The sequence below is a fragment of the Silene latifolia genome, chromosome 10 (assembly GCF_048544455.1).
Source record: "Silene latifolia isolate original U9 population chromosome 10, ASM4854445v1, whole genome shotgun sequence".
Taxonomy (NCBI): domain Eukaryota; kingdom Viridiplantae; phylum Streptophyta; class Magnoliopsida; order Caryophyllales; family Caryophyllaceae; genus Silene; species Silene latifolia.
Window position 1 is genome coordinate 152,212,437 of NC_133535.1, and position 130,517 is coordinate 152,342,953.

Consider the following 130,517-nt stretch of genomic DNA (forward strand, 5'->3'; position numbering starts at 1 on the left):
GTCTTCCAGCAAGATGATGAGGAGACCGAGAGAGAGACTCTAGAGGATTTGTTTGCGGGGATGCGTCCTTACTATGCAGACGTGTATGATGACTAGTTTCTTTTCATTTTCTTATGTTTTTCTATTTCGTTGGATTATGTATGTTTGGATGATGTTTGTATGGTTTTTTTAGTATCTTTGTATGGATAATTTTTATGTTTTATTTTTATTATTGTTTGGAGACGGTATTTAAGTAAATGCAACGATATTTAATTAAATGACTTTAAACATAATTTAATTAAAACATTCATTAATTGAAATACAAGGACATTACATAAAGCACTTAAAATATGATTAAAACATAAACCACTTAAAACATAAATTCAAAACTAACAACAACATACCCTAAACCCTAAACCCTAAACCCCATACCCTAAACCCTAAACCCTAAACCCCAAACCATAAACCCTAAACCCCAAACCATAAACGATTATTACTTAAAACATAACATAATTAAATAACTATCGAACTTAATTATCTTCCGATGATGAAGACGACGATTCCTTATCTTCTTCATGGTCATGAACCCCAATTTCTTCAGGTTGGGTAGACATATATTCAGTCAACAAATCATTCAAGTAGAGATATAGAATTCCTTGGCCGGACTCTACCAAAGACATAAGTCTGATAGTCTTGGGTAATCGATCACGGTGAGAATGCGCTCAAAATATGTTAAGATGTCACTTTTTAACCTACGAAAGTCCCACATCTTCTCGTTTAATGCTTCATCAGAGACAACCTCATCTGTAATTGCTGGAGTTAGCACATCTTCTCGGTTTCCTTGTAAAATTATACAAAGGCTACCAATTGGAGGCTCTTCAAGCATGTGCCTTAACTTTAAGAATCAACGTTGCAATCTTTGCCGCAAAAACGCTATCATCATGATTTCCGGGTCAATAAGTAATCCAATGAAAGCGTACTTTAAGTGTTTAGTTTGCAATAATTTTGTGTCGTGGTTGACTGAAGATCATTTGACAATAACAAAAAGGTTGGAGATAGCTTGTGAAGATGAAGGTGATGACGCATCAAGTGGAAAAGCCATGAAAGAGCAAGTGATATGTTTGAAAGAGGAAATTTCGAGTTTGTCAAAGATGATGAAGTTTTATTTCAAGTGTATCTTGTATTTGTTTGTGTTTCTTATGTTAGCCATTGTTATGAAGTAGTGAGTATTTGCAAAAATTTCCAAATTTGTATTAGTTGTCATGAATTCCAAAATTTGAAATTAGTAATTGTTATGATTTTCATTAATATATTACATTACACAAGTGAACTTAATAGTTTTTTCAATGCGAACAACTACTAACTGAGATAACTGTCGCACTATCAGAGACCTGACTTCTACGACGTCTTTTCGGAGTTTCTAACATGAACGCTTGCCAAATCTCAATGTTATGTTGGTACAAAGTCTCTAGGTGAACGACACTAGGATCTCGGAAGGTCAACCAAGCGGGATCAAGTGGCGGCATAGGGAGACTCTCAAGGGGGCTGCTAGAATGCAACCGCATCCAATGGCTATGATGTAGGACAAACCACAAAATACCACACGGTAGTCGGCCTTCAACTCGGGTCTTCAATGGCATGATAGTTTTGCAACTTCCTTCCCAAACTTTCTTCCCGTCTCGCAGTGTATGACCAATCACACATATCGTCCAGTTGAACATCGTTGCAAAAACTAGCAAATCGTCGCTACACATCCAATGGTCCTGCCCACAACTAATCTGCTGAAAAAACTCAACTCGTCGAAGTGCTAAATCTAACCCTGACATACCGCTGAGTGGTGATAGAAAACCTCCATATAACTCTGCGTAGATAGAGTCGGTCCTCATCTCCCTCGAACACCATTCCCGCATAACTATATAATCTGTCTCTCGGCCTCATTTGGCGTGTGATATTACCCGGAATCCACAATGACCGTCATCTCCAACATCCACCCAACCATCGAAGTGGCCCCACAAAACCTCAGGTATACCCCACCGTTTGACCCATGTTGATATAAAGCCAATGGTAAAGTTCATTCCCAAAGGAGCACCGGAGTTCCCGATTCAAATCACCATTTCTTTGTTGAACCTCTGCATTTGTTGAACAGTGAGTACTTGGTGTCCCGAACTTCCTTTCTGCGTGCTCAAAACCCGACTTGTTTCTAGTGGTTGAACCTCTTGGACGACCTTTCGGGTGCTCATTAATAGGGGGTGGCAAAATCTCTTGGTCCTCCGGTCTTTGGAAATCACGCAACAAGTCTATGGCCGCCCTTAGTTTAACCGGGTCACTGTGCCTCATATCATTCGCTAATTCATCCCATAAATCACCGTCATTTTTCGGCATTTGTTGAGGAATATCATACACCAATGTCTTCCAAAAGACATGAATATCCTCGAGATGGACCCTCCTACCTTTTCCGTGCAAAGATACCAAATTGCATGCACAAGGTAATCCATGAGTTGTTCGCATCACGTGTCGGCATCGATCATTCAATCCGATACCCAAACCAACGCCTCTAGTAAGTTCTTTCTCCATTAACTCTATGGCCTTAGTAGACACGTTTCCTTGCAATAAGGAGAAAGTACGAGATGTTCTCCTAGGTTTACTCATTTCATCTTCGAGTTCTTTCTTAATCTTCGAGTGTTGACTTTCAAGCATGCCGTGGATACGGGACCACATGGAGTCAAGTGTGAGATGCTTTGACTTTAACCAAGCCTTCAATAGAGAATGTGTTGACTCAACACGGGAAGTTGCCGTGTTACCAAAATGTAAGACCTCGTTTGTATAGCATAAAACGAACTTCCCTGCGTGTGGACCCCAAGTTGTCCGTACATAATCCACCATTTTTGGCCACTTACGTTGGAAACACTGCCACGCACGCTGAAACGATTCCTCGGTAACTGAATTGATCACCTTAAACCAACCATCTTCATCATTTGAGATGACAAATTTCCTCATACTTTCAGTTTGGTATGTTGTCAAGGCTTTTGCATTGACGGCTTTGTTCACATGCCATCTACACAACAAATGCTCAGCCCGGGGAAATACTTGCTCAAGAGCGCTGATCAAACCCAATTCCCGGTCGGTGACAAATACAGCAGGGGACGCAACTCCGGTGGCATCTAAAATCGCAGCTAACTTTCTCAACAGCCACTGGTAATTCACGTCAGACTCGGTAGGAATCATCGCACATGCAATTAAGAAGGACGATCCCGTGGGTGTCACACCAACCATCTCAATGAGTGGATTCTGGTAAATGTTGGTTTTATAAGTCGAATCCGTGAGGACCACATAAGGATAAGCCCGGAACAACTTAATCGCTTCAGGAAGAGCCATGAAAATGTGAGTCAACTCTTTTGACTCCTCGGAAGAAATCTCGTAGAAGTGGACGTATTTCGCTGCCACCGCTAGAGCCAACATTTGCTGAGCGGTGTTTCTTTCATCCATTTCTTCTTTCTTAATTTTCCTTGTTTCATTATACAGTTGGGTGCTTGACGGTTGAGGTTTATCGGGGGATCTCAAATGAAGACCATTTTTAATATCCCTCGGTTGAACCCCGGCCAATGTTTGTTGCCTAACATATGCCTTCTCTTCCGCGTCCAATCCCGCAAAGTGCCGATCCCCATCCTTATAAACGGCTACGTTGTGGTTGTGTAGTCCACCACCCTCGGAGGTTACAATGTTCCACACCACCGTCTCTTTATCATTTTTAGACACGAAATTTTGAACGGCACGAATATGAAACTTGCATGAACACTTCTGCGACCTCCTTGGCTTTTCAAGATCGTCCGTTTCTTTTGGTTTACCATGTCTTTTACATCGAAAATAACTTGCCAACAACCCGTTCTTTTTCCTATTTTTAGCTCCATTATTAGCTTTAACCAAAGCAAACCTATTCTCAATGCGATTTTCTGAGCCCAATTGAAAGCTTCGTCACGCGTTTCGAAATCTATAGTAGTCTCGAACAACGGGTTGTAATCAATTGGATTATCGCCAAAATCCTCCCACGATTCCTGTTACAAGCAATAACGACTATAGTAAGACAATAAAAAGGAATCATATACTACATAAATTGCGTAAAACGAAAGAAAAACATGTAAAAACGACTTATTCATGCCTAAAACACGAGACCCAACAAACGACCGCGGCCAAACATTACTTTCCATCGATCAACCGCGGACGAACAACGAAAACCAACTTCAATCCACGGCCAAACAATGAAAATCAACATTTGACCACGGCCAAACAACGAAATCCAACGTTTGACCACGGCTGAACATTGAATTCCAACATTTGACCACGGCCAAACATCGAAATCCTACGTTTGACCATGGCCAAACGTTGAAATCAAACGTTGGACCATGGCCAAACGTTGGAAATCAATGTTTGGTCCGTGGCAAACGTTGGTTTCCAACGTTTGGACCGTGGTCTGAACGTTGGTTTCCAACTTTGGCCATGGTTCATCTTTCGGGGGACATTTTTCAGTTTACGCAACAAATTCAAACATTCGCTACTACTAAGTTAATACGTCAATTAATTCAACTATCGAATAGAATGAACGATGCGCAAAAAATAAATTAAGCAAATGATTAAGTTGTTTACATACCGTTGAATCGAGGTCCGACATATTGTTAATTGTTGTTGTTGTTGTTTGTTTTGAATTTAGTTGAGTTTGAGAGAATTTTTTTAGAGAGATAAAGTCATAATGGCAGTCATCGTCTTTTTTATGAAAAACGTCGTCGATATTTACTAAAACGTCGTCGATATAAATCAGCCCCCTTTAATTATGGCATGACACAATAGAGCACGATGCTAATTTGGTCGTTTTATAACTCTGAAATCTGCAGCAAAATAATAGGAGCACGGGTATACTCTTTGTCAAATTCAAGCTTTGATGGCAAACATGATATGAAAACCCCAAGAGATTTTAAAGGCCATGGCACTCACGTTGCTTCCATAGCTGCAGGCGTGCCAACCAAACATACGACAAGCTTCTACGGTCTGGCTAAGGGTACAGCCCGTGGTGCGGTCCCTAGGGCTCGCTTAGCCATTTACAAAATCTGTTCGATCTATGGGTGCGATAGCATTGACATGCTTGCAGCATTTGATGATGCTGTGGCTGATGGTGTGGATATAATATCCGTGTCCCTTGGCACGACCGACTCTATGTTGGACTACACAGATGATGCTATTGCAATCGGGTCATTCCATGCTATGCAACATGGCGTCTTGACCGTTGCTGCTGTTGGCAACTCTGGCCCATATGCTGGTGGAGCGACTAATGTCGCGCCTTGGATTTTGTCTGTTGCTGCAAGTACCATCGATCGCAAGTTTACAACCAAAGTTAAGTTGGGAGATGGACTGTAATACCCCGTATTTTATATAAGCAATTAAACGGATATTATTATATATTAGTTATTGTACATTTTATATTACTAATTAAGTCGGGTAATTTGTTGAGTCGATAATTTCGTTAAGTTATTTTACTTAACCCGCGTTGTATCGATATAAGTTAATTGTGCCGGGTTTATAAGAATTCGAATTATGAGCTAACCCATCTGAGTTGGCCCATTAACTGTTCAGCCCATTTAACCCTAAGCCCAACTGAACCCTAACCCTAACCCTAATCATACCCTAACCAACTCGCCTCCCTCATTCCTCACTCCCTCAACCCGCCTCCTTTCTTCACCAACACCAAACACCAGCTTTCACGCAAAACGAGAGAGAGAGAGAGAGGGAGCTTGGGGTGTTGGCGGCGCAGCAAGGAAGAGCTAGGGGCATTTGTCGACAACCGTGGATGGCCATGGTGGCTGTGTGGTGGCGGAAAAGGGTAAGAGTTCAACCCCTCCTCTGTTTTTCGCTTTGATGTCGGGTTGTTGGGGGTTGTTTCGTGTCTTATAGAGGTAAGGCTGGTAGTTGTTGACGGGGTAAGGGAAATGGGTGATAAGTGACGAGTGTAGGGGTGGTGGTTAGGGTGGTCGTAGGTGGGGATAGTGGTTGTGAAAGGCGGCTTTGACAGGGGGTAGCAAACGGGTTTAAGCAGGGGATTTTCAGACGGGTTTAGATGGGTATGTTTGGGGTGGCGCCACCGTGGACTTGGGGGAGGTCGAAACGGTGGTGCCACTGTGTCTGGGTGCGTGGTTTGGCGGCGGGCATGACGGTGGTGGTTTGGCAGGGGTTAGGGAATGGTTGCGGTGGTTGTAGGTCGAGTGTTAGAGGTGTTTGGTGAGGCATGGTGGTGAACCAGGCCAGATGGCGGCGCTGGTTTGACTCGCCGGCGGGAGTCGACCCCAGTGGGGGTGGTTGTTGGTGGCTGGGTCAGTGTGGGGGACTGGGCTGGTGGCTGACACGGCCTCGTGGTGGCGCGTGGGTGCGTGTGAGCGCGTGGGAAGGGGGTGATGTTGATGACGGGTTGCTTTAGTGTTGAAACGGGTTTTTGTCATTGTTTAATCATTAGAATTCGTTAAGTTATCATATTCTTAATTAATTAATTAATTCCCGAGTCTTCTAAATAATTTATTTAATTTAATTCCCGAGTTATTTAAATAATTAAAGACGGGTTTTGAGTCGGGTTTGTTTAAATGAAACAGCTACTATATCGGGAAAGTTTCCATTTTAAGAAATTCTATTTTTAGTAACCTTCTATTTTGGGAAGTTGGGTCAAATACTAATCGGGTATTTTAGTTATCAGTTGGGCATAAGTTGGTGTCGGGATTGTATTTCGGGAAAGCTTCTATTTTGGGAGATTTCTATATTTAGTAGTTAGTAATTATAAATATTATAATTGTTTTAGGTGACGGATTCGTGAAGGATCGATAATCAGATTTGTTGCTTTATTTTCTGGACTGCTTGAACTACTTAATTGGAATTGCTGGCACCTTGAGGTAGGGAAATACACTTGACCTATTATCGTTGTTGTTGAATTGTGTTGACTTGATTCGTAGATTGTTGATTTACATTATGATTCACATACGGGAAGGTGATTGACTGAATTGATCGTGTTGAGTATGTTATCACAACATTCGGTAGCTGGCATGATTTCATTCATTAATATACATATTATGTTGCATTATTACTGTTGAGCATTTCATATGCATTGGAGTTGGAGGTTGGTGTAGGAGTGACGATGTTGAGATACGATGTGAGTTGTGATAAGGCCCAGGCGGGTTCTGCAGGACTTGCCCTGGTGTCCTCAGTGCAAGAGTTGCGGATCGGCTACGGTCGATATATATAGTCTACCGGGGATCGGTATGGCTGGGTTGTCCGGGGTATGAGATATGAGATATGAGTTGAGATGGAGATGGAGGTGACGGAGGAGCATGCATATCATATTTTATTGTTGCATTGTTTTCCCTACTCGAAAACTTCGGTGACCACTGTGTATTCGTGTATGCGCTGTGATGATCCAATTATTGGGAGCGATTGACGGGTATTTCAGAGACTGATGGGAGCTGGCCGGGAAGAGAGAGCTTGGATGACTGACTTAGTGCCTAGCCCACCTTAGTCTTATTAGGAGTTTTATCAGACTTTATCTTTTGGTCATGTTTTGGAAGCTTTGTTTTAATTTCAGTTGTAATCTCACTATAAACATTTTAATCAAGTACTGTGTTTCTTTCCTTTGTTATCTACTGCCTCGGGTTTCCGAGATGGTAACACCGTCATTTATCTGAGGAGTCCTAGTTCAGGCCCTTAAATAAATGGGGGTGTTACAAAGTGGTATCGTCAGCGAACGATCCTCAAGCCTAAACCAATGAACCCAATGAACATAGGAAGAGTCTAAATAAAATGAACCCCGGGATAGAACTGTTAGGAGCACACTAAGGTAAGGTATGAGTTAGGGGCCCCCTCACACCGAACCAGCGGCCCTCTCAGTTTGACCCGGAAACCCTGAGTGTATATGAGGGAAAGGGTAGAAAGGTTGCTTGAGGTTGAACATGAAATTCAAATATCGTTGCCTAAGTATTAACTGATTGATACATTGATTATTGCATAATCGAGTTGATGTCCTTATATCAATGAAGTGTTGTGCTAGTCGTGGGCATGAAAATAATTGCGAGTCGATGATAGTTACCTAGGTGGATGTTGAATGATGTGCTGATAGTACTATTATGTCTAGTAATATGCGGTTATGTGATCCCAAAGCCATGCTAGTATAGTCTTGTGATAGTAATTAGAAACACTGTTGAATTGCATGTTTATAGTCATAGCAATCGTGAATTAGATGTACGGAGTAGATCGAGATGCGAAGGGCATCCTATGGGATAGATGCTTACGTAAGTACAGTGTGAGATTTAAGTTAGGATGAGTTAGTATCGATAGTATGGTTGTGAGAGTTTGGGACATAGAAAATGAACGACTTAGTGCTGAAACTCGTTTTGTTTGACTTTACTCTTTAATTGACCTTACTGCCATTTCTTTTCTGTTTATTGCCTATGGATGAAAATTTTATGAGAGATAGTCTTGGGAGTTAGTGTTCGTTTGGCATTGGTTTCATGCTTATAGTATATACAGACTAGGAGTAATAAATATTTTAGTGAGCTGTGGTTAGGAAGTTCCTGTGCAGTAATGTTCGACCAACGATTTTGTGAAAATCCTCATTTAAATTGTATTAATAATTTTTACATAATTCCAACTCCATCGACCAAAAGAGTCACATATGTTTTCAAATTAATAAGCCATGAAAATTCTTGATGTCTCTATATTAAACGGTAAATTTTGCAAACTGACCCAAGTTTTGGACCAATTGCTGTCACATGTTTGTTTGGACCAACTGAGTTGTAAAATCCTTAAAGAATGGAATTCTTGTACTTTGGACCTAATTCTTTTTCCCCTGTGTTTTTAACTCTCCGTATTTTATAAAAGTAATATGAATCGAGTTTTAATCGAACGGTTATTTATTCGTGATTTTTGGAAGTTACAACGTGAATCAAAACATTTAAAATGTGCGTTCTATGTTGAATTTTCATACGATTGTTTGGTTAATTCCTGAGCTTTAGTAATGTGAATTTATAATGTCCTTATATGATGATAGTAGCACGCATGTTCGGTAGTTGTGTATCTTAACAGGTGATAAAATTTAAGTCTAATTGATAACGTTGTTGGCATGATAGTATGAGTGAAATTGAATAGCTTAAATTGATTCTCAATCAAGGGTGAAATATTTTATACGAGTCCAGTTGTTTGCATACTTTATATACATTTGGCATGTTGTAATGTCTCTGGGTGTGCATCATATTTGCATAGTGGTCGGATATATATATAAATATAAAACTATATCGTCATATCTTGGTAGGTTGATGGCGTTAAAAGTTAATTGATTGTTCTAATATACACGCATGAATAATTATAATAATTATGTCTAAATGTTTACACATGGATGGTAGTAATGAGTATGTCTAAATGTTCACACATGTAGGATGCATCTGAGTTCTAATGTCTTTCATATGAGTTGTGTGCCCATCGTTATATTCATTACCGTCATCGCATTAAGTTATTTCAGTTGGACCTACACCTATAACATAATAATAAACGGTGTTGTTATTCCTTTTTTTCACATTTTTAATCTAACCAACCAATCCAACATGTCCTGTTTTCGTTTTTACGGGGTATATTTCTAATTTCTACCAGTTGGGCACTTTCTCAATGAGTTACACTCACCCAATTTACAGGGTTTGTTTTTACATATGGACTGTAGGTCCGTAGTGAGGTGATTTTACAGAAAAAAAACCGAGCATGTATTGTGCTTTTCTCACCCGCCCCCTTGCTGTAAGTTACAAGCCAATACGCCCAATTCCAGAGGATAATTGTGTAATCTATGAAGGTAGCGGTTTGAATAGACATGTCAAACACGTTAATCGGTGGGGTATGAGTCGGATCGAGCCAATTTATATTTGCAAGAATTCGTGTTGAGTTAGGTCATTTGAGTTGGGCGGTTTTCGGTCCTCGATTTGGGTATGAATTGGGATAGATTGGGTTATTCATTTTAATACACTTAGTTTTTTCATGTCTTTTACAAATTGGATATAAATCGAATCATTTGATTCGGATCAACTTTATTATATCTATTTCCAAGCTTATATTAGTTATGTTTTACCAGATTGGTAATTACTGACGGTATGGTTATATGTAAGGTAGTAAATGAGCAGAGCCCACTCGACAAGCCCTCGTAATTGGCTCGGTCAAAGTTCGGCTCGAGATCGATCAAACTACTGCAAACCACGCATGCAAGAAAAGCTATCAAAAGTGACAGACCCAAAATCTAAAAGGCATAACATCAACCGAAAAACACTCCACAAGATTGCTCTTTGAAAGGCTTGAACCCAAGTCCCTTGAAAATTTCACCGAAGTTACGTTTGTTATAAATATACTCTGTATTTGTTAAGAGCGACACTGGAAAGTAATTATATATCCTTGTATAATTTATTACAAACTCTTACTAAACAATCACATCATTAAAATAGGTCGATAAACTAAACACACATAATAATCTATTCATGCATAAGCCGAGTGAGGATTTGCAATTAGAAGGGTTTAAAAACTTCAGTAAATGCAAACTAGTAATCCCATAAGATAAATTTGGAAAATTTTCAAAAATTTTAACTAAAAACTTATACTATTTTTTTTTATTTTTCAGGGATAAACACCCCTGCTACCTCCCTTGCTCCAATCAACCACTGATATCCATGTGAAATCAAACAATTTACGAAGCTACGTATCAATCCTATGAATATAACACAAAACATGCTCCATATAATAAGCCATCACAAGTAAACATTTACAATAATGTACGTGATAATTATTGAGATCCGATCGATCAATGAAACACCAATCGAATACATAATTTATTCAGTAGGTTTTATGAGAGACCGTTTTCCACTAATTTAGTGGGAGACATAATAGGGGAAACAAATATTCAGTGGGTCCTTCACTCCATTATGTGAGAGCTCTCTCAATAACGTTATTAAGAGACCGTTTCTCCGAAATTTTTGTGTAATTTATATTGCGGTGGAGTCTATTGTGTGGACCAAATATGCATGACAAATTTGTTGGGACTAGAGGTCAATTAAAAATCCCCAAGCCTAATCCAATGCATCATATATTTTGGCTTTATCCTTCATGCCTACCTTTTTTAAATGATTATGTTAGCCGTTTATGTTATACCATCATTATCTCAAATGCTTCTTATTATTTAATTTGATGGCGATTGGTGAAGTAATATGAGTATAAAATATAATCACTAATAATTTCTTTATTGAAATATATGTAAGAAACGTTGTATAATTGGATATGTTTGATCAACTAATAAAACCATTGTTTCATAATATAATTCGTCAAAATCAAATTGAATGTATATAGTTAAAAAAAATATTAATTTAAAGTCCATAATCTTTTTACAAAAAGAATCTACGAGGATAGTACATATGAGTTATAATAAATATTTTTACTCGTATATATTATAGTTTATTATTACGGATTTAATAGTCTGATTAAGTGGTTTAAATAAAATATTTTTTATGACGAGTGAACTCGCAACCATTATTTTTGGTGCGTACTAGGTAAACCCTCGAGTATACCTGAAAGCCGCCTGCAAATTATGTATTTCAAGTCAACTAACAAACTTAAAATTTAGAAGACATATCCTTAAACTATAAATATAAATAATCTCTGGAAGATTAATCTTAAGAAGTAAAGTTAATTAATACTTAAATTTCAAGAAAATTTTAACCACAAAACAAGATTTTGTTTCAACGTATTCGATGATGATTGATGAATCTTAAGAGAAAGGGGTCAAAATGTTAACCATTGTCTATGTTTGACTCAAGAGATAACATATCTATACTTATCTTACGTGGATCTAGTATGTGGAAGCTCGGGTTTACTTTAGCTTTTTATAGCATGGGCCACATTATGGTATGTTTTTTAGGTCAAAAGAGAGCAACACAACGACTTTTCTTTTCTTTTCTTTTCTTTTCCTTGTAGATTGCATTTGTAGCACAACTAGGTTAATGGACCATTCAACCATATCGCGTATATGAAATTATGAATCATTCAACAATTTGTCATACATTTATAGCTTTATCAAATTTGGACAACTTGAATTTGCATGGTTGAATCTTCAAGTGGTTGTGCACTTGACACAAAATAGGGACTCAACAAATATAAATCTTTGTAAATGTCAGTGAAGTAAAGTTACGAGAGGTCGTGCTCAATGCTCATAATCATATTGTTAGCAATCTAGCATAGCTTGTAGTATCACTATTATATCTTGTGATCATATTGTTAGCGAAGCTTCAAATATCAGCATTATATTTTATGTTCATATAATGAGAAATAAATCAATTGTACGAGACTCATACACAGAGGCGAGGCCAAAATTTTAATTTTGGTGTAGCAAAACATATATTCAAGGTAAAGTGTATTGATAATTAGTGTGAAAGCAGTAAATATTGGTGTAGCAAATCATGAGATTCTAACCGAATTTTTCGTTTTCGGTGTAGCGGCTGCTACACCAAAGGCTTTGTTGGCCTCGCCCCTGCTCATACATAAAATAAAAATACTATGCGAAAATATTTTATAGCTTCGCTGCTCCATTTTTTCACTAATATACGTAATAGCAATTCAAAAGCAGTTTGGTTAGAATCCAAATGATACCTCGCGATACTTTGTAGTCTTATAAGAAAATGGACTAAATCGATATCTAGAAAAAGTATCTAACCATGACATATTTATTATAGATGGCTTAAAAAGAAAGTGAAAAGCATCAATAGTATATATCGATTGAGGAACTTTAAAATTTAAATATAAAATTCACAGAAATTTTTTGCTTACATCTTAGAAATGACAGTGTCTACATATACAAGAAATAAGTCAAATTTTCTTACCTTATCAAAGAAAATAAATTGAAAATGATTGTATACCAAGTTACCAACCAACATAATTAATACATTTAATGCTTATTCATCATTTAGTAATAGGTTATATCATCAATGATTGAAGAATGCATTCATACACCATAAATTCATATTGATACATAAATGCTTCACACATTTACAACATGGTAATTTCCACCATCATTATAATCTGTAAATACTATCAATAAATAAAGGGAAATGATAAAATACAACCCGATGGGTTGTATTTAAGCATTTAATATCCTTCCAAATTTGGTGTTAATTTAGAAATTAGGGAATAAATTACACATAAATCAATGCAGTTAATGCTTGTATTAAGTATTTATTTCATTTTTTTAGTTGCTTAAATACAACCCATTGTGTTGTATTTATCATTTTCCATAAATAACCGACCTTAGAGCAATAGCAATAGTTTTTCTTATTCTCGAGGTTGTCAATAAGAACCCAAAATAAAAAGTTTATCTATTGCAAGTTTGCAACTACAAGTTAGTTCTTAATTTTAAGAATTAAGTTCTAAAATAAGAACATGGTTGTTCATACATGAGAATTTGGTGACCAATAAACATGACTTTGTAAATTATGATTACCAATTACATATTTACTATTTTCCATTTATGAAAATGTCATATATTGTGGATAAAAATTCTTAAACATTGGAATTAATGAAATGTGACATAATAAAAGAAAAAATTTATATAAAGTTCTTCCATTGATATTGCTCTTAAGGCGGTATATATCACTTTCTTGAATTACTACTTTTTTTTCCTTTTTAATTTTTTTTGTCAAAGAAATAATAATAGTAATAATAGGAAATTATAGAAAAAACGAGTTAAATCTAAAACCAATTATTTTGCTTACATTATACTCCTAATTCAGAAGAATTATGACATTTCTACTTTTGACATATTTTTAAAATTGATCTATTAAATATCATGTTCTGTTGGACTTAATTCCCGTTCTTAGTTCAGTTCAGTTCAGTTCAAAACATCCTTTTTTTTTTTGAAGGGAAACATGGGTACTTATATTAAATCAATTTCCGCAAGTGCGAGAACACTTTGCGGAAAATCCGTTACATAGACGGTGGCATCCCCAACTTGCTCACAAATTCGAGCAACACTATGAGCCACAGTATTTCCCCCGCGCTTTACATGAGAGCACTTACTCGATTCAAAACATCCTGCTTACACCTTATTTACATTTCTTAATATCTACTCCCTTCCATCCAAATCAAAGGTTACATTTGACTTTTTGGCACTATTCATAATTGTAGAGAATCTTTGGTATTATTAGTAATGTATAAGAGAAAACATAGTCATGCGAGATCTTGTTTGATTCATCGTCATGAATGGTATAAGAATATCGTGTTTTTATAATTTTTAATAATGTGTAACTAAAAATATTTACCTTACAAAATACGTCCCAACAAGCGTAATAAAATCAAATACTCCCTCCAATTTCATTTATTGTTCCCCTTTCTTTTTTGCATAAGAAATAAGGGAATCAATTTGGACCGCACAATACACATGACCCCACATCAAATTGATTTTGGACCATACAAAGTTGTTCAAAAAAGGAAAGAGGGAACAATAAGGAAAATGGATAGAAAGAGAAAGAGGAACAATAAATGAAATTGGAGGGAGATAACCTTTAGTTTAGATGGAAAGACTACTATGTAAATCTAACAATTTCAAAGAATCGGATTAAATTGATACCAAAGAGACCATACCAAGTCAATAGTGATCGCTTCACTCCCACTTTCCTTCCACCCCACTCACTCACTCCCCTTCCCTCTTCTTCCTCCTTCCTCTCTCTAAAAAATCCCCAATTCAATTCCCACAAACTAACTCTATCAATACATCAATCAATATAAAAACCCTAATTTCCCTTCAAAAAATAATCAATTATTTCGATTGATTTTCTCGCTTTCCTCCATGTTGAACACAGTATCGTTATCAACCATTTTCCGACAAATCGGCGGCGGACAACACGGTGGAGGTGTCGCCGTCGCCGTCACTGCCGTTGCCGACATCTCTTTTATCGCCGCCAATGTTTACACCTCTAGGTAACTACCAAACACACAAAGCAACACCATGAACGAAAGCTTTTAATTAGGGTTTTGAAATTATTGTGTTCAATTTGGGGATTTATTTTAGTTGAATTAGGGTTTGATCTATTAAAGTTTAATTTAAATGAAAGCTTTAAGAAGAAATCACACTACTTCGTCGACATCCTCGTCGTCGAAATCATTATCATCTTCACCATTATTATCGTCACCATCGTCATCATCTTCGTCTTCGCCATTTAGTCGAAAACATAGTAGGAAAAAGAAACATTCTTCTTCGTCACCGTTGTCATCGACGTCGTCTTGGGTTCATTTGAGATCGGTTCTGTTTGTTGTTGCTTCTTCTTCCTCACCTTCGGCTTCATCAACTTCCTATCCTTCTGATCGGTGAGTTTTCTCTCTTTTGATTTTGAAATCTCCATTATTTCAGCTCAAATTTGATATCCTGTGATCATTCTTTAGTGTGTCTGTAAATTTAGTCGAAACCGGGTTGTTTTTGTTGCTGAATCTGATGAATTGATGATTAGTTGGTGGAGGGGCGGAACCAGAAATTGAAGTGAGGGAAGGGTAAAGATAGATCGGAAATTTCAGGGGTGAGTTGGTAATTTCAGTAAAATGAAAAAAAATCGAAAATTTTAACTAAGGGTGTGTTTGGATAGGAGGATTTGGAGGGAAAGGGAGGGGAGGGAAAGGGAGGGGAGGGAAAGGGAGGGATGATAAATCCTTTGTTTGGTTAGCAAAAGGGAGGTGAAGGGATTTTGAGGGGAGGGAAAATGGATCCCTCCATTTCCCTCTTCTAAGCCAAATTATTTCCTCTCCAACAAAGGCAAGATTTGGAGGGAAAATGATCTCCTCCATTCCCCCTCCCCTTCTCTTCCATCCTTTTCTCTTCCCTCCTTCTCCCTCCCCTTCCTTTCCCTCCGCTTTTGCTATTCAAACACACCCTAAAAGTATGAATTTCTGCCCACCTCGAGCTGCTAGTGAGTTGGTGCTGAAAGCCTCAAAAGCTTCGGATCACTCATTCTTCGGTTCTTCGTGGCATTTTTACTTTAAATATGTATTGCTTACCTTAGTCAATTTATTGGTTTGTGGTGCGGAGCTCAAAGTTTGCTTCTTTTGCTTGATAGGAACAATTTTCAGATTAAGTTTTGTGAAGCTCGTGCCTCGTAGATTGTTTCTTTTATGAAAAGTCTGGTCGTATTTGTCTCTATAGATATAGTCGTATTTGTCTCTAGATATTTCCCCATTTCCAACTGTTCTTTAATGATTAGAGAGCTGTGTTAGTGGAAATGATGAGATTGTGCATATGTTAGATTAGCAATGAGAGAGCTGGCCCTGTATTGTACGAGTGCGCTGAATAGAGGCTCGTCATAGATTTCTTATGACACGTATCTAAGTGTCTTCTACGCATCAGCTTTGTCATCCTATCTTTGTCGTCTAGGTCATAAGTGATGGCGCTGTGGGTTGCCTTCCTTGAGGTTATTTCGAGTATTGGAACTTTAGAATGAGAGAAATGTTTAATATTGGAGAGATATGAGGTGCCTTGAAGCATTGGGTAGATAATGAAACGGAGTACAGATGTGAACGATATGTATTCCTATACCCCTATTCACACCTTCTTCATTTAGTTAGTGTGTCGAATTTATGTTCTAATTTCTCACTGGGCAAATTGGTGATATCTTCTTGAGAATCATGTTTTCGAGTGCCGTTTTCTGGGTTTGAGTGGTGCTTATTTTATTTGAATTGTCATCTGCAATTCTCTGCATATAAGGCTTAGATATAAAACGCGTCTTGATTAAGACATTGAGTAGTAGTCTTTGCACTAAAACGTATGGTGTTTCTCCTGCTTAGAGTTTGGAAAACCATGTATTTCTCAAAGTTCTAGTATCCTGGACTGTGTTATGTTCTTGTCCTTATAGCCGTAGGTAACGATTGCTTTAAGAATATTTTCTCAGCTTTGGAGGCATACTTTCTGCTTTGAATTTATGCATTTGATTTGAAAGACATTATAGTGGACACCATTGTATGTATAGCATTGTGCTGGTTTCTAATTTTTTATCCTTTTCTTTTTTTTTTTAACTTCAGCAGTCACCTTAAATCTCCATGGTCTCGGAGGAGAAGGAAGCACATACTCACATCACAGCTATGGAGAAGTGCATTTACAGAAGAAGGAAAACTCCGTGATAGTGGAATCAAGCTTTTGAAAAAAATTAGAAGTGGGGTGAGATACCATTCTTGCATTTGAAATGAGTTCCTTGTCCAAGTTGTCTTCATTAATCTATCAGAGCTCTTAATTTGAACTCAGATCCTGTTCTTAATCTATATGGGTATAATTACTGAAAGAAGTTTGTGGAGTTTTTGCGATATTTAATAGAAATACTATCTGCATTAAAACAAGTAAAATAGAAGGCATAAAATTCTCATTTGAACTTCTCTCCTTGGGTCTTAATTTGCCAAAGTTTTTCTCCTGTTCAGTATTGGGTAACAATTGGTTTGTATATTTTTTTTTTCTCTTTTTTTTAGCTCCCCTCTTCCAAGTTCGGATGTATGTAGCCTTACCCTTGTGCTAGCAGCACAAATAGGCGGTTTCCAAATGACCCCAGTAGAAAATTGTGTGAAAAATATGCAATTAAAAATAAATCAATTGAAGGCACCATCACTCCTTCAAACTTGTATATTCTGTGATACATTGATATTCACAAAGTCAGATTTTCTGATGCAGGGTGTTGATCCCGGAATCCGAGCTGAGGTTTGGCCTTTTCTCCTTGGTGTGTAAGTACCAAAAACTCTTCTGATTTTTCCAATAGTGACTATTGTTTACTATCAATGTTAATGCAACAGTAATCAAAGTTTCAGAAACTTTGACAGTTCCTTCAATAGTTTCATTGCTTAGCAACATCGAAATTTTGATGTTATGTGCCTTTAAGGTTTTTTACTCTATCCTCAGTTTATCTAATGCGAATCGCGATGAGAACTCTCTCAAGTCTCACCTCTTGCGTACTGATGTATTTGATACGTAAGGACAACCATTTTGTATAGTACCCTTATGTAATTATACATTCTGGTGAACCAATTTTTCGTTATGGTTTATACACCTTTCTAGAACTGCAGTTCCACTTTATATTTCTGTGCCTCCCCAAGTATGTGAGCTTCGAGGGTGTGAATTTACTGCTTGTTGAATAGTTGCCTCAAGTGTACTCTATACTGGTTATTAAACGTCTTTTCTAGGCAAATTTATTGAAGCACATCAGTCCATCATGAAGACATTTTCAATAAAAAAGTTCCATCTTCAGTGAAATTTAGTAGTTGGTGGCTCATATTTTTTATGTTGATCTTTTTTTTTTTTTTTTGTTCAACAGCTATGATTTGAATAGTTCAAAAGAAGCAAGAGATGCCATCAAGAATAAGAATAGGTACTGTGAAGCTGCGGAAGGATCATTTCTTTATGATTAAAATGACATAACAAGAAGTCTATTGTTAAATCATTCTCCTGTTTACGTACTAATTCGTGTTTGCCTTTTTAGAGAGGAGTATGAGAAACTCAGAAGACAGTGCCGGCGACTACGGAAACAAACCCACGAGAATGGAGGACCCGAGGAAACAGGAAAAAGCTGTAGCAATGGGGATTGTGAGAGCTCTAGTCCAGAACCCGGTTCACCTACTTCTGAAGACGCGGTTAGTGCACGAGAGTCCCTTTCCAGTGAGAAAGAGTTCTCAGAGAACAACTCAAGTACAGTTTTGGACAGGACTAGTACCTGTAGACTAAGCACTAGTTCGAGTCCTTCTATTATAGACACCGATTCATCTGATTCTGGGTCCTCTAATGATGACCAAGCGAATGATGTTGATCCACCCTTCGTAGAGTGTCCTTCCCCTACTAAGTCACCTTTAGAGTCGAATGTCTGCCGGACTGAAGACTTTACCAGCTGGCAACGTATCATTCGTCTCGATGCCTTGAGGGCAAATGAAGAGTGGATAGCTTATTCTCCTTCTCAGGCTGATATACCTGAAGACCGAGCACACCGTTCTGCTGAGGCTGTTGGGTTGAAAGATTATGACCATCTTGACCCTTACAGAATTTATCATGCGGCTCGACTAGTGGCGATTCTCGAAGCCTATGCTATTTATGACTCAGAAATTGGTTATTGTCAAGGAATGAGCGATCTTCTTTCGCCAATTATTTCAGTAATAAAGGACGACTATATGGCATTTTGGTGTTTTGTGGGTTTCATGAAGAAGGCTCGACATAACTTCAGGCTCGATGAGATTGGAATCCGAAGACAACTTACAACAGTTGGAAAGATAATAAAATACAAGGACTCGCACCTTTACAAGCACTTGGTGAAGCTCCAGGCCGAGGATTGTTTCTTTGTGTATAGGATGGTGGTTGTGATGTTTAGGAGGGAGCTGAGTTTCGAGCAGACATTGTGCCTTTGGGAGGTGATGTGGACGGATCAGGCTGCAATTAGAGCCGGGTTAGGGAAATCGGCTTGGAGTAGGATAAGACAGCGTGCTCCTCCAACAGAAGATCTATTGCTATATGCCATTGCTGCTTCTGTGTTACAAAGAAGAAAACAGATTATTGAGAAGTATAGTAGCATGGATGAAATCCTGCGAGAGTGCAACAACATGGCTGGCCAACTCGATGTTTGGAAACTATTAGACGATGCTCATGATTTGGTGATAATGCTTCATGACAAGGTCGATGGCTGCTTGTGATGGCCAGCAATATGGTCTTATATGTGAGATCACCGAAAATCCTCATCTACTCCTCCCTTGCATATAGAATTAATGCGCTGATAATCTCACTCGTAAGACCATCTTCTCAATGTCTGGAAACATAATACTCGGTAAAGGTCTGTGGCCCCTTCCTGCAGACCAGTGAGACGGTCTCATAAGTGAGATCGACTCAAATCTTTATGCATTCTCATTTAAATATAGAGTAATAGTTGGTCTCACCTATAAGACCATCTCATAAGATTGTGTTCTCCCTGAGCTGTTGGAGCTCAGTTACGCAGAAGAGGATTAATCTTCTTATGCAACAACCCGTGCTGAAGAGGGGCTCATTCAGCAGGGTATAGGTGTCTGACATTTTTAATTCCTGTAGATTCCATTGATTTGTCACAAACAATGTAACACTATTTAACGCTTCAGACACACCGAGGAACATTTTGCTACTACGTCGTGTGGACCGTGAAACCATTTGGCTGAAGATGCAACGATTCTCGCTTTATGGTCAAATTGGTCATCTTGTATCTGTATAATTGTTGTACGAATATTGTTCCAATTGTTCCAAGATTTATGTAAGTGTATTTAGGCTTAAAACTAACACAAATTCTCATTGAAGACTGACACTATCAGTCACAAGCTGAAGACGAATAGTCTCTCTCTCACAATATGCAAGTGGCACTATTCATGGGGTGCTCCATTTCCCCCCACTTGCCCTCCCACTTGCCTTACTGTAAGCAATTGGTCTCCCTTGTGACGGGTTACCATTTGTGGCGGATATTTTGTGAGATAAAATGGTAACAAAATGGGTTAGTGGAGAAAGGGGACCACATGAATAGTGTTGCAGAGAGAGAAAAAGTGGGTACATTGTGAGGTAAAATGGTATCCGTCACAAGCTTGTGACGGATATGTCATGTCTTCAATGAGAATTTGTGTACTGCAAGAGGGGCACTATCCGTCTTCAGCTTGTGACGGATAGTGCCCGTCACAAGCAAGTGAAGTACGGAGTATATCCATTTTACATGATCCAATGTTTGTTGGTGATTATTGCGCGGAACGTTCTCACAACAAATGATCCCTTGTAAATAACCTGGTAAATGAGTCAAATTGGGATAAAGCTTATCCTCCAAGGCTCCAACGCCTGATTCAGGATCCCGAGGAATCTGCCAACGTCCTCATTTATTTAAGCGTGTATCTTGTCAGGATTAAAATCTGTCGATCCTGATGAATTCACTCTCTTATTACAACTTGAAATATCTATTCAGATACCCGATTGAAGATTAAAATAACAGAATCCGAGTCCGAAAGAGGTGACTTGGGAAACGGGTCAACTTGGTTGGGTGCGGATCCAATCAATTTGGGTGGAGTCTTTTCACGTTTTTATGAATTCGTGTGTCGGATCATTTCGGATTAGGGTCATTTTCAGATTTGTTATTTATCAAGTTCGAAGTCATTTATCAATTACTAGACATTACCACCGGTTCTAGTACAACCAGTGATGTTGAATCTGAGCTTTATTATAAAGTTTTCGAGTTTTGTTTTAGAGAATCCGAGCTATATCATAAAGTTTCTGCACCCACTAAAAAAAAAAATTCGATTAGATGCAGGTTGGTTGTACGATGTTATTGTACCACTAGAACTATAATGTTATTTGTGGTAATTAGAAATAGTAGTCACTAGTCAATGTAAAATGATAAAAATTTAGGTCTAGTAACATGTGATTGGATCAATTCGGATCACATGTCAACCTCGAGTCCTTAGCTCATGTGAGATCGGATACATGTCAGGTTATTTCAAGTCAGGTTAGTTTGCCAAATCTATGAACTAACTTGAACAAGAATGAAATTAAAATTAAGGTTAACTTGAATAACAACCATCCAATCAACATGCATAACAAATTAACAACAAAATCAAAACTAAGGTTAACTTTAATAACCTGATACGAATCTGAACAGAATGTGACCCATTTTAATTCCATGCAATAACAGAAAAATTCGTGTGTTCTCCGGGAGAACGATACTCCTTACACTCAAGCTATTAAAATATTTTATTTTGTGAATTGCTTTTGAGTGTAAGGAGTACCGTCCTCCGAAGGACACAAATATTTTTTTTTTAAAAAACACACATTCTCTTGCTATAAAAATGACACGTATGGCCTAGATTCCATATCCCCCAGGCCCCCAACTTCACATCGTACCGCCCACTATACTAGTCTTCTCACCTCACAATCTTTCCTAAACAGATTCCCTAAATCTCACCAAAAAAAGACCCTTCCTTCGTCACTACTAACTAACTCAACACAAAAAATCCGATTAAATTCCGATTATCCAAACCGATCCGATATTCCCCTCTCTTCATATTTGATAAGCATGGTAAGAAACAATAAGCAGAGAAACACACCTAATTTCCTCACCACTCCACCTCCCTCTTTCCTTCACCCGCAACACAACAACGAAGATTTCGACGAATGCGACGTCGTTTGGTCCGACAACACTAACGACATCGTTTCACCCACTACTACTTCAATCACCGCCTCGCCACGTAAATATACCGCCGGAATTTCCGCCGCAATTCTTGGAGGCGACCAGCCGGGTAGTCCGACCTCTGTTCAACGTAAAACGGCGTCGTCTCCTGTAGCGATGATTTCCTCATCGTATTTATTGGGCCGAAACGGTAGTGGCGGTGGTGGCGGGTTTCATATGTCGGCGCCGGTGAATGTGCCAATTTGGCCCAATAGTAGGCCCAAGTATGGGGGTTGGGGCGAGGAGGAGGGGGTAGACTCGGTGGAGGATGACGAGGAGATGGTGCCGCCACATGAGATTGTAGCGCGGTCGAGGAAATCGACTGCGTTTTCGGTTATTGAAGGTGCCGGGAGGACGCTTAAAGGTCGGGATATGACTCGGGTTAGGAATGCGGTTTTTCAAAAGACGGGTTTTATCGATTAAGTTAGGGCCCTTAGGGATAGCCGGATAGGGGTCGTTTGGTTCAACATTGGTTTGGAGTTGGGAGCGGTTTTTGTTTCGGTTAATGTCAAAATGTCGAATTGTATCATATGAATACATTGAAGAATAAAAGAATGAAAACGTAAACAATTCAATGAACTGTTTTAGTTTAATACTTACAATTTAGAGTACATTTTAATTTTAATTTTAATTTTAATTCCAGAATACGCAAATGTTAACTAGTTAGAGATATCACTTGTGAAATTCCGCAAAGGCAAATGGTTGTAATTTCATACCACAATTTTTCCCGCGGTTATCAACACGGTTACTGTACATTAGCGCGCATGAAACTTTTTATTTTCTCACCGTTGATAGGAATTGGAAATCCTCAATTAGCTCCTAAATCTACCTGTTAATATAAAGAAAATACGGAGTACAAACTTGTAATTCTAATTAAACGTAAAACAATGTTATACAAGTATAAGTCGCATATAAGCAACGGTTGTGCCTATGATTGCCTGATCGGCTTACATAAGCATCAGATATGATGCATAAACAAAGGATACACGGTAATTACAGTAATTACACATACCAAAAATTCGACAACAATTACAAGGTGACTACTGCCGTAGGCAAGAATTCACTCTTACAAGACATTCTTTGGTATAAATGTATAATTGCGCGATACTTTTTTCTCCGAGTATATAGCGCTACTGACTAAGAAATGGTGAGATCGACGACACCAAATTGCTACTACGGTAAAAGAGCTAGTGTCAAAACTGAATTTGCTTACCGTCATACTTCCGTATATATTAACAGACTCGCATCAATACATCGTCAACACACTTTACCTAGATTTGAAGGCCATACATATAGGAGGCTTGAGTTTAGCCAATGCAAGTATAGACGAGGGTAGAATCCACAACCCGTCTCCACATATCAATCCCGATGCAACTGCTGGAATCATAAAGCTTGCTTCTGCACTATTGAACCTATGCCATAAGAAGACGACCAAGCTTCCTACACACATGTCGATGGCAAAGTACGCTCCTACGAGAAAAGGTACCGCCATTGCCATTGGGAGCGGGATCCATTGACCTATCTTTTTTGGAGAAAGATCTCTCACTAAGTTGGCTAGGATGGCGAACCCAAAAAAGGCGTAACATAACTGCAAGCAATGCTGAGGTAGAGCCGAGAAGCCTTCTACCCCGAGGATGGCCATGTTTCGGTATATGAGAGCATAGGGAGCCTTGTACTCTCCATCGGGATTTCCGATGTCAAAGGCCTTGTAGAAAAGGAAGAATGTAAGTGGTGCAACCACGCAACCTATGGCGGTCCCAATTGCTTGGCTAAGAAGCATTGATCGGGGTGACGTGAGGGTGAGGTGGCTAGTTTTAAAATCGTGCATTAGATCAGAAGAGATGGAAACTATTGACTTGATAAGACCGCACCCTACAAGCCCGGCCACCACACCTGAATCTTTCCCGGCCAGAGCCGAGAGCACAAACAGTGCTACTTTTCCATAGTTGTAAGCCATGTTCATGTCAGTTAGACCAGCACCGTAAGCGTTGCAGAAACTAAGAGAAGGCGCTAAGATATAAGCAACGACGACATAGTACCATTTTAACTCTGGAAACATCATGGGAACTATTATGATGGAAACCACCGCAAATAATGAGTAGCCGAGAAGTGCAATCCAAATGGGAATTCTTTCTCTCATAAATAATTCATTTCTCTGAAGTTCATCAATTGACCGATTTTGGGTCTCTGGATCTGGTATATAACAAAATAAGTTATAGCACTAGTAGGGCAGGGCACAGGTCCAAAACCGGACCGGACCGGACCAGAACCGGAACCAGAATCGACAAAAAAACATGGACCGGGACCGACCGGATTATAAAAATTCAGGTCCGGTCCAAGACCGGAATTTGTCATTACATGCCCACTTTTTCAAATTCACGTCCATTGGACCGGATTAAAAAAATAAGTTTAAGAAAAAAATGCAAATAACAATAATTTCGGGCATTCCGGTCCAAACCAGTCCCAGTCCGAACCGGAATGTTAGAAAATGGTGGACCGGAGACCAGACCGGAATTTTTAATACCGGTTCCGGTCCACTAACTTCCGGTCCGTACCACTAGATTCCAGACCGGATTATGCCCACCCCTAGTTGTAGGTCCTGAATTCTAAAGTATAAGAGAACTGTTAAATTGTGTGTGTTTGATTGGGAGGTTTAGATATCGAACTTACATGTGTCACGGCCTTTGTCCTTCAATCGATTGATCATGCTTTTAGCAGTAAAGAGGAGTATCTTGACAAAATTGTAGAGCCCGTCGCCTAGAAGAAGTGCAATGGAAATGAAAACCTGCAATAATTCATAAGATCAGAGCACAGGTCGAAATTTCATCAACTACCAACTATATGTTACTGTGACCGTCATTAAACCGTCCTTGTGTCTTTCTTTTTAACAAAAAAAAGGTACTCATTTAGGAAGAAAGAAGTGCTAACTCAGCAACACACCTTGTAACCATTCAGGCTCTTCATACTGCTTTCAGGTAACGATGAAGGGAACCATTTTCCTTTTAGATCCCCGATTAGTGGCCACATCACCCCCCAAGAAAGAACAGCACCAAGAAGCAACGACAAATTAACTATGTGAGAACATATCATTCCTGCTCCCACATAAGTCATGCTGAAATCAAAGTAAAACCTGCAAAATTCAGTACACCAGAGTGCCCAATTACGATAAATAGATAGATAGATTACTGAGTTTCAAACCACGTGAAAACTTTAAAATTGAAATAGGCACTTACGAGTTTTGCCATGCTTTCAAGCCGAATGTCGGAAACTGAGAAAAGCCACATTGGGTTCCACCAGTATAGAACCACTGGAAGAAACCCCAGAGGAAACTGATGGAGAAGTATTTCATAAAGCCATGAACTTGCTTCCTGTATGATCAACAGGCAATTTTATTATCTGGTGACATGCAGCTTTCTTTCGACTATCAGATTAAAGCAGAGAGTTATCGAAAAGAATATTTCATACTTGGCCATCTTGTCTGATTTAGGAGTATGGAAACCATTGATAAGTACAGCTGTTGCAGTTCCACTTGGATAACTTAGCTTGTAGTCTATTATCATGATCTGCAGAACAATTTTACGAGGAATTTAAAGTGTTAATAAGTTATCACAATTCACGATATATTGTATTACAGGTAAGTTATCTGTGAAACTACATAAAAAAATTCAGATGATATAAAAACTGTTTTGACTGCAAAAAGATGTGAACTTTTTATCCCAACTATAACAAACTCAGATCTCTCATAAGATTGAAGTTACAAGCTGGTTCGGGATGAAAATATTACCGAGTATGAGATATTAATCGACCAAATTCAGGAAGGGCACTCCTATTCCCATAAACACTCTCCAAGGACAGAATTAAGAGAAGGAACTTAATTCCTCGCAAAAGAATAATAGTGTCTAAAATAAAAATGTATCTGATCGACTATCCCATAAGGACGTGTTTTCATGCCATACATGTATCAGTATCAACTAGTTCCAAAGATTGAGTTATTTGCAATCTACTTAAGTATTTTACGGTCCAAAATATTTAATAAATCTGCAGAGGTTTCAATAATTGATATTTAAATGAATAGCCATCCATTTAGAATATTACAGGAAGCTAATTATAAAAAAGATCTACAATAGATGCCACATCGCTGACACACATTTTGCTCAAACTTTGCTCACGCCCCTATAAGTTGAGTCGTGGAGACGTGGATTTCTAAGAATCACATATTCTTTATAAAAGTTCTGATGAGACTGAAAGGTAGAGTGAAAATTATGAATGAGCTGAATATGAGTAATTATCAAGTACATAAAAAGAAAAGTAATACATGCTGATGCTTAGACACAAGAAACAACAACAACAACATCAGAGCCTTAATCCCAAAATGATATGGGGTCGGCTCACATGAATCATCCTTTAGAACCGTCCATGGGTGAGCGCACACCTCAAAATGCGAAAAGAATAGAAAAGGGAAAAATGAAAAACAAACGAGAGAGCGAAACATAATACAAAGTCAAGGTAAACTTATAGGTTTTAAAATCGAAGTCCGGATTTCTTTTATAAAAACTTAAAATAGTTCAAGTCCTCCCGAACATACATATCATTTTTTGACGAAATTAGTTTTCAGAAGTGGACATGTAAGGAAGAATGTGACGATACAAAAAATTATTCTCTCTCACGTATGGACAGAGCATATTAGTCATTGACCGTCGTTCTCTATCACCATACCTGACTCCTTTCCATGATTCCATCTCTAAGGTTTATGCAAACACAACTCAACTACAGGTTTGCTAGTAAAGCCAAAACAACATGATCAACTGAAGTTCCGTGATGCATAATTGCAAATAGAGAACACCAAACTCCTTTTTTATCACAGGCTGTAGATACTGACATTATATTCTTCAACTCCCTTTCAATATGGATAAAGGGTCAAGAAAGACAAAAGGCACAAAGTAACCAAAACCCAAATGGAAACTAAACCCCACCGATGACATATCATTATAGTGCGTCAATTCCCTTTCTTTGCGTAAACACAACCACAGGTTTGCAAGCACGGGCGCAATTGCAAAAGGATATCTGATTAAACTTAAGATACGTAAGGTTCATAGTGAATCCGAGTATCCGAGTCCGACTCCTTTCATCATATGCTTTAGATACCGATATTTATATTCTTCAACAGTTAAAGCTCCCTATTAAAGTGCACTTAAGGGCTAAGAAAGACTAATCGGTTCAAATTAACCCAAAAGTCAATGCAAAACAGAACCCTACAATACATCATTAAGTGCTAAAGTAGAAACAGAATATAAGGTAAAGAAAGAACGCTAGATCAGGAACGTTCTAAAGTGACGATACTGTTAACCACATAACATTAGCTCAGCAAAGAATGTTCTAAGCTAAAACACTTGAATAGTATATTCTTCTAAGGATTTATTCTTAATGTAAAGTTCTTATCATGATAAAATAATTGACATTTAACTATTCTCCTCTTATTTCCATGAAAACGGGCCACGAATTTAAAGTACCTTTCTAAGAGGAACCAGAGCCAGCAACCCAACAAAACTGCTAACAAAAAGAAAACCAGTCATCCAACCGATGCCGGGTTCTTTGTAGCTTCCAGAAACATTCCCTTCTGTATCAACCCCTGCCTGCTCATATGTCCTCTTGTTCAAACCCAATAGATATGAACCAAACCCACCTAATTAATCATGACTCGACATTATTACATGGCGAAATCATATCACATCATAGCAAATTAACAAATCTGAATAAACAAGTAGCTTAACAAGCCAGATTAAGATACACATAAATAATAGAGGCGGACCCACCTAGTAGCAAGGAGTGGCGTCCGCTACCCCAAACAAAAAAAAATGGTTTTGAAGACGGATTTTTGCTACCCCAATTATTGCTGAATAGTAAATAAGTAAATATTAATCCATTAAATGTGTAATAAACATCTTGTCGTTCAATGGTAAAGGCTTTGGTTTTACACTAATTGCCCCGGGTTCGAATCCCTCTACATGCATATATAGACTAATTTTTTTTGCTACTCCATACATTAAATCCTAGGTCCGCCCCAGCACATAATGACATAATTATAGCCAAGCAAGATTTTGAGACTATAGTTTCACTAAATTCATACCAAATGCATTCACCAAAAATTCATTAATCACCTAACATCGAAATTTGAAAATTAAATGGCTTTAAACAGCAGTAGAGATGATGGTTGCTCATTTTGATGGCTCTGCAAATGGTTTTAGCAAGGAATTAGCCAAGTTTTATCTTTTTGAGCTAAGGTAAGCAGTGACGGATCCAGAATTTTTCACGAATAAAGGTTTCGAATAAAAAATCACATAACTAAGACACAATTGAAAAAGAGACTTTTACTGTTTTACAATCAGTATTACTATTACTGCTAAAAGAGAATTTGTGTAAGGTCAATATTTTAAAGAAAAAATATCTAATTTTAGTGCCACCACTATCTACACCAACAATGCCAGGCCTCAAAATGATTTGGGATCGATTAACATGAACAGTAAATATAAGAATTTAAAAAAATGATAGGAATCATACAAAAGGTCAATATTTTAAAGTAACAGTACCAAATTTTATTGTAATCACTGTGTACACCTACAATGCTAGGCCTCAAAAATGATTTGGGGTCGATTAACATAAAAACCGTAACCTAAGAAACCAATAACATGACAGAAATCAGAAAAGAACATGTCTTCACATAAAAATGGCACAACTAAACTCAAAGAGTAGCTCACTATTCTGTACATTTGATTAAAATACTCGTAGACAAATGAATAAAAACGTAAAGAATTAGTTGAGACGGAAAAAGGAAGTACCTCCAACAGCAATGCTATAACAAGCAACAGCACAAGTTTGAACAACAGTATTCTCTTGTCTAGTAAAAGGAGTAGCAATAAACCCAGCTTTATGAACTAATTCAGTCCAACCTTTAAGTAAAACAAATGCAAGAAGTGCTGCAGAAACATTCAGATTTGGAACTAAACCAGTTGTTAGATTAAGTTTCATTACAATTACACTATATATTATTCCTATTATTATACTTGCAATTATTCCTCTTATTGTTATTTGTTGTGTCCATGGTGGGACCCTCTTTACATTTTCTTCAACATTTTTGCTCATTTCTTCATGATCATGTGTTTCTATCTCCATCATTCCTCTTTCATTACTCATTTTGGAAGAAAGTTTCAATCTTTGGCAGTAAATTTGACTTTATTGATGAAATTAGAGGGATAAATTGGAATTTTTTGACAAAGATTTGACTTTTTTAATCAAAATTTACAATAAAAATTGAAATTATCTCAAATGGGTAAGTCTATTTTTAATCAAAATTTATAAGAAAATATACAAAATCATTAAAAGGGTTAGTTTTTAACAATTATTTGGCAAACCCCATATAATTATTTGGAAAATAAAAAATACCCAGAAATTAAAAAAATGGGTTTTGAGAAGAATCAAAGCGAATGAGAAAATGTAATTAATGTGAAGGAAAATGATTGTGGAAGAGTTGGGTTGGTTGTTTATATGGTGGGGGGTAAATTAGTAGTACAATTGTACTACTCCATAAAACAACTTTTGAGTACATGATAAAGATGGATATAGAGAATCCAAAAGTGAAGTTAAAATGTGGGAGGTGTGATTAGATTTGATTACGAATGTGTGTGTTTTTGTGTGTTTACTACTGTTTAGGCTTCTCGTTGACTCAAGATTCTCTCCTACTTGCCACTCAATGTGGGTAGGGGAGAAAAATTGGTAGCGATTTAACTGAGTTCAACTAGAGAAGGCAATAGGCCGTGCGATGTCGGCTCGGGTTCTAGCCTCTTGTGCCTAGCCACAATTTTGGCCCAGCCTAGGTACGGCCAGTTGTGGTTTTGGGTTGTGTCGTACCGGTCCGCTTTTCCCACCTCCACCGCGGCCCGCCCCTTGGCTAGGCAAAGTCGTGTCGGACTCGCACCGCCCGTCGTGCTTGGGGTATTTTTAATGGTTTTTTAATTAGAGTAAATTATCAATTACACCCACGTCAAATGCACTTTTTTACATTTACTCCCACGTCAAATTTTTTTAATAAATTACACCCAAGTTAATAACTCAGTTTATAAATTGCATCCAATATCGGATTCCGACCACATTTCCGTCAAATTTCAAATTTTTTGAGTTAAAACATATTTTTTAGGACGATTTTGCCCTTATGCCTTTCTTTATTAACCTTGTGTTTGTTTGATGTTTAACATCTCATTCATTCCCTTCCCTTCTTCATCCTTCTCTCATATTTTCCCTAATTTGATTTCCTCCATTGTTTTCCTCATCCTCAAGGTAATTCATTCCCCATTGTTTTGTTTTCGTTCAATGTGTTCAGTTTTATTAATTTGTATTCAATTAATTTCGTTTCCGTTTAATCTTGTCATGGTTCTTGATAATTATGTTGTCTTTTGAATATTAGGGTTAGAAATTCAATCAAAATGTCAATTGAAAGTAGCTATGAAAGCACTCATCATAGTGGCATTGATGAGCAACCCAGGAAATGTCTTTGTGGTGTACCAGTTGCCATTTTGACGTTTTCGACTCAAGACAATCCAAGAAGACGATTTGAGAAGTGCAAGTTCTCTAACCCAACAGCTGGTATGGTTGGTTGTCGTTGGTTTCGTTGGCATGATCGTGTTCAAACAGAGTGGCAGAAAGACTTAATCAACAAGTTGAAGATGAAGAAGAGGCTTGGTGATTATGAAGTTGGTTGTCTGAGTCGTGAAATCCAGTGGTTGAAGGAGGATAGGAAGAAGCTGCAATTTGAGATTGAAAACTTGAAGAACAAAGCCTTCATGTCAAAGTATGAGGGGGCAGTTATTGCAAAGGGTTACCTATGGTAGTGTTTGCATTTATCATCATCAGTTTCATAGTTGTTCGTTGTATGTAATTATAATTATCTATGTTTAATGTAATGGCAATGACAATGTGGCTTTTAAATGCTTAATGATAATGTCAGACCTTATGTTTCTTAATTGTTTCTTCATTACACACTGCAATTTTTGGCATTGCATTTGGTTAGCAGACTAAAATGAAACGAATACTGCACTTGGCATACTAAACTGATGAATTGGACAAAGATGGGTGAAAGAAATTTGTTGAATTACAACATATTGTTCAACAGTACAACTGTTAATTGTTGAAAAACAACATGACATCAAGTTCAAAAGAAAAGGTTCACAAGTAATTGTTCAAAAATAACATTACAAGTACTAATTGTTCATAAATAACAAAAGCTAGTTGAAACTAATCAATAATTATGCTCAAGACTGCTGCCATGATTGATTTCCATGAATACTAGAAGCTTGGGATAACAGCTCTGTGAATGATAAAGAAGTAGTTGGTGCAGTGTTTGTTGATGGCATAGCAGTAGAGGTGCTTGTTGAAGCTCCATTCAGATGTGCTAATTTCCATGCCTCCTTTTGAGCTGCCCTTGTCATTGCTTTCTCTCTGATGTTCTTTGCCCATTCACTTCTTTTTTGTGGTCTGCCACCAGGTGCCCTCACAGCAGTCTTTGGAGGTGCAGGTGGATTTTTGCAATTTCTTTTATAGTGCCCTGAGCCTCCACAGTTGCTGCAAGTTTTAGGCCTTTTTCCCCTTCTGAGTTGCTGGTCTTCTTTCTCTCCAGCTTCTTTTCTTCTCTTCTTACCCTTAGGTCTCCCTGACATGGTCCTTAAAGCTGGTGACAGTGGCTCTGGCATACCAGCAGGTTTCCAATGTCTTGCCCCAGGCATAGGGGAAACTCTGTTGGCATAGGTAAGCATATATTTCTCTTTTGAATATGATGCATCCACATAGTCTTTTGGGTCCATTCTCTTTTCTAAGAGACATGCCATTGCATGTGGGCAAGGCAAACCAGTTAAGTTCCAATGGTTGCACCCACAAGACCTATCTTTCAAGTTTACTACAACTTGTTCCCCTCTGAGTTCGACCTCAAATTCATGTTCATCAGATTGCATAAAGTGAGCAAATCTAGACTCATCCTTTGCCCGCTCTAAGTATTTTTCCACATAGGGCATCACTCTCCCTTCATATGATTTAGCACCCTCTCTCTTTTGACATATTCTTTGCATAACATACTTTCTCATCCATTCTAATTGTGTGAGTATTGGTTTATCTCTAGCATCTTTCAACACAACATTAAATACTTCACAAACATTGTTTAGGAGAAGGTTTGACTTACAACTATAATCAAATGCATGTCTAGACCAATGCCTTGGGGGAATGTCATTCAAAAAGAACCATGCATCCCTTGATAAAAATTTCATGCCCTCCATTTCTTTTGAGAAGTCAGCTTACACAGTTAAGAGTAAACATAAAACACTCTAAGAGTAAACATAAAACAGTTAAGAGTAAACATAAAAAGGAAAATTTGAAACATGTAAAAGAAATTTATACCCTTGTCAAAGCTCTGGCTGCTGCCCAAAATGTGTCTTTGTATAATTGACCACTAAATCTCAACTTCATATTGGCCCAAATGTGTCTACCACAGAATCTGATATTGGCTTTTGGCACCACAGTAGATAGAGCATCAATCAGACCCTTTTGTCTATCAGACATCACTGTAAGCCCTTCCTCCTCCACTTTGCCTATGTCATTAGCTAGAAGCTCCAAAAACCATGTCCAACTATCTCTATTCTCCATCTCAACTACAGCCCATGCCACTGGAAATATGTTATTGTTTCCATCAATCCCAACTGCCACCAGACACATGCCAGGATATACACCTTTCAAATGGCACCGATCCAATCCTAGTATAGGCCTACATCCTGTTATGAACCCTTCTTTACATGCTTTGAGTCAGATGTAAAATCTCTTGAATATAGGTGGACGACTGGACGCCTCTCAATATTGTCACACACAACAAATGCTGAACTACCAGGATTGTACTTCAACAGTGCTAATGCATACTCCCATATCTTAACATATTGATCTTTGCCATTACCATGAATCATCAGCTTTGCCCTAGATCTTGCCAACCAACATCTCATGTAGGTCACATGAACTCCTAACTCTTGTAGTACATGTTTCTGGAAATTTTGTAACTTCCAATCAGTATTGTTTCTCCAGAACTCAATGTACTTCTGAGCTAGGTACTCAGAACCCACTTTTCTATTGTAAGTGGACATTACACAGTTATGCTTCAAGTGTAACCCAGTGATTTCAAATATTTCTTCTGTCAGATTCCTAGCATGCACTCTATACTTACATGGATTCTTAATCCCACAAACACACTTTCCCAACTTTGACCTCTTTTTGTTCCACTCACACTTGCACCTATTGTAACAATGGGCTGTTACTCTGTCCCTTCCATTGTGTGAGTAGTAGAAGTCATAGCCATTTTCTACACTATGTTGCACTAGAGCTTTCCTAAAAACCTCAACACTTGGGAAGGTTAACCCTAACCTCAACTTTATAGGTTTGCTAAAGTCATGGTCAGGGTTAAATGCAGGGTTAAAACAGCCCTCATCATCATCAGATCCATGTATACTTCTCAACTCATATGAGTCATAGTCCACATTTGCCTCCACATTCACATACAAGTCATCAACCCCATATAAAACCTTCTCTTTTGCTTTTGAAGGTTCAACTTCAGCTTTGTGTTTTCCCTTTGACTCTTCAATGCCTAAACCAACTTCTATTCCCTTTACAGATAACCCAATGTCTTCCTTTAGAAATAAATCATCGGTCTTATTTAAACCAATCTCAAACTCATCCAGACCAAAATCATCACTGCCTTTCTCACTAACCTCAGAATCAGTAAACTCAGCTTCTTCTACTATTTTTTCAGGTACTTTCTTCCTCCCCTTTCTCAGATCTACTTTCTTTCCTTTCTTTTTCAGATCTGCACTCTTCCCCTTTCCAATATCTACATCTACTTCTTTCTTCTGCCCCTTTCTCACAACTAACTTCTTCTCTACCTTTCTCCCAGTTGTTTTCTTCTTGCCTTTAGCAGCCTTTCTCAAATGACCAAACTCAGGTACATCATTGACCTTAGCTTTACCTTTTATGTCAGCTTTTTTATGTACCCCAAGCTCAATAAACCCTGAAACTACACCACTCACACCACCAATCTCCTGCTCACAATCTCCATTTATTTCCCTAATCACAATCCCAGGTTGAACATCATAGGTTAAGTTCATTTTCAAGGGTAACTTCTCCCTACCAGTGATCACATTTACATTAAAAAGGTCAGCTTTTGTGATCTGTTTTGGTGAAATTTGTGTGGTATTTTTGTGTTCTCTAGGGCTTCTTCTTAAAGGTGAGAGAGGTAAGTGAGGTGCATTAGTTGGGGTAGATATTTGTTGTGTGGGTGCTTTGAATTGGATAGGACAAACACTGGAACTTTGGGGCTCTATACTTTGTTCTTTACCACATAAAGAACTATTTCCCACCACAAAGATCTTTTTCAAAGGGCCCACATTGACACTTTTGTCCTTTTGTAAAACAGTAGAAGCAAAAGATTTTGTTGTTAATGGTTGAGTAATCCACACAGTTAGTGTCTTGGTATTCTTACACAAAGTCTTTAATAAATTGACTAAATCAAAGCAAGAAACCAATAACCCCTTTCCATTAGCATCACGAATACTCCTCATTGGTCTTCTATACCAAATTTCTGAGTCATCTCTCCTAGTTAATCTACGAGCCAATTTCTTATACATGTCTACAGTCACATCATCAAGCAGAACACCACATTGAAGATGTACAGCACCACCCACATAATCAAACTTCCCTTCGTTACACTTAAATTCACCACCATAATAGACACGCAAAGTTACCCTTGTATGAGTAGTTTTTGAAGCCATTTCCTACAATATATCCACAACAATAAAGAAATTCAAAGATGGGAAAACCTAAACTAAGCCACAGAAATGCAAAACCCCTAAACCCTATAAACCCAGAAATTTCAAACTCAAACCTAGAAATACAAACCAAGAAATACAAACCCAGAAATGCATAACTATACAATTAAAACCCAAAAATGCATAACTTAATTTAATGGCAACTTATTTTAAACACAGAAATTGAAAACCTAGAAATTAGGATGAGCGAAATTAACCTAACTAATTCAATGGGTAGCAATTATAAAGTCGTAAATTAGGATAAACAACATTGAATAATTTCATAGCAATAATTGACAATGAATTTAACGACATTATCAAAGCAACAGAAATCAAAAATTAACCAACAAACAAATTTCAAAGAAGAGATAAAAGGGCAACTTACAGATGATTAGTAAAGTGATTGATGGTGACAGATGATCAATATATCAATAATTAAGATTTAATTGGGAATTATGCGAAAATTTGGGGGAATTTGAAAGGGAAAGATTTTGGGGAAATATTGGGATGAAATTAGGGTAAAAAGTGAAAGGGGGGGAAGTAAAATGAAGAGTCACAGGTTGATTCAGAGTTAGAAACACGCGGGGGCAATTTTGTCATTTAACATAGTTTTTCACCTGAAAATGGGTTGGGGTGCAATTTCTAACCTGAGCTATTAACTTGGGTGTAAATTAAAAAAAAAAAAAAAAATTGACGTGGGAGTAAATGTAAAAAAGTGCATTTGACGTGGGTGTAATTGATAATTTACTCTTTTAATTATTTACCTCTAAAACCGTCGTACCTGCCCTATCGTGCCTCGTGCCAGGCCATGCATAGGCACGGTTTTTTGGAATTTTAGCATCGCGGCCCGCCTTTTACCCGGTCGTGCCTGACCCAGGCCACCTCGTTTTCTTCATCGTACCGTGTTGTGCCCGTGCCGGATTCGTGCCGCCGGCCTTGGCCCAGCCCGAAATGCCTACTCTAAGTTAAACTTCATCCTTTCCTTGAAAGTTGAAAGTATTTTATACCAAGTCCGTTTGATCTCGTTTTCTAAGATTTGCTATTCCCTAGCTTTTATCTATTCCATTATTAAGTGTCTCACTCATTTATTTTAGAAATGATTTTTATGCGTTATTTGTCATTCACAATTCCAGATCATCTAGATCGCATGTCAGACTTGGCAAACGGGTTGATCGGCTTGTGTTTGGAGCGGGTCAGTTCGAATTTGCAAGATTTTGAAACGGGCCATTTTCAGGTGTGTTATTACCGTGTTATTTAGGGATAACACCAGTTTTGAACGATAAACTTCCCGATCGAGTCATTTTGTCAGGTCAAGATCAGGTTCTTAGTTCGGGTGTCGAGTCAAATACGAGTTGGGTTATTTGGTTCAGGTCAATTTTGCAAAGTCTACTAGTGATTCAACAACTTACATTTACAAAAGGACATTTATCTTTCCTTATTTTTTTGTGTCAAAAATAAAGGTGAATAAAATTACACATGTTATACCTCTTCTTGAACAAAAACAGCCTTGATCGATTTTAGCTCGTTGTGGCTACATTTGAAAAAGCGGTTTCCTAACTGCGAATCTTGTAAAACGGTCAATTTTAAAAAATAATCGCTACTTTAGAAAATAGGGGTATAGTTAATCAAAGTTTTTTATTCAATCAAAAATTCTAGTAGACAAAAGCTACTTTATAGTCACGAGTTTAGAATACGATAATTTTTTTCCCGAATTGTAATTCCGATAGATTTGATAAGAAAAAGCGGATGATAAACATCACAAATTCTTGTTTAAGGCTATGTTCTTTTCGACTTAATTTTACCTCTCATTTAGCTCAGCTTACCTCACTTCAGTTCAGGTCAACAACTCAACTTATTTCAACTCTATTTATCACAATAAGCTTCAATTCGGTTCAGGGATAGCTCAATTCGGTTCAGTTAAGCTTCATTCAATTCCAGTTCAATTCAACCCCATTCAGCAGGGCCTAAGACGGCAATATATTTTACTTGATCAAATATGAGAGATAAACAAAAGGAGAATGTACCTAACAAACACAAAATTTATCCCGTATATAAACAAGTGTAATATATTTTAACCTATTTTCATCTTAAAACGGTACTATCGTTCTAAAAGAGATCGTAGTGGATATAAACAAATACTCTAAATTGGTACGAATACTACTACGTATAGCATACGCAGACCGTAATCTTCAATGTATTGAAATGATAATGATAATGATCCATCTGTCAACAAAAGTCAATGATCATGATAAAAGGATAGAAGTACACAAGAAATTAAGAATGGAAGCATATTTTGTTACGTAAATTATTCCACACGCGTTCCGTCTGTGACATCTGCCAACTTACTCCACGGTTTGATGTGTTTGATTAATAAATAAATACTCCCTTTATGTCGGTCATCTTTATCCATTTGCGTAAAATTCTTCTCATATTATTTGAACCGATATATAGAAATGACTAAAAAAAAGGAAATATTAGCGACATGATAGATCGATTAAGATCACGCTTTGTGTCAAGAGATGGTTAAGATTTTAGAATTGAGACGGCAATAACGATCACATTATAAAACCGTCAAATCTTGCAAATTAACTTTGGAAAATATTGTTGTATGGGAAAAACTTATAAGACGACTCGTTTCATTCATTTTGTTTATGCATTGTGAATTGAGATTGTTCCCGAACAATCGAAACAAAAAATATTTCATACTTAAAACACTAAGCTTATTATTACGAGTTCTACTATTTATTCACGGGTTTAAATGTCTTTTTTTCTCGAGTTTTCTGCTCATGCATGTATCAATCACGCATTTGTATTTTTGGACGTGAATTTTTAGAAGTTTTAGACATTTGGATTAATTTGAGAGATTTAAGTTCGGTGATGTTTGGTCCTTATTAGGAAAATACGTGCCGTAAGATCATAATTAAACAATACGTGCCACCATTGTCCTTAAACAATACGTCAATTACTAATATAAATTCACATTATTATACACATTACAATAGTCAATAAATCTTGTATACTTTTTCATCAAAATACAAAATACAAAATAAAATAATATGGCTTCTGATTCAGAAGATTTAGTAACACATAATGGAGGTTGTCATTGTGAAAGAGTAAGATGGAAAATCGAAGCTCCGAAATCCGTAACCGCATGGAAATGCAATTGTTCAATGTGTTCGAAACGAGGGAACGTCTCGTTTAGTGTCCCGTCTCACCGGTTTACGTTGTTGAGTGGTGAGTCGAACATAACTACTTATACGTTCGGGACACATACCGCTAAGCATAAGTTTTGTAACGTGTGTGGTATCACGTCGTTTAATGTGTCGAGGACTAATCCTGACGCTGTGTCGGTTAATGTGGCTTGTGTCGATCCAGGGACGCTTGGTCGTGTTGAGGTGCGTATGTTTGATGGAGTGAATTGGGAGGACTCTTATCGGAAACATCACAAAGGTGTTAAATCTTAAGTACTTATTTACAAAATGTTAATAATTGTTAGTAGACGGTCTTATGTAAGAGTTTGTAATCAATCGATCACAAATACTCGTATGTTATTCATCCCTTGCTTGTTAAATAATTGTTTTAATGATAAATTTAAATATTTGTCAGTTAAGTTGATTGTCTTTTGGATTATTAATTTGTATTTTGTGCGATTATAATGCCGGATAATTAACATTATGGGGAAACATGCATGTATGTCCTGGAAATACTTTAAAGATGAGCAATAATGCTCAAAACATTAAGCAAAAGATCACTGCTCCCGCAAACACAAATACTATCCTAAAACCAGTTGTATAGTAGCATTGTATAACCGCCTCAAAGTTGTTGAGCTCTTACACAAAGTTGTTGAGCTATTTTACATGTTATTGAGCTATTTTACGAAGTTATTGAGCTTAATAATTATTTTGTTAAGCTCAATAACTTTGTATCATAACTCGATAATTTTGTTAGTAGAGCTCGATAACTTTATAACAAAGCTCAACTACATTGAATAAGTTGTATACAACCAGTTGTATAATACATTTTTCCGAATCGACGATTTTCATGGTTAGGGTCTTAGGGTGTGTTTGGATTGAGGGATTTGGAGGGAAAAGAAAGGGAGGGAGAGTAGCGGATTTAAAATCCTTTGTTTGGATAGCAAATGAGGGTGGAGGGAAATGGAGGGGAAGATATTTGGAAGGATCCAATTTCCCTCCTCCAAGCCTAATCAAAATCTCTCCACAATAGGCAAGATTTGGAGGGAAATTATATCCAAACATCCACACGACATTCCCCCTCCCCTTCCCTTCTTTCCCTTTCCCTTCCCTCATTCCCCCTCCCCTCCCTTTCCCTCTGCTTTTGCTATCCAAACACACCCGTGACGCTTTTAGTCCTAGAGTCCTTAGTACCAATATGTTTCGAGTTCAGTCGACAATAGTCGTCTTTGTGATATAGAGAAAAATAAACTCCAATGCAACTATATGTTAGAATTTGAGAGAAATGCATCATCAGCACCAGAATTTTGGTCTGGTTACAGAAAACTTCTAAAAGTTAAAACGGTCTTACATGTGAGATCAATCAGTTAACCATAAACTCAAATGAGGAGTAGACAAGTATCCGAGTTGCCGGGTTTGATGGGAATTATTCCCTCAGTGATGCTAAATCACCAAAGATGAATACAATTCAGATAAAATTGATAGTCTCGGTGTCACGATGAGACACGTGACAAATGACAAATCCGGCACTGGGAAAGTAGACTAATGGTGTTTGTCAACCAGAACACCTACTACGTACTACTACTCCGTCTGAAATAAGAATTTGTGATACAATGTACGTCACTGGGAAAGTAATTAGTTTATGAATTGCGGTATGCAGTCGTCCCTACTTCTCCTATACAAAGTACGTTTTTTTTTTTTTTTCAGATCTATACAAAGTACGTTAAATGACCATAGGAACATCATACCATGCATCTGATATATCTAAATTTAAGAAAATTTCAGAACAATCGTCCTGAGAACCATTGTCCTGAGTAAGGTTGATGCAGATATTGGGGATATGTTGAATTTTAGGCCAGTCTTCACCAGTTGGCTCGCTGCATTTCTCAGCAAGTTTAAAGGAGCATTTATCAAGGAATAAGGACTTCAAATTGAGGAGGTTACTGATCGAATGGGGCAACGATGTCAACTTGGGGCATCTGCTTATGGAAAGGGCTTCAAGGAAAATGAGGTTGCCAATCCACTCAGGTACAACCTCCAAATTTGTACATTTTTCGACATTCAGGTATTTTAAAGATGTCATATCTCGAAAATTCTCAGGAAGACCTTTGATGTGATATTCACGGAAAAACATGAGATTAGTAAGATTAGGAAGGAAGCTGTTGAGGAAGACTAGAGGTGGCCGCTGTGTAGTAGACAGAGTTGAAGGTACTGTAGTTGTTTCTTCTGTACGTTTTCCTAGAATAGTAAGCGTCACTAAAGAAGCAATGCCGGGTAAAAACACGCTCGCCATTATACGCAGCACTGCCATGTCCGTCTTTAGCTCTTGCAATCTTGGAAATGCAGCAGGTATGCAATTGAGTTGATGATGCTGAACATCATTCTGGGCAGGTTGTCTTGTGTCTTGAATACTAAACCACCCTTTCAATTTTGGCATGTCTAATAGGATGAGCATTTCAAGGGACGGGAATAAGGGAGTCGAAGAACGCTCATTCACAGGGGCCACAGTATTATCACTACCACCGTTGTTCTCTATGTACTCCACATCCTCTATGCCCACCAACTCTAGAAGGCGAAGATGAGAGAGCCTCCCAAAAGAGCAAAGATGTTTGCTGCCTTTACAATTATATATGTGAATCTCAACCAGATTAGGGAGCCACCAATGGAGCTGCTCCCTCATCCAACTTGGCAACCTCTCCCCCACATAATTCATTATACCTAAGCTTCTCAAATTGGCATTTGGTTGGAGATTATCAAGCATCAACTCATCTTGCTTTGTGCTCTCTCTGAATTTTATATAGAAATTTGTGATGTTCTCTTTATTCTCCATCTTTGCTGCCTTCGCTTCCTGCACTATGTCCTTCGATTGACTGATAACAAACAGTATTAACAAGCCCTTCAGATTATCCAGCTGATTTAGGTATGCTAAGCCACAAACAAAATCAGCCTTGGTTCCACTGCGAGAATTGTTCACCACAAAACGGTCCAGTGTTTCGAGTTCTGTCAAATTTCCAAGCCCCTTAGGCATATGACTTAAATTATCACAAGCGTGTAGGCTAAGGTGTCTCAACATCACTAGCTTACTTATATCCTTAGGCAGCTCTTCCAGACTCTTGCAGTAAGAAAGATTAAGTAAGTAAAGATTCACAAGTTGTGTGATTGTGGTGGGGAGTTTACGAATTGGATTATTTGACAGGTCTAGATACCTTAATTGGATCAGATCACCTAGAGATCTTGGCAATTTTTTTATCCCAACCCCATGTATTCGCAGGGACCTCAGAGACTGAAAACTGGATAGAAATACATCATGTTTGAAAATTCCCAAATGATCAAAGAAACGAAAACCTGGGCACGGAAGAGGTAGAATGAATGACTGCAATTGCTTGATTTTGAATAGTGAAGATGGGATTTTCCAAGGTTCCTCGATTATGTTTGCAAATGGCCGGTATGAGACATGACAAACTCTTTCATCAAATTTATCAGTAGATGAATCTGCAAGTTTATACTTAAACCCAGCTATTGAGAGCACTAGCTCATGCATCAAGTTGTGCATACAAAGATAGTTCGACATATTGTTCTTGAAAAATCCCCGTTTTTTCAAGCACGACACATACCCTTCTGCCACGTCCTCTGGGCTTTGATTTGCATACTCTGGCTTAACATATCCCATGGCAATCCAAAGACGAATAATAAAACTTTTTTCATATTGGAGTCTCTTTGGGAACAAAGAGTAGAATGCAACACATAATTTTAGCTCTCTACCCAATTCATCGTAGCTGAGTTTGAGTGTGCCCATGACATCACGGCCATAAGAGGCAAAGTTTCTGAGCTGGTCATTCCTAAAAGCTTCCCATTCTTGGACTGTAAGTTTCCCTGCTAACAGGCTTCCAATCACCCTTATGACTAGGGGAAGTTTGGGACGCATTTCTGCAATCTCCTTCCCAATTGCCCCCACTCCAGGCTCGTGCCATTGTGTATAAGCAATGTGCTGAAAAAGAAGCCAACATTCCTCTTCATGTAAATCACAAAGCATGTATGGGTCTTGGCTGCTTATCTTTCTAGCTACTGTATCATTACGTGTTGTAAGTAGAACTTTACTCCCCTGTGCCCCGATCCCAAGCAATGATCTCAACTCCAGCCATTTTGTCCTCAAGCTATCGTGATCCCATATACCATCTAAAACAAGTAGAAATTTCTTTCCTGCAATCGCTCCAAATAAACGATGCTGTAGCTGATCCATCTCGCAATCTAGACGTTTTTCATCAGTGGCAGATGCTAGTATCTTCTGTAACACATCCTTGACATTAAAATCCTGGGTTGTGGAAACCCAAAGTCGCACATCAAAACAACTCTAGACCCTTACATCACTGCACACGTATTGAGCGAGTGTAGTCTTCCCTATTCCACCCATCCCAACAATAGAAGTAACAGGGAGCATTTGGGAACTGGTGGGGGGTTCTAAAAGCAAGCGTACTATGTTATCCCGGTCTCCATCTCTTCCAATGACCAAGTCAGTACACGTGTGAGACCCATATTCAACGGCCAACATCTGCATTTGGCTTGCAGACGATGAGCCAATTATGGTTCCAAACTGCGAATAGTTTCTCGCAGCCAGACTTAGTTCCCCTGTAATAGCCTTAATCTCCCTAGCTTCTCTATAGGGGGTGATAAGTTGGTTTGAAGAAGAAAAGAAAGTACGGACTTTTTTAGTGAACTTACTTCCATTCAAGAGTTCTTGCTGCTTTGCTTTTGCGGCTTTTGCATCTTGGAAGTGAATGATTTTGGCCAGTCCATTTTCAAGCTTCTCGAGCACATCTCGTTGTGAATGGCTGAACGCCTTCACTGAATCTGCGTCAAGGAGTGTAGCTTCAAGCGTATTTTTCATATCCTGAAGCTCTTTTATTTGGCTGTCAATATCATTTGCAGACATTATTTTGTTGTAGGCATGGGAACCTAGTTTCTCTGCAATAGTTTTTAATAACTCGACCAGAATTGTTTCAGCCATTTTGCTCTCCTACTCTTTTCCTTCTTTCTGAAGTTGTATTGTGTATTGTGTTCTGTGTAGTTGTGGATGTCAAGAGAGCCAAAGGTTACAGTCTTATAGAAATGTAATTGTGCTAAAAGAAAGGCATGGAAACTGAGAGGTAAGTTTCCAAAAAAATAAAAATAATAATGCAATGCTTACTCATTCTTTGAAATTTTTGTGAGAGGAGCATTAAAGAAACGGAGCAAAGCTACTAGGAAATTTCCACTATGTGCTCTACTTGTTTGTTAAGTCTTTAATTAATATAAAAGAGGAAGATCATATAACCACTCAAGAGATGCTTGTTCACTAAATCCTTCAAAGATAATGCTTAATAATTGTCATTAGACAATCTTATCCTATACCCACTTTGGATCTTAGCTCAAGACTTAATTGGATTGTAGCAAAGTCTTGGGATAAAGTACTTTGATTATAGCAAAGTCTAAGTTGGGTTTTGGAAATCGAAAACTCAACTTGAGACCCATGAATAGTGAAATATAAGTGAAAAATTGGGTTTTACATATAATAGTTCTTAAGGGATAAAGTGGAAAAATATGAGTGACCAAAACTAAGTCTTATAAATAAAGTATCATATCTTGGGACTCATTTTGAATCTAGAGATAAACATAGTCTTATGTGTTTGTAATCAGTCAATCACAACTACTCGGATGTTCATCCCTAATAAGATAATTATTCTAATGATAAATTAAAATATTCATCAGATAAAATAAGTGGTTGTATTCGCGTTCGTCCTTCGGATTGTTAATTTCCAATTTCGGGCTTGCTTGGAATCCATGGATTAATTCGGGGGTAAATTTTAATTAGAAGATAATTACTAGATAAGTTAATTGCTAGGGTAATGGGTTGATGATAGATTTGGCATTTAAGGGAGTAATGATAGTTGAGGCGATCTTTTACCCCATTAATCATTACCTAAGGAGGGTAGGTGGGTAATGTATTTCCCTTCTATATACTCCCTCTTATCTACGGATTATTCATTTTTTCGCCCATATTTCCTTTTCTGGAAGATTTGTATGGTCCAAATTCATTTGCATGTGGGGTATTGTATTTTGTGTGATCCAAATTCATTACCTTATTTCTTGTGTAAAAAGGAAAGGGGAAGAAAATAGTGGATATGAGGGAGTATATAATCCCTCTTATTCTTCTTTTTCTTCCCCTTTGGTTTGAGGGGAGGAATTAAGAAAACCAAAAAATTACCTAACTACCCCAATATAATCCCACCCCCATTTTTGACTATGAGAAAAAACTCACCCCCACTTCTACCACCACCTTCCCCGCTACCACCACCTCCACCACGACACCCCTACCTCACGACACTCACAACCACACCCAACAACTGCGGTAGAGGAAGGCGGCAGATAGAGGGAGAGGGAGGCGGCAGAGGAAGGAAATAGGGGCGGCGTATTTGAAGGGAAAAAAAGAAAAGAAAGGAGGATGAACGTGTAGAGAATATAATCTTAATGAGCAAAAATTATAGTTAGTATAATATCTCTTGTGTATATTCTAGAATTATCTTTTAGTTATTTTGTATATCAAAAGTATATATTCAAAATTTTATCTTTCCCATTATCCTAGGCTAGTTATACGGCTATGTAGAAGTATTAGGTTAGTTTGTCAATCTTTGTACACTACTATATATATATATATCCTTTCTCATTAATGAAATTATGCAATTCTTAACCTTTCATAAATCTATCAGAACGGTGGTGAGTGAGGGCGGTTGAGGTTCTGGCGGTCGTGGCAGAGGAGAGGAGGGAGGCGGCAGTGCAGATCTAAAGAAAAACAAAATAAAAAGAAAGAAAGGAGGACGGCAGAGGAGAAGAGGGCGGTGGTGTAGTGGTCGGGTGGTGGAGAGGAAGAAGGTGGTAGGCGTTGGTTGGCGTTGGTGGTGGGTAGGCGGTGATGGCAGTGGTGTTGGTGGTAGGCGGTGGTGGTCGTTGTTGTGGTGGGTAGGCGGTGGTGTTTTGGTGGTGAAGCGCAAGGCCGCAAGCATTGGTGGCGGTGTGGTCGTCGTGGCGACATGAGGGTTGGTTGGCGTTAGTGATGGGTAGGCGGTGGTATTGGTATTGTTGTGGCGGTGGTGGGTGGTGAGGAAGAGTTGAAAAGTTTTTTTTTTCTTTTGGGAGTGTAAGTGAGGGGTAGTTATGTCAATTTATGAACATTATATGTCCAAATAAGGAAATAGGGAAGAAAACCTAAATAATCCATTTAAGGAAATAGGGAAGAAAATGGTGAATAGGAGGGAGTAATAGATCTCAAGGGTAAATAGTCACTCTCATGCCAAAAGTAGAAAAAAAGTAACATATACTCCCCAATTCAACTCCACTTTTACCCTCAATTCAATCATATTGCTGGATAACCAGCATCATTAAAGAGAAACGCATAAAGTCCTGTTGAAGTTAATAGATGAGCATGATGAGAATAGGAAAACAGATATGCTCACGGAAATTAGTAACATCAGTATCAGTATTCGTTATTAGACTCGAAACATTAGGCAAAATATCATTGCTTTATAAGTAAACAAAACCATTTCAAAAGGCTCTTAACAGACGATTAGATAGACTCCCACGAATCAATGATTTTCATGGTTAAGGATGCTATATTGCTATCTAAGTCTTAGTTCTAAAATGTTCCAGAGTTCAGTTGACATGAGTCGTCGTTTTGACGTGGAGAAAACCAAACTTGAGTGCAACTAAATGCTAGAATTTGAGAGAGATGCATATTTTCCCAGGCTATTGGCACCCGGCTGAAGAAAACATATATAAGACACGGTTTTACATGTAAGACCAACCCATTAACCATAAACTCAAATGAGGCATACACAAGTCTCATATAAGTCTATGGTAGTGCGCACACAAACACAGAAGACGTTATAGATGAATGGATGAAAAAAATACACGCTTTTATTCTAAATTACACAAGTGAAATGTTTTTAGAGTTTTTACCACTTTTGACGGAATTATTCACTCAGAGTACAGATGTTCACGAACTTCTGGACCGCGTTATGATACTGAATCCCCTGAAAAGAATACAAGTTAGAAGTCAATAACAAAGTGCCCAAATCCAGAAATCTAAAATAATAGCGTCTCAGGCTCTCAGCGTCCCCATGAAACTTGTGACAACTCGTGATAAAACTATCTTGTATTCTTACGGTTATTTCTAGAGAACGCATCTACAATGGCATGTATAATCACAGTTTTCTCAAGAGTCAGCAGTAAATTTTGTACTTTATACAACACAATGCTACTTTAAATTTAAGCCGAGTATAACTCCACAGGTGATATATACTCGGCCACCGCGAGATTTATGGCACACAACCTACATAGGAGAGAGATAAACGCTCATAAATGCCGTGGAGTCGTGGACTAGGACATTCACCCAGCGGGAATGTGACTTACCTAAATTTACACCCTGCCGCCTCATTCTTAAGTTAAAATCTCATTTATAGTTTATTACTAGTGTCATTTTATTTTATTTTTCAAATAAAGGGGTATCTTTATATATCTGCCTATTTGGGTGAAAACGTAACAAGTGACTAGGTAAAAAAAAGTGAGGCCTGACCAGAGGTATAGGCCAGACCTTCATATACTGGTCAAGGGATCATATGCAGCGATATCATACCTCCCAGTACAACCGATTGCAGTCCATGTACTTCCAGAACTCTAGATTCTTATTGCATAACAATTAGGGATCTTTTGAAATGCTTCGGCAGCTTCAATAGCCTCTTCGATTGTCAAGGGTTTTTGAATAAATTTACCATTGCATTTTGTGCACCTTGACATGAGTCGATCCTCCAAAATGTTTAGTGGAAAAGTTTGAATGACCTACAACGAGCATGGTGATCTCAGAGTGTTTCCATAATAACAGCAAGCCAACAACATCATGCAGCTAAGAGTCTAAGACGCTCTATATCTATAACAACTTTTAGTAGTGTTGTCAGTACATATTAACATCGTTAACCAAATTGAATTTGTATAAGAATGTGCTTCAAGTACAATTAGGCCTTGTTTGGATAGAAAAAAAGGAGGGAAAAGAAGGGGAGGGAGGAGGAGGGAAGAGAAAGGAAGGGAAGGGGAGGGGAGGGAGAATGGAGGAGATGATTTTCCCTCCAAATCTTGCCTATGTTGGTGGGGAAATAATTTGCCTTGTAGGAGGGAAATGGAGGGATCCATTTTCCCTCCCCTCCAAATCCCTCTACCTTTATTTTGCTAACCAAACAATGGATTTCCCATCCTTCCAATTCTCTCCCCTCACTTTCCCTCCAAATCTCTCAATCCAAACGCACCCTTAATGAATTTAGTTAATAAGATTTGAGAATCACAAAATCGACCACACTGTGTCAATGGTAAAATTAGAGACAACAGCTAAGATAAGAGTCAATGTAAGTTATGTAACACGAAAAGTAACAGAATTAGAGAGAGTGTGTTAGAACTTAGAACCAACGTTGAAGTAAAAAGTAAATACATCAACACTAGAGTTTTTATAAAAAGTTCTCTGAAGCCGAAAACAAAAACAGCAAATGAACTGCCACATTCAGAGGCCAATTTTTGGTTCTAGATTATTATGGCATACAGCAACAAGGCTCAAAATTGGCTCCATTACTCTCTATTGTGAGGTAGAAGCCCTTTGCTTAAATTTTCTTCGGAATTTCCATGTGCGTCATCTCGAAACTGTCTTTCTGCGTTCTGAACACTAAGTAAAGGCTGCAGTTGTTCATTCTTAAGAAGGCTCCTAACTCGGTAAATTTGATTAGTTAATAAATACTCGTGTCTCAATAATTTGGCATCTCGAGTCAGAAGGACCCTTTTCTCCTTGAGAGCCTGCACTACTAACTCCCAGAGTCCCAGGACAACATGGGATCAGCTCATTAGTATAAACCCACAAGAGTTCTATTAGCAAAAAGTCACTTAGCCAAGCCACTAATATTTTTACCTGCTGTCTGGCTTCTTTAAGTAGGGGACTGCAGCATCAATCCCAACACAACGTAAATGTTTTGTTAACCCTTCTACCTGAATGTAGTTGCACTAGCTTCATGCATTTATATGCAAACACTACCCATTTCACATATTATAGATGTATCATTTGTTTTTGGCATTTCATACATCCATGTGAGTTTTACCCTTTGTTTGGGCAGAGGGAATTGGAGGGAAGAGGAGGTGAGGGATCAAGATGGAAACAATTTCCCTTGTTTGGTTAGCAAATTTGGGTTGAAGGGATTTGGAGGGAGAGAAATGGATCCTTCCATTTCCCTCCTCCCAGGCAAATAATTCCCCACCAACAAAGGAAAGATTTTGAGAGATACCTCTCCCCATCCATTCCACCTCCCTTCCTTTCCCGCCCATTCCCTTCCCTCCTTAGTCCTCCCCTCCCTTTCTCTCCGATTTAGATATCCAAACAAGGCCTTAAAAATATATTACCCTATGTTACTCCGATACAATTGCAAGTTGCCTGACCACCCTAACAAGGCATGAGATTGAGTGTCGTACAACTGTACAAGGCTATTTTGTGAATAAGTTTCATGTTTTAGCCTAAAATGAAGTGAAGCGCGTCATGTTTAATAATCAGGGTATCAGGAATGCGACAGGTGACCTTTGCTCTAAGTAACATAAATTTGACCTTTGCTCAAAATAAAATGCCATTCAATGATCAAAAGAGAGGAGGGGGGAAGGAATTAGGTACACATTCCAGGAACAATCATTACAAAAATAACGGCCCTTTACGTATGAGTAAACAGAAACAAAAGACTATAACTCACCATCACGTCAAAAAGAAACTTAGGGCATCCATCACCCCCATTCAGTGAATCCATGGAGGAGGGCCTTGCCAATTATCAAGATATTCTGCAACTTTTGCTCTTCGATTAGAACTCAATGCAGGCTGCATTTTCACCTTTCTAGAGTGTTCTAGGCTTGCTGTCAGATTCCTTCAGCAAAATTTTACTGCTGTATTTGGAAATGATTTTTGAAAGAGAATTATTCAAGGATATGGTATGTCTGCACAAATCAGATATAATCACGTCTGTGGAAAGGTAATCTGTGAAGAAGTCAGAAGCCGTTGTAGCCTTGACAATATTAGAAGCTTCATCGACTCTATACTTATTATTCTCATGCCAGCAGCAGGTGCATCAAGTATTTCTTTCAACCCAAGATTTAAATTTAAAGAGCCAGGGGAACTAACATCATTTGCAGTCTGCAGAGCTCGATGCTGGAAATATAACAAATGAATAGAAAAATCAACTTAAGCGATCATAGTTAATAATTAGTTCTATGATCAACATATAAGATGAAAACCATCTCTGAAAGAGAAATTACAGCAGCTAAACAGCATGTATTGGACAAGGCCTTTAAGTTGGAATTTTGATAAGCATGTCAATGATTCTACAGGGAAAGTCCCATGCAGATGTCTAGCTATGGTGTTATAGCCTAAGAGCCATTCAAAATAGGCGATAAATCATCAGAGTGTTGAATATGTTTTAGTTTCAACATGCATAGGCCACCACAAATATCGAATTTGAGTTACTTGAATCAATCACACAGATCATATTGTCTCGTGAGTTGTGACATCAACTTCCATCTCCCATGAAAAGAAACGAGGAAATTATAAGAACATTTTGCTTAAATGGGGTTGGTTTTAAAGTATTTATCGAAAATGGGTCCATGCCAACCTTTCTTCCCCAAAATACCCTTGTGTATAAAACTCATCCTTAATCATTTCCCTTCAATCCATGGTTATAGTCTTCTCCACACTAAAAAAAGGCGATAGCTGGTAGTAAAGCGCGGTCACGCAATTGCTCGCCATACTAAACAATGACCTACAATTAAAAACGTTCGAAAACTGCGACTTTGCGGTTTCAACGTAATATCTCCAATTTCTGATGTGTAAAAACTAGGGATTATGCTAATAATCGATCAAATTCGTAAAAATCTAGCAATTGAATGCTAAAGTGTGATTTCCTAATTAGATTTGCAAATGCAATCAATTCAAATAATTATAAACTGAGAATTGACTGTTAGAGAAAAAGCGAAATTAGAAAGACCTAAATGATTCAACTAACATAGCAATTGTATGAATTTAACGGATATAAGAGATTCGACATCGAAATATAACACAAAATTAGCAGAAAATAAAGGAATAATAATTATAGCGATAGAAGAAAGATTAAGAAGAAAGAAGTGAATATAGTTACCTTACATGAGAGGATCAGAGTTACGCTTTCCGCCATTGTTTTTGAGAAAACTTGGAACGAACATGGAGGGTGGAGACTGGAGAGAGTAGGAGATGGAAGAAGGAGAACTAAGGGTATTTTGGAGAAGAAAGGTCAAATGTTGCTTATATGATGTCATGGACTGGACCCATTTTTGTTAAGCCAAATCCCAAGTTATGACGGTTTTTCTGCTTGCTTGAAACCGGTCAAATATAGTTGTATTACGTAGGGATGGCAGTGGATCCAGAATCCTATTTATATCCGTTGGATCGAACTTCGATGGAGAGGATATGGATCTCATTTTTATGGATCCAATGGATATGAGTCGGATATGGATTTAGAAAAATTTACATGGATATGGATAAGGATCTGGTCGCTAAGATCCAGACCCTACCCAGATCCATATTTTTTATTTTATTTTCAGATGTTTAGATATATAAGAATAATTAACGTTTATAGAAGTCATGATTTCTATCTTTTATTGAATTCACTTATGCCAATTTTCTTATTTCATAGTCATTCACGAATTTAAAACCGAATTTAAATATTCAAGAAACAAGAAATAACTTTTTCATCGTAAAAATAATAATTTACGCAATAATTTGTTACTTTATAATGATAAATATCGACATATTTTATATCCATAATTCTATTAAACATTATAATGCGTTTTATGTAATTTTAATAGTGAAAATAAGAAATTAATGAAAATTTTTGAAAAAGATCGGATTCATTTAAGACCCACATCCTACCCAGATCCTGTGGATCGTATGGATCTGGATATGGGTCTGAAAATTTTGGACCTTGTGGATATGGGTCGGATATGGATCCAACATATATAATATGGATATGGATATGGATATGGATTCTATAGGCCCTACCCAGACCCTACCCAATTACCCATTGCCATCCCTAGATGGAAGGAGGTGAACTAAGGGTATTTTGGGGAAGAAAGGTCAAATGTTGCTTATATGTCATGGACTGGACCCATTTTTGGTAAGGCAAATTCTAAGTTATGACGGTTTTTCTGTCACGGGTCAAATATAGTTGTATCTGCTAGGGATGGCAGTGGATTCAGAATCCTATCCATATCCGTTGGATCGGATTTTGATGGAGCGGATATGAATCTCATTTTTATGGATTCAATGGATATGGGTCGGATATGGATCTAGAAAAATTTACGTGAATATGGATATGGATCTGGTCGCTAAGATCCAGACCCTAACCAGATCCATATTTTTTATTTTATTTTTAGATTTATATATATATAAGAATAATTAACGTTTATAGAAGTCGTGTTTTCTTATCTTTTATTCAATTCACCTATGTCAGTTTTCTTATTTCATAGTCATTAACGAATTTAAAACCTGATTTAAACAAGAAATAACTTTTTCATCGTAAAAATAATAATTTACGCGGTAATTTGTTACTTTATCATGATAAATATCGGCATATTTTATATCTATTAGTGAAAATACATTTAGAAGAGGATCGGACTCATTTAAGACCTATATCCTACCCATATCCTGTGGATCTTATGGATCTGGATATGGGTCTGAAAATTTTGGACCCTGTGAATATGGGTCGGATATGGATCCAACATATATAATATGGATATGAATCCTATAGGACCCTACCCAGACCCTACCCATTGTCATCCCTAATTGAGAGGAATAAGACAAAATCTATATACAATGTAGAGATGGCATGGCCAGGCATGAGAAGGTAGGCATCGTACCGTGCCGCGCCAGTGAAACAAAAATGGCGGCACAGGCACAGCTCACGAGTCACAGTCAACAGCATGCATGCCGTGTCATTTCTTGCCGTATTTTTGCGTGCATAAGTAAGTAATTCTTTCACTTTAACCTTATTTATTTGTATTTTGAGTGTGGTTACGCATGTGCGTGTCAAAACCTATCGTGCTTTTGCGGTCTATAGCGCGCCATGTCGTGCTAAAATGGGCCACGGCTGGTGTTAAGGCGTACAACCCAACTGCTCGTATACCCACTTTCATATATAAAAAATTGGGAGAGATAAAAAATTTGTCCTACATACCCAATTAACCATGCCACCATGTGCAATGATATTTAACCGATTTTATTATTAAGACGGATACTGCCTATCAAAAAAACTTGTTGATTTTGCTACTACTTAAAATCTGACCTAATGAGATGCATTCTAACTATTTAAATTACTCATGTCAGCTTTAAATAATCAATTAAGTTGGGGTACCAAAACAAAAACAAGTTTTTGTGATATAATCAATGTCATTGTATTGCGCGAAAGTGGTAATTAAGTTCATTAACTCTGTTCAATTGTGAAATTAGGCCTCAGAAATTTTATTTGGAGCAATCAAGCATCTTAAGTTTCACTAAAAGTGAAATTTAACCCCATTTTTAAAATTTTCACAAGAATTTAAATTAAAAATACTTCATATTAGTATTAAACAATTGATTAAGTATTAAAAATTACTAATTGCAACTTTACGAATTTCTATATAATTTATTAATCTTTGAAGAACACTTTTACATACATATTTAGTAAATTGTTTATAATTTATATATTATTCATACATATATAATAAATTGTCTATATACTATAAAATTCAAAAAAAAAAAAAAATCTCATTATTTAATATAAATATAAAAGTTCTAAAATTATAAAACAAAATATTTTATATTTGATAAATTGTATTAAAAGTGATTTTAATATAAGAATTTGGTGAAAATTAAGAAAATGATGTTGAATTTCTTATGCACCAAGGTTTCATGCATCTCTATAACAATTTTTATTCTATAGAGTAGTAAACTTTTATTCAAAGAGACCATTTAGACCGCGAAATCACCAAAATAATTTGATATCAGCTAACTTGAACTATCGTTACAGTATAGAGAAACAAAAAACATCCCCACCCTAATCACATACACTGATACACTGCTCATCGTACGCCCCATCTACTCAATAGTCGATACTGCCACAAACCGCGTCCAAGTTTTTTTGTTCAGTTGGCAAGTTTGGAGTACGATGTACGCCGATGATCTAGAATATGATCAACGCGGATGCACATCTAGAACAAATCTTGAAATATCATCTCGTGGGACCAGTGGAACGCGGAGAGAATCATGTACCACATACATACTAGTAGAAATTTCCTACCTAAACCTGCTCCTTTTTAATGCTCTTCATCTCATGTCATCCACTTTTTGGTTGCATTTCTATAAATCTTTGGCTGTAGTTACCCCCCAAAAGCCACAAGTACACTGTACACAATACACACCTTGAGTAAGCACCAAAATGACTGATACAATATTGACAGAGTTGGTGAAAACTATTGCAGAGAAAGCAGGTTCCGAAATCTGCAACAAATTAATGTCTGTCAGTGATCTTGACACACAAAAAAGAGGGCTTCAGGATGTAAGAAACACGCTTGAAGCTGCACTTCTTGACGCGGATTCAGCGCAGGCGTGCACTCATTCGCAACGAGACGTGCTCGAAAAGCTTGAAAATGGACTAGCCAAAATCATGGATTTCCAAGATGCAAAAGCAGCAAAAGCAAAGCAGCAAGAACTCGTGAAAGGAGGCAAGTTCACGAAAAAGGTCCGCACTTTCTTTTCTTCTTCAAACCAATTTGTCACTCCCTATAGGGATGCTAGAAAGATCAAGGCTATTACAGCCGAGTTAAATCTGATTGCAAGAAATCATTCCCAATTTGGAACCATACTTGGCTCGTCGTCTGTGAACCAAACACGGATGTTGGCCAATGAATACGGATCTCAGATGAATACTGACTTGATCATTGGAAGAGATAAAGACCGGGATAACATGGTATGCTTGCTTTTAGACCCCCTAACTAGTACTGAAATTCCCCATGTTGCTTCTATTGTTGGGATGGGTGGAATAGGAAAGACTACACTAGCTCAATATGTGTACGATGATGAAAGAGTTAAGAGTTGTTTTGATGTGCGGCTTTGGGTTTCTGCAACCCAAGATTTTGATGTCAAGGATGTGTTACAGAAGATACTGGCCTCTGCCTCTGATGAAAACCCACTAATCTGTGAGATGGACCAGCTCCAGCGTCGTTTAATTAGAGAAATTGCAGGACGGAAATTCCTACTTGTTTTGGATGGTATATGGGATCACAACAGCTTGAGAGCAAAATGGTTTCAGTTGAGATCATTGCTTGGAGTTGGAAGTCAGGGGAGTAAAGTTCTACTTACAACACGTGATGATACAGTAGCTAGAAAGATGGGTAACCAAGATCCATACGTGCTTTGTGATTTGCGAGAAGAGGAGTGTTGGCTTCTCTTTCAGCACCTTGCATATACAAAATGGCATGAGCCAGGGTTGGAGTCGATTGGAAAAAAGATTGCACAACTGTGTCCCAAAGTACCCCTAGTCATAACGGCGATTGGGAGCCTGTTAGCTGGGAAACTTACTACCCAAGAATGGGGAGACTTTAGGGATAACCAGCTCACAAACTCTGCCTTGTATGGCCGTGACGTTATGGCCAGACTTAAGCTCAGCTATAATGAATTGGGTACAGGGTTAAAACTGTGTCTTGCATTCTGCTCTTTGTTCCCAAAGGGGTTCTTGTATGATAAAAATGATCTTATTCGTCTTTGGATTGCCATGGGATACGTTAAACCAGAGTATGCAAACCAACGCCTAGAGGATGTGGCAGAAGAGTATATATTGTGCTTGACAAAACGAGGATTTTTCCGACAAATGAAGGTTGAACACAATCTGTCCAATGTTGTTTATATGCACAACTTGATGCATGACCTTGTGGTCTCAATAGCTGGGTTTAAGTATAAACCGGCAGATTCGAGCATGGATGAGTTTGATGAAAGAGTTTGTCACGTCTCATACCTGTCAAAGCCAAATTCACTTCAAGAACCTTGGAAAGTCCCGTCTTCATTATTCAAAATCAAGCGACTGCAGTCATTCCTTCTACCTATTCCAAGCCGAGGTCTAGGTACCCGTGAGCATGTGGGTGTTTTCCTTAAACATGATGTATTTATAGCCAGGTTTCGATCTTTGAGGACTTTGCGGATACACGGGCTAGGAATAACTAAACTGCCAACATCTCTAGGTGACCTGATCCAGTTAAGGTATCTTGACCTGTCAAATAACCCAATTTCTAAACTGCCCACCACAATCACGGAGCTCGTGAATCTTTACCTGCTTAACCTTTCTTACTGCAAGAGTCTTAAAGAGTTGCCCAAGGATATAAGCAAGCTAGTGATGTTGAGACACCTTATCCTACACGGTTGTCTCAGCTTAAGTCATATGCCCAAGGGGTTGGGGAGACTGACGGAACTCGAAACAATGGACCGTTTCGTTGTGAATAACTCTCTCGGTGGATCCAAGGCTGATTCTGTCTGTAGCTTAGCGGACTTGCATCAGTTCGATAATCTTAAGGGCGTGTTAAGACTGCTTGTCATCAGTCAATCAAAGGACATAGTACGGGAAGCGAAGGCAGCAAAAATGGAGAGTAAAGAGAACATGACGCACCTCTATATAAAATTCAGAGACAGCACAAAACAAGATGAGATGATGCTCGATAACCTCCGACCAAGTGCCAATCTAAGATGCCTGGGTATAATGAATTATGCGGGGGAGAAGTTACCAAGATGGATGAGGGATCAGCTCCATTGGTGGCTCCCAAATCTGGTAGAGATTCGCATATATAATTGTGCGGGCAGCAAATATCTTTGCTATTTCGGAAGGCTTTCTCATCTTCGATCTCTAGAGTTGGTAGGCTTAAAGGAAGTAGAGTACATAGAGAACAATGTGGGTAGCGATTCTACTGCTACCTCTGTGAATGAGCTCTCTTGTAATCCTTCATTTCCGTCCCTGACAAACCTTATCCTTTCAGATATGCCGAAACTGAAGGGGTGGTGTAGTGTTCCAGACACAAGACATCCTTCCCAGTTTGAGGTTCAGCATGGTCTACTCAATTCCATGCCTGCATTTCCTCAATTGCGAGCGCTGGAAATAGACATGGCGTTGCTGTTATCAATGTCGAGAGTGTTGTTACCTAGCATTGCTTCTATAGAAAGGCTTACCATTCTAGGAACACTCCCAGGATCCACTTATACAGAAGAAAGAACCACAGTGTGTTCAACTGTGTCTGTTAGGCAGCAGCCACCTGTAGTCCTCCTCAAAGCCCACCTTCCCAATCTTACTGTGCTGGAGTTTCAGCATGAGAATCAGATCAAAGATTTTCCCGAGGATTTTCGAGATATGTCGTCTTTAGAACACCTACATGTTTACAGTTGTGCAGATTTGGAAGTCATACCAGAATGGATTGACAGCCTCACCTCCCTCAAATCCCTTCACTTAGGGAGGTGCCCCAAACTGACATCATTGCCGCATGAGATCAGCAATCTCTCCAACCTGAAATCACTAGCCCTTGTTAAATGCTCCTGGCAACTTGCAGAAAGATGCCGTGAGCCCACAGGTGAAGACTGGCCTAAAATTCAACATATCCCCAGCATTTACATTGAACCTGCTCATGACGACGGTTCTCAATATCTTTCAACTTTAGATGAGAGGTTTGATGCTGCTCATAAGGGTTTGTTATTGTAAAGTATTGTAAAGTAAAGGTTAATCCTTCGAGAAGATTAGAAAAACTAATTAATTATTCCCTCCATCTTTTTCACTTAGTTCCATTTCAGGTTTTTTTGAGGGGAAATTTGAAAAATGGGCTAAATAGAAAAAAATGGAGGTGATATTACTATTATAGTAACATATTTACGAACTAAGGCGGTTTCATTTTGTAGATTCATTAACAAAACTAAGGAACATACAAGGAAATATATGTCCTAATATATAGGAGTGAAGTCAAATACCTCATCAAGCTCAGAATTGTAACTGATAGTTTCGGCATTGCAGTCGATGTTTGATTATATCAATCTCAAGTTTACAAACTCCCATATGTTCTCTTAGCTTATAATTAATCTGGACTAAGCCAAAAATAATTATAAACTAACCAACCAATATAGGTTTATCACACCGTACTAGAGACCGTTTTAGCAGGCAGTCATAAAAACACAACTAATAATAAATAAAAATTTATACTTGCATTAAAACCAGTAATCTTTGGAAACTAACAATCTTAGGGCAAGCAAGCAAACTTTACTTTGAACTTCTCTAACCACACCTTGAGCGACTTAATTCATGAATTTTCGGTTTGGTTAGGAAAGTTCGAAGTAAAGTTTGCTTACTCGCCCTAAGACTGTTAGTTCCATAACATGACTTTGGGACGCCAAACCTTCTTCTCATGTTCTATGAGACAACCTTTCTGATGGGAGAGTTTGGTGATTTGACGGCAGTCTCCGCCTTAATCCACTTCAAAAAGCAGTCAATGTCAACAATAAGTTGCTTTCCCGCTCTTAACTATACAAAGTACTCATATAAGCTTTAAACAGCCAGTAAAGTCAGGATGTACAAAAATTAATTATAGGGTCATGCTATAATCAATGTCCCTCAGAAAATTTGCAATAGTACTTGGCTTACGCTCGAACTCAGGGTGCAATGTTTTTTTTTTTGATAAGAGAATAAATCATTAGACCTACAGCGAGTAGGGTCTCACAAAAGTTTACCGGAAGAAACAACCAAAAAAGACAAGACCAAAAAAGAAAAGACAAGGTAGCCATCCCGTTAACAGAGGGGACGTGCATACAACTAGCAAACATGTGGTCTAGAAGACCTCCTTTACACTATCCTTTTCACCTTCCACGTTCTTATTATTTGCCAATTGTGGTGCAAGACTCAGGGTGCAATGTTATATGAGTCAAGCTAAAGCTTTGTAGGTTAAGGGCTCATCGAGCTTCAAGCCATGCCATACAAGACAATCTCGCTCATACAAGTGCGATAGCATATCAGCTCAGGTTACACCCGCTTAAATCATTGCATATAACCAAACAAAACCAATTTAAAAGGCTATTAACATGCAGTTAAAATTGGAATGGAAGTTGGGAGATGTGATTTTTCTTATTCACCAAAGGATTCATTCAACTCTATGACAATTCTAAATTTACGTAGTGTAATCAACTCTTTTTTAATGACAATCCTAAATTTGATACTTCTAAATAATTTGAGGTTGGCTAACCTGAAGTATCATCATGATGCAAAGACTCAATAAACCTGCCCACAATCTCTTTTACCACATTACCGAAATGCATCTGCCTTGAGTCATGGGCATGTATCAACCCTCATCAATGCAGATCAGGGTAAACAGATGACGGATTTTGACCAAGCTGCAGGAAAGAACACTAATTTTTTGCAGGATGTAATTGCATTCTAATTTGTTTTCTCCAATGTAGTGCACACAAGAAATCAACAAAGTATATTATATAGATGAACGAAAAAAGACATCAAGCCTTTAGTCCTTTCCTCTCGAGAACACAAGTTGAAGTTACAGATGCAGCAATTATTAACCAGTTATGATGGGAATTATTCACTCAGGTTACAGATATTGACAAACTTCTGCACTGCGTTGTGATATTGCGTCCCCTGATAAGATTAAAATTTAGATGTCAATGAAGAAACGTCTAAATCAACAAATCTAAAAGTAAGACACTGGTAAGTTTCTATTAAGGAATTAAACACCAGCATAATAGTATGCTATTGTGATTAAATAAGATTAGAAGATAGGCTGTAGGAAAGAATATTACTAAAGTAGCATTTAGTTTCCCAGTTTCATACTATCTCAGTATTACCATGACACTAGGTAATAAAATGAAAAATGACACCTCGTGATGTAAAACTAATAAACCAAAGGTAAATTCTAGGGAACACAGTTGCATATTGGCATGTATGTCCAACATTTTCACACTATAATTGCACAGAAATGTGATTTTAAAACTCAAGCCCGATAATAGATTCTATACGGACTGTTACCTACCACCTCAAACCTCACTAGAATAAAGCAACATAATTCCAACTCATTAACTTAAAAACCAAAAATCTGTACTCATCAATGAAAAATAACCTCAAATAGCTATTTTATGTGGAACACATTCTCTCTCACGTGTTTTATTGTCTAAAACGAGAAAGCAACTCCTTGATAAAGGACCTACTACTTTGTAAGGAGTGGTCATCAGTGGCAACTCTTCACCAAGTAGCTCCTTAATACGAAACAATGCGGTTAAAGAGTCACTTTGAATGTAAGTATCTCTTTATATATTTGCCTATTTAAGGGACTTTGTAACAAGTTGATTATTTGTTCGAAAGGTGAGGTGGAGTGACTAAAAGCATAGGTCAAGCTTTCTTATACAAGAATTTGTTCAGACATCAAGGCATAGTATGAAACAATATAATACCTCCCAGTACAACTGATTGCAGTCCATACACTTCCAGAACTCTAAATTCTTGTTGAACAGACAACTGGGGATCTTCTGAAAACCTTTTGCAGCTTGAATAGCCTCGTCGGTTGTCAAGGGTTTTTGGATAAATCTACCATTGCATTTTGTGCACCTTGACATGAGCCGATCCTCGGAAATGTTTAATTGAAATGTTTGGATGACCTACAATGAGCACCAAGATATAGTCATTTTCATAATAGCAGCAACATCATGCAGCTATGATGCGCTATAGCTACACCAACCGTAGTAGTGTTTTGTGTCGTCAGTACATATTTACATTGGTAACCAAATTGGATTTTTATAAGAATATGCTTCAAGTACAATCTATTTAATAATCTATGAATTTAGCAAAATAAGATCTGAGAAGCATTAAATTGACCGCACTGTGACAATCCCAAAAATTAGAGACAGCAGCTAAGATAAGAGTCAAAGTAAAACTAAAACAAACAAAATTAGAGAGGTCAAGTTCTCTATAAAAAAAAGGGCAGCCCGGTGCACGATGGCGTCCCTGCTAGGCGAGGGTCCGGGGAAGGGTCCTACCACAAGGGTGTAATAGGGGCAAGCCTAGATTCTTTACAAAAAGTTATATTATGTAGGTGACCAAGGCAGAAAAATGAACTGCCACATTCACAGACTGTTCTTTGCTTCTGGATTATTATGGCAAAGAGCAACAAGACTCAAAACTAGCTATAGTGATGTAAAGACATTCGATTTAAATTTCTTCGCGATATTCATTATTGCCTTATTGAAGGGGAGCCTTGGCGCACCGGTTAAGGTGTTGCTTTGTGACCGTGAGGTCACGGGTTCAAGTCCTTGGAGCGGCCCCTTGCCAAAATGGCAAGGGAAGGCTTGCCCCAATTACACTCTTGTGGTGGGACCCTTCCCCGGACCCTCGCCTAGCAGGGACGCCATCGTGCACCGGACTGCCCTTTTTTATTCATTATTGCCTTATTGGTCAACCAGAATCCGCTCTGTGTTCTTAATATTGAGGTAAGGTTGCAAGAAAGACATTGTTGCAAGAGCCATTGAAGCACCGGGTAACATTGTTGTATGGAAAACCAGAGACGGATAGAAATAAATATATTTGGAGTTCCTGCGAGAAAGACCAGTAAAGATCATGTGTTACCTCAAGCAGCTGTTCATTCTTAAGAAGGCTCCTAACTCGGTATATTTGATTTTTTAGCAAATAATCATGTCTGAATAATTTGGCATCTCGAGTTAGAAGGACCCTTTTCTCCTTGAGGGCCTGCTCTATTAACTCCCTGGACAACAATGGATCAGCTCATTAGTATAAATCTACAAGAGTTCTTTAATAAAAAAAATCACTTAGCTAAGCTACTAGTTTCTTTACCTGCTGTCGGGCTTCTTTGAGTAGGGGACAGCAGCATCAATACCAACACAACGTAAATGTTTTGCTAACCCTTCTACCTGAATGCATCACACTAGCATCATACATCTATATCCAAAAACTACCCACTTCACATAAATAGCTGTTGTATATGATTTTGGCATTTCATATGTCCATGTAAGTTTTAAAATATTTAAGCCTATGTTATTCCGATTCAAATGCAAGTGCCTGATGAGGCATGGAGCTGAATGTTGTACACAGCTATTATGTGAATAAGTTTCATGTTTTTGGCCTAAAATGGAAGTGACGTGTTAATAATTAGGGTATTGGGGCACACGACACGCGATACACAGCCAAAGTGAAGCGTCAAACCAACATAGATTTTACCTTGCCCAAAATTAAAGGTCATAAAATGAGAAAAAAGAGGGGAAGGGAACTGGGTACAAGTTCAGGAACAGTCATAAAGGCCCTTTAAGTATGAGTAACAGAATCAAAAGATTATAACCTACCATGACATCACAAAGAAACTTAGCGTGTCCATCACCCCCATTCAATAAATCCCATGGGGGAGGGCCTTGCCAATCATCGAGACATTCTGCACCTTTTGCTCTTCGACTCGAACTTGATGCAGACTGCTTTTTCACCTTTCTAGAGTTTCTAGGTTTTCTGTCAGATTCTTTCAGCAAAATTTTACTACTGTATTTCGAAATGATTTCTGAAAAAGAATTATTCAGGGGTATAGTATGTCTGCACAGAGGATCAGAAATACTGACGTCTATGGAAAGGTAATCTTTGAAGAATTCAGAAGCAGTTGTTGCCTTAATAATGTTTGAAGCTTCATCGACTCTGGTACTTATTATTCTTCTATCAGCAGTAGGTATATCAAGTATTTCTTTCAACCCAAGATTTAAATTTAGAGAGCCAGGGGAATCGGCATTATTTGCAGAGCTCGATGCTGAAATACAATAAATGAATAGAAAAATCAAATTAAACAACTCATTTAGCATAGTTTATAATCAAAGTATAAATGAAATTCCAGCAGCTAAACAGCATGCATGGGACAAGGCCTTCAGATTGGAATTCTAGTAAGCATGCCTGTGAGTGTACAGGCAAAGTCCCATGCAGATGTCTGATGCTAGAGGCTTAGAAGCATTTAAAATAAGCGATAGATAATTCAAAGTGTTGAATATGTTTTAGTTTCAGCAACATAGGTCTCCACAAATAACAAATCTGAGATACTTGAATCAATCACACAGATCTCAAACAAGAAAAAAAAATTCTTGAAAATCCTCACACCTAATGAAAAGGGTACGAGGTCCCTCTAAATAGTACAGAAGGGTATAAATCTCTAAGTTTACTGAATTAGGGAAATCAGATTATCAAGGAAAATATGAGATAAGGAAATAAAATAATCATAAGCAAACTAAAGTACTTGATTCTTTCATATCTACAAAAGATTATTTTCTGATGATATCTTTTACCATAACACGTCTTTAATACTCCTGCATAAAAAACTACAGAGCAAAAATGACTTTCCTCACTGGTATTCATTCTATCTTTCTCAGACATATAGGTGGGAATAAGTGGCCCTAGAAGCAAACAAAGAGAATCTGTGTTTAGGAACTAAACAAAAAAAATCCATTAAATTCTCCCATATTCGGCCTTTTATCACACAAGTGACAGTTAAGATAAATACAGATGAACAAGTTGGAAAATGTAGAGGATGCAACAAGGAGTGTATATATTCACAACGTAGACAGAGCAAAGTTTGGTATAACAAGTTTACATGAATCTTCGCTCATGACATAAACTTCCATCTAGATGCGGAAATAGTAAGAGTAAGATTTTTAAACTTGACGAAGTAAAACAACAAAATTGAAATGGACCAAAAATTCACACCAAGCTGATCACAACACACAATAATTGTATGGTTAAGTCCACAGCTCACGTGTATTCAGAGTAAGAAGTGACTAGTGAGTAGTGACCAACATATTTGTGATTACATATTGCACAATTCTAAAGCAAACTCCAAACACATTTACACTGACCATTTCTTAAGCCAGGCAATCACCAATTCACCACTATACATAAATTTGAAGATGTTTGCATGAAAAGATTAAAGGGGCGAAAAACCCTTAAGAATCAAAATAATTCCAGACAGCTTAATAAGTATGAGAATGACAGACCTTCTTTATCTATGTTGAGTTCAAAGATAGTAAATAACTCTAGCAGACAGTGAGCATCTACTGCAGCATATATTTTTTGCTCCTCTGTGAGGGGGCGTTGCGACCAATCACTGCATTGAAGTTCCTGGTGGATTATTGAAGAGGAACATGAAACTGGTGACACAGCCTCGCCATATCATGCGTTATATTTGAGTAATTTGACATGTAGGTTTTCCGATAGCTGACAAAAGGTTCTCTATGACTACTATAAATCCACCAGAGGAGTTATAGGTGACAATGAAATAACAAATAAATTGCACAAATTTTTCAGTCATTGTTTCACCACTTTGGTGGATTTAGAACAACTCGCGTGGGTGCATTCCACAGCCTGGAATAACAAATTATTTCACATAAACTAAGCAAGACAGTAAAGAAGAGTGGATGGAGCATTCAAGCCTCTCTACCTTTGAAAGAGACAATCCCAACAATTCCTTGCAAATTGTAGCTAGACTCTTGCTATCCTTGGACGCACTTCTCCCATGTTGCCTTTGTTGTAAGAGATAATAAATGCTCGAGATATCTAAGAACGGCTCTGCCTATTCGACCACAAAATATCTCCATCAAAATGCTGAAACAATCATGAATGCATATCTAACATAAAAACACCTCCCAAAAAAACCGTCCAATCAACCAAACTTCAATAACACCAATTAAGCTATCGAGCATAAAGGGGGGAAATGGTCCAGAAAGTGAGCCAAAGTTACAACTTAACATTGAGCAAGTGTTTTTTAATTTGACGACAACATGACATTGTGAATGAAAAATGTAACATCAATCAATTAAGATATTGAGCACCATTTGTCGCCAGCCACCAATTTACCGGTGCTAATTGCAAATTAACCAAAAGGGCAATCTAATAAACACCATTAATCAATCACATCACAATCCCTCATTCTCCATAATTCCGTATCTATAGTTATTCTATACTACATTGGCGAAAAAAGAGGGAAATGATCAAGAAAATGAGCCAAAGTTACAGACTTTAACATTGAGCACAAGCATATAAAATTGACGATAACATGACATGGTGAATGAAACATCATTAATCAATTGAGATTTCAGCACAAATTTATCCATGCTGATTGCAAATTAACGAAAAGGGCACTTTAAGAAACATCATTAATCAACCTAATCAACCTTATCACTAGTCCTTTTCCTCCATAATTCCATATATATGCTACATTGGCAATAACGATGGGGAAATGATCATGAAAATGTTCCAAAGTTGCTAACTTTAGCTTTGAGCATTACAAGTTTCATAATTGAATCAAAATTTGTTCCTAAATTTCTATCTCCAACCTTAATTAACAATCAATAACGAAGCAATTCACAAAAACAAATGAACTATCATTATAAACAACAATAGACAAACCCAAATAATAAAAACACCACAAATTATAAAATTAAGACCGTTTTACCGTGTGAGACGGTTGAGTCTTTAACCAATAAAATAACCGTCTCACACTATAAGACCGTCTTTAGACAGTAATTACCATATTACCATATACCTTATCAAAACCAGGATCACAGCCAAAATTACAAAAAGTAGAGCTCAAATAAACCAAATCCTGCTTGAACTTAAACCCTAATTTCAACACATCATACGCGACCAACATCTCCTTCAACGGGCCATAAATTGAGCTCAGGGGAACAGACTGCAGGTCAACAAGGAATACAACCACTGAGTCGGTCTGAGTCGACTCTGACGAGTCGGATGGAGAACGGGCGAGTCGGCAGGCGAGTTGGAGGAGGGAGACGGTGGGGAAAGTGCGTTCGGTAGTGGGGTCGGGATGGTGGCGAACGGGCTTCCATTCTGCGTCAATGGCGACGATTGAGGAGTGAGTCAATGCATAACTCAGTTGAGTGAACTCGGGCGAGTCGGGGTTGGAAACCCAGTGTATGGGTGGCAGGTTTGGGTACGTGTGCTCCATTATACATTGATGTTCTTGTTGTGGTTTTTCTGTAAGAAGGTTTTATACCATGATCCATTATGGATACTCTTTTTTTATCTAATTTTCGTCGGTTTAGTTTTTAAGACGGAGGTAATATGCGCTATTGAAAATTTTGATTTTGTCTAGATAAACGGGAGGTATGGTGACGCTTAGGTGTAAATTTAAAATCTTATTTTAATTTACATTTTCGCTTTCCTTTTGTTTTTCATTTTTTCTTTTTTATTCGCATTTTGAGGTGTGCGTTCATCCATGGACGGTTCTAAAGGAGGATTCATGTCAGCCGACCCCAAATTATTTTGGGATTAAGACTCTGATGTTCTTGTTGTTGTTGTAATGATCTTAGATTTTTAACCGCAAAAGTGGCAATTTGTCCCCTTAACTTTGTTCAATAGTGAAATTAGGCCCCTTAAGTTTCTATCTTAACAATCAAACCTTTAACTCTATCAAAAAGTGAAATTCAACCCCATTTTTTATTTTTCACTTAATTCTCAACAAAAATTCATTTTATATTTACTTTATACAACTTATATAGTATACATAAAAAATACTAATTTTATATTTATTAATTTATATAAAATTATTCATTTAAAGAATAATTTTGCATTCATCTATAATAAACAAAATAAAAAAAATGATAAAATTTCATGAACTATATTCTTACATTTATAATAAATTTTCTAACAATCTTATAATTATAAGAAAATACTCGTCATTACAATTATATATTTTATAAAAGTTATAAAGTTATAGAAATTAAATTTTGTATTTGATTAATTGTATTATTAAATGAATTTTGGTGGAATTTCATGAAAAATCAAACAATGATGTTTAATTTCACTTTTCACTAAAGTTATGGGGTTTGATTGCTACAAATAAAACTTAAGGGGCTTAATTTCACCATTGGACAAAGTTAAGGGGGCAAATTGCCACTTTTGCGGATTTTTAACCATATGAGAAATGGTTTGATTGGCCATCTAAATAATTTTTAAAGTACATAGACATTAGATAATCGAATAAAACTAAGGTCGGTAAACACTGACATGATCCGAAAACAAGATACGAATCCGACACGAAATTAATGAGTTTGGGTTGAAGCTTAATGACACATTTATGTAAGTAGATCAATACGAACACGACACGAAATTTAATTGGGTTAGATTTGAATTGAATTCTTTAAACACAAACTCGACACAAATAACCTATTTAATAAATTAATTATAATCATAATTTCCCTTAATCCTCCGTCACATAAATATATCCTTCCTAGAAACCAACCACCCTATTTTGGTTCAATTGGTCTCCCTTGTGACGGGTTACCATTTGTGGCGGATATTTTGTGAGTTAAAATGGTAACAAAATGGGTTAGTGGAGAAAGGAGACCACATGAATAGTGTTGCAGAGAGAGAAAAAGTGGAGTTTTGTGAGGTAAAATGGTATCCGTCACACAAGAAGAGTGATTGATATCTCTTCCAAAATGTTAATTTGTGATTTTGGTTAGAAAGGTTGAATAAACAAACAATAGGCTTCCAAAATAATTTGGGCTACAAGGTAAATCTAAGAAACTTGAGCATCCATTTTGGGCCAATATAGCACAAAAGCCCAAATACTCTCCTTTTAAAAACAAACCCAATTTACCCGCCAAAACCTCCTCCACATTTTACCGCGAAACCAATCCTTTGGCGCCAAACATCTCTCATTTATAACTCCAACAGTACAACCCTCACACATCTCCACCACCGTCTCTCAAACCCAACCACCCTTTCACACCACTCCAACCAATCAACACCACATTCCGATGTCTCGTCTACGCCGAAGAACCCAAGCTCCAAAACCAATCTACAACTCCCAACCACCACCAACACTAATATTATTAGACTCAGACTCAGACTCGGATTCAGATTACAATGGTGTATGCTGCGAGGAATGTGGATCTGGGGAGAATGGAGCTGAGTTATTATTATGTGACGATTGCGATCGCGGTTATCATCTTTATTGTTTAAAGCCTATTCTTGCTAAAGTTCCTAAAGGCGATTGGTCTTGCCCTCTTTGTTCTGCTTCCAATAATGTCAAAAGTAAGTTTTTCAATTAAAATTAAAAATTGTTGCTTTTGTTTTTGTATTGAATTGGGTGATCTTTAGTTTAATTTGTTTGTTTGATTAATTAGTGGGTAGATCTTGAAAAATCATGATTAGGGTTTTAGGAAAAGGAATCAATTTTTTTCGGGTTTTTGCCCAAATTGAGCTGATGATGAAGCATAGCAATCTTTTCTGGGTTAAATCTGCACTAAATTGATTAGAAATTTCTGGGTTAGTGATTAAAATTAGTCACCATTATGTCGATATCTGCAATTGATTGAATTGGGCTATTTATAGGATAATTGAAATTAGGGTTTGTTCTAACACTGGTATGGTGATTCATAGCAGCTAAAATGGTATAATTATATCAACAAATATTATGTAAGAACCTTTTTGCGGTCTTTATAGTGGAAGACAATTCTTGTATGTATAAAAACACTCATTTAGTTATACTTTAAAGTTTAAACGAGTGTTTAACCAATAAAAAGGCCATCTCACACTATAAGACGGTCTTATTCTATAATTTGTATAATGTCATGATGCTCTAGAGATGAGTTTTTTTAATGATCATTGCTTGAATACCTATACTCGTTTTTGCTGTTCCTGATTCTAGCTGCATATATGCAGAATTTCCATTGATTCAGACTAAAATTGTCGATTTTTTCCGAATTCAAAAGCCGTCCGATGAAGTCCAAACATCAATATCAGGTACATAACTTAATGCCGCTTACTGTGTCTCATTGTTTTTCCCATATCCCTTTGAAAATCTAGAAAATGTCAATGATTAGCATCTTTAAATTTAGATACTCGGAAAAGGAAGAAGCGATCCAGTAGCCTATTGACTCCCAAAAAGAAGAGTAGAAAGTTGTTGCCCTTTAATCCAACTGAAGATCATGAAAGACGATTGGAGCAAATGGCGTCTCTAGCCACTGCGTTGATGGCTACTGGGGCGCAGTTTAGTAACGAGCTAACTTATGTTGCTGGCATGGCTCCAAGATCAGCAAATCGTGCTGCTCTTGAAAAGGGGGGAATGCAGGTAAATATTGAATGTTATACAAGTTTCAGAAATGTCGTCACATTATTTTGTCTGCAGACTTGCTGATGTTCACTGTGCAAATTATTAGGTGTTCAATTACTGAATAGCTTGACTTATCTGAAGTGGCTGTGTTACGTTTGTAATCCAAGTATCTGTTTGAGTGTGGTATTGCAGTGCTAGAGGTGCAATGCATGTAAAACTTTACAACTGCTATAGGCAATAGAAATATGACGGTAGTTGTGAATACATAGAACATAGCAGTTTTATTCTGCTGCAATAGTCTGCAGATATTAATTGATTAATGTAATGACAGTAGTCTACTTATAATAACATAAGAATGTATGATTGCGAGATGGTGAATTTCGATGGAGAAGATAGTGTTGTTTGTCATCAGGAAGTCTCTTAGCACACGCGGTTAATTTTCTATCTGATTATGGTGTGCGTTGACATTGGTTTTAGGTCATGTCAAGAGAAGATGCAGAAACCTTAAATTTGTGCAAGAAGATGATGGAAAAAGGAGAATGGCCTCCTCTTTTAGTTGTCTTTGATCCTAAAGAAGGGTAATTGTTCCTTTCATGAACTCCGAGTCTTGTATGAGACAGTTTCACCAACCCAAATACTTCTGTACTTCTATATGGTCAATGGGTTGGCTTTACATTTAAGTCCGTCTTATACATTTTTTTTGTATATATACATTGGTAGTGTGATATCAGCTAACGGTTTCAACTCTGTAAAACAGATTCACAGTTGAGGCAGACAAATCCATCAAGGATTTGACAATTATCACAGAGTATGTTGGAGATGTCGACTACCTCCAAAATCGTGAAAATGATGATGGGGATAGCATGATGACATTACTTTCAGCTGATACTCCTTCACAAAGCCTCGTTGTATGTCCAGACAAGCGCAGCAACATTGCACGCTTTATCAATGGCATTAACAACTACACTCCGTGAGTACTTTTTCTTTCTTTAGTTTTGCCTTTTTAAGGTTCGTTGTTATACAAACATCAGCTTGGAAATGATGCTTTGTTGACAACAGCTGACCAGGATTTATCACACCTCTACTTATCGCTAGTTGCGTCAAGGCATCAGTTGGAAAATGAAAGGAACACTGTCTTTATTATGAAATAACCGTTCTTTTATGCAATTTTTGCTGTTGAATTTTTTTTATTTTTTTTATACGGCCATGGCCTTACATGCAAGATCAACCCATTAACAGTTTAAAATGAGGATTTCAGAAGTATTTTAGATGCCTTTGCCCTATCACTCCATTTACGGGAGCTATTAAGGTTCTTTGGCACCGTTGTAGTCTATTGTCAGGTTTTAGCTGTAGGATACTTCATTCTATTTGCAGTTACTCCGTATTTACTCTGGATGTATCATGTTCCGAGTTCTGAATCTAAACATGCTATGTGATAAAAATGCATATATTTTTGACATATGAAACTTAGTGTGCACATCTAATGCAGGGAAGGGAGGAAGAAGCAAAATCTCAAGTGTGTAAGATATGATTTGGGAGGAGAATGCAAAGTTCTGCTCATTGCAAACAGGGATATTCGAAAAGGAGAGAGGCTGTACTACGACTATAATGGGCTCGAACACGAGTACCCAACTGAGCACTTTGTTTAAGCCTTCACTATTCTTTTGACCTAACTCTTGGACCTTAAAACCCATTGTTAGTTCTGTTCCCCATTAGGAGCGAACATTCACTCTGTAAGGCGTAAGCCACTGTATGTAGTTCTTGAGGGCCTTAGGTTCATCTGTAATGTAAACTATGGCTCTTTTCCGAGCTGCTGAATTCTCAAGGATGCAATCATCATTGTAACACATAAACCGTCTCAATAGTGGTGAACTATTATCGCTGAAAAATGCACAAGTCGTTTAACATTGCTCATTCGTGTACTTATCTCTTGGAGCTAAGATGCAAAACATCTACTCCGAAGTAGAATCATCTTAACCTTATTCCCAAATGCGAGTGTCTCACAATGGTAGACGATGATAAACATCTATAAGTTCTATTGCAGGAAAATTTGCATATAACCAACTCGTTTGGATTGGGTTGATAAACAAGCCCAGCAACATTAAAAGTTGAACTACCCTTAAAAATTGTGAGCTCTATCAAGACTGTCTTACGGGGTGAGACGGTCTTTTTATATATAAAATCACTACTTATTTATAAATTCAAATAAATGATTATTTCAACTGTACTAAAAGAACGGTTTCAAACTGTAAGACGGTTTTAGTTTATATTTTGTCTTAACTGAGAGCAGCATGGGATTCTGAAATGTATGCCCAACTAAAAGTTGACAAAGTTGAGAAAAAAGGACATAGCCAAGTTTGATAACATTTCCAAAACCCAAATCTCAAAGGCAGATGCCCAAAAGATCCTGGGTGGCTGGACAACAAGACTTGTTCCTGTCACCACTCCTCAGGGTACTAAACACTACTGTCAGTCTATTGTCCAGGCATGACTTAGCTCACTTGCTTGCCTCCTTTTATTGGACCATCCTACAATTACTCACTACAACAACATAATTATTACCCCGTCGCTTTAAATCTTACGTCTTTCTAGACCTCGCAAACGGGGTAACCAGGTCAGATTCTGGTCGGGTCACTTTCGAGCTTATAAGAATTCGAGTCAGGCCGGGTTGGATCATTTCGAATTCAGGTCATTTTTGGATATATTCTTATCAAGTTATAGTAATAATACTTCGTAGTTAGTTTGCAACAACATTTGGATCGGGTCAATTTGGGTTTTGGGTCATGCTCGGGTCCTCGGTTCGGGTATTCGTCAAGTCAGTTTTGTCAGGTCTACGTCTTTGTACATACTCAACAATTAGATCCTTCGCGTCGTGGTGTTTCAAGTCGTTTTTTATTAAGATTTTTATTTTAAATTTATCATGTCGGGTGTTTCTAAATCATTTTGGCACGGATCCATTCAAGTTTAGGATTATTTGGATCGAGTCAGTTTTACCAGATCTAATTAAAGGTACGTAAAAATTGTTGTAACAAACGACTACCTCCATAAAATAGGACCATCCTACATAGTGGAAAAAATGAAATCAATTGAAATTTGTTTCTTTTATAGGGTGGTCCAAATTATAATTTGGGGGTCTTCTACATTAAAGTCATTTAAAAAATTAGGGTAACTGGCGAAAAGGGTCCCTTAGAATTAACGGAAGAAGAAAAGCTTATAAATGGAGATGGTGTTTTGTCAACCACCCTAAAACCTTGATGTTCGAGAACGGAAATGTGTATAAAACCCCACAAAATAGTGGACCAATTTATTGAACTATTAGCTGGATGGCATGGCTAGTGCCCACACTTCCTAGGGCTTTATGGGCTAACTTAACTCGGGTCCAATTGAGTCGAGTCGAGTCGAGTGTAATTAATGTGTATGGGTTAGTTACTCCCCAATGAGTACGCTGTACGCGTTTATGCCCGATGTACTTCACTTTGATTATGTAGGTTATGAATATGGTCTATATGGATTCTTGATTCCTCTCCGTTATATTTTCCGTCAATTTCCTCTATATGACAATATTAAATCATTATTTTCTCTCCATCTTATCAAATAGTCGACCATTAGATTGTGCCATAACAAAATCTGAACTTTGAAAGGAAAGAAAAGGAAATAGAGAGGGAAGGAAAGTAGGAAACAGAGAGGATCCAAATCGATAGGTTACTGTTGGTCTAAGAAAGTCATGGTTTCAACATAATTTTAAATTGTAATGCTACTCGTTTATTGGCTCTGTTTGGTAAATGACATATTGACCAAATTTCAGCATATTGGAGACTGGAGAGGTTTAGCACGTTTGACTTACGAATATGTTATTTAGAGCGTTTGATTAATGACATATTGAAATAGCATATTGGGGTCCAATATGCTATTTGCAATATGCTGCTCCTACCAGCATATTGGGTTAGCGGATTAGAAAGAAACAAAAATTGTCTTCTTTACCCCTTCAAAAATATTAACCTTCCTTTAATATATTTAATAAATACTTTATTCATATTTTTATTTGTCATTTTACAAAGGATCTAAACAATCCGCTAAACTAAAACTGTCAATTAACAAACACCTGTAACACAATTCTGCTAAATAAATATGCTAGTCAAACATGCTAAATCATTATGCTAGTCAAATCTGCTTTCTAAATCTACTTCTGCTAATATAATCCGCTGTTTACCAAACAAGGCCAATATTATAGATGATTTATGTTCGATGTACATTGCTTTGATTTTGTAGGTTATGAATATGGATCCTTGATTCATCTTCGTTATATTTTCTCTCCATTTCCTCTAACACAACAATATTAAATTATTATTTTTTCATCATCTCATCAAAAAGTTGACCATTAGATCATCTCAGGCCATAACAAAAACTGAACCTTAGAAAGTGAAAGGAAATGGAGAGAGTAGAAAACGGAGAGTATCCAAACCGATAGGTTAGTAGATTGGCATAAATTGATTATTATTTTTCTTCAAAGAGGTCCATAAATCGAAATTCGCTTAAATTGAATTACTAAATCTTTCGTTTCTATTTTTTTTTTCCCAAACTCAATGGCCAAAATATTCTACATTTGACCTTATCTCGTTTGGTCTCCCTTAAGAAGCCGATATCCGTCTAATCATAAGATTTAAACCAATCATATAACATCCACTTGGATAGAATGAGACAAACTTACTGTTGTTATTCCCTAGACAATAACTTTTGTATTATCTACGCTATTTGAACTTATTTTTAAATTTAAAACAGACATACTCTTCTTAACTAAAATTTGTGTTTCTTAATTGACATATCCTTTCATAGTTAAGTACTCCGTATTAAATAATTGGCATTGTTAGGCAATGTCACTTCGGATTAGCTACAAAAGCAACATCAAACAATTAAAGTAGTTCACCGATGTTTAGTTGTTTAGTACAAGTACTACGTATGTCTGCTGCTAACCCTTTAATGATGTTTACTAGACACAGTTTGCGTTATCTTACGACTAAAAGCTGGATCAATTATCCCGTGTCTGTTAACCCTTTTAATGATGTATACTCCACATTATTCATATTTGATTAGTAATGTTATAGATAAGTTTATTAGATTATTATCATCCCCTTGTTATTATTCGGCCTTACAATTCGATCGATCTTATCCGACATAATACTGCCTTGTTGTTTTTATCGAGTAGTAGTAACTAGTAAGTATCAATCATTAAGCAAATACGTCATTTATGTTAATAACAGAGTGATAAAAGATAAATATAAACGATAAAGAAAACAGGGCAAAAGAGAGGAGAGAGGAGAGTTTTATTGATATTTAGGTGATTACAGATTTTCAGATTCGGATTCATATCCAGATTGTTATGATATGCATAACCGCTAGGTTGTGGTATAGAGAGTTTATATAGTACCGTTACAGAAAGACCTAAAATTACCAAAACAGAAAACCCTAACTCAGCCAGATATCATATTAGATACTGTTTAGGTCATAGTCGTTACTAAGCGACAACTAACAAATTTAAGGCATAAATCCAACAATTTACATAACTCATACGGAGTATTATCTACTGTCTAACAATATTCGAGTTTTTCATACATACTCTAACCTCTTTAACCTATAAAACATCAACGAATCCTCGATCAACCTATATCATTAGGCTAAGATCCCATCGATAATAAATACAAGTCATAAATTTGTAAGATCAATTACGATTTGAACCCGTAGAAGTCGTTTTATTCTTTGTGTAGTTTCAAGACTAATGCCTGTGTTATGTTGTACACGTATTATAAATACGAGTACTTAATAAATTTTGAAAATTAACAAGATCGTTTTATCACCAATCAACTCACTCGATTTCATAACACGAAAAAAAGGATAATAATTAGCATTGGGAGGTGATATTGTGGATATTGGATAAATGGTTTATTTTAGAAGGAACAGATTATGGATAAATCGTTGTCAGTCTCTCCTGGAAGAAATGGGCAAGTCAGAGCCGTGTTTAGGGATGGCAATGGGTAGGGTCTGGGTAGGGTCCGCCTGAAATTAGGCCCGACCCGATATTTTCCTTTGGACCCGTCTTCGACCCAGGACCCGTAAGGGTCTAAAATTTGAGGACCCATACCCGGACCCATGGGTAAGGGTAGGGTCTGGCCACTGGTGGTCAGGAGTTTACCACTTTAAAACAAGATTAACGATTATAGGCCTATAATATTAAAAAAAAAAAAAAATCATACTAATTTAACATTATAAGTTTATTAATCTGCCGTTAATGGTGGTTGTCGGTCGCCGGCTATTAGAGAGGTGGTTGTCAGTCGCGTATCAGTGCTGTTGTCGTGGTTTTCTTGTGTCAGTGATGGAGTGGTGATATTGTCAGAAGAGTTTGGTTGAGTTTTATCATTTTATGGGATGAGAGAAGAGAAAGAGACTTTAGTTTTGTTTACTACGTCTGCGGTATGAATTCGAGAAAAAGTAATTTTGAATTTTTTCTTTAATAAAGAGTCTAAGGGTCGGGTATGGGTCTCATAACTTGATCTTAATCGGACCACACCAAATATTTTCTTAAGACCCATACCCGACCCATACCCATTGGGTCTGAAAAAATGAGACCCATACCCGACCCATTAGGATCCGACCCTCAGGGTCTGGGTCGGGTCCCCGACCCACTGCCATCCCTAGCCGTGTTCTTTGGATGAAATGCTATCTCATCAAGTAAGGTGTCAAAATGCCACTATCACTATCAACATTCTAAGCATTTGTGCTATTCCGTCTGTCGCGCTCAATTCTATACGTTTTCCTTAATTAATTTTGGTAGTTTAGTCGACCATTTCATTACATTTCCGACTAAGTATATGTGCAAAAAAGCCAATTACTCTTTTTGTCATTTACTCGTATAATTTTTCTTCTTCTTTTTGCTTAGTCTTTATGAGAATTATGACAAAAGAAAACGTAAAAAAATTAGATCGGATCATGGAAGGAGTAATAAAATATTTAAGAATACTAATAACCTTAGCTAGGTTATGATACTTATGAGGATAAGTTTCTAACTTTCTATTGCCATACATGGAATAGGTAGCAGAGAAGTAAAACACGGATTTAGGCTCTATTTATTAGCAGAGTATTTCAGGTACCTTATTTGGTCAAAGTAGCTTATTTGACCAAAATTCAGGTAGTTTATATTTTTTCAAGTGTTTGACAAGTAGCTTATTATTCGTCCCAATTAACTACCTGAAATGAAATGTTAAATAGGGTAGCATTTGGGATTTCAAGTACCTAGGCTCGTTTTGGTAAAATTAAATGAAAAGGTAGCTGAAACCTGAAAAACTATCTGAAAACTAAAAAGGTAACTAAAACTTGAAAAGTTAACTGATAAGGTAGCTAAAAATTAGAAGCTGATAAGATAATTGATTATATAAAAAAAAATGTTTGGCAAACTAATTGAAAAAGTAACCGATTTTGATGAAATGACGTAAATGAATATGATAATTGTTTAATGGTATAAATTTAAAGGGTAAGAAAGAAAAGTAAAAGTAAATCACCTACCTTAAATAGAAATGCTACTTTAGATAGCATTTTATTTCAGATAGTTTATTTGGTTAAATAATTTTTTTGCGAATCGTTTACAAAAAAATAAAGTACCTATAATTTCGGTCAAATAAGCTAGTCTGACCAAATAAGATACCTGAAATGTATTACCAAAAAGTGCCCTAAAGTGCTTCTGAATTAATAATAGTCTAAACAAGTCTAAGTCGATTTTAATCCATTGGTTAAAAATCTAAAATGTATTTAGGTGTTATTTTACCGACTTTCTTAACTCTATCAATAGATAAATTTATTACTCCTACGAGTACAAGTTAGCAACACTTTCCGGCTTGTGTGAAATTCGACATTGTCAATTATCAAATAATCGTTTCTTAATTCTAACAAGAGTAGAATTTTAAACAAATTTAATTAATAATTTAATAAAGAAATGGAAACAATAATTTAGGGAAATAGCAAAAAAAAATTACAAAGTCTGCTGCTCTGAATGTCTCGTTTACACCATGCATATTGGTCTCCTCTTAAGGTACTCACCTTTCCCTGTGAAGGAAGGTAGGTCAGACCCCATACCCTGACTTATCTAACTATCCCTATCTACCCTAGTTTTTAAGATGTATTCCTATTCCTATACACTACTATTAACCATATCTCCTTGCATTTTTCTCCATGTATCTACCGACGCACAGTAGATACTACTATTCTCGACCGGGCTAATTTACGTTTGGATGGACTTGGAATTGGATCGGAAATTTGTGGTCGAGATTTTTTTTTTTTTTTTTTTTTGACAGTTGTAAAGATAAAAGTCCTAACTATCTAGGCATAGCCTTACAAGCAAGGCTATGCGCTACTTCGTTTGTCGACCTTGGGATATAGCTAAAAGAAAGACAATGGAAAGAACTGCTAATGGCAAGGATTTCTTCAAGGATCTCTTTAGTCAGGTGGTGGGCTTTCTCCATTCCTGCAAAAAAAGCAACTAGCGGTAAACAGTCCGACGAAATTTCCACATGCCACCGTCTTGCCTCCCTAGCCCAAAGAACTGCCGCGCGTAATCCCATAGCTTCCGCTTGTAGAGATGACTCCGCCTTAATTGTCATACACTTTTCAACAATTTTCTGACCCGTTTCCGTGTATGCCACCCATCCTATGCTTGCCTTTTCCCATGTCTTCCATCCTGCATCAACCATTACCCTAATACACTCACAGTTATAACCTGATCCAACTGCATAAAAAGGTTTACTCTCCCTTAACCACCTCCTCCTTTCATCCTCCATATCGGCCATATTTCTAATCCTTTTCTCTCTTTCCTTAGAATATTCAACTAAAGCCTCTTCTGCCATACCAACTTCTAGGACCCAGGTGCTTAAGAGGGTAGTTGGGTGGAATTTTTCCTTTTTGAAGAGGATTTTATTCCTTGCACCCCATAAGCACCATAATGTAGCCATAAATCTTAACAACAGAACATTTGCCTCCTCAAGTTTACCCATGTAGTTAACCCAATGTATTATCCATTTCCTAATGTCTATAGTACTATCATGTGTAACTCGAATACCTAGTTCATTGCAGGCCCAAAACCTCTTTGAAATCTCGCAATCCCTAAAGAGGTGTTCCATTGTCTCAGTCACCATCCCCTCATTATTACATAATTTACAACTCGTCTCAGCTGGGATCGTCCTTTTTAGAAAATTGTTTCCTACCGGTAGCGTATCAGTAATGATCCTCCAAAGCAATAATTTCCACTTTGTCGGTCCCGGTAGTTTCCATAGTTTACTTCTGCAAAAATCCTTTTCCTCCCACCCAACTCTAGACCCACTACTACAGATACAACCTATAACAACGGTCAAAAACCGTTGTTATATAAAAAAGCGGACGTTGTTAAAGCGTCCGTTGTAAAAGGTTTTAACAACGGTTGGTTTTCTTAAGGAAACCGTTGTTGAAAATATTAACAACGGTTTTAAGTATAAAAACCCGTTGTGGAAAGTGTGACTCAATTTTGGGGGGAAAGTTATAACAACGGGTTATTTATAAATAACCGTTGTTGTTTGTTCTTAAAAAATAAAAAAAAAAAAATTAAATATTACTAGCTATAAATATTAAAGCATCCTTTACTAACATATTAAAGCATCCTTTACTAACATTCATTAATTGAAACAACATGGCAATGAACCCTAATTTTATCAACAACGAAGAATGGCTTACACAAACGATTGAAGATGATGGGAAGGTTCTCGCCGTAGGACTTCCGCCGATCAACACCCATTAATCAAAGCATCCCTTGAACATCAACGGAATTATTGGATTAAGAGGCGTGAAGCAATCCGGCTTGTCAACAAAGCCTCATCATCATCATCATCTTCATACCCTCGTCGACTCGATATTCGCAACTTGGGTCGACCAGAGATATGTTGAGTTGTACTCTTCCAACCTTATCTCCACATGCAAGTCGTGTCCTTGCATATATTCAATCTGTTATTGCAAAATATGAAGCCAATGACCCGGAAGTTAGCGGTATACCAGAGTGGCGTGATTGGTGGCAGGTTGAGAAGCGCTTTTTACGCTTAACCGGGGTTGTTCCGGCTTATTATACATCTTTTGATTTCGATAATTGCTTTGTAATGTATTTGGTTTAAAATTAAATGAAATGATCATTTTGAAAGTGTTGAGTTATGCTTGTTTGATTTGCTTCCATTTTTTCAACTCCATAGATCTATCATTCATCATCAAGATCTGATTATGGCACAACTTCCTAACATATATGGCACAACTTCCTAACATATATATTAATTAAAAAACAACTCAACCCACACATTAGTATAAATACATTGCATTATCTCAACTAACATGCATTTCCATTATCTCAATATATTCTCCAAACCCTAACTCGCTAAAACATGCTCGATCCGTCTCAAGGACGCCAAAGAAGATGGAAATGAAATAATTAGAAACACATACATGGAAATGAAATAATTAGCAGATCTTTGAACGGAACCTAATGGTCGATAAAAACACATACATTGAAATGAAATAATTAGAACAATAAAATAATGACGATGAAACAAACTCCGATAATTACGAACGTACGTAAAGAGACGATGAAATCAACGGTGACGGCGAGAAGATAAAGCGACGATGAGAAAGAGAGAAAGAGACGATGAGAAAGTGTGTGTTTTGTGTTTGTGTTTGGTCATTTCTTTGGGTTTGTGTTTGTGTATTAAGGTTTGTGTTTTGTGGTTGCAGCAGACTTGTGTTTGTGTGGTTTATAGTATGGAAGGTATTGACAACGGTTATTAAACAACAACCGTTGTGAAATATGTTTTAACAACGGTTGTAGAAAACACCCGTTGTTAAATAAGTTTTAACAACGGGTTTCAAAAATAACCGTTGTTATTACTTTTCACTAACTTTGCGCCAATTTTGCGCCAAATTATTAACAACGGTTGTTCATGTGTGACCCGTTGTTAAAACGAATAACAACGGTTTTTATAACCATACCCGTTGTAATTGATTTTAGTAAAATTCGCGCCATGCATTCTACAACGTTTATTGTGATTTTCGTGAATATTCGTTGTTAAAGGGGCGTTGTAGTTGCCTGGATTTGTAGTAGTGTCCTATCCTTTTCCGACCCATGCATTTCTATGAAATTCGTGAATACCATTCCATATCCACTTTTCACATTATATTCTCCCGTGCTACTATGCGGCCAGAAGATAGAATCCTCCCTTCGGGACAGAATAATTGGCATTGCCAGAATTTTACTTGCAGTCTCCTCCGAGAATAGATCTCGTATCTTTTCCTCATTCCAGTTTCCCCTTTCATCCTCCTCCCCCTCAATGTAAAGATCCTTTACCTTAAGGTTTCTAATGTTACCCACATCTACTGAAAGATTATTATTTCCAGCCTCCGCATACTCCCCTTCCACCCATTTACTAGTCCACACATTTAGCTTTGATGATCGTCCAGGTTTCCATCCCATATGTTCCTGGATTAGATTTAGACCATGGAGAACACTTCTCGAGCCCCAGGAAAAGCCCGACTTTTTCCTAATAGATCCCTCATCTCCTACCATGGCATTGCCCAATAATAATTTCCTGAAGACACGACTAAAATAAGAATCATGCCCTTTGGCAATCCTCCATCCATGTTTAGCTAACATGGCTTGATTCAAGCATTCAATGTTCCTTATACCCAGCCCGCCTTCGCATTTCGGGAGACTAAGGAATTTATGACTACACCAGTGGATTGTTTTTCCAGATTTACATCCTGCCCACCAAAAATGTGACAAAAGAGAGTTGAGTCTATGAGTCACACTTACCGGCACTTTGAACACCGATAGAAAGTAATTGGAGAGATTTGATAGGACAGAAGAAATAAGGGTTAGTCGTCCCGCTGGAGATAGAAAAATTCCGTTCCACGATGTTATGCGCTTCATTACATGATCAATCAAACCTTTAAAGAAAGTCTTCTTTGAACCCTGCACCTCAGTTGGTAAACCCAGATATTTACCCATTCCTTTATTTCCTTTTATCTTGAGAATCTTCATGCAGGTCCTTGCATTCCTAATCTTCGTGCTAGGACTAAAAATAATCCCAGATTTTTCCTCATTTATAACTTGCCCTGATGCATCACAATAATCAACTAGCAATTTGTGAAATTCCTTTACAGACTCATCTTTATCCTGTAGGAAAAAGACCGCATCATCCGCAAAGAAAAGATGAGTCAATTGTCTTTCCCCTTGCGCTAGAGTGATACCCCGTAGAGTACCCTTGTTTTGTAGTCGTAATACATTTTTGGACAATACATCCATACACAACACAAACAGATATGGCGAAAGGGGGTCTCCCTGTCTCAGGCCACATTTTGGTTGAAACAATGGAAGGGGGGCACCATTGAAGAGCACCTGATATGACACTGTCGTTACACAGTTCATTATAATAGTCACCAGTCTGGGTGGTAATCCCACCTTAAGTAATACAACCTTTAGAAAGTCCCAGTTAACCCGATCATACGCCTTACTCATATCAGCCTTGAAGGCGAATCGACCATTCTTTCCTTTTTTGTGTGAGTTGACTTTGTGCATGGCTTCATGAGCAAGTAGGATATTATCTGAGATGTGTCTACCTGGGAGGAAAGCGTTCTGAAAATCTCCGATAAGATAACCCATCACCTTTGCTAGCCTATTTGTGATACATTTTGATACAATCCGCATGAGAACATTACAAAGGCTAATCGGCCTGTAGTCATTAACCCCTTCTGGATTATCACATTTAGGAATGAGGGTGATGAAAGTTCTGTTCAATTCTTTGAGGATCGAACCCGAATTAAGAATTGATAGGATCTCCTTCGTAACATCCTTCTTGACAAAAGCCCAGCATTTCTGATAGAAAGTAGCCGGTATTCCATCCGGGCCCGGAGATTTTAGAGGGCCCATCTGAAAAACCGCTCTCCTGACCTCCTTGCTCGTGAAAGGTCGTTGTAGCCAGTCACCATCATCACTTTTGATAGTTGAGTTCCAACTCATCAAAAGTTCCTCCCTTATTTGCGTATGATTGGCATCATGATTCCTGCAACCTGGGTTGAAGAGGTTCACAAAATTTGCTTGGAAAATTTGTTTTATCCGGTTTGAGTCAAAAACCCAGTTACCGTCCTCCTCCTTGATGCCTAAGATAAAATTTCTTCCCGCCCTCCCCTTAACCCAGTTAAAGAAAAATTTAGTACATGTATCACCTTCTACCGTCCATCTCAGCTTAGCCCGTTGTCTCCAAAAAATAGCAGCAGCTTTTGAGAATTCCTTAACATTTTCATTACATCTTGTATACTCCTCATCCTCACCATTTAAGATGGCCATATCCATGCCCTTTTCTAAATCCTTATCAAAATCATCCCATTTTTTGTTCCACATTTGTCTCTTATCCAACGCCCATTTCTTCACTTTGTGTCGCACTAGTGCCGTTTTTCGTACCACCCGATAAGCAGGAGTTCCTATAAAGGCAGTCATCCATGCTGCCTTTATAATTTCCATACACTCCTCATCCGCTAATACCCAAGCATCTATCTTATACGGTTTCTTGCTTGTATTTTGTGTCAGATGAAGATCAAGCTCAATCGGGGCGTGGTCCGAAATTTGTATCGGATAGTGTTTAATTCCAGTATTCGGAAAAATACTCAACCAGTCCTTGGACCCCATTGCACGATCAATTCTTTCATAGACGCGTTTATCACCTTTTCTATTATTGCACCACGTGAATCTTGGTCCTTTGAATGGGATGTCGACCAACTCATTGTTAATCCGCCATAGGTTAAATTCATAAGCCCCTTGTATAGTTCTTGTACACTTACTTTGTTTATCATTCCCATATTCTACTTGATTGAAGTCACCCACTATTATGTACGGGTGTTGCAATGATGCAATGCAGGTTTCCAATTCCTCCAAAACCGCATGTCTCATTTGAACACACGGTGCCCCGTAAAAAGAATAAGATACCATAAACGACCATTACATTTCTTCACTAAAAGCACGATAAAATTATTACAAGACACGACATGGCTCATACTAGCCTCCTTACGCCACCCTACCCACAACCCACCCGAACTTCCAACAGCATCAACACCAACAAAATTTTCAAAACCAAAAGGTCTAAAGGTAGGGTAGAGGTTACACGCATTACACTTCGTTTCAATAAGGAAAACAAATTCATAGTACTTACTACTTAGTAACGCTCTAAGCTTTGGAATTGTAGGGGCGAGCGTATTATTAAGACCCCTACAATTCCAGATTAGGCCAATCATGGGGAAAGAGGAGATTGATCTGGCTCAACCTCCGCAAAACCCTCCTCAGTTGCAGCATCCCATGAGTCAGAGGAGTCTTCCATTTCCACATCATCAATACTCATTCTGAAACTTTCCTTGATCTTCATCGCATTCTCCTTCCAGCTTCTAATCCCATGGCATTTCTTTTTTGCCAAGTGAAGCAGGTAGCCTTTTGCTCTATCAAAAGAGCTCACTGCCTCCTCAGGAACCAAGTCTTCAGTAATAATTGTGGAGCATTTCCTCTTTCTGGCCTTAGAAGTGATTTCAGTAAAGTCATTTGCACCAGTAGAGTTGTAGAGGCAATCCGCCAGCCCCATGAATCCATCAGTTATACACTTATTGTCCCTTCCTTCATCCATCATTGCAATGAGCCTGGATGAGACTCCAGCTCGCGGAATATTGAAAAATCCTTGAGATCCTCCCTTCCTTGCTGATAAGTTAGTCTCCATCACCTGCCCTTTTCCTTTTTTATCTTCCCCATCCTTGCTATTCCCATTGCCCCCCATGCCCCTCATCACGACCTCTTCAAGTGGCATTAAGGATGAAGATCCCAGCTGCAGCTCCAGATCTTTCCTGACAATAGCATCAGGAATAATAGATAGAATATTGCGTTTCCTTCCCAAGTCACTCTTTGTGCCCAGATCCTCCTTCCCCTTGACAGAACTTTCAAGACGGTTCACCAAGATCGATATTGACATGCCCTGAGGCAACCTTACTTTGTATTTCAGTGTTTGCATTCTCTGAATCATCAGTGCTTGAAATCAAGTTCACAACCACAGTAGCTGTCACAGCAGCTTGCCCTTCAATGTCAGAATATGTATTCTCCTCATTCATTCCTTCATTAACTGCCATTGGAATTGTAACATCAGAGAAGTTCTCCATTTCCATTTTAGAGTCTGAACTGATCAAGATAACATTCGTGTTCTCAGTTTCCAAACTTGCATCAGCTTCATTGTTCATTTCTCCTCCCATTCCATGCTGTTCCCCATCAGGATAGTGATATCTAATAGGGATCCCACCTGGTGGTGGATCAAAGGTCTGGTTCAGCCCACGAAAATCAGCTTGAGCTCTTGCCCATTCCAGGTCACTTTCCACTCTGCTTGCAATTGCACCCTGGATCCTTCTGTCTCTGTCAAGTCCTCCTCTTGGCATTTGATTGTTCTCCACCACTGCATATGCATCTCCCACCACAATATGTGCTGCCCCTGCCTGTACACCAGCTCCTGCACCTGCATGCACACCAGCACCTGTCTGCAGACCAGCCATATTCCCAACATGTCCCCCTGGTTCCTCAAAGTCTTCCCCTGCACTATGATACTCGTCCTCATTATTTCCATTATTCTCCTCAATCCATCCTCCTGTACCCCTTCTTTCACTATTTTGCCCTCTCTCATTTGCCCTATTACCCCTCATTTCCCCCATCCTCTGTGCACCCATCCCATTCTGAACAAAACCATTTCCCTGATTTCTTACCGCCTCCTCCATCACCACATCCCCTGTATGAGCCCTATCTCTAGTACCCAAACCAACATTACCCGCCATACTACTGTTTCCCATACCAGCATCTCCAGCAACCCCATTAAATACTCTTCCTCCTGTCTCCCCCATGTGCACTGCCTCTGGTCCCACTTGGAATAGAACAGGACCAGCAAAAGGTTGAGTTGTTACAGCAAAGCTCATACCAGGAAGGACCCTTCCCCCCGCAGTAATGCCCAGGTCAAAGAAAACAACTCTCTCCCTCTCATTTCTTCTTTGGTTATCACTCCCCATCCTACGATTACCCAGGTGAACCCTATAGGTAATCGTTTGAGTAGTAGAGGGAAGAGCCCTTAGGTCCATGTTGAACATAGTGTGGTTGCTATGAGCTTCAAAAACCATAAAACCCTTTTCAACTATCCTATCCATCATGCCATTAATACTAGTAACCACTGTCATGAGACTCTCAGTACACTGAGCCCCCCTATGCCCAATTTTACCACACTTAATGCAGTATTTGTAAATTTCCTCATATTTAAATTGAACCTAAAGAAGGTATCCTCCATCCATAGCCAGGAAGAATCCAGGCATTAGCGGCTCATTTAATTTTAGACAGACTCTCAACCTCAAGTAATCATTACGTGGGACAACTCCAAAAGGTTCAATTTGATAGTGATGACTTAACATTTTACCCGCCACATGAGCAACATGTAAATTTAGACACTCAAAAGGAAGACCACAAATGCGTACCCATACCTCAGCATATGGGAAGCGAACCGTCCTTGGAACTGTATCTGGATACCAACGAGCCAAGACCATCAGAGCGCCATCAATTGTCACTGTGCTTCTATTCAGCAGTCCCTCCAAGTCATCAACATCTTCACAATGCAGAACATAAATTTCACCCATTCTAAAAACAGTAATTACTCCATTCGTATCCCATTTACGTCTAATCACATCATTGACCAGGTCATCCTCAAATAACCGGTAATCCACCAAGAATCCCAAGCAACAATTACCCCAGAACTCCCTAGACCTCCCCAGTTCTGCCGGATCCACATTTATTACCCCCCCTGACCTTGGATACCGCCAGAGGTTCACATGCAGTGGATTCATCGGGTTGAAATCCGCATTAGGGTGGGGTTGATGGAAGTTCTGATGATGATAAAAGTTTTGGTGGACATCTTCATGATCATCTATCCCTGCATGTTGATGTCTATTGTCCCTGATCCCTCCCTGGCCATAACGACCAAATTGCCCTTCAAATTCCATTTGTTTCTTTTTGGTAAAATCTGATTGTAGACGATTTGAGTGTAGATGACACTTATTCAAGAGAGAAGAGTGACTAAATTTTGATGGTTTGAACTTTCCCATTATGCAGGCTTAAATAGCCCCAAAACACCACCCACAAAAACCCCCACCTGATTGGGGAGGTAAACCGTCACCCAATCAGTGAAAAGAAAACCACCCCAATTGGCCTGAATTACCTCGAGCCTTCAACCAAAACAACCCCCAATTAGCATTTAAGGATATCCAATGATTAAGAATCAAATACCCAGAGTCACACGTAATAGGTAATAATGCCTTTAGCTGTAATTAAAGCAACATAATAGGGTTCAAGAACCCAATTAGAAGAACGGGGAATTTGCAGGGTTTATCCAATTAATGATTGTTTTTTTAGGGCGGATCAAAAAACCTTGAGCCACCACAACCCCCAATCCCAGATCAACGGAATTTGCAGAGTTATTTGTTTAATTTAGATGCTTTATTGGTTTACCCAGTAGAAATTGATAGATAGAAATGATTAAAAGGAAGCTTTTTTGATAGAAGAGCTCTCAAGAAAAGAGAGAAAAAAGCTCTCTCACTAAGGATGAGAGAGAAAGATTTTGTTTAAGACACATAATGTGGTCGAGATTTATTTGAATTTGGTTTCAAAAATATAATTTGAGTCAGATAAAAGGATAATAATTATATTCTATCCCATTAGAAATTCTTCCACACACCAGATGTACCACATCATCATATACCAGAACATATACGAAGTATAAGAAAGTAAAATACAAGAAATATTCCTTAAAAAACGGAGACATCCCACGGATGGGGGCATACAATGACGAGGTATATCTGTTGTATTTAAGAATTTTTTTTAATTCTTCCATACATACACCAGTTGCACCATATCATTATACGCCATATTTAATAGGGAAATTGTTACACCCGATATACCCAGTGGCGGATTTAGGCGGGGTTAATGACCGTCGAAATTTTCAAAATTTTTAGTTAGTAAAATTTTCCAATATTTTTCAAAATTCCCTTAAACTATTATCCGCTCGCTCCTGTTGAGGTTAGTTCCTGACTCCGTCACTGGGTATACCTAAGGATTTTTCATGCTCCACATCGTGTTTAACTCGAGTCTAGTACTAGAATTTTTTTGCTTTAGTTGGTGAACATTAAAGCAAGCAAACAAACAATGGGAATTGGTCCAAATCTATGGGTAATTTGATCATTAAGAGCACCTCCAACCATGAGGATGACTCTACGCGGAAATATGAGGATGAGAGTTTGAGGAATAAAAACAACCTCCAATCATGAGGATGAAGGAGTGTAAAAGAGCGGATGAAAACGCTGCGCTACAAATCAAGGATGAAGACGCGCAGCTCTTTGTTGCCAATTCTCAGAGACCCCACCAAATATTTGTCCATTTAATATGTTTGCTACACCAAAACGACGTAGCTTCTTTGCTAAATATGTTCATTTTTTTGGTACACCAATATTTGTCCATTTAATTGCACCCATAATTTAATTTTTGCCTAAAATTAATTTGTAATTAATTTTTTTTAAAAAAATAATTACATCATAATTCCTATTTTTTTTTCCTCTACAAATAGGTAGTAATATTGACATATATATTCACCCACTTTTTTTCTCTTCCTTTTTTGATTTTCTTTACACTTTTAAATATCGTTTTTTTTAATGGACGTCTTACTTTTTTTATAATAAAACCGAAGGCGATAAATTATGCAAGGAAGGGAACGCGCAGTGCTGAAGGACAATTTCCACTGCAAATGCACATTTCTAATACAATTAAATATTGGTGTGTTTTTTTAAATATTGGTGTGTTTTATTAAATATTGTATTAATGTATCCTTGTAAAATAATGTTTTAAATTTTAAATTTTTATGTTTTAGAAATTGTCTTGGAAAATATTTTTTTTTAAGAGAAAAAAACGTTTTAACCTTTTTTTCTATAATAAAACTGAAGTCGATTAATTATCGAGTTGAAAACCCGAACAAATTACGAAAATAGATTTTAATGTAAAAAAATGTGTAGGGTATGTTAAAGTAAGAGAGATAAATGATGAAAGAGAGTGATGAGGAATAAGTGTAAATTATTGTTGGAGAAGTGTTTTGGTTGTAAATTGAAAAGTTGAGGAATAATGAGGTGGATGAGTGAGAAGTGATAAGAGAGAGTGAGATGAGGAGGTGAGAAAATCATGGTTGGAGATGGTCTAAGTAGACAACTAGTTAGTTTAAAAGGGTGAATTGCTTTAGATTGTGATAATGATCGTTTTGCAGTAAATTTAGGTAAAGATCGTAGTTGCACGTTGAAAAGGAACTATAATTTGCGTCAATTAATGCCATGCCATACCATTACCACAGACCACACGCGTTGTATAAGGAAACAACTCATAACAGGCTAAGAAATATTTTCAGTGACCATCAGTCCCTAACCAAGTGTGCTCTGAATTACGGATTTTCTAATACGTACCTTACGGATAATTATGATTTGTGTTTTTGAATATTTCACTTAATCTTTAGGGATATTTGGAAAAACTGATTAAATTTTTAAATGAGGTACATAAGTTATTATGTGATTCAATTTTACGTACTATAAACTTACTTTAAGTACACAGGTGGTTATTGGCAATTGACATGCAAGAAATAAAACTTGAAGGGCTAATAATAATAGTGAAAAAAGTCAACGATGAGGAGAATCTGGTATGTTTTGCAGGACATTCCATGCATACAAAATCCATGCACTAACGACCATCTATGATGGGGAATATCATTACACTGTAGAATCTTGGGTTGAGCGTGTTGAAGATTTTTTGCTTATTAAATACGTGTAACAAATTACCAAATTATATTTACAGCTATAATAAATGAAGATGACCTCTTTTATATTACAAAACAAATAAAATTGGATCTTTTGTTAACTATTTTTACACAGTAATATGGTTGTGGTTGGATCAAGAAAATTAAATAACGTATACAAAGTATTATAAAGACGATTAATAAATAAGTAAATACATTTAACTGAGACCGAGGAAGTAATCAGTAGAGACCTTAGTTATGTAGGGAGGGGGCTCGTCCATGCTGGTTTTAATTTCATATTTCACCTTAAAGTTATCATCCAGTCCCCTAAGAGCATTAGTAATAGTAGTTCTTATTCTTGAGAATATCGCCAAGAACTTTATTTTAAGAGTTGATTTACTAAATTATAAAGTTGATTCTTAATTTTAAGAATTGAGTTTTAAAATAAAAACTAGGTTGCTTAGCATATGAAAATGTGATGACCAATGACCATGACATAGAAAATGTGAGAAAAAAAAAAAGTTCCTCTATTATTGATTAAAGTTCTTAAATATGGGAAATAGACAAATATATATTTGGCATGAGAAGAACTTTATATAAAATTCTTTTATTGCTATTTTTCTAAGCCCAACGATTAAATCTTAAAAAAACATACAAGAAGTTGATAGTTTAAACTTCAACCTCTTTACCATTTATTTCAAAATCCGCCACTAAAAATAAGTTATAATTGACCATCTTGACTTGACGTGAGGGATAAATAAGCCTTTTGTCCCCTTTACTTTCTTTCTAAAACCCGAGTCATCGTTAGTTGAAACATGCTTAGATCATGAATGACAAAGATAAGTTCGTTGAACTTGCTAACCGACTATATTTGCGGTTTTGTAGGTGAAATAATCGAGTTAGGTTGACTAACTTGATTATCATCTAGCATATGCTAACTTACGTGCAATATGGTTTGTGAAAACTACTCCATATAGTTCGTATTGTACTACAATGAGTTTGAGCTATGTGGTAGACTCGTATACCATGTGTCACAAAATATGGTTTTACGTGACGTACAATTCGCGTGCAAATTCATGTTTCTAATTCAATTTGGGATTAGATTATAGGAGTATCACTACAAGAAATAACACAACCGGTGACTACATAAAAAGACGGTCGCTCGTGTCCTTAATTTTTTGTAGTGTATATATCAGAGAAAAAGGAACATACATCGGATGTACTACCTCTAATTTTTTTGTTTTTGAGCATATATATATATATTTTTTGAGCTTATTACCTCAAAGTTTATTTGTTTTTGAGCATATTTATATTTTTTTTGAGCTTATTAAAGTTTATAAGTTAGATTTTAATTTTTTTACATCAAAAGTCAAATTTTACTAAATTTATATGTAATGTTTTTGAGTTTTATTGTAACTTTTTAGAGCTTAATGTTCAAGTGAATAAACTCAGAAATTTTATAGTAAAACTCATAATTTTTAAAACTGATGGGGCATATTCTGCACCGCTGACCAAGTCAACACACTGAGCAAGGTCAAGGATATCCACAGCAAGTCAACGACTTAGACCGCCTGGCCGATGCGGCCCATCGGCCCGCTAGCAAGTCTCGGATGGCAACCCGCCAAATGGGCACATGTCCGCGTACTCACATCCAAGACCCTCTCTTGGCTGTAGGGTCTATCGGCCGAGGGTAGAACGGTCTTTCCACCTAATAAGCCACTTGGCCACTTGGCCACTACGTGACAAAAGGTGAAAGCCTATAAATACTCCTCAACCTTCATTGAGGAAAGGATCCCACAACATAACCTAAAATACACTATTCATCCTGTATCTCCCTTTATCTCTCTACAATACATTCCTAGCCAATTAGTATACAACTTATACCTATAAGTTCACCGACTTGGGCGTCGGAGTGGGTACGCTTGCACAAAGCCAAGCCCTCGCCTCGTTCATTGTTGCAGGAAAGGCCGAGAGAGGCGATAAGAGCGAGAAGGGTTCAACCAAAGACATTATTCTACAAGCCACGGGTGGTAACGATACTTGCTCTGGAATTACACCCGGAACAAAAACAAAACTCGAAAATTTTATTATAATGCTCAAAACCTATAGAATTGGTGGTAATACATCAGATGTATAATCCACTTATATATCATTCACAAATTACATTTTTTTTTTATCAATGTTTACTTATATAGGTCTAAAATAAATTAGTCTCATAAAAAGTCAACTTGTTTAATTTCTAAAATAAGGAGGGTGGTATTCATAAATTCGGTTCAAACCCTGTTAGCATCATATTTTTCTTCCTGGCTCTTTTTTGCAAAAAAAAAAATAAAAAAAATTAAATAGTTGTAAATAATTATTACGATTAGGTTAATATTATATTGGCAATAATGTTCCACCCAAATATATATGATGGGAATTTGTTTTCGATTGTCGGCATCATAATTATAAATCGCTTTATAGTTACCCAAAATTTCCAACATGTTAGATCATTTTTTTTTTTGGGTCTAAATCATCCGGTAATCCGAATTACATTGGGCCGACTAATCCGGATTTTGGAGCGTGTCTAAGGATTGCGGTATTTAAACCCCTCCCAATCGCAGTTGTGGGGGTTCGATCCGCAGACCTCCCTACCAAGCGCAGCCCCATGCTATCACTGCGCCAACCAACGATTAATAACATGTTAGATCATTAGTAAGTACAATAGTTTTTCCTAAAAAAATACAATAGTTATTACAGTTTTCACTTGATTACTCTTAAAAAAAGGTGTTCTATTTAGGCATCAATCAAGGGGCCAATTAATTAGAGGAAGGATAAGGGCAACTCATTATGCCTCTCTAATTAATCAATAATTCTTGCTTGTGACGGACACTATCCGTCACAAGCTGAAGACGAATAATATTCCTCTCACAATAAGGCAAGTGGGAGGGCAAGTGGAAGGGAAATTGAGCACTCTATGGATAGTGTCACTTGCATATTGTGAGAGGGGCAGTATCCGTCTTCAGCTTGTGACAGATAGTACCCGTCTTTGATGAGAATTTGTTTTAATTAATTATCACATTACGAAATGTATTTGTTACAAGTTTATTATTAAATTAAAATACTAGAAGTAAGAATAGTGTGATTTTTTTTTTCCAACATTTGAATATTGAAATCAACTCAATAACCAAACACGAGGAACACGAAACGAGCGGAACATAGAATTATATAAATAAAAATGGTTAAATTTGAAGATTTGTTAACGATGATGACAATAAGAATAACGATAATAATACTCCGTAATAATTTGTTTTTAAAATCGTGGGTATTTGTTTATGCTCAAAATATACTAATTAATATAGTTACATGTATTTGATGTATTTGTTTAAAATACTTACATGTGATACTTGATCCATCTTAAAGTTAAAACGATTATACCCGTCTTAAATAAAAATCCGTGAAATTAAATCCAAAATATAGTTCACATGAATACACAAAAATATTGTGCGAAACACGAGATAAACTTATAGACTGGCCTAGTAATAATGTAGGAACCAACATTCACACATTCTAATTAGTTAGAGTTGAAAGAGACTGCAACTAAATTCAATTCCTTTTCGAAGAACACAATTATAATGTTACCTTTTTACATAAAAAGCAAAGGTTCTTAATTTGTATTGGTTGTGATTTATGAGAAAGAAGGAACCTACTTAGTAGGCTAATCCCTCTAATTGGAGACATGTAAGTGTAAATCACAAGACTTGAAAATGTAACTACAACTTATGATTATTATTATCAATTTATTATCATATAAAGTGCTCAAACAAGTAACTTAGCACACGACCTACCTAATTAAAGTTGGATTGCCATGCAAAATGCAAACAAAGTCACCAATTACTTTTTCAATTTGTCATTATTTGTTGGGTGATAGTGAAGACATTAACATTGTAGGCACTCTTAAATTGACTTATTAGTAGACTTATTAAAGTTACTAGTTTTGTTAATATATGTTTTAGGACTTTAAAATAAACACAAATGATATACTAAGGCCTTTTTATGTCGGCGTAGCTGAACTTGACTGTACTTTATCGAATGAGGTTGAGCTGAATTGAATAGAGTTGAAGTAAGACTTAATTTGAGTAGATCTGAGCTGAAAGCCTGAAATGAATGGAGTTGAGCTAATTTGAACTGGATCGAATCGAATAAAGCTGAAATGAACAAAATTGAGCTAAGCTGAAATTAAGTAAAAAAAGAACGTAGTCTAAGTCAGTTTTATAGTGTGAGACAATTCTTTTACTAATTAGAGTTGATACTTGTGAAGTTGTACATATATCTTTTCAAAAATATTAGCAATAACGAAACTACTTGAATAAAGAGCTTGTGAGGCGAACACATTAATATTCGAGTTTTATTCTCTAGTGTCAAATCAATCACGAGTGATGAGTTATAATAATATCATAAGTAGATGAAGTCGAACCTGGACTTATTATCCATGATATCAACATCTTAACCGTTAAGTTAAAATATAACAGAATATTCGATAAATTTCGAGTTTTGTATAGTGGTTGTTTTCAATTTCAATTTATTTTACAAGTCTTAAAATATTACCCCATGTAATAGGTAAAAACTCTAATTTAAGAATTTACATTCATTTGTTTTGAATGGGTATCATAATTCATAGTATGAATGTCATATAATTCCGATAGTTAAGATACAAATTGGACAGAAAATGCTGGCTGGTACCCTACACCGAAAGAGTATATATCATCTGAAAATCGTACGAAAAAATTCTCTAATTTACAAGAATAACATGCAATATTCTTCCCAACAACAAACCAATTAATAATGAGCACATGACCACAACTAAATCCCATTATTTACAAAATTCTTCAAATAATTATTTAGAAATGTATGGCACCTTTAATTTGAATGTTTACGTTTGTTAAGAAAATGAGCTGGAATAATCATAGTTGATTAGTGACCCTAAATCATTTCCATCTGTTACATCAATTAGTTATATTCCATAATTGTATTCTACTATTGAAGGTGTGTGTGACGACATGGTTCACCTACGATTTTGTTTCATACTCGAAATTAGTATGTTCTTGTAAAAATAGGTGGCCATCTATTGATTAGTTAATGCCGATATCAAACACGGAGTAGTTTAGTTGGTAAAGTCGTGAGAATTAGAATTCATGAACTAAATTCAAACATTTTCAGGTTTAAAATCGCATTTATGAGTCCTTTACAAAAAAAAAAGATATATTGAATAGTTAAGTAAAGATATACTCCCTCCGTACCACACAAATGGTAACGTGGTAAAACATAAGGTTTTTAAGAAAAGAGGGTGAATAGGGAAGAAAATAGGTGTGGTATGTAATTGTGGGTTTAATTGTGAGTTGGTAGGTGGGGTATGTAGTGACATTTTATGTAAATATCAAATGAGTATAAGGATAATTTGGTAATGTTGTTGGCCAAATAAAGAATGTTACCATTGGTGTGGTACGACCGTATTAGGTAAGTGTTACCATTGATCTAGTACGGAAGGAGTACTATATAAACTCAATTGAATGGGTTAATCAAGTCGTTAATTCTTTTCTTAATTTTTTTTCAAAGAAACACGGTTTTGAAATACCGTTATCTCTCTTATGATGACATTTTTTTTATCTTATAAATGTCATCTTAATTTTTTTTTTTTAAGTTTAGTATAATACTTAGCAAACTTTACTCAAAATGTACTTTAATATGCTATCAAGTATCAATAATGAAAAAGGCAGTATAAAATAACATTTTATTATACTTAGATTCTACATATATAGTTATATATGTCTGAATTCTAATAATGATTGTCAATTCTTCTTATAGTATCTTACTGCATAAGATATACGATTACCTGATAGTCTGATACATCCGATATACTAATTTTTTTTTTTTTTTATCAATGACATGCTTATGGTGACCGATTTTTTTTTTTTGTAAAAGTAAAATAAAGACCATTTACTTCGGAATGAAGTGAATTTGAATAAAGTTTTCTTTACAAAATTTATATTTTGAGTAAGGTTCATGTCATTTTCGAGGGGATGTATATAGTACTAACTACTAAATGATTTTTTTGCGTAAATAGAGTAATAAAATAGCCATACATTTGTAGGGTGGTATCCCAAGATAAATGGGTCATAGGGGTCACAAGATAGGTGGATAATACTAATTGAATAATTTCTGTAAAGAGAGTATTTTGGTAGAGCTGAAAATCAGCAAGAAGTGTTGACCATATAGGTTAGACCGTCCAAGTATAGCAAATTTCAAAGTCCTAATTGTTTAGCCGACGACTTTCAAAATTAAATTATTATAAATACTTTACCTTATCGACTCGCATGTCTCATGGGAGTCTTCGCACTATAATTTAGGAGTAACTTAATTTTATATAGAATCTCGAAATTTGTTGCACTAAATTTAAAATAGTCAAATGGGTTTAATCTACTAACGTCAGGGATGATTTTAATCATGATACATGCTAGAGTTACAGTTTTTACTTGAGGTTGGATTCATAGCATAGTATTACATGGAGTAGTATGTAATGCATAAATATGATAAATTTATATAGGGAAGTCAATTACTCGTAGTTATTTGTTTGTAATTACCACGATTAGATTTCGGGAGGAGAAATTTATAAATCACACTTCTGTATTCGCTAGTTACTCTAACGACAAAATTCACCATCGCTTTGATAAAAAAACGTTGTGAAAGTAAGTAACTTTGTAAAAAAATGGAAAACTTTTCCTAGAGAAAAATGATTACGCATCGGATGTATTACCTCATACTCTTCTAGTTTTTGACTCTATATGTAGTTATAAGTGCTATAATAATTTTTTAATGGCAAAATTCAAAATTAGTTTAATTTATAAGTATAATTTTTGAGCAATGTTGTATTTTTTTTGTTTAATATTTAAATGAACGAGCTCAAAAACTTTATATTAAAAAATCATATTTTTTAAAATAAAACTCAAAAATTTATCATGAAACTCAGAAAGTACAAAATCAGATGCAGTATCTCTGATGTATAATTTATGAACTGTTTTTCATATTCTCATTTAGTTGAGTACGTAGATACTGTTAAATAAATGACAAATTATTTTTATTATGACGTACTAGTATGTTAATACGGAGTACTACATATTCGTAGATCTACTCATGAATTTGTCAATTTTAGAGGTTGATAAATGACCCATTTTACCAATTTTAGAGGTTGATAAATTACCCATTTTATCAGAATTTATTAAACATGAGAAAATCATTTTTTTAAAAAAATATAAAAGACACGAGTCACCAACAACACTATTAAACTTTTTAAAAAATTATTTTGAAAAATAAAGTTTGTTATTTTACACATAACAAAATTATCTACCAGTCTAAACTATTAATTACCAAATTTCCTAACAATTCTGCTAGATATGTCATTTATTATCGTTTTTTTTTTTAAAAAAAATGTCATATCAATAGTCAATCTGATTTTTTATTAACTATAAGCACGACTCACTAACTCAGCCTGTTTCAAATTCACATGTCACATTTCCAAATAATTACAACCTTCGTCATTGAGTATCATTTTCATTGATTTTCATCAATTATTTGATTTGCAATTTAAAACTTATCATGCCATCCATCAATGAACAACTATACCCCAAGATTTGAAAATTTAAAAAAAAAGTGTAAACATTAATATTTCACATTGTCATTTAGTTGAGTACGTAGATACTCTTAAATAAATGACAAATTATTTTTATTATGACATACTAGTATGTTCATAGTTAATACTACATATTTGTAGATTTACTCATGAATTTGTCAATTTTAGAGGTTGATAAATTACCCATTTTATCAGAATTTACCAACTTATTGTTTCACTCCGATCAAACATGAGAAAATCATTTAAAAAAAAATGTAAAAGACACGAGTCAACAACAATACTATTACACTTTTTAAAAAATTGTTTTAAATAATAGTTATTTTGTTATTTTACACCTAACAAAATTATCTACCATTTTAAATTATTGATTACCAAATTTCCTTACAATTCTGCTAGATATGTCATTTATTATCTTTTTAAAAACGTCATATTAAATCAATCTGATTTTTTATTAACTATAAGCACGACTCACTAACTCAACCCGTTTCAAGTTCACATGTCACATTTCCAAATAAATACAACCTTCATCATTGAGTATCATTTTCATTGATTTTCATCAATTATTTGATTTGCAATTTAAAACTTATCATGCCATCCATCAATGAACAAATATACCCCCAAGATTTTAAAAATAAAAAAAAAGTGTAAACCTTCATATTTCCTAACAAATATAACTACATATATAATCAATAAAGATAATACTCCCCAAATCCATCCGGTTAAAACCTTCTTAACTTAATTCGCAATCTTCTTTTATCTACGTTTTTTTTTAATCAGATAACCATCTTATATTAAAACGGTGTTAAATAAAAATCGCTTCAAAATCCATAATCCATATTTTCTATTCCTACAAATCAACAACCCACCTCTCTTATTTCGCTTATTTCTTGGGTCCTCCATATTTTTATTTCATCTTTACAAACCCCAAACACCAAACCCCAAGGACCCATTTCTCTCCCCTTTCTCACTATACATTATTTATTCTCCAATTTTTAATTTTAAAATCAAATATTAAAAATAACAAAGGAAAGAATCAAACATATTTTTAAGTTGCTTCAAATAGTACTGATTATTGTTTTCCATTTTGGTGTAATAAAAGGATTTCATATAATTCTCTCAATTTTTATTTAATTTCATTTTTTTTTGTTTTGTACCCAAAATTGCAGCAATTTGTAAATTTTTTTGCTTAATTTCTTGGTGCAATTCATAGTACAAGACTTCAGATACTTCTTTTTCATACTCATGTGAGATTCTCTCTTATTTAATTTACATTTTGTTTGGTTATTTACTTAATTATGTAAAGTTTGGTTCTTTATCTTGTGTTTTTTGGGTGCAATTTAATTGGGATTTTAGTGAATTAGAGTAGTTAATTTGAATTTTGATTGTAATTTTTTTGGTTTAGTGGGGTTTTAATTTGATGGGTTTTTTTGGGTTTTGCTTAATTTTGGTGGACAAGTGAAAATGTAAATAATTTTTCGCATCGACAACATTACCCGAGTGTCTCAATGAATCCTGTAAATTGCGGGGTAAGGAGGGTCGGATGTGGTTTTCATAATTTTGGTAATTTGTAAAATGTTGAAGTGTGATGTAACTGATGTTGTCAATAAGTAATATAAACCATGTTCAATGGATATATGGATCGGGATCCATGTTATGATTTCTTGTGTTTTGTACTTAAAACTAGAATTGTTTTCTGTTTGTTTTTGTGGATTAGTATAATATTAGGGTCTTGGAATATGTGTTTATTTTGTTTATTAGTCCGTCCGTCCCAATTATTTGTTTACCTTTGATTAAAATATACCTCACAATGAATATAAAAGGTAAACAAATGGTTGAGACGGAAATAGTAGTATAAGAATACTATTTTTATATGTTTTTGCATTTGTTTATGTAATATTTGACTTACTGATGTTCCTTTGTTTGGAGGGAATTCAGGCATTTTGCACATTGTTAAGGATTATATAAAGTTGGTTGCTTGAGAAGGGGTTTGATACTTTGATGGGTTGAGACATTTTGTTCAAACAAAATGTTGGATTCATACAGTGATCTTAGTGAAAACAATTATTTTGATGCACTTGAGGAAATTGATGATGGGAATTGTGTGTCTTGTAGTAGTAGTAGTAGTAGTCAGTTTGATGTTTGGGTACACAATCCTGAAAGTGTCGAAACCCGTCGGAGTAAATTCTTTAAGTGGTTGGGGTTGGATGTAGATGAGATAACCGGTTATGATTCCGAAGAAAGTAGTGATTGTGATAGAGGGATTAAGAATGTTAGAAGTGAAGGTTTTCAACATGAGTTGTCAACAAGTATGTCTTCTTTGTCGAGTTTGTCGTGTGATGATTTGAGTGGTTCTCAGGGGGATTTTGCCCATGGAGTTGAGGATCGGATTGGAGGAGTTGAGGGTGATGTAGACGCTCAGCGGCCTCAGATGAACCCGAGTTCATCTTCATTTAGTGGGGAATTCTTGCCTGTTAAAAACACGGATAAGGATTGTTCCGTGGGGCCAACGAAGAAGGTGAAGAAATGGTGGCTCAGTAGATTACGGAGTTTTTCTTGTGTGACTGAAAACGGAGAGGAATCATGTGAGTATGATTCGACTTTCCAGGAAAGAATTCAGAGGGTAAAAGTTCATCAGTCTGGGAAGCATTCTAAGGATCTTTCCGCGCTTTACTCTGGTCAAACCATCCAAGCTCACAAAGGCACAATCTTGACGATGAAATTTAGTCCTGATGGACAATTTCTTGCTAGTGGTGGTGAAGATAGAATTGTGAGGGTTTGGCAAGTGATGGAGCTTGATAGATCAATTCAGAGAGATATTCCTAACATGGATCCGTCGTCTGTCTACTTCACGATGAATCAGTTCTCCGAATTGAAACCACTTAGTACCGAGAAAGAAAAAAACACCGGGTTGAGGAGAAACTCAGACTCTGCCTGTGTAGTCCTTCCTCCCAAGGTGTTCCGTCTGTCGGAGAAGCCAGTTCATGAGTTTGGAGGGCACACTAGTGAAATTTTGGATCTTTCATGGTCTAACAGTAATGTAAGTGAATGCTAATGTGTTACTTCGTACTTTCTTTCAAATTAGTCGTATGGATGGCGGTTTCATTTTAATATCTTGTGAATTTGTGAGAGAAGCTCATGTTAATATTATAATGAGGCCGCCTCGGCCTCATATTTCTGTGAATTCCCTTTGTCTTGAATTGGTGATTTGATACCTCACCTTTGCAATGCAGTGCCTATTGTCATCATCAGTAGACAAAACTGTTCGGTTGTGGCGAGTTGGGCACAACCATTGCCTCAAAGTATTTCCTCATAACAATTACGGTATGTTCCTGGTTTATTTTATACTCCCTCTGTCGCGGTCATTTGTTGTCCTTTTCCATATTTGGGTGTCTCGGCGAGTTGTTGTCCTTTCTATTTTAAGAATGACTTTGATCACACTCAATTTGTTCCACTTGTCATTTTGTAATTGGCCCCTTCCTCTTTCCTTGGTCTTTGTGCCAAAACCAAAGGACAACAATTGACCGGGACAGAGGGAGTAGTTAGTTTGCTTCATAAATCCTGCAAATTTATTCTCTTATCATATGTGTTCTATTGATTGTGATGCAGTGACATGTGTTGAGTTTAATCCGGTGGATGAAAATCACTTCATTAGTGGATCGATAGATGGGAAAGTTCGTGTTTGGGAAATCTCTCTTTGTAAAGTCGTATATTGGACTGAAATTAAAGATATTGTCACTGCGGTCTGCTATCGCCCTGATGGTCGGGTATGTCACAGTAATTTTAAGTAGTTATCTCAAATCGGGTATCATTTATTTAAAACAAAGTTCGAAAATAACGCCTTATTTTTTCTTCTTCAGGGAGGAATCATTGGCTCAAGATCAGGAAGTTGCCGGTTTTTCAGCATATCAGGTATATATTTCGGTGGTTTATTTAGTTCATTAAAATATTATTAATGAAACATCTTCTGCAAAAGGCAGACATTATTAGCAGGTAGAGTGAATTATCAAAAAATTATTAATTTAGGTGTCAGATCTTTTTATTTGTTGTTCTGTACTCCTGCAATCATCTGGCAGATGCATTATTCCTGAAATGTATTTGACAATTTTTAATTTTTTTAATTTTTTTTCAGATTATCAATTGCAGCTTCATGCTCAAATTTCGTTACACAACAAGAAAAAATCATCAGGGAAAAGGATAACCGGCTTCCAGGTAATCAGTCATACCCTGTCACCCGGAAGTATAGTATTAAATATCGTTTCAGTTGCGGTATTGGGTGTAGCGGTCGAATCTCGCTAAATGCGACATACAAAACCTTTATAACTCAGCCACGTATCAGTGTCGCTGCTGATAATTAAATCCATGCCCAGAACCATAGGGATTCATTTTTGCAACAAAGGAATTTATAAAAAAAAAGTAAATAATGTTTTATGAAATTCATATTTATGATTACATTAGCGGTTAGCAGGCTTTGCCAGCGCCCTCGTCCGCCACTGATTAGAATCTTAAGTTCATTATGTACTCAGCTGTTCTATGATTCTCATTTATAATTTCTTTCATTGCAGTTCTGCCCCCGAGATCCAAGCAAAGTGATGATTTCTTGTGCTGATTCACAATTTAGAATAGTCCAAGGAGTAGATGTGATCGGCAAATACAAAGCCAAGGGTGCTCGAAGTTCTGGAACTTTTAGTTCAGCCCAGTTCACATCTGATGGAAAACGTATAATCTCAGCTTCTGAAGATTCTAATGTTCACATATGGAAGTGTGCTGACCACGACTCCAGAGAATCGTCGCACGTTAAGAAGGTTAAGTCATCAGAGCGGTTTATTTCCAATGCTTCTATTGCCCTGCCTTGGCCAGGGCTTCAAAATGAGACCCGAGGTAACAAACATCAAAATGTTGCCTTTCGCCATGGACCATCTTTTTCCCCCATCAATTTCTCATGTGGGGAAGATTTATTTCAAGAGTCAAACTATCCTAAAGGGTCGGCATTATGGCCCGAGGAAAAGCTTCTTAATCCAAAGAAAACCTCTTCCATACACAAATCCGAATACAAATTCCTTAGAACATGTCAAAGCAAGTCGGACTCCCATGCCTGGGGTATGGTCATTGTGACTGCAGGTTGGGACGGAAAGATTAGATCATTCCTTAATTACGGTTTACCCGTACCCCATTGAAAGTAACCCTTCGGACGATCATGAGCCTTTAATATACAGTAAATCCAAGGTCAGTTGATTCTGACTGTTGTTTTCGGGATAATTCCGGCATCATCATGTGTTTATTTGGTTGATTCTTGGGAGGAATTTAGCATTGAGTGGTCCAGAAAGGAGCAAATCATGTGCTTGTATAGACCACTTTGAGATATACATATCCATGAGATAGGGACTCCTTTAACCCTTGGTGGGGGCACTGAGATTGTGGAACCTGGATTGATCTCTACCTCTTGTATTTGTGTGTCGAAGCCTCAAAGTCGATTTCTTGACTAAAGGTGATTGCTACCAATACCCTTTCGAGGGACGGATATTTTACTTCGACACTTCTCTTTGGCTGCAACTGCAATACTGCATGTTCATGTTCGACACTTTAGAATTATTACCGAAAAATGCCCTTATCCATAATTTCATCTCTGGGTCGGTCCTGGGTCGGTCTCGACACTTTGAGCCAAGATGGAGTAAATAGGTGGAGGACCCTTGACTTTTATGCTGTATTGGCTATTTGGCTGTACTTGAATGATTTTAATTCTCTTGTCCGCCATTTGAATGCTGGCCCATAATTTGCACAGTCGTATTCTGGTACAGCTGACAGCGTGGTGGGTCTGAAACGCGGCCAGGCTCAGCTGCCCGTTACTACTAAGTGGAGATCAACCCATGTTCCTGTTTGGTTGCAAGTCAACATCGGATTGAAGGAAATGAAGAAATACAGCACTGTTTTCTTGTTAGAAGGTATCAGTAGTACATATGTACCCTTGTGGGTCTAATTAATATCAGAAAATGTATCTTTATTAGTGTTAGTTTAGTATTCTAACTTAGGTAATAGATTAGCTGATTATTAATTTAGATTTCGGTTTCCCGGTGTTGCTAAATGTATAATTTCACATTTGCACCTATGTAAATGATTATGAAAAAAGCTCGTCGATGAAAATATATTGTTTCTTACTGTCATAATTCTTTTGAGAAATTTTTCTGCATCCAATGAAGTATATGGATGTAATAAATTATGCGACGGATGATTTTCCATCCTACTGAATTGAAATCCCAGTTATTTAAAAGTCGGGTGTTCATCAGTCCACAGCCAGATCCGACCGGTGGAACTCGGAAACCGGAGACCAGACTGGTTAGGTTAGGATCCGAACCAGACTGATCCGGAACCCTTAATTAAAAGTGAAAGCTAAAGAAATTATTTAATCTCTCTAAGGCGTATTTCAGCCAGATCCGACCGGTGGAACTCGGAAACCGGAGACCAGACTGGTTAGGTTGGGATCTGAACTAGACCGATCCGGAACCGTTAATTAAAAGTGAAAGTTAAAGAAATAATTTACTCAAAATTTCTCTAAGGTGTATTTTAAGTGACGGAACTACATTCTGACGTGACGTTATGACCACCCTTTTCGTAAACCTGTCAAGTTGTTTTTTGAAAGTAACATGAGCATCTTAATCATACAAATTGTTTTTAGTGATTTACCTGTAAACTGTAGAGATATAATTTTGGGACATATTTGATTACCAATTTCTAATCTGTCTCGTAGTTGAGTGAGACATTAGTGGACAGAATTAATGGTAATCAAAGGTACATAACAAAATGATTAGTTGAAATTAATGTGTGGTGTGACCTTCCACAAACATTTTGATATAAATTTGTGATGGGACAATTCATTTTACTTTCTCCATCACAATTTTTATTTTTCAATAATTTTTACCTAGTTGCCAAAACAATTAAAGGACAAAGAAAATTAAAAAAATTAAAAAATTAAAAAATATGTTATGTAAGACAATTTAGTTTGGTTATGATATTTATGTTTATTTATTATATGTACATTTATGATTAAATATTATTGTCACATTTTCTATAGAAATTAATTTTTATTTGTTGGTAGACTTTGGTTCATCATGTGCCACATGTGGCATGTTTAAGAAATATTCTTATATTCTACACCCATGTGTAGGATACTCTATACTCCCTCTCACTCCCCCCACTCCTCACTCATCCTCAACTTCCTCCTTTTTTTTTCTTTTTTTTTTTTAAAAAAAAAAACAAAAATTTAACTTCCAATTATAAGAAGTAGTCACCACTATCATATTCAATTTAAGTGTTTTGTGTTTGTAATAATGCATTCACGATATGACACTATCATATTCACTTTAATTTTAGTAAATATGACAATGTTGTATAATGAATATGCGCTTTATAGTGTGATATTCACAATATAACACTATTATATTCACTTTTAGTTTAGTGAATATGACAGTGTAGTTTGATGAATATGTATTATGTAGTGTGATATTCATCTCATGCCTCTATTATATTCACTTTTAGTTTAATGAATATGGTTTTATAGTTTAGTGAATATGACTCTATTTGTTCAAATATATTGAACAATGACGATCTTGAACGTTTTATTCCATATCAAAATCGCATAATACAAAATAATTTAAAGGAATAAAAATAATTATGTGATATGATATGAATATGTCAGTTACGTGATGTAAATATATGAGAAAAATTAAAATAAATAACAAAATATATCAAATATGAACTCTATTCATAGAGAAATAAAAATTATGAATAATGATATATTTTTTATAATTTTATAATTTATTAACTATTTATTATAAGAAAAGTTTAAAGGAGAGAGTACCATGCACCATACTTCTGGGTGCATGGTATAATTTACCATATTTCTAAGACCATCCCCAAGCAGAAGTTCGAGTTAATCGGGTCACCAATATTTTTCCTCATTATCACACCTTAATTATCTTGACCCACTTTTATCCTCCCAAAGCGGGCGGTCACGACCTGCAGCACCAACCCAATTATTTTTCACTTTTTAACCAATGAGAGAGTGCCACCTACCGGGTCATCATGCTCAACCAAATGTCACCTTCTCTTTATTTTGACGGTTGTCCTTTTTTTTTTTTTTTTTCAACCAATGGGAGTGTCTTGCCTAATGGTCACCAACAAGGTCACCAACTCAACTCAAGGTCACCAATTGACCCTGAGTAGTTGAAGGTCACCAAAATTAATCCCTTAATCCTAATTTAAGGTGTCATTAAGGTGACCCAACAAGGTCACGACCCAGTCGGTGACCTTGCTTGGGGATGGTCTAAGAGATAAAAGTTACTCCGAAATACCTGAATAATAAATGTGCTTTTAATAAGGTTTGTTATCTTACAAGATAGAGGATGTCACATTACATACACAATGTCAAATCAACCCAAAATTACCTTTTCAAAAGTAAGAAAAATTATGTAAAATCTATCTCAAAGCTTATTGATTGTGACGGGTACATTTCGTCACAAGCTGAAGACGGGGTAAATATAACCCATTTAAGACGAAAATGTAAACATTTTACCTAAAAAGTTACCGGAACAATTTCCTAAGCTATAATAATTTGTCATTAAAATGGTCACATTTGATCCGTCTTCAGCTTCTGACGAAAAGTGTCCATCTTAGAAAAAGTTACATCAATAGACCCCTCGCAAAAAGTTACATCAATTAAAGGTACGCATATTTGTTTTAGAAATGATTTATTTGTTCATTTGTATACAAATGTTTACTCCGAATAATATTACATGTAAATTACTTTGTATAATATTCAACATATCGACGAATGTCACTCGGGTTTAATTTAAGTATCAATAACTTCATTCTTTTTTTGTTGTTACAATATATTCCGTAGTTAATTTTTTCGCGCGTTTTTTAAAATTCTAATTTTTTTTTTTACATCGCGATCAAGCTAGTAGCTACCAACCATCCGACACCAACTAAATGTTAGCAAGTACGAGAATATTAAATATATATACTGTAGGTTTTTCCATGCATTATATTTTGATTAATATCAGAGGTTGTTCCACGTCTTTTGGAAACTTATCGAAGGTTAAAGATCAATTTGATAAAGACTTTGATAGAAACTTTTACTGTAATTCTACATGAAACATGATATAGACGATTTAACAGTAAGAGCTTGATTGCTTGAGACTAGAGAACACTTGTAACTCCCTACAATTTAGATGAGTCACAAAATGATACGAGTACTAGAACACTTCACGTCGATTGCTCGCGGAGAGAAAGGTACCACAATGCAGGCAAATTTTTGTTTCAGACGGACATATGTGACCATTTTATAATTATATAAAATCATAATGGTACATGCAGTGTTACAGCTTATAGTAACTTGTGTATTAAGTATGATTTTTATATTTTTAATTGGTATTATTAGGACCGTCTTCTGAATTTGAGAGAGACTATTCGAAAAGTTAGTTTGAGGTTTCACAGCCAGCTCGATCTTTGATTTAGGAAATACTCTAACAAGGACAATTATGTTTTTTTATATTTCTACTGTCAAAGTGTTATACAAAACGATTTAATATATGAGTTAATTCAGATGGTTAAAAGTATACTTCACCTCAACCATTTGTTTATTTTTTTTCTCATTCATTATGTGTAATATTTTAATTAATACTGTAATAAATAAATAATTGAAACAGAGGAAAATGTATTTTTTATTCAATTCAAAAAGTTGAGTTGATGGTGTATACAAAACCGTCTTGTTTTCCTTGAAGAAAGAAGAATTAAGAAGATAACCATCTCGCATACGAGTTTATAACTTACACAAAAACTTTAGAGAGACGGTTCATTTCCGTTCAATAATTTCTTTGCTTTTTTTTTTATGAGGACTATTTTAATAAATGTAAAGAAGCTATTAAATGAAAAATGAGCATGATTATCAAATGCAAAGAAGGTAATCAATCAACTAAATCGGCCCAAAAGAAATACATCAAATGAAAGAAACAAATAATAGCAACTTCTCAGCCCATTAAGAGTGTTCAAGGGAAAGTGCTAATGAACTGTCAAATATTTTCTTACGGTCTTAAGCGAGCAAGGATACTCTCCATTTTCTTATCTCCATTTCTTATCTATTTTCTCTCACGATTCTATATTATATTATTATTAGTCATTTATTTTTTTAAACACTTGCACCGTTAGATCGTTCTAAAATATAATCTGGACCGTTAAAAAGAAATGGAGAGAAGAAGAAAGGGAGAGGATTTCAATTGGTGTTAAGCTATGTCAAAACACAAAAACTCCAGAGAGACGGTCTCTCAATAGCGTTATTAAGAGACCTCTCATATGATGGGATGAGGGAACCACTGAATTGATCCAGTGAATTTCTTTTTTCCCTATTATATCTTCCACTAAATTAGTGAGAGGCGGTCTCTCATGAGACTTACCGCAAAATGCCCAATGTAAAACTTGAATATGATAGTCATAATTGGGAGCTACTTTTCGTCGTAGACACAATAACTTTGAATCGTCTATAAATTATATGGGTTTTTCTAAAATGTGCCCTTAGGGCACATGATAAGTTTGCCTAAGGGCACATTTTAGAAAAACCTAAATTATATTAATGGACAAGTTTGCCTTCCAATAAATTTCACTAAACATTTCTCTAATCTGTCCCTTCTATCTAGTGAAGTTCAAAATTAATCAAATAAAAGTAACAAAATTCATCGAATTACTCAAAACAAAATTAATCAAACTAACGAACCAAATAATCGACTTGAGACAGGCCTGATGTAGATGATAACACAACTAACCATAGATTTAGAAACAGATAGAATCGAAGATGAAGGGAAGACTCCCACGATTTAAATCGACGAAACACCCTATAAAAAAACCCACCAAATCCGAATCCGGATACTTGACCACCTTTATAAAACTCAAGTGATTTTCTGTAATATCAGAATTGGTTGACGATCTAGTTGACCAAACAAGGCAAAAGTAATCGTCCCATAGATGATTCAAACAAACCGCATTATAAATATGTTTCAAGCTTGATAATACCCGAGAATGTGCCACATAAAGAGAAGGCGCGTGCTAAATAACGATTATCACAATTAGGAGGAGCGAGTCGCTTAGAATCGGAATGGGGCGGGTTTAAGCTGTAAGACCAAAACTCAAGGGGTTCGCCTAACTCGCTTAAGATGTAGTAAATGATTTTGCCAACACGACAGACAGACGGAGGAGAATGGGGTTAGCGGACTGTTTATTAAAAGATCAGGAGGATAGATTGAAGTGATGTCGCGGAATTTGGTCGAGTTAGGGTTACTGTGATCATGGCGAGTGTATAAATTGATATTGACTTGTTCGAAGAATTCAACTTCTTTTGAGGGTATAGTAAGTAAGTGAAACTTAAGACTGTTTGATTCAGAGGTTCGGTAAATGAACCGGAATGATTCAGGCGAGCCGGTCCTCCCTTCTCAGTACTTCGAATCCTCGACGACATATTCGTTTGTGATTTTAATTCTGCTATTCAATTGAGATTATAAGTTATAACACAACCTGAAGAGTTAAGAACGATAAACACCTAAGAGGGGGAGGGGGTGAATTAGGTGTACCTTTTAAAAATTTTCTCCTTTACTTGGTTAATGACTAACACAAGTAGGATCTATTAATACGAGTTTGAGAAACTTAATGAGTTGTAAGTTTACAAACGATAAAGAGTCTATGCAACAAGATGAGAGATCGTTGCGGACCGAGAGTGAGATCAACGTGTAAAAGAGAAGTGATACTAGAGCACGAAAGTAAATAGACGAACAAGACAAAGTGTTTAAAAATTGGTTCAACTCCTACTCCGGAGCCTACGTCCAACCGTTATTTTATTGCTTGTTTAGAAATTTACTCAAACTTAACTAAACCATTACAATGAAATAACTCGCCAACCTACTCCGGTTGCAATGCTTAAAGCTACTCCGCTTCAAGACTTTCTATTTGCTCGAGGCTACTCCGCTTCAAGACTTAAGGTTCTATCTCAACGGTTTTGAGTCGAATCTCGGTGGTTCACTTAAGAACATGGAGATTACAATTAAGACCTAAACACGAGAATCATTGAACATATTCGTTTATGCAACGATTTAAGCGAATCGGTACCTTGGAGATTATTACGGCTTTGAAAAAATGTTTGAAGACTTTTGAAAAACAAAAAACAGATTTTGCAAATGATTGAAGAACAAAGCCTTTAATGCTGAAAAGTTTTGCAAAGTGTTTACAGTTAAAAGCTCTTTCCAAGTCTTGCCATAAATGAAAACATGAGTTGGCTATTTATAGAAGAAGGTAGTATGTAGGAGTTACTACTTTAATCTAACACCCATAAGCTTGCAGCGTGTGTTTTCATCTTAGGAATATGCAGAGCAAACATTCTTTGAGAGACTCAAGGTGGTTGCATTTCTTTTAAGGTAAAAGGGGTGTTCCCCATAAAGTAAAGAAAACATTAGTCTTGTTTTTAGCATGAAGAAATCAACTTGCACACATGGGATTGGCTATTGTGCAAACATATTCCTTTTGTTCTTCAGTTTAAAATAGTGTTTGTTTTAACCATAGAAAAGCTTTTTAAAGAGTTTCAAACACTTGTTAATTTTCCCGAAAATTCTCCATACGTTGGTACTGAAAACCATGGTGCAACAGTCTCATGAACTGTTGCATGGTTTTGCCATAACTTATGCATAAAAGAAATATGTTGAACTACCTCGTTTACAACATTTCTTCTAGACTATGGGCATGCTTGACTTGTCCTTTATCTTGATCATCTTGAACTTCTTTAAGCAATCACGGGATGCTTCAATTTGCTAAAACTTACTAAGAGATAAACAATTAAATCATAATGAAACTTGGCATCATCAACCAAGTGTTCTAACAAATTCCCCCTTTGATGATGGCAAGTTTTAAATATGTGAAGTTCCCCCTAAGCCCATGGTGGGTCGGTCTTTGAGCCAAATAGAAAGAGCATCATTTAAACATGATCAAGGTGAGTGGGGGTCAACATGCTTGGCCTAAGTAGAACGTTCAATCATTATAGCTAAGATAAATTTACGGTGAACGTTAGCCGAAGAGTTGTTAGTTAACACATAAACACATAATTTAACTACTTCCCCCTCTTGACATCATCAAGAGAGAGACGATAACGTGTTCAAGTAGTACAAAATTAAACCAACAACAAGTGTGCGAAATAAGAGAAAAGAAACAGTCCAGTTTGCATAAGAATTAAGAACAGAGAGTCAAAAGGATAGGAAGGCAATGGTAGGTAAGGTCGCCTCATTCATCATCGGACACATGACTACCAAGAGCTTGCACACGCTCAATAAGATCTTCATTCGGGTTTTGAGCTCAAAGAACATCTTCCTTAAGACTCTCATTGTCCACCACCAATTTGGACACCATGTTCATAAGTTTATCTAACTTACCGAGAACAACACCCATTTCACCAGTTGAGCTAACTGTTGCACCAATTTTACCTCTGCCCGAGAACTTGCGGGTTAACTTACCATTGTTGATTGCCAAAGTCATTTGAGAAAGCAAACCCATGGTCATGTCATCACTGAGTTTTTCAATACCGGGGCTACCTTTCATGACTATCTTCATTTTCATGAAGACAATGGACAACCACATACCGTATGGTATCACGGTTTTCTTGTCAAATTTCCCTTTTTGGAGGTCGGGGGCAATCTCATTGATACGGTGAAAGATTAGTTGGGGTAGGTTGATGGGACGATGTTTGATAATGTGGTGAATAAGGAGCATTTCAAGGAGAGAGCATCGTCCCCTACTGTTATTACTTGGTAAGATGGCTCGGTGAACAAGGTTAAAGGTGAAACGGTGAGGGGCTTGAAGTTCATAGGCGTATATGTTGGTGGTGCCACTGCCATTGTCGGGTCGAAAGGTTCTCATAACCTCACTAGCCATGGTTTCATCAATATCACCCCAGGTGGTCTTAGGAAAAGTGATAAGACCCTCGGCTTTAACCTCAAGGTAGGAGGCAAGTTGGTCAATGGTCAAGACAAAAGGTGTTTGGTTGATAAATGCCGAGAGATTACCAGAAGCAATATCAACCTTGACTGTTGCATAGAACTGAATCAACTCCGACAGATAAACCGGAGAGTGTTTGTCGAGGAGATTAAACCACCCTTGACCAATAATAGCAGATTTGAAGAATGCAAAAGCCGGGGAAGAATCATACCATGTTTTCTTGTAGCGTCTCCCACTGTGGAAGCAGCATGCAAGTATGCCGTGACAGAGCCTGAGGGTGTCATCAGGAAGGTCAAGAGAATTGAGATGAGTGAGGACCTCGTTCTTGAACGCCTCATCATGAGTGATGGCTATCAACTCTGTGCATGAATTGAGAGGAACTTTATCCTCAATGATATCATCATCTTCCTTTGGAAGCACCACCTCCTTCTTCCGTTGGTACCTCGGCTTTTTAGCCGTTCGTGACTTAGGTTCCTTCTTTCTTTTGGAGCCGGTTGTAGATTTTGTCTTTGATGGAGTTGGGGTTTCATTAGTATCGTCACCAAACAGTTCAGTGATTTTGATTTGAGATTTGGTTTTGGAGTTTTTGGGAAAAAGGGGTTCGAAATCATCATCAACAGTGTCTTCATTTGGGGGTGTATTGATGTTTTCAATGTTGGGAGTGGCCTCTTTCTCATGAAGGACTTCCGTTTCAGAATCTTGATTTGGGGGATCAATTTTTTCAGCATTGTTTTCGCTCGGCGTTTCCTTTTCTTTTTCAATTTCTTTCTCTCTTTCCTCATCTTTTTCTTCCTTATCATCATTTTTCTCTTCAATAGCATCAACAACCTCTTTTTCTTTCTCTTCTTCAACAACAGTAGTAACCATTACCTCCTCTTCTTCCTCGGAATCAACATCAACATTGGAGTCCAACATTAAGGAGATTGGTGGACTTCTTTTTAATCCACCACGACCTCCTCTACCACGGCCTCTTCCTCTGACAGCCACGGATTTTTTTCGTGCAACACTTGGTTTGACTGTTGGCGGCTTGGTAGGAGACGGGGTGGGTTTGTCGGATTTTTCAATACTTGCAGCGGATTGCGTGGCCATTTTTTGCTGGGCTATGTATTTGGGGTTGAAAGTATTTCGAAGGTTTTGAAGTTCTCTTCTTTTTGAATTTTTGGGAGCCATTATGTGGGTGATGGTTTTGACGGTTTTTGGGAGATGAAAGAGGTTGAGGGAATCTTTGGATATTGATGTGGGTTGTGGGTAAATGGGAAAGTGGGATTGTTTGATGGACGGTTGGGGTATTAAAGAGGGAGTGGGTAAGAGTTGAGGTGGAGTAAAAGTGTGGGTAAGTATGGCATAGGTGGAGGTATGGGGTAGGATATGCCTTTTAGATTAGACATAAAGTAAGCACAAGACTCGATGCACAATAATCCTAATGCAAAATATAGATTTCCAATGCAATTGTTTTACGGCACACTTGTTTTTGTGGCAATTTAGACATTTTTAAACTTGAGAACACATATGCATCATTTCACCTCTAGTCAATCATATAGGGGAGATAATTTTAATTTATGTCACATGTCGCCTAACAAACCAATTTCCAACCGAAGTTTTACGAATTGTTCCCTTTCTAACGGTTTTGTAAAAATGTCCGCAATTTGATTTTCCGTTCTACAAAAGTTTAGACATATATTTCCTTTTTCCACTTGATCACGTAGAAAGTGATGCCTTATATCAATGTGCTTTGTCCTAGAATGTTGTATTGGATTTTTCGAGATGTTAATGGCACTTGTATTATCACAAAATATAGGGGTAGTTTCGAAAATAAGACCGTAATCACGCAATTGTTGTCGTACCCAAAGAATTTGAGCACAACAAAGGGCGGCACTTACGTACTCACTTTCGGCCGTGGATAGAGCAACGGTATTTTGCTTTTTGGATGCCCATGAGATAAGGCACGGTCCTAAGAAGGTGGCAATACCCGATGTGCTTTTTCTATCCAATGAACTCCCGGCATAATCTGCATCTGAGAATCCTACAAGATCAATGTCATAATGAGTTGGGTACCAAAGGTATAAACCTTGTGTTCCAATCAAATACCTAAAAATCCGTTTGACGGCTTTGAAGTGTGATTCTTTAGGATTTGATTGGAAACGAGCACACACACATACACTAAATTGTATGTCGGGTCGATCAAGGCGGTTAAATAAAGCAATGAACCGATCATACCTCGATATACCCTTTCACTAACACTCTTACCATTTTCGTCTTTGTCCAGTTAAGCTTGGCAATCATAGGTGTAGGCATAGGATTCGAGCTAGTTAACCCAAACTTACTTATCATTTCTTTTAAGTACTTTTGTTGGTGAATCATAGTCCCTTTTTCATTTTGCTTAATTTGAAGACCAAGGAAAAATCCAAGTTCTCCCATCATGCTCATTTCAAATTCAGAAGTCATAAGATCCGAAAAGTACTTGTAAAGAATGTTGTTAGTTGCACCGAAAATAATGTCATCGACATATACTTGCACAAGCAACAGTTCCTCTGACTGTGACTTGATAAACAATGTCTTATCAACCGAACCACGTACAAAGCCATTTTCTAATAGAAATTTGGAAAGCCTATCATACCAGGCTCGGGGAGCCTGTTTTAAACCATAAAGTGCTTTGTCAAGTTTAAATACGTGATTAGGGAACTCATTGTTTAAAAAGCCCGGGGGTTGTTCGACAAAAACTTCTTCTTCAAGATAGCCATTTAAGAAAGCGCTTTAACATCCATTTGAAAAAGTTTTATGCCAATATGAGATGCAAAAGCTACGAGCATTCGTATGGCTTCAAGCCTAGCTACTGGTGCAAAGGTTTCATCGTAATCAATCCCTTCTTGTTGATTAAACCCTTGTACCACTAGTCTAGCTTTATTTCTTAAGATTTCTCCAACATCATCAAGCTTGTTGTGATAGACCCATCTCGTACAAATTACAGTACGTTGAGATGGTCTAGGGACTAGATGCCATACCTTGTTTCTCTCAAATTGCTCCAATTCCTCGTGCATAGCCGTGACCCAATATTCATCGGTTAGTGCCATTGTGATATTTGTGAGTTCAATTTGTGAAATGAATGCTTCAAAAGCACAGTGATTTTGGAGTGATGATCTGGTTTTTATTCCTGAGGTAAGGTCACTGGTTAAGTTTGATAGAGGATGGGAGCCTTGATGCTTCCATTTCTTTGGAGCAAGGATGTTAGAAGTCTCATCTGTTTCGGTTGGTTCTGATGCAACAGTGTCAGTAACTGTTGCATGGGGAATATTGTGTGAGTGTGTTTGTGGATTGGTTTCAATTTGGTTAGTGATTGGTTCACTACACTCCTCATTCCCCCTGGATGAGCTAGCTTCACTTTGAGATGAGGGAGGGTTAATTCCCCCTGAATTCTGGTCAGCCTCCTCATGTGACAGTGGCTCCAACTGTTGTTCAGTTTCTTCCACTACTTGATCCATGTCATGACGTATCATTCCAATTTCAAAGTCATCGTCTTCTTCATCATCTTCTTCTCTATTAACCTGAGTGTTTGAGACAAAGAGACTAGATTCGTCAAATATTACATGAACGCTTTCTTCCATTTTCATGGTTCTCTTGTTATAAACTTTGTAAGCTTTACTATGATCAGAATAACCAACAAAAACACTTTCATCGCTACGAGCATCAAATTTGCCTAGGTTATCTTTTCCATTATTGTGCACAAAGCATTTACTACCAAAGCATTTTAAATGTGAGATGTTAGGTTTTCTTCCTCGTAGTAATTCATAAGGAGTTTTCTCGATGATTTTTCTAATCATGACTCGATTATAGATGTAACAAGATGTGTTCACACCTCCGCCCAAAAATTTCTTGGTACTTTAGAGCTAATGAGCATTGTCCTAGCCATATTTTCAAGAGTTCGATTCATTCGTTCCACAACCCCATTTTGTTGAGGAGTTCTTGCGGCCGAGAAATTGTGGCTAATACCGTACTCATTGCAATAGGACTCAAATGATAAATTCTCAAATTCGGTTCCATGGTCGGATCTCAAGGAGACAAGTTTATAACCAAATTTGTTTTGGACCTTTTTAACCCAAATTAAGAATTCATCGAAAGTTTGATCTTTAGAGCTTAAGAAAAGAAGCCAAACAAATCTTGTAAAATCATCAACAATGACACAAATATAGCGACTTCCACCTTTACTAACAATACGCATTGGTCCACATAAGTCTATGTGAATAAGTTCAAGAGGTAAGGAAGTGCTAACAATCTTTTTGGATTTAAAGGAGCATTTTACTTGTTTGCCTTTAACACAATCGTCACAAAGTGATTTGAATTCAAATTTGATGTTAGGAATGCCATCAACTAAATCAAGCCTCTTAAGGGTGTTAAGTGTTTTAGCATTTACATGACCAAGTCGTTTATGCCAAAGCCAAGGGTCATTCTTTTGGACACTCATGCATGATAGTGTTTGACTTGACAAAGAGTATAAGTTAGTCATGTAAACATCTTTGACACGTTTACCTTGAAGAATGAGTTCTTTTGTTTTTCCATCAATTATTCTGCATTCACTAGCAAGAAATTCAACGATGTTACCTCGATCACACAATTGTGATATGCTTAGAAGATTGTGTTTCAAACCTTTGACAAGCAACACTTTGTCGACACATAGTGACCTTGACTTACCAACTTTTCCAATACCAATGATTTCACCTCGTTTGTTGTCACCGAAGGTCACCATGCCACCATCGTAGGCTTCTAGCGAAAGGAATTGGTTTTCATCTCCCGTCATGTGACGAGAACATCCACTATCTAAGTACCAATTGCTGCTGCCTTTCGCTAATGCCTACAAGAGATTAAACAGTTAGTTTAGGAACCCAAACAAGTTTGGGTTCCTTCTTGACGACACCTTTCTTGACTTCTTTCCCTCTAGTATGAACATTTTTAACCACTTTAGTACTCCTTTCTAGGTCGAGGACTCTCTTTTCACAACCATTGAACTCATGACCAGGTTTACCACAAGAATTGCGATAATGTACTCGGGAAGGCCAAAGATACTTTCTTCTTCGAAAATCAGTTATGCTTGGGTCTTGATTTCGAGTGCAACAGTGCGTAGAACTGTTGCACTTGAAACCAAGTCCACCATTTTTTGCACGGTTTTCATATTCTTGAGATTGTTTTAGAAGAAACTCCAAGACATTCTGACTTCCTTCCCATTTCAAGTAGAACATTTTAGCTTCATCTAGCTCTTTAGTTAGTTTGTCAATTTTAGCAAGATGATCAAGATTTAATTTACCTACTTTGTCAAACGCATGTTTAGCATGCTTTACTTCGTCACTAAGCGGAATCCAATTTGCTCAAGTTGCTTGTTATCTCTTTTGCACAGGTGAGGTCACTAACGTGGAGTCACGTTCTTTAGTTAGTGAAGACACATTTTTTGTGAGAGTCTCAATTTCCTTCATAGACTCAGATGCAACAGTTTCATCATTTGTTGCATGGATTTGTTCAATCCTTTTCAAAGTTTCAATTTGAACTAGAAGATCATCATTTGAGTTTTGCACTCGATCTAAGGCACTTTTAGCATGACTTGACTCATCATTTAGCATTTCAGATATTTTGATAAGATCTTCTTTTTCATTTTGACATGTTGTAAGATCAATCAAGAGTTGGTCACGTTCTTTGGTTAGTGAGAACACGCTTTGTCAAGAGAGTCTTCTCCCTTGTTAGACCCAGATGCAGCTTTGTATTGATTTGTTATATGTGTTTCATCAACCTTTTTAGCAAGAAACAGTTACTCTTTTTCTGAGTTTTTAATCTCCTTTTCAAGACTCAAAGATGAACTAGGTTGATCTACCTCATTTAGACATTCTTTTAGACCAACATTTTCTTGACTATATCCTCAATTTCAGTTTGCATAGCCTCTAATTTATTGCTTTGGATACGACACTTATCTATGAATTGATCTAAGAGATGACAGATCTTGTCTTTAGAGAAAGATCGAACCTTTTTCTTGAGTTTATTTACCTCAAGGTCGAATCAAATCGAGTCCACCGAATGAGCCATAAGACATTTGACATTTTCTTTCTTTGTTGACTTTGGAACATCATTGCTTGACTGAGACGAGATACTAAGTTTGGCATCCAATTCTTCCTCAAGGACATCGTCCTCATCGAATCGAGACATTCCCCAAATGGCAGTCATTACTTTGCTTTTGTATTCTCTTTTAGCAAACTCAAGCTTTTCTTTAGACTTAATGTCATTCCACTTTGGGCATTCTTTGATTTGGTGACCTTTGTCACCACATTTGAAGCAACCAACAAAGGAGGTAGACTTTCTCTTGGGAAAGCGTCGCTTGTTAGTATAGTTATTAGGCCTTTGAGAGTTTCGACCATTTATCATGCCAACAATGTTTTTGGTGAACATTGCAAACTCATCATCTTCATCCTCCTCATCACTTGAGAGAGCATAAAGAGCAAGTCATTTCCCTTTAGAGCTTTCACCGGATCGCTTCATGAGAGTTAACTCATGAGCCATGAGTGAGCCCATAAGTTCATCAAGGGATAACAAAGAGAGGTCTTTTGCTTCCTCAATAGCCGTAACCTTTGGTTGCCATTTTTCAGATAGGCTACGAAGGATTTTACGTACTACATCCTCGGATTCAAAGTTTCTACCTAGACTCTTGAGGTCATTAACAATACTAGAGAAACGAGAAGACAGACTATTAATTGACTCATCTTTACCCATGTTGAACATCTCATATTGTTGCATGAGAAGATCAACACGATATTTTTTGACTTGTGACGTTCCTTCATAAGCAAGGTTTAGGGTGTCCCAAATTTCTTTTGCCGAGTCACAACCGGATATCCGGTTGATCTCTTGTTCACCGATGCCATATTGAAGGATGGACATGGCTTTAGAGTTTTTCTCGACCTTTCTATAATCAGCCTCAACATATTTGTCCTCGCTTTTGATAGACTTAGTGCCATCGGCATTAGTCACCTCAATTTTAAAGGGACCATTTTGAATGATCAACCAGCACTCGTAGTCCGTACTTTTAACATAGTGCTCCATGCGATGTTTCCACCAGGCATAGTTTTCACCCTTAAAGATGGGATACTTAGTATGTTTTGAATCGTCCATAACTAAGGGATCAACTCTTTGGTTTTAACCAATATCAAGAGCCGAGGCTCTGATACCAATTGAAGAGTTAAGAACGATAAACACCTAAGAGGGGGAGGGGGTGAATTAGGTGTACCTTTTAAAAATTTTCTCCTTTACTTGGTTAATGACTAACACAAGTAGGATCTATTAATACGAGTTTGAGAAACTTAATGAGTTGTAAGTTTACAAACGGTGCAAGAGGTCTATGCAACAAGATGAGAGATCATTTGCACGACCGAGAGTGAGATCAACGTGTAAAAGAGAAGTGATACTAGAGCACGAAAGTAAATAGACGAACAAGACAGTGTTTAAAAAATTGGTTCAGCTCCTACTCCGGAGCCTACGTCCAACCGTTATTTTATTGCTTGTTTAGAAATTTACTCAAACTTAACTAAACCATTACAATGAAATAACTCGCCAACCTACTCCGGTTGCAATGCTTAAAGCTACTCCGCTTCAAGACTTTCTATTTGCTCGAGGCTACTCCGCTTCAAGACTTAAGGTTCTATCTCAACGGTTTACAGAGTCAGAATCTCAGTGGTTCACTTAAGAACATGGAGATTACAATTAAGACCTAAACACGAGAATCATTGAACATATTCGTTTATGCAACAGTTTAAGCGAACTGGTACCTTGGAGATTATTACGGCTTTGAAAAACAGTTGAAGACTTTTGAAAAACAAAAAACAGCTTTTGCAAATGATTGAAGAACAAAGCCTTTAATGCTGAAAAGTTTTGCAAAGTGTTTACGATTAAAAGCTCTTTCCAAGTCTTGCCATAAATGAAAACATGAGTTGGCTATTTATAGAAGAAGGTAGTATGTAGGAGTTACTACTTTAATCTAACACCCATAAGCTTGCAGCGTGTGTTTTCATCTTAGGAATATGCAGAGCAAACATTCTTTGAGAGACTCAAGGTGGTTGCATTTCTTTTAAGGTAAAAGGGGTGTTCCCCATAAAGTAAAGAAAACATTAGTCTTGTTTTTAGCATGAAGAAATCAACTTGCACACATGGGATTGGCTATTGTGCAAACATATTCCTTTTGTTCTTCAGTTTAAAATAGTGTTTGTTTTAACCATAGAAAAGCTTTTTAAAGAGTTTCAAACACTTGTTAATTTTCCCGAAAATTCTCCATACGTTGGTACCAGAAACCATGGTGCAACAGTCTCATGAACTGTTGCATGGTTTTGCCATAACTTATGCATAAAAGAAATATGTTGAACTACCTCGTTTACAACATTTCTTCTAGACTATGGGCATGCTTGACTTGTCCTTTATCTTGATCATCTTGAACTTCTTTAAGCAATCACGGGATGCTTCAATTTGCTAAAACTTACTAAGAGATAAACAATTAAATCATAATGAAACTTGGCATCATCAACCAAGTGTTCTAACAAATTCCCCCTTTGATGATGGCAAGTTTTAAATATGTGACGTTCCCCCTAAGCCCATGGTGGGTCGGTCTTTGAGCCAAATAGAAAGAGCATCATTTAAACATGATCAAGGTGAGTGGGGGTCAACATGCTTGGCCTAAGTAGAACGTTCAATCATTATAGCTAAGATAAATTTACGGTGAACGTTAGCCGAAGAGTTGTTAGTTAACACATAAACACATAATTTAACTACTTCCCCCTCTTGACATCATCAAGAGAGAGACGATAACGTGTTCAAGTAGTACAAAATTAAACCAACAACAAGTGTGCGAAATAAGAGAAAAGAAACAGTCCAGTTTGCATAAGAATTAAGAACAGAGAGTCAAAAGGATAGGAAGGCAATGGTAGGTAAGGCTGCCTCATTCATCATCGGACACATGACTACCAAGAGCTTGCACACGCTCAATAAGATCTTCATTCAGGGTTTTGAGCTCAGCAACATCTTCCTTAAGACTCTCATTGTCCACCACCAATTTGGACACCATGTTCATAAGTTTATCTAACTTACCGAGAACAACACCCATTTCACCAGTTGAGCTAACTGTTGCACCAATTTTACCTCTGCCCGAGAACTTGCGGGTTAACGCCTCATTGTTGATTGACACGAGACATAGAGTCATAGACGCAAACATGTTACAAGACAAAAATATAAGCAAGTTAGTACAATTAAGGATGTTGAACGATGACTTTATTAAAAGATTAAAAGTTACATAATGTAGTCATTTAAATATCGACTAGTTTTAAACCCGTGCAAAATTGCACGGGTTTGTATTTAGGACGGTATGAATGTTTTTTGATAAATATTTTATTTTTACATTTCTATTGTAATTATCTAATTGTTTTATATCAGTGATCTAACTGAAAATGAACATTCTCTACGTAAATAGGATGCGTTAAAACCACAACTACGGGTGAATGTTCATTTCCAGTTACAGACGGATTAACATCAGTAAGAGTTTCACAATATTCGGCATATAGATCTTTCACTAAGCGCTCAACAACATCGTACTATCTAGTTTTAAAAAATATTTAAGTTATTTAATTTATTCGACTTACCTTATCGTGTTTTTATTATTTAAACAATATTTGTTATAACAATTGTGAATTCTTTATTAAAAAAATTTTACTAAATTTTTTTTAACGGATAATTCACGTGGTACCCTTAAAGTTTGCCACTTTGCACAAAATACCCAATTTTTTGATCCGGAAAATTAAAGAGGCCAAAACTCGTGTTTACGAACTCAGAAAGTGAAATTTTTTGTTTTCAAATCGATCATCTTTCCGAAAACTATGATTTGATAAAAAATTTTGACGAGCTTGGAACTCGTGACCAAGAGATATGATCACTCAAAGTTTGTTCGCTCGGAAAAACTTTGACGCACAATAACTCCTAGCAACGGATCCAAATGCGACAATTTTTTTTTCCAAATTGTAGTTCTCGGAAAGATAAGCGATTTGGAAAAAAAAAACGTCACTTTCTGAACTCGTAAACACGAGTTATGACCTCTTTAAGTTTTTCGGATCAAAAATTTGGGTATTTCGTGCAAAAGTGACAAACTTCAAGGGTACCGCATGTTCGAAAAGAAAACATACTTGCATGCTGCTTCCACGGTGAAAGATTAGTTGGGGTAGGTCGGGGGCAATCTCATTGATACGGTGAAAGATTAGTTGGGGTAGGTTGATGGGACGATGTTTGATAATGTGGTGAATAAGGAGCATTTCAAGGAGAGAGCATCGTCCCCTACTGTTATTACTTGGTAAGATGGCTCGGTGAACAAGGTTAAAGGTGAAACGGTGAGGGGCTTGAAGTTCATAGGCGTATATGTTGGTGGTGCCACTGCCATTGTCGGGTCGAAGGGTTCTCATAACCTCACTAGCCATGGTTTCATCAATATCACCCCAGGTGGTCTTAGGAAAAGTGATAAGACCCTCGGCTTTAACCTCAAGGTAGGAGGCAAGTTGGTCAATGGTCAAGACAAAAGGTGTTTGGTTGATAAATGCCGAGAGATTACCAGAAGCAATATCAACCTTGACTGTTGCATAGAACTGAATCAACTCCGACAGATAAACCGGAGAGTGTTTGTCGAGGAGATTAAACCACCCTTGACCAATAATAGCAGATTTGAAGAATGCAAAAGCCGGGGAAGAATCATACCATGTTTTCTTGTAGCGTCTCCCACTGTGGAAGCAGCATGCAAGTATGCCGTGACAGAGCCTGAGGGTGTCATGTTCGAAAAGACGGTTATCTGAATAATTAAATACGTTGCACACTCATGGGTTCCACCATAACCTGGATTTCCAAAAAAAAAAATTGCATTTATGACGTGGCGCGCTGTACAATGAGTATTGTCTTCTGAATTTATATAGATAAGATTATTATACCGAGTCCTAGATCACTGAATTTTATAGGAATATACTCTGTAATTCTTTTGTGTTATTTTTAGAATGAATATATAGTTATCTAATGTTCATCATTTATGTAAAATTTTATACACTCAATCTTATATAAAGATATAGCTATAAAATTATAAAATGCTTACTTATATATGCTCATGCAATTTTACACGGGTTTTAAGTTAGTTACTATTATAAAATCAAATCATACAATTGTAAGAATCATATTATGAGAATTTTGCCAAAAGGTTTATTAGTATTTTGGATCGCAAATATAGAATGTTAATTTTTATTTTGTCATGACTATTGATATTATTATTATTATTATTATTATTATTATTATTATTATTATTATTATTATTATTATTATTATTATTATCGTCGTTCTTCTTTTACTTAAAATTTTTCAACTGGGTTTATTATTATTTTTGCCACAACTATTGAATGATCTAATTGAGTTTAAAGACATGTTTCAATCCACATTTTGACGATACACAATTCAAACATAATGACCAATAGAGAAGTGTGGATTAGCATGTTATCATACTTTCCATTCACAAGTTCTACTAGCACTATAGACAACCCCGTTTTTGCTGTCATTAAAACCTGCTGGAAGAGAGATATATATGATTTCAAAACATATGAGGTGCACTACAACACTAAGGTGTTAATTATAAGGCTAAGATGTTATTGAAATGAACTCGGAGCTATTGTAATTGAATATTTTGACCTGAATTTGTCATTGTGATTTCTCTAAATTTTGTCCGAGACATATTTATTTTATATTTTTTAGAATGTATAACATTTACTATAATTTTATTATTTTAATGCTAAACTAAGATTTGTCAAAATTTACAATATCTAGGGTCATTTGGTTAAGTCACGTGGTTTTGAATGGAAAACTAGTTTTGCACCCCGTGCAATACATGGGATTGTGCAAATTTAGCTTAATTAAACATTCTTGGTTGATATCTAAAAATTGAAAAATTATGTAAAAAAAAAATAGTTTGTCGTTGATTCTTGTGTAATGTCCTTATTATACAATAGAATATGTAAAATGGGTTTCTGTAACGATTTTATTCTTTATGATTTCGATTAAATTAAAATGGTTATAGGTTTATTGTTTGTAAACTAGTGTAGATCCCGCGCAAATGCGCGGTAAATATAGACATTTTAATTTTTAGTGCATTAGTTATAGATTTTAGATTTATATCTCACGAATTTTAATAAAAAATAGTTAATATTAAAATAAATCAAAAGAATTGAATAATTCCATGAATTGTGTTTTTTATGAAAATATTTTAACTACATCAAATTATTTTTAAAAAAATCTTTTTTCGTCACGAAATTAATAATAGAAATACAGTTGTTATGTATAGATTATTTTAAATGGAAAATTAGCTTAATAAATGAAAATCTAATTTATTTCCATATATAAGTTTGAGCACTTTAGAGGGAAAACTTTAGAGAATGTGTATTCTCTTAGTATATAGGAGGATTTATATTTTTTAAATTTACACCTCATTAATATTTATCAGTTCACTCCATTTTATTTTGATATGAAACAAAAAATTGAAATGGAAAACTAATAAAAAAAAAATTATTTAAGTTGTGAATTTATTTTAGTGAATGTTTTTTGTCACGAAGCTAATAGTAAAAATGTGTCAAGTTATTCTCTACAGTAATAATTATCATATTACTGAAAAATTTAGCAACTTATACTTTATAGTTTAATATCAATTTTATTTTATTTTAATGAAAAAATCATAATTATGAATTTACTTAAAAAATGAGAGTTTATTTATAAGAATATATTCATTGAAAAGATAATAATGTAATGAAAGAAAATTTTATTTATTACCTTATTTAGTTAGATGCTTTTTGGAGGAAAAACTAAGAGAATTTTTATTCTCTTAGTAGTAGGGGGGATTCGTTTGGAAGGATTTGGCTTATAAAATTGCTAAAAAACCTTAATTGTGAGTGATTTTGACAAATATTTTGAGGACAATATATTGTTCATTAAATTATTATTTAAGATTTAAACGATTCGCTTAAAAAATATTTAGTTCGATACCTTATCTTGAAAAATTATGATAAAGCAAACAGAAGCAAGGTGAAAAAGTAAATGGAAAATCATAGTAAAACAGATAAGGTAATCAGTAAATCCTCAAAAAGACAATCTCACGTGGATATAATATGAAACAAACTCATTTAACTACTATGTGAGTATGTGGTTATGTCTTACAAACTAATTGTTGAATTTGAATAAATATAATGTGAGTTTACTACAGCATGGCAAAATCCTTAAAGTCAAATCACTATAATTGTTTGAATAATGAGATGGCGCCACCCAGTGACGCTCAATTTGAGCGCCACCGAGGGTATTATCGTAAATTTATTACTTATTTGGCTTTCCCTCCATCTAAATTTGAAATTTAAATTAAATAATGCTAAAGGGTAATATAGGAAGTTCACATTAGTAATTAGTTGTAACAACTAACAATAATAATAATAATTAAAAAAATTAAAAAAAAAATCCAGAAATGCCTATTTTTGTGGAATCGGTTGACCGGCATTTGTACCATGAGGCAAGAGCTTTTACACGTTATAAATAATATTCAATCCCTAATAGCAACTATTAAGTGGCTTTGGCACAATGGTTTCTTACTGCAAGAGGGGACAAGTTCTGCACGAGTTCGAGACTCATGTCTAACATTTTTGTCATTTTTGTTATTTTTATATTCGTTTTAGTTAGAATTTGAATATTAAATATGCCATTTTGCGAATTAAGGTTGTTGAAACAACATTTTTATTGGACCGTCATGTTATATTATAAAATTAAGACTATAAAAATGGTAAAGTATACTCTTGTCTTGTTTTTTTGTGCTCCATTTATGTAGGTGATTTGTTTACGTTTTTCTAATTATTCGTGAGCGCTATTTAAATCGAAGGTAAACAAATTACTGACGGAGGGATATGTTAAAATTGTATCGCGACAATTTAATATTTTATAATTTTTATTGATGACAAAATTATATGTTGGAATATATTTATAGAAATAAAGTTATATTCAAAATAAACAAGTGTTAATGAATTGAATTGAATTGTATTGAACTTAGCCAGGCAAAACGGTATTGAACTGAGTTGAGCTAAATAAAGCAAAACAGAATGATTTCGAAGGATAGTGAACTAAGTGAAACTTAACTAAATTGAATAACCGAGCTAAATTGAGCATAATTAAATTAAACTAAGTTGCACATAACTGGAGTATGTAAAGCTTAATTCGAAACCCGTCTATTCATTATGATTAAATTTTTTTTTATTGGTCCAATACTTTATTGTTTGCATTTTATTTATTCCTTAGTTTGAATATTTAGTTACTTGTCACCAAACTTACAATCTTTAGGCTTAACTTCATTTTTGCTTACACCTTTGTTATTTTTTTTTTTTTTAGTTTTATTTAGAATTTGAATATGAAACATGTCATTTTGCAAATTAAAGTGGTTGAAACAAACATTTCTATTGGACCGTCATGTTATATTATAAATTAAGACGATAAAAATGGTAAAGTATACTCTTATGTTGTTTTCTTGTGCTCCATTTATGTACGTGATTTGTTTACGTTTTTTTATTACTCGTGACTTCGTGAACGGTATTTAAATCAAAGGTAACCAAATAACTAACGGAAGGATTATATAATATGTTAAAATTTTATCGCGACAATTTAATATTTTATACTCCCTCCTATTTTACATACTGTCCCAATTTTCATTTCCGTCTTTTCATAATAATGTCCCATTGTCCATTTTTAGTAAACTTTTATACTTATTTTAATCACTTTAACCCCACACCAATCTCTCACCTCACCCCACAACAATACTTATTATAATCACTCCATCCACAATAATACTCCACAATACCTTCTCTCTCTCCAATTACCTTACTCCACCACAATACTTTACATTATTTAACTCACTTTCTTAATTCTTGTGTCATTTCAACAACGAGATAGTTATCGGGAATAGGAGGGAGTAGTTTTTATCGATGAGAAAATTATATGTTTGGAATATATTTATAAAGTAAAGTTATACTTAAAATACACAAGTGTTAATGAATTGAATTGAAGACGGTACTGAATTGAATTGAGCTAAATTAAGCTAAATAGAATGATTTCGAAGGATGGTGAACTAAGTTAAGCCTAACTAAATTGAATAACCGATATTAAATTTACTATATCGGTAACATATTTTCTTAATTTGATTTGATGTGAAACCCATCCAAAATAACATGTGACCAGATGATGACTCGGCACGATGAATGACCTAATATCGAATTAACTTAGTAACGATCCAAATAGGATAATTAACATTTTCTACATCGTAAATATTTAACTTTATATATGCACCTGAGAATAAATATAACATGAAATATTGGTCTAAATTAAAATTTTGAATGTACATTGTGATATTAGTTGTTGATACCATAACTTGATAATATGTTCATTGTGAAATCGATATAGTATCCCCTATCTACCAAAAGAATAAGTGAACTCACAAATTTTTCTGTGAAAAAACTTCTTTTTAAATAAGTAAGCTATTGATAATTTAATCGTATTCACGCACTAAATAAGGAAATTAATAATTATAATGTATTTCATTATATAATTCTTTTCATTAAAATTAATCTTTTCATCAATTATATAATTTTCAGAAACTATAATATTTTAAATAAAGTATAAATAATATAAAACTAAACATTATTAAATCTTTTATTGATATTATTATTCGAAAATGACTTGACTAATACTATTCAAATTATGTAAAAACACACTCACTATAAATCGTTTTTATTCCTTTTATACCATAAAAATTAAAAGAATTTATAAATTGAAATCATTAACTTTGTGATATAAAAGATAGATTTTTTTTTTTTATAAAAAAAATACATTTCAGCACATTACACATTTCTCTTGGATTAATTTCCAGTTCAATTTTTTTTTGCTCGAATTAAAACACTTTATAAATACGCATTAATTGCGCGGGATTTAAACTAGTTACATATTAAGTTAACTCAAATTTAACGGATCGACTCAAATTTCGTTTGTGTAGAACTTTAACTCTCTCTTAAGTAGGGTATATTCGTTTTAACGTTGAAACGGGTTAAATATGTTAAATAATACAAAAGAGGGAAATGACTGAAATAACAAAATTTTTGTTCTATCTATACAAATAGAATAATATTTGACCCGTCTTAACCTCCGTCTTAAATTCCATTTGTATAGCAACTACGGTGAATATAAGCCCATTAGCCCATAAAACAAGATATTTACTCTGTATATGATTATAATCAGATTTTGGCGGCAAAATCTGATTCTTTTTGGCGCAATTCAACAGATTTGTTATCCTAATCCTTCATTTAAGGAGTTGATAACTCTTTGATAAGATATGGTGGTTGCTCTATGGCTATATAAGTAGCATATAAGCTGTAAACATTTTCACTCAAAACAAATAAAAAAAGATCTTAATATGAAAGGCAGTAGAAGTAATAGTTTGAACGGACTCGGATTTGGTAAATCATACCGGGTACAAAAGACGGGGACAAACAAAAAGCGAGTGTTCCCTTCGAAAAATAATTTATTGTTGAAGGAGATAAAAGAAGAGGCGAATGAATTTGATATTATTAATTTGGCAAAAAAATTTGTAGAGGTAAAGAAGGAGCCTGACGAATTACCGAAAAAAAAAAGTCGAGATTATAGATCTGACAAAGGATGATTATGTTGTGTTTATTGATCTAACCAAAGATGACGAGATTGAGATCATTGATCTCACACAGGACGATGACATATGAAGCCTTGGAGAATTGGTGTAGCTAAACGAGAAGATTGCTTTTCGAATTTCTATTTGTTTTTTTTTATTAATTAGGGATCGAGTTCTGTTTTTTTTTTTTTTGATTAATTAGGATTGAGTTATGTATGGTGAAGTAAGTTCTTTCTTGTCAATGTAGTCGAAATATTCCTAAATTTCGCGTTTGTTTAATAAAAGTTCGTATTTGGTTTCTGATTCAAAAGTAGCAATCATAGGCTACTGTGTCATTTGAATGTCGAACCTGCAAATGTCGAACCTGGAATGAAAAGAATAAGAAATATTGAATTTAGGATATACCATTTTAAAGCTAAGGATTTTAGCTTTCACATCCAATAAGAATCACCCACAATACTGATCTATAACTCGAGATATGGAGCTTTGAGTGACAAAGCAGTCGAACTTAAAGTTCAGCGACATGCTATGTTCCAAATAGGGGACTTTGAGGCTTCATATCTCTCTGCTCAGGTTGAACCAATGTGTGAGCCATACACCAAATGAAAGGTAGTTGAGTTAGCTACCACCTCCAAAAGTAATTAGCCCTATATGTTGTCTGGTTTGAGAGATATGATCAATTTAGTACTGACAGGTCAGGCTGAACGTCTGCTGTACATTTCAGCACGCAGTGGCAGTTTTCAGAAGCCATAACTCTTTTCTCAAGATGAACCACAAGGTGAACCATATAGAAAATCGAAGCTAGATGAGTTGGCTATCTTCTCCAACTGGAATCACGCAAGAACATGGCCTAGATCTTGAGTTATTAAACTGTTAGTAAGTTCAGGTCATAAATGCTGTAACTGAAACATGAAATCATGCCAGTCTTTGAGGGACTACTGAGGAAAATCCACACGGTAAAACTTGACCATTCTAAGTCCATGATAAAGAACATAATTTTTGGCTAAGTAAAATTCATGATATGAGCATTTGAACAAAGCCTGCAATAACATGTCGTGTTCAGCATTATATAATGAATGTTGAACATCTGAAATCTGAATATAACCTGGACTTAACGACAAGAATGGCCATGATTGCATTACAGAGGAGAAACATGCACTTTCTGTCCAAGATTTGGGTGAAAACAGGCAGGAGGAATATTGAAAAACAGTAGTCGTGACAATATGTTAATAATCAGTGGCAAATTTTAGTAAATTGTGTCAATATATACTGACTACATATTGTAATAATATACTCCCTCCATTCAACTCCACACTACCATTATCTATTTTGTACACTATTCATAGTTAAACATTCAATTTTAATTTTCTCCCAATACATAAGTGAAAATATATTCATGTGGGATCTTGTTTTATTCGTCTTTACGAGTACATTAAAAATATCTAACTTTTATATTTTTCGCAAATACGTAGCTAACGATATTTAGCGCGTAAAAGACGCGTTGGCAAACGTGAAAAAAGAAATTTTTTTTTACGAGGGCCATTTGTCTCCGGGTCCTAGTGTTGGGTCAGATTCGTCCTTGTTCTTGAGCCATAGCTATTTAAACTTTGATGACGATTATGTGGTTCAAATGACACTATTCTAGTTGAAAAGCCCTTATAAAGGTTGTTATTCTCGGTAAATTACATCCTGCTCCCAAGAGTATGGAGGAGGATACTCTCATAAAAATTAGGAAAAATTATGAATTACCACCTAATCTGTTCCATTTTTTACAAATTACCACCTAATATATTTCACTTTACAAATAACCACCTAATTTTCATATATATCCACACCATTTTCATTTATTCTATACTCTTGTGACGGTTTTGCGTAATTATAGACTCGATTTCATTTTAACGACTTCCGATTATTTAAATGACCAAACCACCCTTACTAATTAGATATACTCATTCACTTCCTCACCCAATTCGCAATTACATACACTCATTTGACTCTAGAAATCAATTTAGGGATTCCTTCATTTATCCCCTTTTCTTCATCTTTATCACCCGAACCCTAGATTTCCGGGTGAAATACTCTTTCATCACCATTAATCCTCTTTTTGGATTATTTTGGGCTACTGGTAGTTTGCATCGACATTTCTGGATTTTACAGTCATTATTCGTGCATCCGAAACTGCTTATTCTACCTCCTCGGCTACCTCACCGCATGATTCTGCTTGCTCAGATGGTTCGAGATTGTTGTCTCGATGGTGATGAAAGAGTACCATTCAAGCTAGGGTTCTTTTAATTTCCTAATTTTCTGGGCAATTGCACCACTATGAAATAAGTCATTAAGCAAGCAGCTTATTAGTTGCCCAAGCATGTAAAAATTGATTTCACTAATCTAACCTCATTTCAAAGTGAGTGACCATTTCTGTTTTTCTAAAAGCAATCAAAAAATGATTTTGCTTAATTTTACAGGATGCAAGTTGATGCCGCTAATCTTATTTTTCATGTCTTGATTGATTTAACACAAAAAATAAATGCAAGACAAACACTTAATCCAACTTTATCCATCAAAATGCCATTAAATGTCCAATAGCACCACAAAATAACGTAATAATCGAGTCAAAAGATAGATAGATGATGATGATGATGAATCTTCAAGATAACGTTTTTTGGGTAAGTTTGGGGTTTTGTTTCAATTGGGTTAATGTGAGTGGGTGAGTAAGAAATTAAGTAGGGATTATATGTAACTAGTATTTAGTAAGGGTAGTTTGGTCATGAAAATATGATCGGAAGTCATTAAAATGAAATCGAGTCGATAATTACGCAAAACCGTCACAAGAATGTAAAATAAGTAAGATTGGTGTGGATAAATATGAAAGTTAGGTGGTTATTTGTAAAGTTGAACAAAATAGGTGGTAATTTGTAAAAAATGGAACATATTAGGTGGTAAAATATAATTTTGTCTAAAAATTATTGGGAAAAAAAAAAAATTGAAGTAAAAAACAAAACAAAATAGAACAAAAATAACTACACTACATGTTTCCAATACATGTTTCGTTATAATTTTTTTTTTTTTTCCAAAATTACTCAATTTATCAATTTTAAAATTCTATCAAATTCATTAAATCATGGTTTTCATCTAATCGTACTCAAATTTATCATGTTTATAGGTCATAATTATCAAATTAATCACCCTATTATCTAAACTCAAAGTGAATATAACAGAGTCACAATGTGAATATGCCATTAAATAACTCATATTCATCAAATTACGTTGTGATATTCACAAAATCAAAATGAATATATAGTGTCAATGGTGAATATCACATTACGTAGTACATATTCATCAATTTGCATTATTATATTTAATAAACTCAAAATGAATATATAGTGTCAATGGTGAATATCACATTACGTAGTACATATTCATCAATTTGCATTATTATATTTAATAAACTCAAAATGAATATATAGTGTCAATGGTGAATATCACATTACATAGTACATATTCATCAATTTGCATTATTATATTTAATAAACTCAAATGAATATAATGTTGTCATACGATGAGTATCATAGTACATAATCATATTCGTCATATTATACTAACATATTCACTAAAT

At 36.4% G+C, this 130,517-nt stretch overlaps 10 protein-coding genes across 18 annotated transcripts; 5 read left to right on the top strand and 5 right to left on the bottom strand.

The window, feature by feature from the left end:
• The first annotated feature begins 4,827 nt into the window (after positions 1 to 4,827).
• On the top strand, positions 4,828 to 5,385 carry LOC141608560 (subtilisin-like protease SBT4.4). The gene has a single exon (XM_074427902.1). It carries the CDS (start codon positions 4,828 to 4,830, stop codon positions 5,383 to 5,385), a length of 558 nt encoding a protein of 185 aa, XP_074284003.1.
• A 9,254-nt stretch (positions 5,386 to 14,639) lies between these two features.
• LOC141606398 (rab GTPase-activating protein 22-like) lies at positions 14,640 to 20,320 on the top strand. Of its 2 annotated transcripts, none has more exons than XM_074425507.1 (5): positions 14,640 to 15,378; positions 17,077 to 17,212; positions 17,714 to 17,763; positions 18,351 to 18,404; positions 18,516 to 20,320. In XM_074425507.1, the coding sequence occupies exons 1-5, from the start codon at positions 15,119 to 15,121 to the stop codon at positions 19,708 to 19,710; spliced, it is 1,695 nt and encodes a 564-aa protein (XP_074281608.1). In that variant the 5' UTR covers positions 14,640 to 15,118; the 3' UTR covers positions 19,711 to 20,320. The 2 variants fall into 2 exon arrangements, with proteins under 2 accessions (XP_074281608.1, XP_074281609.1); XM_074425508.1 differs by having other exon boundaries at positions 14,661 to 15,378; positions 17,080 to 17,212.
• Positions 20,321 to 23,092: 2,772 nt separating this feature from the next.
• On the bottom strand, positions 23,093 to 29,992 carry LOC141606397 (metal-nicotianamine transporter YSL3-like). Of its 2 annotated transcripts, XM_074425505.1 has the most exons (7): positions 29,078 to 29,992; positions 27,752 to 27,924; positions 25,707 to 25,804; positions 25,475 to 25,609; positions 25,182 to 25,371; positions 24,912 to 25,026; positions 23,093 to 24,434 (listed from the first exon to the last, which is right to left on the bottom strand). In XM_074425505.1, the coding sequence occupies exons 1-7, from the start codon at positions 29,430 to 29,432 to the stop codon at positions 23,509 to 23,511; spliced, it is 1,992 nt and encodes a 663-aa protein (XP_074281606.1). In that variant the 5' UTR covers positions 29,433 to 29,992; the 3' UTR covers positions 23,093 to 23,508. The 2 variants fall into 2 exon arrangements, with proteins under 2 accessions (XP_074281606.1, XP_074281607.1); XM_074425506.1 differs by lacking the exons at positions 27,752 to 27,924; positions 29,078 to 29,992 and adding an exon at positions 26,026 to 26,132.
• A 1,551-nt stretch (positions 29,993 to 31,543) lies between these two features.
• Positions 31,544 to 32,557, bottom strand: LOC141608561 (uncharacterized). The gene has a single exon (XM_074427903.1). The coding sequence runs from the start codon at positions 32,555 to 32,557 to the stop codon at positions 31,544 to 31,546; it is 1,014 nt and encodes a 337-aa protein (XP_074284004.1).
• Positions 32,558 to 39,839: 7,282 nt separating this feature from the next.
• LOC141606399 (disease resistance protein RGA2-like) lies at positions 39,840 to 50,738 on the bottom strand. 6 transcript variants are annotated; one of them, XM_074425513.1, is made up of 6 exons: positions 50,549 to 50,738; positions 49,113 to 49,561; positions 46,979 to 47,181; positions 46,303 to 46,376; positions 43,033 to 43,370; positions 39,840 to 42,598 (listed from the first exon to the last, which is right to left on the bottom strand). In XM_074425513.1, the coding sequence occupies exons 5-6, from the start codon at positions 43,036 to 43,038 to the stop codon at positions 40,037 to 40,039; spliced, it is 2,568 nt and encodes an 855-aa protein (XP_074281614.1). In that variant the 5' UTR covers positions 43,039 to 43,370; positions 46,303 to 46,376; positions 46,979 to 47,181; positions 49,113 to 49,561; positions 50,549 to 50,738; the 3' UTR covers positions 39,840 to 40,036. The 6 variants fall into 6 exon arrangements, with proteins under 6 accessions (XP_074281614.1, XP_074281613.1, XP_074281612.1 ...); XM_074425512.1 differs by having other exon boundaries at positions 46,303 to 46,367; positions 50,544 to 50,738; XM_074425511.1 differs by having other exon boundaries at positions 43,033 to 43,161; positions 50,544 to 50,738.
• A 3,117-nt stretch (positions 50,739 to 53,855) lies between these two features.
• LOC141608562 (disease resistance protein RGA2-like) lies at positions 53,856 to 57,152 on the top strand. The gene has a single exon (XM_074427904.1). It carries the CDS (start codon positions 53,856 to 53,858, stop codon positions 57,150 to 57,152), a length of 3,297 nt encoding a protein of 1,098 aa, XP_074284005.1.
• A 1,683-nt stretch (positions 57,153 to 58,835) lies between these two features.
• Positions 58,836 to 65,480, bottom strand: LOC141606401 (uncharacterized). 2 transcript variants are annotated; one of them, XM_074425517.1, is made up of 8 exons: positions 65,014 to 65,480; positions 63,910 to 64,041; positions 63,467 to 63,590; positions 61,790 to 62,235; positions 61,284 to 61,360; positions 61,059 to 61,194; positions 59,891 to 60,094; positions 58,836 to 59,081 (listed from the first exon to the last, which is right to left on the bottom strand). In XM_074425517.1, exons 1-8 carry the CDS (start codon positions 65,434 to 65,436, stop codon positions 59,022 to 59,024), a joined length of 1,602 nt encoding a protein of 533 aa, XP_074281618.1. In that variant the 5' UTR covers positions 65,437 to 65,480; the 3' UTR covers positions 58,836 to 59,021. The 2 variants fall into 2 exon arrangements, with proteins under 2 accessions (XP_074281618.1, XP_074281617.1); XM_074425516.1 differs by having other exon boundaries at positions 61,284 to 61,356; positions 61,786 to 62,235.
• Positions 65,481 to 67,115: 1,635 nt separating this feature from the next.
• LOC141606402 (histone-lysine N-methyltransferase ATXR6) lies at positions 67,116 to 70,462 on the top strand. Its single transcript, XM_074425518.1, has 6 exons — positions 67,116 to 67,529; positions 68,160 to 68,240; positions 68,336 to 68,568; positions 69,028 to 69,128; positions 69,308 to 69,520; positions 70,040 to 70,462. Exons 1-6 carry the CDS (start codon positions 67,253 to 67,255, stop codon positions 70,197 to 70,199), a joined length of 1,065 nt encoding a protein of 354 aa, XP_074281619.1. The 5' UTR covers positions 67,116 to 67,252; the 3' UTR covers positions 70,200 to 70,462.
• A 6,448-nt stretch (positions 70,463 to 76,910) lies between these two features.
• Positions 76,911 to 77,711, bottom strand: LOC141608564 (uncharacterized). Its single transcript, XM_074427905.1, has one exon. It carries the CDS (start codon positions 77,709 to 77,711, stop codon positions 76,911 to 76,913), a length of 801 nt encoding a protein of 266 aa, XP_074284006.1.
• Positions 77,712 to 97,030: 19,319 nt separating this feature from the next.
• On the top strand, positions 97,031 to 102,299 carry LOC141606403 (uncharacterized). Its single transcript, XM_074425520.1, has 8 exons — positions 97,031 to 97,385; positions 98,077 to 99,178; positions 99,372 to 99,462; positions 99,748 to 99,905; positions 99,999 to 100,050; positions 100,271 to 100,350; positions 100,704 to 101,364; positions 101,937 to 102,299. The coding sequence occupies exons 2-7, from the start codon at positions 98,168 to 98,170 to the stop codon at positions 101,313 to 101,315; spliced, it is 2,004 nt and encodes a 667-aa protein (XP_074281621.1). The 5' UTR covers positions 97,031 to 97,385; positions 98,077 to 98,167; the 3' UTR covers positions 101,316 to 101,364; positions 101,937 to 102,299.
• Positions 102,300 to 130,517: the final 28,218 nt, after the last annotated feature.

Bases quoted from the DNA above. Each gene is read 5' to 3' on its own strand.
- LOC141608564 (XM_074427905.1), bottom strand. From the start codon at position 77,711: ATGGAACACCTCTTTAGGGATTGCGAGATTTCAAAGAGGTTTTGGGCC.
- LOC141606402 (XM_074425518.1), top strand. From the start codon at position 67,253: ATGTCTCGTCTACGCCGAAGAACCCAAGCTCCAAAACCAATCTACAAC. The intron at 67,530-68,159 runs GTAAGTTTTTCA...GCATATATGCAG, and splicing joins TGCTTCCAATAATGTCAAAA to AATTTCCATTGATTCAGACT. The intron at 68,241-68,335 runs GTACATAACTTA...CTTTAAATTTAG, and splicing joins AGTCCAAACATCAATATCAG to ATACTCGGAAAAGGAAGAAG.
- LOC141606397 (XM_074425505.1), bottom strand. From the start codon at position 29,432: ATGAGTAATGAAAGAGGAATGATGGAGATAGAAACACATGATCATGAA. The intron at 25,027-25,181 runs GTGTGTTGCTGA...GAATTATTGCAG, and splicing joins AGAGCCTGAATGGTTACAAG to GTTTTCATTTCCATTGCACT. The intron at 24,435-24,911 runs GTAAGTTCGATA...GTTATATACCAG, and splicing joins GGACAAAGGCCGTGACACAT to ATCCAGAGACCCAAAATCGG.
- LOC141608560 (XM_074427902.1), top strand. From the start codon at position 4,828: ATGCTAATTTGGTCGTTTTATAACTCTGAAATCTGCAGCAAAATAATA.
- LOC141608561 (XM_074427903.1), bottom strand. From the start codon at position 32,557: ATGGAGGGCATGAAATTTTTATCAAGGGATGCATGGTTCTTTTTGAAT.
- LOC141608562 (XM_074427904.1), top strand. From the start codon at position 53,856: ATGACTGATACAATATTGACAGAGTTGGTGAAAACTATTGCAGAGAAA.
- LOC141606403 (XM_074425520.1), top strand. From the start codon at position 98,168: ATGTTGGATTCATACAGTGATCTTAGTGAAAACAATTATTTTGATGCA. The intron at 99,463-99,747 runs GTATGTTCCTGG...ATTGTGATGCAG, and splicing joins ATTTCCTCATAACAATTACG to TGACATGTGTTGAGTTTAAT. The intron at 99,906-99,998 runs GTATGTCACAGT...TTTCTTCTTCAG, and splicing joins GCTATCGCCCTGATGGTCGG to GGAGGAATCATTGGCTCAAG.
- LOC141606398 (XM_074425507.1), top strand. From the start codon at position 15,119: ATGAAAGCTTTAAGAAGAAATCACACTACTTCGTCGACATCCTCGTCG. The intron at 15,379-17,076 runs GTGAGTTTTCTC...TTTTAACTTCAG, and splicing joins ACTTCCTATCCTTCTGATCG to CAGTCACCTTAAATCTCCAT. The intron at 17,764-18,350 runs GTAAGTACCAAA...TTTGTTCAACAG, and splicing joins TGGCCTTTTCTCCTTGGTGT to CTATGATTTGAATAGTTCAA.
- LOC141606401 (XM_074425517.1), bottom strand. From the start codon at position 65,436: ATGGAGCACACGTACCCAAACCTGCCACCCATACACTGGGTTTCCAAC. The intron at 60,095-61,058 runs GTAACACATGAT...TGCTCATTGTAG, and splicing joins AGAATGAACAGCTGCTTGAG to GTCATCCAAACATTTCAATT. The intron at 59,082-59,890 runs GTATTATATTGT...TAATCTTATCAG, and splicing joins GCAATCAGTTGTACTGGGAG to GGGACGCAATATCACAACGC.